This window comes from Manacus candei, unplaced genomic scaffold (genome assembly GCF_025592945.1).
Source record: "Manacus candei isolate 608988 ecotype Guabito, Panama unplaced genomic scaffold, ASM2559294v1 h1tg000026l, whole genome shotgun sequence".
Classification (NCBI taxonomy): domain Eukaryota; kingdom Metazoa; phylum Chordata; class Aves; order Passeriformes; family Pipridae; genus Manacus; species Manacus candei.
The window spans coordinates 5536812-5671303 of NW_026138074.1; the positions used below are offsets into that span (position 1 = coordinate 5536812).

A 134492-nucleotide genomic window follows, 5' to 3' on the forward strand; every position below is an offset into this window, starting at 1 on the left:
TGGTTGTAAAAGACCTTTAAGATCATGGAGTCCAACTGTTAACCCAAAACTGCCAAGTCCACCACTAAACCATGTCCCCAAGTGCCGCATCAACACTGAGAACTGAGCCATCTGCAAGTAGGAGAGCATCAGCTGTAAACACTTTTCTCCCTCCCCTCCTTTGAGACTAGTGAAGGGATAGCAGTGCAGGGGCTAAGGGGGCAGCAACATTGGGTATCTGCTACTGCTGTTCTGCTGAAGGGCGGTATGGTCGCTTGGAGAATGAGTCATTAGCAAAGCAGGATATACGCACGTTGGACACACTTAAGCATGACATTCAGGCCCCTGGTAGGAAGGAATAGACTTCAATAATTTTAGGATAGGGTTCATTTTAGGAAGAACCCTTTCCCTACTCTGGATGCTTCAGAGATGAGATACAAGCTTGACTTGGTGTTATTTTATTTGCTCCAATAAACGTTTGATTTATACAAAACAAAACAAGACAGAAAAACCCCTCAAACAGTTTACAGATCAAGTTAAGTGTTTGAAACTTTTGATATACAAGAGTATATATTGCTCACATTCCTATTTCATACATGATGTACAGGTGAAATATTCCTTAAAAGAATAAAAATTTCCCTTTACATGTAGTGTTAAAAACCCCCATAAAAATGTCAGTATTGTCAGGAATTACCACATGCCATTCCTTGACTTTCGGTATGGATGGAGGAAGAGAAATGGGCCCTGACATTTCACCTGCCTGGATATGCCCCCACCTGCAGCCCCCACCTTTGCCTGTGGCCCTGTGAGTTTACAAGAACATTTCCCCCCTATAAAATTCGATATAGTATCCTCTGAATTCCACTGTAGATGTGGATATTTTGCCCTGCACTGTTTAAATATTTCTGAGTAGTTTTGTTAAAATGAAAAAAAAAAAGCAGTTACAAAACCATTTCAAATAAAATAAAATATTTTCCATCATAAATCTTAACTCCTATTTGAATACATGATTCCTATTGAGTTGCATGGCAACATCTTCTAGTGACATATTGATGTTTATGTGTCAAATGTATTTAAAAAAATCACACCAGATACATCTGTTCAGGACTGGTTTGTGCTGGCTGAATTTCTAACTTCCAAGGCCTGCTGACATCCCATGGGGAAAAGTGGATAAATCACTGCAAAACACCTAAAGACAAAATTTTTAGCGCTTATTAAAAACATTGCTGTCATTTATATAGGCCCAGTGTGATGTCAACTGTCTTAAACATTTTGGGGAACTGAAAGAATGTAAGCAATGTCCAAGGGATCCTGTTGAAAAAAGTCTTTCTTGGTTTTTGGTTGTGGTTTGCTTTTTTTTTTTTCTTCTTCTGTGAATTGCTGACTTGCTGAGACAGCCCTAAATGCTGTGGGCAGGATATGCCATTAACCTATTGCTACAGAGCTTTCCCTCACCTCCAAGGTCTTTTTGCAAAAGTAAAGGCACCAGCTGTTGTCTCTTACTTTCGAAAGTATGGAACGCAGTCAGACTGTGGTGTATCAAGCAATTAGACATGGTGTACAGGGAAAAAAGAAGTTTGATCTTACAGCAACACAATCAAGGTAAAAGGAAGGGAAAAAAAATAGTACTGCCCACACTCAGAATGCACAGCAAATATAAAACATCTGCTTGGATTGTTGCTGGCTCTTGTGTTCTGTATGGTTTGGGCATGGGGATGGGAGGAGGGGAAAGCTCATCCTGCTCATATTTTGCAACCTGCTTGCAAACAGCATGAATTCAAAGCAAAACAAAAAAAAATACAACAGTAACGACCTTTGTATCAAAACACACATGTGGGAAGGGCCAAACCTCCTCACACTCCTGTTCTGGGACACTATGAGGACGCTGAGGTTAAGGTGAGAGGAAAAAGGCATCCCAGAACTTTCCACAGTGTGCTGCAGACAGGACCATGTAGGTACAATTGCAAAGTCAAACTGGACTGTCTGCTGCGAGACTGCTCCTGCAACTGTGAACTGCAGGGCCCCAGCCAGGTGATCACAGCACATGCTTTGAAAGTCATCTTTTTATTGCATGTTATTCCTATCTTTTTGGCAGAGCACTTAGTGCACAATTGCTGGTGTGGTGCTATACCAGTCCCCCCAGGCTCCTTCCCTAAGGGGAGGGATTTCTAATGCACTGGTCCTTTCCTGGAAGCACTTTTTTCTTTCAGAGCATGAATGTTTATAGATATATAGATAGATATATATATATATACATACACACACATTTTTTATATATATGTATATATATATATAAAAATAGCAATTTTGTAGTTATATACAGGCATTAATAAAGTGCATAATGTTATTGGCTATTTTCAAATCTCATTTCCTGAGGAAGTGCTAATATACATAGCTCCTCCTATGACATGATGCGGGCTGCCAATGCTAGGGTAGGACAGCTACTCCCCAGCTTTTAATTCACAGAATACATCTCCCCGTCCAGAGTTGCAGCCTAAAGGGAGTAGTGACAGCCTCAGTCCTCCAGGAAGCAAGTCAAGGCACTGATCAAGACTTTGCCTTTGCCTTTGCCAAGGCGAACACGTCTAGGAGTGACTTCCCTCCATTTTTGAGCTCTCAGGTACATACTACTTTGCAGTGGTCACAGAGCCATCTTCAGGGATCTTCTCCTCCGAACAGCTCCTTCCCGAGAGCCTGTCGTGGTGCTTGAGCTCGCTGAAGCGCTCTGCAACGCACTGTGCTGTCAGCCGGGCCTCGGGGTCGTGGTCCCAGCACTCAATAAGAGTTTCACACACCATCTGGATGCCCTGCAGGGAGCACAGAGAGAACAGCCATGATGGGGCCAGTCACCACCAAAACCCACGTGTGAGAGCTGCTTTAGTGCCCTCAGAAATTCAGGGGGTTACTCATGTGTGTCCTGGAGGTTCTTTATGGTCTCTGCTGTGTCTGTCATGGAGGTATTGTTTTCTTTTTTTTTTTTTTTTTTTCCAAAAAGAAACCCTACTACAATATTTTCAGCACTTTAGTTGGCACTGTCATTTCTGGGCATGTGTTCTAAAACATTATAACAAGAACAATGATGCTTTACACTAGTGCTATAGAATCAAGTAGGGGGTTTTCTTAATAAATATGATCAAAATTCTTTGATAACATGACTTCCTGCTTAACCCATGCCTTTGAGTGCCTGAATTCTGTTTCGGTTTTTCATACAAAATTCTGATTGCCAGCAATATCAGACCGTACATCAGCTTTTTATGAATTCCTTGTAGACTATCTAAATCTATGTGCAAATATGGGCCACAGTCCCAGAAACACTTGAACACGTCACTCACAGTTATAACTATTTAACCTTCATTTTAATTCTGATTCACATGTTTACAGGAGCAAAAAACCAGTTGCATGTCTGTAATGCATTTTATAAACATGAGGTATTTGTCAGGAAACTGTGTGTTTTGCTTTATGACACTAAAAGCCCATTAAGTAGGATTTATCTTAAACTTCTCATTTAAAAAACCCCAAAACATTTCACAACACTGCATTAATTGCATAATTTACCTAATTGGTGATGTTGACTGATGTCAATGTTAATAGCAGAATGTTATTGTCTGTATACAAATAACATTAGTTTTATGCTGTCATTGAAACTACTAGCAGTAAATTAAATTAAATATTAAACATTAACTTGAAATCAATAGTGCAGCAAATCTCATTAGGGGAGGGGTGGGGGTAATTGTAATATGTAAAGCCATTCCAGAATTTTATCACGATGAATAATGAGTTCATTACAAAAACAAGACTGCAGAGGAAGGAAATGAATATGGAAGAGCTACTACAGTAAGAGCAACTTCTATGGAGTTCAAAGCAGATCCTCAGCTGCTGCAAACTGTCACTGCCCTGAGGAAACTGATGCATCACTGCATTTTAGATAGCACAGTGTGAAACACTGATGGGATTCAGGCAAAGGGAATTAAATCCACCTTCATTAAATGTCCTCTGCATGTGCTATCAGGCATCCACTCCCTGCGTTCAGCTCTTAGCTGAACTCTTTTGGAGCCAGCTGTACCCACCTTGGTGACACACAAGCATAGGTTGATGTGATGCCTTGTACTGGGGGCAGACTAAGGTCTATCTTTTATATAGGGAAGAAATCTGTGAAGTCGAATGCAGGATACCTATGTCCAAATCCATGATCTTTTTACTTGTTATACAAACCCCGAGGTGGTGAAATTCACAGTGTATTTTAGCGCTCTACTCCAGTACCCTGAGCTGCAGCCCTCCACACACACAGCCTTGTGTGTGGAGAGCAGCCACGAGTTTGCCCTATGCCTGAGCACCATGGGATCCTGAGCCCAGTGTTTCTCTAGCCGAGTGCCCTGGGTATGCTGGCACACGTGAGCCTGCCATTACAGCTGGCTGTGCATGCAGTGAGCTCCTGGACACTTCTCTCCAAGGCCTAGCCAGCAAAGCAGTATTGCCTGGCTGTACTGCTGCGAAGTGCAATGCCCTGCAGTGCCTGCAGGAGTAGCCCTGTCCCCAGCCTAGACAAGTCTCTGAGCCACCTAACACTGCCCCAGGCCTGCTTTAGGTTCCAACGACTTTTAGGGGCCTTCCTCACCTTCTATTAGACGTGGCATCATCTGACTGTTAACAAACACAGAGCAGAAATATTTGCTGACCACTTCTGCCCTTGCACTAGCATATTCAATATCTCTTTTATATCCAGCAGCATATCAGTACTAAGCTAGATTTCTTTTTGCTTTCGGGAAAACTCTGATTTTCCTCAAGTTTACTGACCACAGATCTTACTGTTCTTCTGTTTCCTTAGCAGTTCTTTAACCCTCTTTACCTTCGTTTTTTTCACAGGTGAGACCATGTCTTTTAAATATCCTGAGAAATATCTCACACTGTTCCTAATTTTAAGAATTTTCTAATATTTAACTTTTTTACTCCCAAATGAAAAGCTCAGTTAATTGCTTTGTAAATTGAGCTCTTCTAAAGTACTATATATGTATTATCAGTTTGGACTTTGTTTTGCCTTTATGGAAAAAACCCAACTGCAGTCAGCTCATGATCCCTTTTACTAGCTTATTGACAATTTTGATAAAATTTCTGCAAAAAGTTATTTTTTCTGAAGATGAACAATAGTATAATCTCTCCTTCCCAGCTAAGCTGGTAATTTAGAAGATGGTTGTACCTATGGCTTCTAAAAATGTCAAGGGCTTTTAGTACTGGTAGTATCAGATATCCAGGTGTTCCTCAAAATATAGTTTACTCCCTCATTAAAACCCCCTCCTCAATAACCTTACTCTTCACAGCTGAGTACATAAGGAACAAGACCCTGGAGTCCAGGAAGGGGTCGCACTGTGCCATAGTCATCAGGTGGCAGGTGTTCATGGTTGGAAAGATAACTGATTTTGGCCACTCAGTTGGCCTTTTTTAAGTAGATGTTAGACTAGGATTTTAAGTTCCCAACTGGAATGAAAAAGGGAGTGTTACATTGCTCCTGATGGAAATACTAGATGATCTTGCTTGCCTGGGCTTTTATAAATGTTTGTAATACTTTTGTTTTGTCTGTAAAGACCACTCAGCATATTTTATCGACAAGTGGAATGACCAACCATCATTTCCCTGATATGATTCACATTTTATCTCTACTGATAAAACTGCTGAGAGCAAAGGTGAAGAAATGCATGCCTTTGGCTTATTTCCATTTTGTTTCATCTACTGAGAAATGTACTATTGCCTGGTGCTTGTGAATGGAGAAGGCTGACAAAGTGCCTCATGATACACAAGGGAAATGGACTGCTAATGTATAACCTGAATAAAATCAGACTGGCTTGCTGAAGACTAATTTCCTATTTCTTAAACCTGTCAGCAGTTGGAATACAACTATGACTGGTGTCCATGATAATGTTATCTCTGCAAATAGGGCACTGTTCAAGTTATTTTACCCCATTCCAGGCAGAGCATCCTGCTACAGACCCTTCAGCAAAGTTACCAGTGGTGAATGGAGAAGGGGGTCATGCTGCTCTTGGTGTTGAATAATGTTGAAACCAGCCTGACTCGAAGTCAAACATTCTGATAGTGAGATGAAGGTGTGGTAGACCTGGTAAAATACCCAATAAAGGAACAAACAAGTGATGCTACTAACAACTCATCTAAAGCTGCTGAGCTGGCACAGCTGGCTTGGAAACACCTGACTAACAGCCAATCACTTTATAATATAAAAGCCCAGTCCCACTTTTTAATGGCAGAGTCTTCTGACATACCCCTTCTTGGAGTGTGTGTGGAGATACCTTCCATTGAGTGGCCATTCCTCAAGGTTACTCCTCAAGGCTGAGTGGAAGACATTTGCCTACAGTTGTTGGTTGGTATGAGTGGGTGACATCAGTCCACTTAATTGTTTTTGATAGATATAATATAATTGCTTCAATGTAATTGCTTCAGTATTGCTTCATAATGCCTCATACTATACTAGTACTTCTATTCTGTGTAATAAATAATTCTAAGATCTTTTTGTCTAGTCTTATCATAATAAATAGTTTACATTTATAGAAATATACCTAGTTTGCCATCCTTGATCCTGTGGAACAAAGTTGTACAATAGTTCAATTACACCTACATAATCCTTTAAACATAAACTGTTGACAAAATCTGGGGCTAAGATTGGATCCAGCCACACTTACACTCCTCTCTGAGAAGGAGTTTAGAAAGCAAGGGGGTCCTTTCTGCTCCCCTGACTCAATGGGAGGGCTTCTCTAATAAATTTTGTCTGAAGCTCCCATTCTGCCCACAACAGAGGCCCATGTATGAAGTTGTTCTCTTTGACCTTTTAGAGCCTACACAGTGCGCTTTAAGGGTTTAATTATCCTGTGGCTCTCTGGATGATTGTTGGATTTCAGGCTTCCAACGTTTCTCTTTTGATCACTTTTAGATTACACTGGTGGGCAGCAGGAATCCCAGGGCTTTGGGGCAGGCATGGTGCAGGCACCGTGGTGCCTGAACCATGACAGCACCTGTGTCACCATGTGACAGAGCTCTACCCTGTGCAAAAGAGAGGTCCAGCCTTTGGGCAGGACACTGAGTTAAGGCTCAGGCTTCAGGCAGCAGCTAAATGTATAGTGCAGCTCCCAGTCACTCACATGTGGTGCTCTTACCTGATGGTTCAGCCAGGAGCTGGGGATCTCAGGTCGCCCTCTGTCTCTTAGGACGTTGTCCTTCATGCTTTCTACACAAGGGTGTTCTCGCACTTTGGAGCCGAATGGGGGCTCGTATTCTTTCACTTCTGACGAGAGAAAAAGAAAACACAAGGGTATTCAGCTGGGCTGTGCTGCTGCCAAGATTGAAGGGAGCTGGCTGTTCTCTGGAGGAGTAGGAGCTACTGATTAGCTGCTCAGTGCCACTGTTCTGCTTGACCAGCTCCAAACAAAGCAAAGCCAGTTGGCATTTTTAAAAATGTTTCAAATGTGTTTCTCCCACACTCCCCCTCCCTCCTCTTTTGTTTCCTAGCCAACAAAACAATTTTCATTTAAACCCTTTAGCACATAATCATATTAGCAACAGTTCAAGCATCAGAGTAACCTATAATGGTTTATGAGCCTTTCAATCTCTGCTGAAGTAAAACACACAGGATTTGTAAGGTGAGTTTTGCTTGAGCCAGGATTGCAAGAACTGGTCACCCTTAGGTTTCCTGGAGTCCACACACACTTACCACGTGAAATATAAACTGAAATCTGTCTAGGTAATGATAGATGTGAATGTTCAGATTGCTAGGATGAAATAGTTGCCTTGTAAAGGACAAAGATACAGTAAGGAGCAATGCTGGAAGCTGGCATACTACCCTTGTTTATTCCTGAGCCACATTCCTTTGTAAAAAGTAGTAGTCTGCTCTTATTTTAGACCTCTTTCCCAAAATGGGTCAGTTTTGGCTCATGATGCAGGGGCCACATCTTCTTGAAGGCGCTGATGCCATTCTAGTTTTTGTTTGCATGTTGCATATTTTCTTTGCTTTTCTTTGGAGAGAGAAAGGAAGAGGAGACATATGGGACCTCTGGAGAAAACTCAAGAAATCTCTGAGAGCGGAAATATTATAGTAGATGCTGACACAGTGTAGAAAATGCTGTGGTTTCTTTGGGAACAGATGGAACTGGGAACTCCCAGGCCTAATGACTTGCTGGTATTAGATAAAGATTTATGAAGCTGGCCTGTTCTGCTGCCTCTTATTTCTTTCTAGGAATTAATTGAGGGCAAGAAAAACTGAAGTGTAATCTACAAAGCAGTCTGGAGAATGCATGTGAGTGCCTAGATGAAGTGTGAAGAGAGATGAACGAGTGGGGAGACACAGTACCATTGCATAATGTTACAACCTAAGTTCAACTGTAGTGTCCAGTGTTGCTCACTCCTCTCAAGGTGTAAAAAGAAGCTCTGAGAAAGGTGGTAATGATTAAAGGGCCAGAAGAAATGGAAAGAACCTCTAAAGCTTGGCTTTGTTTACTTTGAAGAGAAAGGTAAGGATGGGATCATATAAAACACTACTGAAAATAACTAATGATCATGATAACACAGGTCAGATCCTTCTGTCATGTCCACGATAAAAGCAAGGTTGTACTGAAGATAACTAACTTCGGACTTTTCTCCAAAACCCTAGAGCCAAGTTACAATAACAAACATTTTGGAAGGGATATTAAACCTTGTGCTTCAAATGTTCCGCGTTTAGACATTCAGCTGCAAATAACTGTGTGTGCAGCGCAGCAGATCACTCCACAGATGCCTCCTGCAGAGCTCTCCTTCCTTCTCCCTAACTATCTGGTGCTGACCACTGTCCACACAATGCTCTGGAGAATGGTTGTAGTCTCCTATCTTCTCATACATAAATCACTTTCTTTAAGACTCAAGGGCTAAAGTCTGCTTTGCTTTCTTTCCTGCACAGGAGGGCATACCAGTTTCACCCACATTAATCTGAGTTTGAGATTACTTGGCCAAAGTAAATTTAAAAGACTTTAGCCCTAGAAGTGAATTGGGAAGTTGCCATCTTGCTGGTCAGACCTGAGTTACTACGCAGTGGATGCACAACGATTACAGTGCAGATACCTCTACTTTCAGAGCTAACCAAAATATTAACGTTTTCTAGGAAAATTTAAATAGCATGACCTAGATGGCCATTCCCTATGCCATCTCCACCAGTCGTGGTTTAGTTGTGGTAGCGGTCATGGACACCAGCCAAGGCTCTGAGATCTTGCAATGTAAAAAGTCAGAGGAGTCTGTATGTCCAACAGAGGGAAGCTGGTGCTGTGGTGCTGACTGGTGCCCTCTCATTGACTTAAATCTGAAGGTTCATGAGATGGTTCAAGTGGGGGAAGGGAAAGCCTTTCCTGGGAATTGACAGGTTCATAATACATTTTCCCTGCTTGAGAAATTGTTTATATATTATGAACATTCCTCCTCCAAATATAAAGATTGAATAGGTTTTTCACATTTGGGCTTTCTGTTTTGTTGTTGCTTTGTTTTTGGTTTTGGTAAATAAAGAGAAATTTAGGCCAGATGCCAATTTACTGTAATGATGTTCTACTAATACAGTTCTGCCTTCCTTCAGTTTGAAAAGCATGCAGCATCTTCTTGCTATTTATTACTTCTTCTTTCCCTTGGAAAGAAAAAAAAAGCCCACTAAATCCTCACACAGTAAGTCATCCTTATGTTGTGGAATCTCAGGTGTCAGACACATTTTGCAGTAATAGCTGGAGTTGTTCATGGATCATGTTTACGTTCTACAGTAGATATAACAGATGTCAGTTTGAGGTAGGTTAAGATGTTTGGGCCTATGAGTGGCTGTATAGAGATGCTGATTCTATTTTTCATGTCTTGTATGTTTCTTTTGATTGGTTTTAGATCAGCTGGGCACTAAAAATGGCAACTGGATGAAGTACTGTAAATACGTCAGGTACCATGAACTACAGCACCTTTAGCATTCAATAATGGCAGAGGTCCTTCAACCTTAACTTCCAGCATTTAATCTTTATGGTTGAGAGCTGCCATGCACTACTAACTGCTATACCTCTAGTTTCCTTTGACATTGGCCTGGCTGAAACTCTCAGAAAGGCTGGGACGGGATTTTTAGCCCCAGAGACATTACTGAAAATCTATTTGTTTTGCGTGATGAAAGTTTGGAAAGTTTGGCTCTCTCATGTGGTCTTTTTCTACTCCAAGCTTTCTGCAGTGAAATTCTCTTTCTTTGGGTCAGAAGAGCATACCCACAAACACTGTTGATGCTCCCTCATGATCTATCTTACTGATTTCTAAGGGACAACTCCTCATGCTGGATGATGAAGAATCAAAGCAGGAGCGAGGTAAAAGGCCAGCAAAAATCAACTGTGAGGCACAGCCCACAGTAGTGAGCTTTTGTTCAGGAACTGCACATCCCTTTGAAATGCCCCTCCCTTTAGAGTTAAGAGGGGACAGCTAAAGAAGGGATAAATTAGTTGATGGCGGAGCTACTGTGACAGCTCATGCACACACACAGGTCGTGTCCTTCAGATAGTGTCTTTCTTCATATTAGAGCAATTTGGGTGTTGGATCTACTAGCTTGCACTAGTTGCACAAAGGGAAAATAATGCCTAAAGCAGAGGCTCAAAAGCTGTTTCAAGGCCAAGTTTAAGGAGCTGTCAAATGCTTACTTCACAAATTTCTCTAGATTTCCCTCTTGAGGTGAAGAATGTATTGGGATGGGTGAACTCATTGTACTGTTTCCCTCCCACAGATATGTTTTAAGTGACTTCATATCTGATGATCAAAGACACAGGCACCCTTCTAAAGGTTTGGGAGTGCATGAGCTCTGCCACCAGTGTAGGGTTACAGGCTGCTTAGTCACTATGTGTTGAATCCTGAGGTGGGAAATTAGTGGAACACAGAGCACATCAGTGCTCGACATGGACTGCAGTAACCTTATCTACTGCTACATGGGCTTGTTGAAGGATAGCACTTGCTACCTTACACATAGTACTGTGGTGACACTTTGAGAATTTCTAGGACATAGGTGACTGTCATGGGGTGAGGCTGTACTGTGTGGATCTACATGCCACCAGAAGCCAGGGCAGTGCAGACATGCTCTAATTGGGCTCCACTTCACAGAAGGAGAAATTTAAATCAGACCCCAGCTGCAGCGACCTCAGGGCCCACTGTGCAGGCACAGCCCTACTGTACTGGCTATCTAATTGCTCCCTGCTGCCAGAAATGTCACCTCTCCACATCGATATGATGAAAGCTAAACATTTTGTGAGGTACAGGGTGCACAAGTGTTTAGATGCCAAATTGTGGCTTTTGGCTGACTCTCACTGAATAAGCATAAGATTAATCCTGGTTTTATTCACATGAAACAGCTCTGGTAAAGCAAGGCTGCCATTTCAAAAAAAGCCCTGCTACTATACTGAAGCCAGCCAGTACTCCAGGCAGTACAATACTGCATAAGCAACATCACCATTTTCTGAAGGGTTTCTCTTCCCCCTCTTCACCAAACCTGTGTATCCATAAGTTCCCTTTCCTCTCTTTCTCCCTTGCCACCCCCAACAGTCCCTCACCCATAGCAGTTGAGATACAAAACAGATGGTTTTCTTTTCTTTCTAGGAGGCTGTCAGAGAAATTACACTTGTCTCAGTCACCAAAGCTGTGTCACTCTGAAAGCAAGTGGTTGAGATGAAAATTATATTTCTTGCAACGTGCAGCATCTGGTGCACAGCTGTTGTGCTGAATGAAATACCAAGTTAACAGCAGCATGTAGCAGTCGAAGTTCTCCCCAAAGTAGTATTTCTGAGTTTCTAAATATGCCTCTTAAATTATACTCTGGTGAAAAATCAGTCAAACTCGATCTTTGCCTGTCTCCCTTTCCCTCGTGTCCCATTTCTGCTTCTCCATATTTAGCACAACAAAGTAACAATGAACAGCATGGCCTTTCTCAAAAGCTGATCCCCACCTGCTTATTTACTACAGCAGCTTCACAGTATGGATTGTGCTGCTGGGTATTTTTGTTTAAATGTCTGCTGACTGAAAATCCCTGGCATTGCTTGGAGACTGTGTTTGACAAAGCTGCTGTAGTGAAAGGACTTGCTCCATCACCTCCTACACTCACTGAACACCTGCATGCTGACAAATGAATCCCAAGAGCTCCCTTTGTAAAAGAAATAAGTCACTGTACCTTTACCTGGCTGAATGGCAATTAGCCTCCCTTCCTTGCATGCTTCCCTCCCTAACTAAAGTTGCTAATGCTGCTGCCTCTGCTTAGACTGCCACTCTTACCCTCTAAATTGCAGCCAAGCCTGCCCTGCAAAGATGGTGCCTAGATCTTTCGGGCTCCTTTGAAAAGGCTGTCTGCAATCAGGTCAGCCTACTCCTGCGTGTATGTGAAGTCATTTTTCTCATAGCCCAATAGTTTAGGAATTAAAGAGGGATGTGTGTGAGCAGAGGCAGCTCCTTGGGAAGGCTGCGAGGAGAGGAGGGAGTCTCACAAGTAACAGATGGGAGAGGGAAAGCAGAGGGGGAGCTGCAGTCATGAATCACTGTAAGGGTATTTCACCAGCTGGCTGCAAAGATAGCCAGACTGCATGAACCAGGGGAAAATCTAAGAAGGAAATGAGAGTAATGGTGCAATGCTGTTGCAGCTCAGTAATAGTGACAAGTCAACGGAGCTACACCCTGGGAGTTGTATATAACTGCTCTAGATGGAGATGCTAAGCCCGAGTTCCACCCCCTACAGATCTGCCCAAGTACTCCTCCTGGGGTTTTGCTGGGGACCTCACCTCTGAAAAGATTACTGAAATAGGGAAAAAAAATTCAAAAAATTTGATTCTGGAGATGAGAATTACTGAGGGATGAAATGAATAGGGGAAAATCAGGATGTGGGTGGGGGTTAACTATCACCTTGAAAGCAAAGGGGATGCTGGGTTAGAGAAATCTTTACTTTTCCTGAAATAACTTCAGCTCTTCTTCCTAAGGTTAAAGTGGGGCAGTCTTTTCTAGCTAAACATGCTGGTGATTTTCCTTCCTTATGAAACTCCCTTTATATCCTCTTTTAGGCAGTTGCCTTCTGAGAACAGCAGCAATAAGGTTTGTTTTTGCCACCATCTCCATTTCACCATACTCAGCAAATATGAACAGGAAGGGACTCAGGAATCATCAAAGATAAAAGATTCACAGTGAACAGTTCATATTTATATTAATAAGGTGAGTTTCTAAATGCAAGAAACAGAGAGAGCTCAAGAGACAGAGCAAAGTTCTTTTTTTCTCAAGTTTTAAATCTCCTCAGCCACATTTACAAAGTGCTAATGAAAGGCTGAGGCTGTGCCAATGCTCTTAGAAACAGGCACGATCACGACTGTTAAATATGGATAGGTTTGCCTTGGAATATGTCAGACTGAGGTTCAGTTCCCGAAACACCACATGTTTTTTCACTGAAATGTTTGACTAGAAAAGATCTTTTTTTTCCCCATGCTTTTAGGCTAGCAGTTTCTGCACACATACTCGCTTTGTAGCTTTCCTGGCAGGGTGCAAACAGGGGCAAATCTGTTGCCCACAATACAGCCCACCCAGCAAGACCAAACGTTGGTCAGGCATAGCGGGAGACTGAGATGGATGCATTCCTTCCTCCTGGCACATGGACATCGTGGTGCAACCACACAGTCATTGTGCAGAGTGGCTTCAGAGACTTCCCTTGTGGTATCCCACAGATGTTGGTAGAGAAACAAGGAGCAGCTATGCACTTCCCAATATCCATTGGGATATTGGTTTCCCTCCTGTACACTGTGTTCCTCACAACATACTGCTCTAGCGTGCAAGATTGTCCGGTCTGTGTCTATGGCAGCCCTTCAAGGTGGAACTGAGCAGAGCCCGATGAAAAGGGAGCCTTTGTGGTTTTGGAAGATGGCTAACACATCTAATAAGAGTTGCATATCTTCTATAATATCCACATTAGTGTTATCTTTCACAGCCCCACTCCTTAGACTGCCTGTGTGAGCCCTGGATTGCGCAGCAATTTTTTAGAATGAATGTTAGACAATTCCAACAGGGTGAAGAATTTTATATGTAACTTAGTCTTATTTTAGTTCCTGAAGTAAGGTGAAAATCTTCGAACATAGCATATGTAATGCAGATATCTCAACAGCAACTCTTCTGATTTCTAGCACATACAACACTGGGAATTCTGGGGCAGCTTTAGGCAAAGGAGAAATTGAGATTTTGTTTCAGTGAACAAACTCTGAATATGAACAAGCATAGCAGCTTTTTCTGAAACTGTTCTGATAGTCAGTTCCAATAATTTTTATTTTGTTACTACACTTAATACAGCAAACATCTCTTGATTTCTCATATGGGTGATCTCTTGTGACATCACAAAGCAGCAGCTGGTGATTTTGGGAAAGCAGGGAAGTTTCTATATCACTATGATGGCTCTTACTGAAATTATCAATTAGTAATTGTGACACTTAACTGGCCCTTACTACATTTGAGAATTAACATTCTATGAAAGTAAACGTGAGGCAGTTATCGCTTCTTGGTTTAAACATTTCCTATTGATTTATGTTTCAAATAATTTTGGGTGACATCAACTAGACTGAGTCAATCCATGACTACTCAGTATGTCAGAGGAAAACCAGACTTTAATAATCCTTAAAAGCGATTTACCTAATAGCAGATTTATCTTTACAGCAACTGAGGAGTAATTTTCTTGTGTGCTCAGGTGCTTGGCCTTCAAGCCTGCTCATGCACGTGTACATCGCATGCTGCTGAAGGATGTTTATTTACAGCATCCAGATACACTAGAAAAACTGGTGAGATTTAAAAAGAGTCACCCTCTGCCAGACAACCACAAGAGCATGTCTGTCTCAACATACTTTTAGAGATAAGAAAACAGATGGCACTTACCTCCGACAGCATTACAGCGAGATGTCATTTCCCAGAGGACCAAAGCCATGGAGTACACATCTGTTTGTTTGAAGGACTCCATGTTCTCCAGGTTCATCCTGGACTCCAAAACCTCAGGGGCCATATACCTTGCTGTGCCAACCTACAGAAGAAGAGATCAAGGAGAGCTCATGAGCTGAAATTGTAGTTCATATTTTGGATTCTGCTGTGATTTAACTTCAGCTTTCAGGAAAATGGTGCCATTTGACATGTATCCAAAAATTCAGGCCGTAGTTGGCACAGGCCATATTTTCTGCTGCCAGGGGAATCTGGCATTGTCCTGACTACCAACTTACTTGCACCTCTCTTGGTAAGGAAAAACAGAAAGCAGCCCTTTTTAGTTCCTTAATCAAATAATTTTGACACTGACAAGTTTTCTTGCTCTTTGGCTATTCACAGATAAACTCTGCCCTTAGGGCCTGAAGCAACTGCTGCAGACCAAGTGTCTTTCAGATGAGCAATAAACATTTTGTATTGTTTTGCACTGCGTATTATAGTGTTAGCTGTTTCTTTTCATGGTAGGCTTAAAAGGAAAGTACATGCAGGCCTGGGAGAAGAAACACACAGATACTGAATGCAGAAGCTGGTTTCGATTTGAATCGAAACCAGACTGAAGAGTTGCCCCTGAAAATGTTATAAACCAAAATATTAGTTCAATATGAGGCAAAAGTCAGTGTAAATGGACAGGCTTTTATGTGACCTATGTATAAAAATATGAATACAAAAATACACATATAAATACATGTATACTTTAATAATTAGGAATGAATTAAGTTAATAAATGGTCTGAATTTATACTATAAAAGTTTTCATTAGAAGAGAGAATATTTAGAGATATACTTGAAATATGTAGTCTTGTAAGCATTCATAAGCATCCCCCTGGCATCCCTGTCAAGTAGATGAGTATTATCCACGCTACTCAGTTGAAAAAACACAACAGGGCAACTATTTTCATTTGACATTCTTACATTTGCTTGCATGTAGAGAATGTACCATAATCTTAAAGAGTTGTTGTTTTTTTTACTTTTAAAACTATTATCTATTACTACTTATCTGCTTAGACCTTCTGAGGATAGAAGACTGACTTCACACATACTGGGGTACACCAAGAGTGGGTCTATTCACAAAAAAGTATAATGCCATCAGACATGAAAACTGTGTCAAAACCTCACAACGTGAAGCAGATCCTGAGTGTGTGTGTACGTGCACTGCAGCAGCATCATGAACAGTTACTAACAAGTTCACATGTGCTCACTATAAGTGAGAGGATGGCTGCATCATATACATATGCAGCTCTCTAATCATAACAAAACCTACATTGCACTTCTCTCAGTGTTGCTTTAATGTTTAGAGCCTCTTTGTTTATAAACCTGTTCGCATTAATTTTTAATGAATTTAAATAAAAGCTGCCATAGCATCTTATGGGTTTTTTTCATCTTTTCAGCCTGGGAACCCTTCCACCCTTTCAAACTTCTAACTTACCTGCCCGCTGTTAGCCAGGTCATCCACAGACAGAGAAGGGTCCAGCCTCAGGGATAACCCAAAGTCACAGAGACAGCAGGTTAAATCATTTTTCACCAGGATGTTGGAACTTTTTAGGTCTCTGTGTACAATAGGGGTTTTGGGACGACCACAGGGTGTGTGATCACTATGCAGATGGGCAATCCCTCGGGCCAAGGACCCACCCAGTTTCCAGAGGTCCTCCCAGCTGATAATGTGCCGTGTGAGATACTCCTGCAAGTTTCCTTTAGCATGGAAGGCAGTGATCAACCAATACTGTTTACCAAGATCTGTCTTACGCTCCTCTGCTGTCAAGAACTGGAGGATGTTCTCATGCTTGAGGTTTACATCTGAAAAAATGTCTTTCTCAGTTTTCCAGGAGGCATATTCTTCATAGGGGAAAATCTTGACTGCCACGGTTTCATACTGTTCTGATGTGTTTTGCTTCAATTTGGCTTTATACACTTCAGCAAACCTTCCTTTGCCAACAACAATGTCCAACTCAATGGGCAGCAACTCTGTGTTGTGGTTGATGTTGTTGGCACAGGTAGAGCTGATGTCTGAGCGGTCATCATCTAACATAATGGCACAAACATCACTGCAGTCCTTATGTTTCCTGGGCTTAACATTTTTTTCCCATGCCTTGTTGAGTTTCCTCTTCTTATGAGTGCGGTAGGCATAAAAGATAACAATGACAGCAACAGAAATCACCAGTAATGGGACAAGACTTATGATTGTGACTTTGGAAATTTCGTCTTTCTCCTGTGGCTTCTGAGGGTCGTCTGTAAAGAACACAAGAAATACATTAAATTATATCATAGGTTTATATATAGAGGAGGCTGACAATAATTATAATTTTTATCCAGAATGCAATATATTATCTTCTCCACTAACAGTAAGTAATAAAAATTGTTACCACCTTCTTGCTTCAAAATGTTATTTTGTATATAGGCCTCTGCTTACCAGGACTTCCCTGTCTGCTTATTTTATAAAAAACCAGAACTGAATGAGAAAGAACCTAATGTAATTTAGTAACTTTGTTCTTCTCTCAGGCTTTAATGCATTATGGATGAAACCTCTTCTTTCCTGAATACAATAGACAAAGTTTCTGGCACTTACTCTGTCAATGTGTTCCTGAAAGATCTGCTCATTTAACCAGTCATTATTAGAACACACTAATTTTTCCAAGATAAATAAATAGAAAATGCAACCTGTGAACTCCCACTTTCCCAGTTATCACTCCAGATCTAGTACATTTTAATATATTTTAGTAGTAAAGTTATCTTCAGAAAGCCTGTTCACACAAAACTTGCCAATATATATGGCAATATTCAGGCACAATATATATGCCTGCATACTTATCTGAAAAGAAAAAGCTCATTCTCATACTTTGATGTATGTGAAAGACTGTTGCTAGAACAAATTCAAACACCTGCATGTAAACAGGTATGTCCAGAACTGTCACCCCACCCCACGTACTTTTGCATGGATTTATGTATCTGAACACTTCCTCTGTTTGTCACTTGCTGACTGTACACTGGCTGTCCTGCTGTAAAGCAGTAGATGGTTCACTCCAAACTCCATGCCTGGTGCAGTGCACACACTAACATATTCTGGGGTGTAACATACAGGAAAGAGAAGAACAACAGGGACCTATTCTAGAATAGGGAGATATTCCAGGAAAAGTATGGATCATTATCCTAGAGATGGGAACTGCCCTGCCACCTCTAAAAATTACCTTCTAGTTCAGTATTTCTTAGAGAAGATAAAGTTTAAAAGGGAACAGTTTTATTCCAAAAATAGATTAAAAGTGGGTCAGAGTTTATCTGAACCTGATTTGATTGAACACATGGAAATGTCTCAGTCTATTTCTTCCTTTTGTGTTGGATAAAATGTACCATATTGTTTTTGCATGAGGGAGGGGATTGATTGGAAGAAGTCCTGGGAGTCAAACCTGAATGGACTAAAACAACTGAAGCTGCAACTGTAGTAGAGCAAGCGGCTTTTGTTGGCAGCATGGCACTCTAGTGGATGCATACAGCCATGTCACTGACTCAGGTTCTGTGCATCAGACCAAATAAGTCAATATGAAAAGGAAACGTTCAGTAAGCTCTGAAGGGAAGCTGTCACTAACTACATTAGCCACAGGCCTCTATTTCCCCTACTCGGTGCCTCTCAAAATGAAGGTGAGCAATTCTAAAAGGGATGGGAGAAAAGAGTTTACAATTAGAACAAGGGGTACCTCTGACCCTCCAATTTCACTTGTAATCACTTTTCTGTTTAAACCCAGTTGGCAAGCAGCAGGAAACATGAGCTATTCAAAGGCAGGTGACAGGACATCTGAAGAGTGTATTCTTTTTTTATTTGGAAAAAAGTTGAATCCTGAACCAGGATGTGCTTCCTCTGTTTAAAAGGTTCTCCAACCAGATGTAGATCGAATAATTAAATCCTAACCTCTCTCACAGGATTTCAGGGAAGAGGAAGTGCCTTTCTAGCACTGGCATTCCCAGTCTAGCACAGGTCAATGGCATGCACTAGCAGCATCTACAAACAAAGAATATATTTCCTCCATTTAAGCAAAAGATTATTTTAAGTCAATCTCTCCTTCCAGATCTATACAAACCACAAATCCTTGTTCTCTAGTGATTTCTCTTGGCAAAAAGATGTTAGTAAATTTAAAAATTCTTAAATCTAAAATAAAAAAACCCCAAACCTAAAAGTTCATCACAAGTTACAGGCACCATTTCTGCTTTTCAACTTGTTACAGAGGGGGAAAAAACCTCAGTTTTTTTATGGCCCTTACAGGAGGAATATATTTAGAAAGTCCAGTGTCACTGTCAGTAAACAGAAGATTTGCATTGCTTATTCCCATGTGCCTTCTTTGCTTTCAGAAAATCTGCTTTATAAAGAACTTGGAAAACACCTCGGTGGAGTAGAACAGACTGCTCTGTGGGACAGCGGTTTTGGAGTTCTGGCTGCAAGCAGGCCACAACTATATGACACAACTGATCTGTAACAATGAGAGAAAATTATTTTTTTGAACATTCAGGGTTCTATTTTGTTGGGTTTGTTTTGTTTTTGTTTTTTATTGGCCACAGAAAAACATTCTTGAAGTTTGGGCACTGCCCTTGGAACAGAGTAATATGTCATCTGTATCATGTGGTATACTCTTTTACAGAGATGAACATGTCTTTTTAGGGCCTTTTAAGCCCTTTTTCTTTGCCACAGGGCTGCAATATGCAGACCAGATATTTGAAATACAAATGTCTTTCTAAATGAGTGACAAAACCCCCAAGATGTATATTAGTTCTCTTTCAGATTTCTCCCCATGAGTCCAAGCAGTTTGAGGTAGCTGGAAGCATTTTCAGATTTGAGAAGTAACTCACCCAAAGCCCTCACTCCTTGATTGTTATGGCTACCTGCATGAAGATTTCTGATTGTTCCTATAAGGCCCTAGAGCAGGTTGTGTTATTTTGGCCCACATCTGAGAACTCTCCAGCAGACTTCACAGCCTCTTCAGCTCTTTCGCTTTTTGCACAAGAGAAAGCTCTGCTTGTGGTGCAGGGGGATTTCTGGGTGGAAGGGAAAAAATGTTGATGTTGCAAATGTTACTTGAAAAAGAATGAGAAAAAAATTTAATCAAAGCAGAAGCTGAGCAGTTTGGCCACTTCCCCTGAGCACTGTATCATGCTGCACCCCTGCTGCAAAGTGACACATCCGCTTTGGCACGGTCCCTTGGAGGAAGCAGGGGGTGAAAAGCATACAGCTACACATCCCCACCTAAAGCAGCAGGGATGAAGGCTCTGCTAATTTTCTGTATTTAAGAGACCAGGCAAGTCCCACTCAAGGTTTGGGAAGTGCAAGAATGAGCACCCATCAGGGTGTCAGGACTGACAAGGCTGAAGTCTGAGCTTAGGAAGGGATTGAGCTTCCTGACAGCAGAATTAAAGGAGGTAGCAAGAGCAAAGAGCTGGTGGCACTGAGGTGTGGCCTGAGCAAGACACTTCTGGAACTGCCTTTGATTTTGACTGATGATACGAGAAGAATCAAATCAGCCATTCCAGCACAAGCTAAGGATGGGATACTTCTCTGTTGAATCTGTGTACAAAATCAGGACAGGATCAAAATTCAGAGCATAGCTGTATGTTTTCATAGTGGCTAGCCAACATTTTCTGGCTTGACTACAGGAATCTAAGAATAAATACGTTCATTTGCTTATAAATAAATACACATGACTCAAACCCCATAATTTAAAAAATGGGTGTGCAGCTTCCTCTTTCTGAGCATAGAGTGAGCAAAACCCAGCTGCACAGGCAGGCAAGGAAATGGTTAAATGAAGCAGCCTTTCATGTTTTGCAAACATGCTCCTAAATAACTTTCCCCACCCAGAACTATTATTTAGTCAGATCAGTTCTTTCTTAAGCTTCAAAAGAGCCTATTAATATAGCATAACAATAGAGAAGTTGAGCTAAAAGAAAGCTTCCTGTATGCAGTTTAAACTAAGCAGGAGCCATCTGCACAACCCTACCTAAGCCTCGAGGGAACAGAACTCAAGTGCCAAGGAAAATGAAAACACTGTACAGCCCCTATTCAGTCATGAAGCTTCAAAGCACAAGAGCCTGTAAATTCTTTAGGTTGGATTAGGTGCCTTTGATTGAGCTTTAGTGTCACTGAACTTTGGAAACAAGAAATAAAACAATGGCAATGAAATGAGGACACACACTTGAATGCGCAGGGCAGCAGAATGCCCTGCCAGTACTGACAGAACTACTTCCTTGCTGTCTGCTGCTTTTGTGAGTTCTAAAGTTGCTTTCTATTGAACTGCTAGTGAAAGCCACAGAGCAGGGCAAGAATAAATTTCATATTAGCAGAATTCAGGTTATACATATCCATAGTGACATACTGCGAGCTTGTCCAGTGTCTTAAAAATCCCCAGAAGAACAAAGTCACAAAACTTGGTTCCAGACTCAGGACTGTGATCTAGTTATTTCGCAAGCTCCCAAGACACAAAGCAGCCCTTTGAGCTGACTGGAGGACAACTCCATTTTGTAGCAATTCTGAGGTTTCAAAGTTTGGTTTGAATTCCACACTGGAATAAAAACTAACACTTTTTGAATGTTTTTGCTTAAACAGAATTTCTGTTCAAATGTTGCAATTTGGCAAGAGGTGTATGTGAGTGCTGAATCCCCTCCAGTGAGAGAACTGCTATGGACTACGGGAGCTTCAAGTTCAAGACCTGCTCTTTTTGGTTCAGGAGAGAGCTTTGCATCCCTGCGTACTCTGAATTAGAAAAAATGTGAGTTTGAACCTTATGTGTGTACTGATTTCTGAGCAAGGCACAAAGCAATAAAATATGGAAAAGCCTGCCCATCCCTTTAGTGCTTCTGGATGAAAGCTAGTTCCACAAAATGCCTCATTTTCAGTGAAATGAAATTTCCTCTGAGTAGCTGTTTGGAGTAACTTAATTTATCTCTATTGAAGAATCCTTAAGTGAAAATGAAATTCTGTCGCTGTATCTCCTGTACCTTCCTGATTTTGGTCTTTTTAGAATTAAAATTGCTTGTAAATCTTCAGTAAAGCATTTTTTTGATGGAAAACATTGATTTTTAAAAGAGAAACTCTGCTTCTGACATTCCTATACTTTTCCCTGAAGCCCTCATCTTGATGAAGAAAGTGGTCTGAAAGTTGATCTAACTTTTAAAAACTTCTGCTAGTTTTACAGGCATCATTTTGGAGGTTTTGTGAATGGGGATGGGGAGTTTTATAGGGGGTTGGGAGGGTGTATCCTTAGGAAGATTGTTGATCTTGACTTAAAATACTTGACAATAATCAAACTCAAATGCTGCACCTCAAACTAACCTGTAATTCTTTATCTTGATAGTTTCTTGGAAATATTTTAATTTTCCATACTTGCTGGAGATGAAGATATTGTTTTTTAATTTAACAGGAAATCAGTTCCACCCCTCACTCAGCTCTATGCTGAACCAACTGATGGCAGAAGACAGAGATTACTAAATTTGAAAATCAGAGTGGGTTCTGTCTTGCTATCCAATGGAATATAAACCCTGACATTTCTTGTAGTCTTTCTTGAAAGTTAAATTCCTTCAGCAAATTCCTGAATTTTAAAAGAGCTTTTTTTTGGATTAAGTCTGTCAAGGCCAGTAACTTGTGCTTAAGCTGTATGTCTTCATCTTTTAGTCTAAAAGGAATATTACCAGGTTATTCAAAACAGTATCTTGTCTCCTGGAGAGGCACTACCTCCGGTAGCTGATAGGTCTGCCTGGCCTGCTACAGAATCATAGAATTGTTTAGGTTGGAAAAGACTTCTAAGATCATCGAGTCCAAGTGTTAAACCAGCACTGCCAAGTCCATCACTAAACCACGTCCCTAACTGCCACATCTGCACATCTTTTAAATATCTCCAGATATGGTCACTCAACCACTTCCACAGGCAACCTGTTCAAATGCTTAACAACCCTTTTGCTGAAGAATTTTTCCCAACTATCCAATCAAAACCTCAACTGCTGCAACATGAGGCCATTTCCTATTGTTCTATTCCTTCTTAACTGGGAGAAGAGGCTGACCCCCACCTCACTACAACCTCCTTTCAGATAGTTGTAGAGAGCGATAAGGTCACTCCTGAGCCTCCTTTTCCCCAGGATAAACTACCCCGGTTTCCTCAGCTGCTCCTCATCAGACTTGTGCTCCACACCCTTCACCAGTTCCTTGCCCTTCTCTGGACACACTGCAGCACTTCAATGTCTTTCTTGTCGTGAAATAACAGAAAACAGGACTCAAAGTGTGGCCTCACCAGTGCTGAGCACAGAGGGATGATCCTTTCCCCCAGGCAGCTCTCCAGCCACTCATCCCCAAGCTTGTAGCACTGCATGGGGCTGCTGTGATCCAAGTGCAGGACCTGGCACTTCACCTTGTTGAACATCATACAATTGGCCTCAGCCTGTTCAGATCCCCCTGTAGAGCCTTCCTACCCTCCAGCAGTTCAACACTCCCACCCAACTTGGTGTCATCTGCAGACTGGCTGAGGGTGCACTCAATCCCCTTGTCCAGGTCATTGATAGAGATATTAAACAGGCCTGTCCCCAATAACGAGCCCTGGGGAACACAGCCTGTGACTGGCCACCAGCTGGATGTAACTCCATTCACCCACACGTTTTGGGCTAGACCATCCAGACAGTTTTCTACTCAGCAAAGGGTCCACTTGTCCAAATCATGAGCAGCTAGTTTCTCCAGCAGAAATGATGTCAAAAATTTTCTAGAGTCTAGGTAGACAATACGTATAGCCTTTCCCCCAAAGACAGTAGAAGTAGCAAGGTAAAGCAATCTCTAGAGCCTGTTTCTAAAGCTATCTTTCTAAAATACTGTCATCCACATGGTTCAGAATTTTTGCCCTAAGGATGTTTACTCAAAGGTATGGGAACTCATTCGCTTGATCTTTTGGGTATTTGGCCACCTGAATGTTGCTCTGCAGTCAATAAATGGCTGGCAAACCAGACCCAGCTCTCAGAGCACTTAATGCATATCCTTGCCCAGTGCCACCACTAACCTCTTTTCCTGAGAAGTAGTAAGGCAAAAGCATGAGCAGTTTTGGAGACCTGTAGCACGGTCACTGCTGCTCTCCCCTGCAGGCCAGCAGTTTTGCCCTCGGCATGTGACTACCCAGGGTATCAGGACCCAAGACTTCTCTGTAATACCTAGGGAAAATCCCCAGTTACATGACCCAGTCATATGTGTTACATGTTGGAACAGTCATGCATATACATCTGTCACCTGATGGGAATGGCTGCATCTTAGTCACAGGGGGGAGAGGCAGACAAACTTGATTGCCTCTGGGTGTCTTACTTCAGTGAAAAGGCTGGGCAGCAATGATGTAATGGATATTTCATCTATTGTAAGCAGAATTTTGTTTCTCAACTGATTGCCAAGCATACTATTCAGCACTCAGGAGGTTTAAGAAACTCTTAAGCTCTAAGACAGAACAAATAGTTTGTTGCTGTTTTTATTCCCTCACTGCTGGCTAGAAAGTGTAATTCCTTGATTTGCTGGCACAGTACTCCTTTGCTTAAAATCTCCCACCCCCAGATGCATTCCCTTCTCATCTCTCCCATTCTAACAGATCATTTCACTGTGTCTACATGGCATCTCTCACACATTTTGACTTTTGTAGCTGAGCTTTCCTACTCAGTGATATGAGAGCCGACATATTCTAAATTTACATGATGTGACTGTTTTTCTGTGATACATGGCTAAGTTATACAGCTTGGGTGTCTGCTGCTGTTTGCTGGTGGTTTTCTGGAACAAATCAATCTCTCCAGTTTCAATATTTTCCAACAGATGCCACACATTAACCACTATTTTTATTCTCAGCCTGAGTTTCACCCCTCCAACCTTTCCCAAAATATTATGTTGCCAGTGTTAGTTACAGTTTGTTTCTGTCTGTAATTATTAAAGTCTCTTCCATGACAACCTGATAAAAGGTTGGCCACATTCCCACACTTATTAAGCTCTCAAGTGATGCAAATTGTAACAAATATGCCAACCAGACTGGAAGAGTGCTGCCTAGTTTGTTTTTATACAAATTTGTAACCAAGCTGGAATGGTTATTTTCCTAGGAAGCAAACAATATAAATAATACAGAGCAAACCCAAATTTTGGCTTCTTTAGCCTCTTTCCATTCTATTTCCTTTCTATCCCACTAAGTGATTCAGACATTCAGCATTAGACAGCCTCTCCTTTGGCTACACACAGCTGCAGGCACTGGGTGGGACTCTTGTGCCTGTAAATACCTAAGAGGAAACATAGAGAACAAAGCCAATATACAAGCGGTGAGAGGCTGTGTGACACGTTATGTAATGCTACTGACCTCTTTTATGGGGCAGCTGGAAGACAGTTACCTTCTGAACATGTTAGTTGGATAACAGAAAAAGAGATTAATGAAAGCCTTTGTTAAAATCCACTTGGAAGCAGTCCAGCTGTAATCATCTCCCTTCTGTTGTTCCTTGAGCACCGGACAACTCATCACATAAGTATTTATGGTCTCATGACTGTGCACAGATCTTAAGTCTGCTCTTAAGTTTGAGATCCTTCTATGCAGTCAAGTAAAATCACTAACACTTTGACTCTAGTAAGGAGAGGAAGAGGAGAGAAAGAAAGGAAAAGACGGGCAACATGTTAGAGACAAGTGAAAGATATCAAGTTAAGGAAACTCTAAAACATCATCCATATCTCCTGTGATCTGGGCATAGGACAAGGCATTGCACAGGCATGCTTGCAGTGCTTCAGGCAGCAGAACAATATTAGCTCTCCCAGGTAACAACCATACACAGTGAGCAACCACAGCACTTGACACACTGCAAATCCATAGACTGTAATTTGTTCAGGCAGATGACTCACCCACAATTGATTAATCAAATACTTACATCTCTTACACTCTCAATTAGCCAACTTTGTGAAACCATGATCAATGTGAAGATTGTTAGCAGCACAACTCTCTCCCTTCCTTGGCACACTTCCCCAGTTAGCTTCATTATTCTCATAAACTCTTGTTGACCTGCTGCTCATGTCTATCACTGAAGTTTCGATACTCCAAGGCAACTATTTGGATGATTCAGAATTTGTACACATTGTTGCTGCTACAGATTTCTCCCGTATTTGGGTGAGGTGGGAATGCCCAAAATAATGACCTCATCTTGCAGGACATGAGCAATTAACATAGTCTACCTGAACAATCCCACAGACACCTTGGTTTCAAGCTGCATACCATGGCAAGACAGGTGATGATAAAATATTACCGCCATGTAAGTTATTAGAATGAAACAACTGTAAACCAAATAGAGCTGTGTTAAAATCCTGTTTCCAGATTTTGAGTTCTCTGCGTTGTTGCTTGGATTTGAATTTGATGCCCAGGATAACAACTGCATATATACTGACAACAGTACTTAAAGGATTTGTTTTCCTGTTTGCAATGTCCAGTGCTGGGTCACCCTTTTGCACATCACTGAATGAAAGTGCCTGAATGAGCTGCATAAAAGGAAGAAGTTGCATGGCATAGCAGGTAGGTCACGCACTTTGTAGCCAAGGAAATGAGATTCCTGCATATTACTAAGATTGCCTAGTCATCTTTGCCTGTGGAAAATGGGTGAGATGTGGGACTGGAAAGGGCCCTGTCCTGCTTGGTCCTTTTGGGTAAACAAGCCTTGACCTCAGTCAAGGAACTCAGGATTGTTAATAAAAACCAACTTTGTTAGACAGTTGTCATGCTCACACTGGCTGATGAATAGAGGCTGGAAGATGGTGTGGCAAAGGGAAGGTTGAGGAACAGAGATTCCCAAACATCAAGGGAGGACTGAGAGAGACTGTGCAAACAACTACAGATAGACCTGGTTCATCACAGAAGGTCAAAGCATAAGAAGGTAAAGCAAGATGTAGAAGATCCACTAGACACAACCAGACATCAGGGAGGAAAAAACCCTGGTAGTCTAGCGCTCATTTTTTCCATGACAGTAGGGCCAGGCCTCTGTCTGCTGCCTAGTCAACCTCTAGCCACCCAGGGCCTTTTCACCCTGATTTTAGTTAATCTTTTCCAGTGGTTTTGTTCCCTGGCTTTGCCTTTGGGTAACACTGACATTAGACTTTTGAATAAATAATAATTACAACACACTGGCATTGAGTTTTGCTGTGAGAAGCATTTTTCCACCACAGGGCTGTAAGTCGCTTGCCAGTGATTCACAATTTTGTTTGGCAAAAAGGGGATGTATTAACAAACAAATACACAGTAGTCAGATTTACAATGGTTACCTGTCTCCTTTATATTATTTCTCCAAGAACTATAGAACATTGTTTGGAGTGATTCTGCACACAGTATTTTCGATGAGGTGCCTGTGGCCTGAAACACCAGGGATCTGAATCAGGGTCAGCCCCCTGATACAGCAGAACTACAGGCATGTTTAGGTGCATATCTGACTGTGTTTTTCTTATTTTGCAGACTGGTCATTTAAATGAAAGTCCATACAAGAAATAGGCATTTGATTTGAATGTAACTATTTCAAACATTTCTAAAGCCACGCTTGGGTGAGTCACAACACCTCCCAATACCCAAAACCCTTAGGTGCTTGTGTCTAAAACTGGAGTCATGAGATTTGCCCTTCACATTCAAGACTGATATGAGCCAACAGTGCTATAAACCAATTCTTCCATAAGCAATAACAGCCCAGCTGTGAATCACTAAAACATAGTGACTAACGTCAGGTGGAAATTAGAACTTGTTGCCTTACCCATAATTTTCTTTCTTACCTCAGAAAAAACAGAAACAAATTAAATCTGGTCTGTCTCAAGTGTGTATGCAGGAAGAAGAGGTAGAACACTAATCATTTATAGCAACAGCTTGAAAGGAAAGGCTGTGATTAACAGGTGAAAAATTACAATCTTTTTTATCATCTCAATTTCTGCTAATAAATGAGTAAAATCACTGTTTGATCAGGTTTTTTTAGAGTAGCTTTTATCTGCTCTCTAAAACTACAGAATATGCAAAACCACTGCAAAAAATTCTTGCTCTGGTGGACAAGAAATGTAGAGTAAAAAAAAAAAGGCAAGAACAATGTATGGAATAGATTTGGATGACAGTCATTCCAAAGGCAAAATTATTACAGGCTATTATCTAGTTGTCTGGAGGAGCCATGGACCAGCTGGCTGTGATGTTCTGCTCAAAGTTAAACACAGACAGGAAACCGCATGTCTGATACTGTAAAAATCGTTTGTCTTCCTGCCATGGCTAACCAGGCAAGCAACCCAATGGGGCTGTTTTCATTTAAAAGAAACACTAATCCACAACAATAAAAAAAGGAATGACAAAGCCTCAATTCTCCCCCCTTCCGACTGCAGTTAATGCCTGTGTTTGTGAATGAACTGGAAATGTTACAAAGTGAAGTTTTACATTATTTTAATTTTTGTCTGTAGTTATTCACTTAATACATATGAATGCAGCACATGGTTTTCATGAGTCACCTAGAGTGCTTACAGCACATGACCTAGAAGGAAAAGCTCCACTCGGAGGAGTGAAAGGAATTAGGGCAAAAAGACTGGGTTTAAATTTATATTACTCCTTTTAGGCTATTCTGGAAATGTGAGTGAGGCTGCAGAGTTGCTGGGAATTAAGGCACTTGGTGTTGAATTTCTAGAACAGTTTTCATAAACATACACACTGAAGACACACATTTATCACGGTGATTGCCTTCAGCTATACAGCTCCAGGAGAAACAGCTATAAGATGACTAATTCATAACAAATTAGCCAAAATCCACAAGGGTGTGGTTCATGCTGTACAAAAACACTAGACAGCTAACACAGAGTAAAATCTATTCACTGGGAATACATTCTCTTAAAAAAAATCTAGGCAATCTGTTAGAATTAGGTCCTGGATCTACCCACTGTGCTCACATCAATACCAGTATATACTCCAAACTCTTTAAAGCTCACCCACGTAAGGGCTGGTCACACAACCACAGATCAGCAATCAGGTTGTCTGGTTTCAAATCAGGCTTGGGGAGGGAATAAGGAAGAGCATGGGACCAGATATGGATAGACTGGGCCAAGGGAAAAAAAGACTTGCTAGCTTTCTCTTGTCTAATTTGTTGTGGTTTTGTGACCTAAACTAGTTTGCCTTCTTGGAGGACTGGGAAGTGAGAGCTGGAAGTCACTCACACAGTTGTCCACCTCAGTGCAGTCACGGACCATGTTTTCCAGGAGTAGAAACACTGTCCCAACCCTTTGTTATCTCAGGTAACGAGGATCAAACTATATCCTGTTCTGAGGAACCTACAGGCAATGAAGATGGGTTCTGTGTGCTGCAATCCTTTAGAAGTGTGTGCACACAAATTTCTCCACAGAAGGCCTCAAAATTGCCTGCAAGAGACCTGACTTCGTCTCAGTAAAAGCATCACTATGGGATCCAGCAGGCAGGAGAAAATAAAGCAAGGGGTGTGTGTGCGGACCCATGCACATCCGTGTGTGCAGCATGAGGTCCACCAGCCCTATACACACCTGCACCACCTTTACTATGTTTGCAGTGGGCTGAAGTAGAATGGGGACAGGTCGTGATTTGGTCTATAGTCAGATTTCCCTGGTTTAACTGAACCCACATACACTTCCTTTTGCCATAGTAAGAGCGAGGTAACATATCCCCCTGAAAAGGAACCTTCTAGCTACTTCACGCCCACCACAGAAGAAGGGCAGATGGTCAGTTACAACAGAGAATCTGACTTAAATTTCACATTCTATCAAGTTATCAGTAGCATTTATATATGCAGATGACACACTATGGCAATACAGCCTTTTCGAAGAGGCAAGACCTTAAATACAGAATTTGCCTCTAGTTTAGGTATTATAATGTAATTAGTATATGCTGCATTTTGGTCTGTCAACAGAACAAATGTAAACGTCTTGCTTTCCTCTTTAATCAGTTTTAAGTGCAATGTCTCAGGCTGACTATCAGACTTATTTCAAAAGGAGGACAGCCTGGCAGAAAGAAATATCCTCTGAACGCACAAAAGGAAGGTTGAGATTTTGCAAGATTCAAAAGAGACCAAAAGAGCTCCTGCCACTAGAAGTTTTCCTCCACAAAATGCAAGTCCAAAGTACATTGGTATTACACAGTTGCAAGGAATGTAGGAATGCAAGGTAAATTATTAAACCTACCTGATGTAAAAATGAGCATATCATTGCATTCTTCACTTGTACAGGAACACATGAACATCAATCCCCCATCTTCCTTCTTTTCCCTCATCAAACACTTCTTTGAGTTGTAGTCATCCAAAACGTGACCATAAAGTGTTTTTTGGGGATCATGGCAAATTGTTTCTAAGGTCACATTTTCATCATTCTGTCTCCTGAAAATGAAAAGGAGAAAATTGAAATCAAAGAAGGAATATTTTACAAAGGGAGCAGATAGGACTGCACCTGCCCAAAATTTGCCTCTTTTGAAAACATAAAGAGTACTTAAAGAGCATCATGTATTCTCTTCTGTCTTTCCTGATTTGGCTGTGTCTATACTCCTCACATTTGTACAATGGCACAGCTATTCCTGTATCATATTACCACAAAGCTCGGAAGAGTGCCTTTGGAAATCTCATCCAGAATTATTCAAGCTAGTGTTCAATGAACTGCTGTGAACTTTGGAACATACTTTTGGTTTTTGTGGTCACTGAGCAGACAGTAAAAATCTGTGTGAAATTATGATAAAAAGAGAATTATTTCCTCAAAATCTGAGGAATTTCTATTGAGTTGGCCTTTTATTCATTTTTTAAGCCTACAATCAGCAAAATTTCTGCACTGCACTGAAGGAGTTATCTTTATATTTTTAAAAAAACTAAACAAATAGAAAACAAACCCCACCCCAATACCAATAATAAAACTGATGCAAGCTAGAGTTGCCTCACTATCAGCTGACAATCTGAAACATATTCCTGTATTCTGTCCTGGTCCATAGATTTCATTTCATTGACAAAAGACTGAAAGGCAAAGAACCCTTTAAATACAGTTCTTAACTCATTTGCCTTTTGAATAAATGACCATGAAAAACCTGGAACATATCTTAAATTGCACTACAGTCCCTTTTTATGGCAATAATAGACACTGATCAGTTATTAAAGAAGCACAGGACGAATATAGAACAGCACACTGGAACTGCAAATCAAATGTCTACTTCCAATTACGCTGAACATCTCTTCAAGTCAATGGACACAACTAATCCCTCAATAAGTGAATTAATTATGTCTCTGGGTAAGGGCTTCTAATTATTCTCCTAAATCAGCAGCAATGCTGCAAACACACAGTTCTGTTCCTTTTGTCCAGTTATGAATTCATTAACAGTGTTTCTTGTTTTCCTTGGTAGGATTGGATTCCCATTTATGGAAATGCAAAACCTCAGTTTTTAGACTGGAACACAAGTTTAAAATCAAGAAGTCCTAAACAACTCATTTTCATAAACTCTTGATTTCTTTGAATCAAGACATAGGCTGTATAAAAGGCATCATGCCTACATCGAAGTCACTAAATACACAGAATTTTGTTTAACATTAGGAGAAAGTATTTCTACCTGGCAATTTACATGGCAATAAGCCTCCTGTTCTATCTACATAATAGCCTCCTCCTATCTACATAATTTAGTTCACTTTGAAATCTATGAGAGAATTGTCTTTCTTCAGCAAATGTCACCACAATACTCTCTTGAGTCTCAAATCTGTTTCTACTCTGAGTGCTGTGGGTGGATGCAGCTTACTGGTTTGAGCAAAACCATGCCTCTTTTCCAATAACAGCATAAGCTGCAACAGAACTGTTTTAGAAGAAAAAAGTTCCCAGAACATTTCATATCAGAATTGTTAACCTCAAACAACTCTCAGTATGCTGACCACAGATATGAGTGGGAAAGGAGAGAGCAAAGCCTGGTGAGGGAGCAGGGACATTCTGAATATCAGAGCAATTAAGGAAAGTACTAAGCAATGGTGAATTAGGGTGTGCTCCCATCCCCACCTGTATGACGAAAAAACTTACCATATAGCAACACAGACTTCACTAGTTTTCTCACAGATAGAAGTGATGTTGCAGTTGCTCTTGCACTGATGTTGATTTGAGCAGGTTGTTACTTTAATGTCACAAAATTTGCATAGGTTTGGCATTTTCAATCCACTTTCCTTATTTCTGTCTACAGGTGACATAAATTCCGCTTAAGAAAAAAAAAAAAGAGAAGGAAACTCAATAACGGTAAATTATCAGGTTGCATTATTGCTTATTAAAAAGATAAGGTTTTCAGCAGCAGCTAACATTTCCTCCCACCTTAAATTAGAAAATTTTTGATCTTTCACAGCTACCAATTTTCTTTACAACAAGGTAAGTGCCACAGTGTCAAGACCAGGTTAATTAAAGTGAATTTGAAAAGTGAAATAAGCTTCTATTGACTTCAGAGGGAGCAAAAGTTGCTTTGTAATTTGCAGAATTAACTTTTTCCAAGACCAGTTTGCACTAAATAGTTCTCTGTTGACATTATTCACAGGCAGCATATCCCCACGTATAAAATTGCCAAATTTTATATAATTTGGCACTGTGTGCCAAAGTGACTGTGGATATCTTAGTGAGAATGCACATTAGCTGTGTGATGAATTTTGCAAGTTTGTCTTTACTAACCTAAGGTATAACATAGGTGTCATCCCTAGTCTGATTACTCTTCACACAGAAAAACACAGAACTAGAACTGCCTTTCAGCTTAAGGTAGACGGTCGCAGATGAAACTCAAGCTGGATATGCAACAGGGCATCTCTGCCTCTCATGTAATCTACTACAGGAGTCTTACTGGGCTAACTCAAGGGGACTTGAACTCAGACTAACTTGCAATGACAGCCTGTCTTGTAGAAGTCTACTTTGACCCAACAGCTACATTTTTGCACCCAGGCATTGAATAATTACTTGCTTACTGATTCTGAGTCTTAGTACTCACCATCTGCTTCAGTGCGGCAGCAGTAAGGAAAGAGGTATTTTTTGTACCACTGTATGAATTTCAGGAAACTTACTTTTAGCTCAAAAACTATTTTGAAAAGCCAGTGTGACTATAAGGAAGAGAAAATGCTGACACAAACTTCTTTCTAAAGCTAAAATGAACATGCAACTATCTGAAGTGGAGCAGACAATCAACAACAGTTTCAGTCTGACTCATTTTTTAATATAATTTGAAAAGTAGGTTGGATGACTTTAGGAGATACTGGGCTTCATTCATACAGCAAAGGCCTTCTCTTGTAGCCACCTGCGTGTTAAAACTATGTTCATACTGCTTTCTGTGGCCAAATGTTGCTAGTCAACCAGTAACAGGCAACTGGGGATTTGTAATTTCCCCCTCTCTCCTCAATTAGCTGAGAAATCAATTTTTTCCTTCTAGAACTTCACTCTTTACTACCATTAGAATATTTTATTACAGGAAATAAATATACTTGATTTTTCCAGAATGAAATAAAAAGGCCTCTTGCTAACATTTTCAATGGATTTCTGAGCCATTGTGAGGGACTGAAAGAAAAGTTTTCCCCCTCCATCCAATCACACATCTTTCTCATCACTAGCATGCTCTGGTGCTGATATAAAGTCTCTGCCATTGGAATCAATGGCAAAACTCCCAATTATTTTAATGGTATAGAAGAAGGTCCTATGCAGAAGGGATGGTTAGGGTGAGCTCACTGGGTGTGGCAGTGCACTTCCCCCCGCCCCCCACCCCTGTTTTTGGCTTAAGCAATAGCTAACAGCAGTGGCTGTGATGGCTGCACCTGGCTTAAGCTGGACTCTGGAAGACAGATAATAACACAATAGCTAAGGGCCATAAAACTTACTCAACAGCAGAGGGCTAGTTGAGCATGCGCCAACCAAAATACAGCTGGTATGCAAGTATTATTGCAAGTATTATTGTAAGTCAATCATCTTACTCCATAAATAGGGAACAGCCCAGGGTCCGCTGAGCTCTCCTGTGTGGCAGTGGGCTGCACGCCAGGATCTCCCCTTGAATAGGGAAGCCCCTCAAGGTTACTCTCCGAGGTTGAGGGAATCCTTATTGCACTAAATACTCAGTAAGTGAATTGGGAATAAGCACACTGAAACTTTGAAATCTTAGCTAAGTGAGATAAAGTATTGGTTGTGCACATATAATCCTTTAGACATAAACCATTGACAAAGCCTGGAACTAGGTCTGGATTGAGCCACACATAAAAACCCCTCAGAAAGGGGTTTAAAATACAAGGAGGTCCTTTATGAACCTCATGACTCAACTGGAGGGTCTCTCTGACAGTTTTGTCTCACCTTGCCCTCTGTGCAGTAAATAATCAAGTGTACCTTGCCATCGAAGTTTGTTAAAGCACTGTCACATTTACTATCAAATGTTGTTAAAACTCTGGTTTATGTCAATAAACATTGCTACCTCTTACAAGGGAGGTGTGTCACTCCATTCACGACACTGGGAGCACTTAAATGGGTGGAGAATGCTGGTACTATATTATGGTCTCGCAGAATTTTAAGCCCCAGGTAAACATTTCTTGTTCTTAATTATATGTGTTGCAACAACTCTCAGAAGCCACGCAGAGGAACAAAGCCTCACTGAAGTAGGCGGGGTAGGATCTCAAAAGGTCTTGAATCTAGCACTCTATGAAATATGTGTTAACATAATCATCATAATGGCAAATTGTTCATCTCTTCCGGATGGTACCTGTTATTCAGCACAAGCTGAAGAGAAACTAATAGCTGTATCAAATTTATCTAGGCTACAGTAATGATTGAAACAACCTGATAGTGAAGGACTATCCCTCTGCCCAGAAAGAAACAAATCTATGGTCCTAAAAGCCTGGATGAATAATACAGACCAAAATTGAGGGAGAGATGAAGTGACTCACCCAAATTTACACAGAAAACCTGTGGTAGGATGCCAAGTATCTCACTACTGGCATAGGGGAAAGACATCTGCTGCTCAAACTGCAAAGACTTTTGCTGCATCTACACTGCTTTCAGCTCTGAGTTCACATGGTTCTGTACTTCACTGGGCAGCTGTGTCGTGATGGATGCCTCTGCCATAACCATGACTCAGTTCTCTCTAGTGCCTGCAGCACTGGAGCCAAAAGCCACATGAAGGTGGGTCCTTAGGTGAATTGGTTCAAGCACATTGTATTGGTTGAGAGGCAGGGCTTGCCACTATGCTGTTCTTGGCTATGCCAGGTTCTGCCAAGACTCACCCACTGGAACAAATGGATGAAAAGATGTTTGGACCTCTTCCAAGGAGGAAAAAAAAAAAGCCCCCTGGAAATCAGCAATCTACTGTGAGGTCACAAACCTCACAAACCTTAAGTTTCTAAGTTAGTGTGATAGGCCTTAATTTAATCACTAGCAACAGTAGCAAAATCTGGGCACTTACGGCCAAGTAATTTCTGATCAGGTTAAATTACTGGCAAAAGTTAATGGGGTTCTGGGACTTCCAGAACTGGCTACACCCATATTTTCTCCCCAGAATTCTTGTAACAGAGGCTGACAGTTCAGTGCCTCTCTATTCATGCCTCTGGGCAGTTCAAGGTAATGGATAAACTGCCCAAGTGTACAAACTTTATTCCATGCTTCAACATTTGATTTAAAGTGAGACTGCAGTTTACCTTTCCTAATATTAACATAATGCTCTAACAGGTGTTGGTGTGCTTTTCATTACTACAGCTTGGCCATACTCACTGTGATAACCCATCTAGTTCTAAACTAAAGTTGAGTTTGACTTTTTCTATCTGATGCTGAAACCAAACACTGCAAAGGGCCTGAGAAGAAATTTGGAGTCAGATGTGAACCTCAGTATCACTCCTCGGATCACAGTCTGGTACTAGACTGAGGATTTAGAAATCCTGAAAACTTGGTCTCCTTCCAAGTCACATGAACTCACCCCTATCTCTAATCAACAAAATCCTGCCTGGAGAATGACAAGTTGGTAGGGTTCCTCCCTAGGAAAGTGTATTTACTCATTCCTCCAGGGGCCCACAAGCAAGGAGTGGCTCACTACCAGCAGGGCTGCTCTTCTTCTTGTAGTCACTTAAATGTTCATTTCTCAAAATATTTGACTATCCTGCTGCTCATTTCATACCCCATGAGCAAACTCCTCAAGATTTTCTCCTGTTAAGACAACCAAAGTCAAACACCACGGACAGTAGCAACCTCTGATTTTGCATTAAAAAAATAGTGGATATAACGGAAAAGTCAACAGAGAAATCACAGATTTGCACATGCGAAGGAAGCCATCCTACAATGTGTGTTTGTCTCCAAAAATTTGAATTTGCCATCTACTCTCTAATGTTAGTTTTCTTATTTTGACATCTACAGGAAGCTTAATTCTAGCTTTCCTTGCTTCTTTGTCCATGGAGAGGGCACCAAATAAAGACTGCAGTTTCTTGGCTATGAGGTTTTCAGCCAACCAGTTCTGCATAGATCAGTCACCATGGTTAAAATGCATGGAACATGCAAGCCAACATGTGGGCTTGATATTATGGAAGAGACACTAGAATGGACACATAAGAAATATCTACTCCATGGACTGTGGTGGAGCCAGGACAATTCTGCAGGACAATTCTGCTCTATAGTTCACATCTTTATTTATGATTTCTCAGGACATTATAACAGTACACCTCACCCAAAGTCTATTGACTGTCTTGAAGTTGTTTGCTTTGCCTCTTGTTTTTTAGATATGCAACTTTCATTGAGGCTTAAGGTAATAGTTTACTTTCCTATTATATTTTAGTATCATTACAGAATTCTCACAAGCTAACTACATTTAAATAAAGCCCAAACCCAGATACTGTTTTTTTTGGAATATCTATACTGGAAAACTTTTTCTGTCTTAGGACTCATTTCAGAAACAGAAGCCAATGTCTCTTACTCCTATCTTGTAAAATGCTGTCACCCCACTTCTATTCTCTCATCCAGTGCCTCTGGCACATGTATACTTATAAAATAATATTGCTGAGCAGACAGATCCCATCTCTTAAAAAAATTAAAAGAAAATTGCTGAGAGAGATATTGGGATGGGAACTCAGCTAACTCAGCAGTCGTGAAATAATTCCACCTGATGGAAGAGACTTGAATTTAAGACTTCACTACATCATGGAAATCTGCAAGGAGGACAATGTCTTTGTCAGAGAGTCTTGAAGCAGATTGCCCTTTTTCTCCCAAAGACCACAGCTCCATGACATCATAATCTCAGTGACTGAAAAGCAAGTAGCAGCTATGAAGAAAATCCAAACTGTATTACCTCCTCATTCAACAGAAAGACATCAGGTTTTGCCAGGAGCAGTACTAAGCACAGCATGATTTACATTTTGACTACCCTCCCCAGTACACGATCTACAACCTCAATGAACTCTGACAGTGATGGAGACACACCAAAGTGGAGAGGTGATGGTTCAAAAGCACATTCTTTGCCTTAAAAATATTGATGAATTAATTGCAGGAGTGAAGGAGTCAAGGAAAATGTATGATCCAAGCTTTGCTTTTAAGACCTGGATATATCCTGATGGCTATTCTTAATTATACTGATTATGTTCAGTGCTGTAATACACGGAAAAAAAGACGGAACCATGATCAATCCTGAAGATAAAAAAAATTATGAGCTACAAAATCACAAGACTAGCCAGACAGATTATGGAAATAAAGGAAGGGGAAAAAACAACAAAAAACCCCCAAGCAATCAAAAAACAACTGCTGGGTTCTCCTTTACTTGCTGTTGCTGGCTGTACTCTAAGAGTGTTTTTTGAGACATGTTTTAAAACTTTGGCCATAAACAGAAGGGTTGGAATTACTGTCTAACTAAAAAAATGAAAAGATAAAAAGAAAAATAAATCACTGGAATCCACGAGGTTGATCTTCAAGAAATATGTCAGCTATTGTATTACTCATCATACAATCACAGGAGCTGGCAACACTGCAGATCACCTAGTAACTCCCATCATAACACCTTTGGGGTAACCCAATGAAATATGTGTTTTCAATTTTTCAGTTACAGCTGCAAGTTCTAAGTTTAATGCCATCTGAGTTGAAATGTAGTGTCACTGGTACATACTCCCATACTTGCTATGTGAGTATGAGCTCATGTAGTTCATACTGTCTTTGACACAGCTTTGGGCTGCAGTCCCTTGTCTCAACTATGAGTTACCCCAGCAGGATTACCATGGATACAGGACTTTCATGATTTTGTGACTGTTTCTATTAAGATTAACAGCAATGATTATCAACAGTGCTGAAACAGCCTCTGTAAAGCCAAAGAGCTATCTTTTACGTACAACTAAAATACATCAGAGGAAAACAGGTTCCATGAATGTTTAACCCACCAGATATTTAATTATCTCAGTGGCAGTACTCCAGAAAACCACATTCCTACAGATTGTTTTACAGAATCTTTCAGCCTCGATTTTAGTTACAGATCAGTGATGACCAGGGAGCACAACAGTTGCCTTAGCCAGTACTTACAGATGTGCCTTTAAGTGTACCAGTTGAACTTTTGTTTGCAAAGCGGGACCTTTGTGTTGCTTTCGTGCATGATCAGACCACATCGGGGCTGATAAAAGCCAAAATAATTTCCTTTTTGTAAACACATTTCTTTGCAAAGTACTTGGAGGAGACGCATGTCATTGCTTCTCCCTGTCACATAATGGCTTTTGCCCATCATATGAAAAAAATGCAAGTAACACCTATCAAATGACAAGAGTACAACTGTGAATGCAACGAGATGCACGTACAGCCCTGAAACCCATCCTATCACAAAGCAGCCCCAATAAGTTGAGCAAAAAGAATGATTCAGCAGGGCCCACAGGCTTTTTTCATGTTTGTGCGAGCTATGACATACTTTTCAGCCATGACTGAGAAGTCTGCTAGGAAAGAAGAGGGTAGACTAGGTAACCCATTTCTGACCAGCTAGACTCAGCCAGCAGCAGTTTGGCCACCCCTAGCTGAAGGAAGGCCAAAGCAAAAAAACTGGTTCACAGCAGGAAGACACTGAGGGACTGCACCGAATTTGGCAAACCACCACTTCCCACCTACCAGCAGATAAGGTACAGGGGAAGCTATGTGCAGAGGGAGAAGACAAAAGGAAAAGGAGCAGGAGTTGGAAAACTTCATTTAACCTGCAGTGGAAGTGCCTGACTTTTAACAGCAAGTGGAACTGGCAAAACTTTGCTTTAGGGATTGCTGCAGGCACTGACACAGAAACAGAATCAAATTTGGCAGGAGCTGGGGGGAGGGACACGTTCAGAGAAAACAGAGAGGGAACAGCATACTAAGCTGGATATCTTGAAGATAAAAATAATTTTTGTATTTAAATAATTGAAATAACACTATTTTTATCTGCTGTTTCCAAAATGAGCTATCATTAGCAGTTTTAATCATGGGCTGGGCTCTTCTCTCTGGTACAGGGCACAGCAGTGATCTGCCTCAAACACGCCTAAGAACAGAGCTCGCTGCCATGACTCCTGACTGACAGTAGTCCAGCTCAGAGGAGACTCCAGTTCAGTACTTACAATAGAAGCATGACCACATTCTGAAAACAGGGAATAAAAATAACATTATTGTGATACCTCAAATAATGAGATGGATTTTTACCTGTGGATTTTTAACTTGCAGCTCTCTTCCACATTTTCTGGCCACTGTTTAGCACTCCATGGTAGGCGGAACAAAAGAATACTGTCTCTGGGCAAAGAGGCTGAAAAAAATCTAAATGATGGCTTCCCATAGGGCTCTTAAATGGACATTTCATCTTCCCTGACTTTAACCCGCAGCCTCCCTAATACAGCTGGAAAACAGCACACAGCACTGCAGAATTGTAAGTGATATAACATGAAGATCAATTTATTCAACTATGACCACAGGGTCTAGCGTTTTTTTTCCTGCATAATACATTAAATTGGGAATTTACTGGAAGTTGTGTTTACTGTTTAACCCCTCCTGTGTCTTCAGATATACAGTGAATATTGAGTACATCAATGCTCCTCTGATTCTCAAGATAAGCAAAACTAGCTTTCCTACTTTGTTGGAATAAGCATGATTCATGGTTCAGAACCGACATTTGCATAACTAATTCTGACCTGTACAATAAAAAGCATATCTTGCATCTTCATCTCCTTTTGTATTCTCATCTGCTCAATGAAAGTTGCCATTACTTCAATCGAAACAGAGCTGAAAGAGCATAAACACTTCAGCTTTATACAAACATTAATTTACCAACTTACAGGGTCTGAGAAGAGACAGCAGTGATTCAAGCATTATACAATTATTTCTGTGGCACTTTTTCATGACAAATGAATCTCTGTTAAAAACCTCCCAACATTTAAAACATACATAAGTAGGAACAATTCTGACTCAGAAAAACATAAATGTGTCTCCACTCGCTGCTACAGAACCTCAACAATACAAACCCATGCAATTGCATCTTCTAAGCAGTTTGAATGGAGTTTCTGAGCCCATTGTGCCTCTTCCTTCAGCCAGTTAAGAAAGTCTGTTTATAGTAACATGCTTCACTCCTGCTCCCTCGACAGTCACACCACCAACAACCTATTTCAAAATATGACAGGGCTCTTCATTCTTCGTAATAGCGATGGGGAAGGTGAATCATTTGTCCTGATGGAGGCACATATTCCCTCCAACAGCTTAATTTATATTTCTTCTCTTTATCTCTCTTACTACAAGAGTAATAAGGAACATCCACCTTAAAGAGTCATTTGACCCCATTTTCAAGGGTCTATTTATTAAATTCCCAGTTTCCAACAGGGAAATTCAGAAGTCCACCCGGTACAGGTGGGACAGAGCTTTAGAACATTTTCTAATAACATTATGGTTAAGCTATTTCTATTAGTTGTTAACTATTCCATAGAGATACATCCTGGCACTTCAGTTTATCTGCAAGACTACTGAATGTGCTCAATGTCAAACTCAAAAATTCAAAAGGTCATAAAAAAATTAATCATATTCTTAACGTATCAGTGGTGCTTATCCAAAGGCATTCCTTTCTTACTTACTAGCAGTCCTAAATGTCTGTCTTGTGATATCTGCTTAATGCAAATGCAATCTTGTCTGCCTTTTTAGGTGCACTCTTAGTGGAGAGGCTACAGGTGGGAGGAAAGCAGAGAAGTTTTGAAGTCTCAGGGCATCTTCTGCTAAACCTCTGGGCGGCAGAACAGATTAGGATCTATGGTAGAGGCAAAAAGGCTTATTTCAAAAGTGTTAGAAGCTTTCTGCTACATTGTATTGCCAAACCCTCCCGTCCTTCCCATGGGGAATTGCAGTTGTGATGGACAGAGTAGGTGGGCACATGGGTACAGTTCCCATTTTTCCCTTACACAGTCGGCTGTTGTGCTGGCTCATCATCTGCAACACCACAGCACGCTGTGCAGATGGAGCCTGGCCCTCAGCTCCCACAGACCACTGCACAACCAAAGACACACAGAAATCAAAAATAGTAACATGCTTGGCCAAACACTCACAAATGACACTCTTATAGGGCTTTACTCATATTTAGTATACAGTCTCACCCTGCTTAACTTTCCAAATAGCTTCAAGTAACTAAGTGCTGGCCTGGTAAACACACACGAGTTTAATGCATTAAATTAAAGGGGTGAAGGTTTTAAAGTTTTGCATGTGGATCCTTCAAATCCTTTTAAAGCTGATTTACCTTGATAGAGGTTGCATTAGGAACAAGTCTAGTCAGTCTCAAAGTTGAGAATTACAGCACACAAATTTGTAGTGGTTTACTCAATTACTTTTAAATCAACTATAAGCTGAAGAGGTCTGAATTCTGTATGTGAAAAAAAGCTTTCATATTACTTGACTATCTACCTGCAGTGTTTTCAACAATAATAAGGAAGGCTGGAGAGACAGAAAAAAATCATTGCTTCCAAATGCAAAATGGAAATTATTTGAAGACTGTTCTCTACACTGGCAGCATGCAGCAACTCAGGTGGCAAAAAGCCAAATCTTTCTCCTGAAAATACAGTTAACTCCTACTAAAGTTAACCCTTGCTACAGTTAAACTCTTGCCAAATGCATATCCTTCATTGTATTCAAAAGAGCAGACTATGGTAACTAAAACATAGACAAAACGGTGTAAATAATATCTAAAAGCAGCTGCTGTGCATTACAAAGAGTTATTACAGACCAGTAGATGCTTATTAATACTGTTTGTTCACTGAGGAGACTGGCAAACACCAGCAAACCCTCTCTGGTCTCAGAGAAACCTCCAGGAAAGGTTATGAAATATGTTAGTCTAGGGGCAGACTTTTGCTTGCTTTTTAAAGTAGTGAAAATGAAGCATAGACATTAAGACTGTGACAAATCACACAAAACAGGAAATTTAAAGTTATGCCTGACTCCCCCAGGTTCCCTTTGATACAGCTAGGTTACTTGGTGAATCAGAAAAAGTATCACTCTTGTATTTGCCATTTTATGCTTTTAATTTTAATTTTTATTTGCTTTACAAATATCCCCTTAAAACTACCAACATACACTTTTCTCGCAGGTTTGGAAGTCAGAAGATCATACCCATCCTCCCTTTTGAAAGGTTCCTGCCACATGTAGCTTTCTAGAGCCCTCAGTAGATCCCTCCTTTGTGGATGCCATGGCAGAGCCCCCCTCACACTCACACACCTTTTCTGACATCTTATTTTTAAAGTTGTTCCTTTTTGATGCAAGGAAACATATATTTTGAGAACAACAATTGTCTGCCTCATGGAGAAGTCTTCAGACCATTTTAAGAAAAATCACTAATTTGTTCCTTAAGCAGCGTGAACACAAAAGATCTTCCCTTTTCTCCTTCTGTCTGATGAGGCCGTAGAGAAATATTTGCACAAACAGTTCCAGTTTGCAAAAAACAGCAGTCATGCTCCCCTGCTCATTATTTGTTCACATCCCTCATTGCTCTTTCTCTTCCCTCACAGAGGAATCAGACTGCACCTTACCACACCTCCCTCCCCCTCCAAAGGCCAACTTGACCCAGAAGAGTTCTCCAGTCTAGACGTCTATCTGACAACACAAACACAATGAAGAATGTGGTATGAGGAGCGGCAACCCACAGCTAGGGTAATGAAAAACTGCATATTTCAGCAGCAGTAGCACTGCTGAAGGCACAGAAAAGTCTCTGTGGATCCATGGCTGCAGTTACTTCTGGGGCAAGATCGCGCTGCCCAGCGCACCAGGGACATGGGGGAACCTGTTGTTTGCTGCTATCTCCAATCCTACAGTCTAGTTTCAAATGCTACTTGCCCTGAGACAGGAGATGTCACAGCCCTTCCAGGAGAGGAAACAGGGACTCAGTAGTTAGTCTGTTCTGCCAGGCATCATCACTGCAAGGGCAGATGGGACTTGCTTAGGACTCATCCGCATGGGTTATACTTTGGGCAGCACTCCAAGGATCGATGTTTCTCCCCAGAAATATTTGCAGAAGCCCCTCAGGCCTCATAGCTGTTTAAATCCACTTTGAAACTAGATTGTAGGTTATTTTGACTTCAAAGTATAGAAAAAGGACTTCTGGTGTTTCAAGTCATAGACACTTGAGGCATCTGAGAGGACAGGTACTACTCTCTGTGGCTGTTTCTTCAGCTGTACAGAGACCGAGGAGATGCCTCCTCTTCACAGGATGCTGAAAGAGTCAGAAAGAGTCTTGTTTTTAGAATATAATTTTTTCAAGAGGAAAATTTTAGAATATAATTTTTTTTTAGAATAGAATTTTTTCAAGAGGAAAGACATAGAATGGACAGGGAGTACTGTGAAGCACCTCTGTCTGATGCGAAACATCTGATTTTGCTGCAGTTCTGTACTGTGAACACAAAAAATAAAATTCAACCAGTCACCTCAATTCTGCATTGGGGAAAAAATCTGACTAACATTTACCTGACACTACCACTACTCTCAGGAAATGCTCTGCAAAACCACACAAAAATTTCGTCTTTTGCTCTGAAACTTTTGCTGAACTGCAACTTGTATCTCTGTTTTCAAAGAGTCTGAGTCTGCAATTTTTTTTCTGAAAACTGGAAACAAAATCCTGTGGACCAAAGAACAAAACTTTAGTCAAACAGAGCCAAACCTAAATAATAGACTTGGAATTAAAAAAAAAACAAACACACAAGGCAAAAATAAATCAAAAGCAGTCTTAAAATATAACACAGTAATTGGAATGGGCTGCATCTGTTCAAATATCGGTTCGAGTGTCACATTCACAAGTAAGAAATACTTCATAATTATGAAGTATAAGGGGCACAAACGGTATAAGTAAGACATAATAAGATTTTAGGTACAATGGCATGGTTTGGAGCATATAAATTCCAGGACTGCTGTTCAGTGTTTTAATTTTACCTAGACAGAGGAATTTGAACTGAGGTTCCCCACTCTTTTTCCATGCACAACTTCATATTGAACCTCTGTATTGGCCCTTCACAAGTATACCTTTTGTGTCAACTGCTGGAGCATGTTCAAGTCATGAGTTAGGGTGTGCTTTGTGCCTCAAACCAGAACCCACATTCTTTCAGCATGATTTCAGCAACCTACACAGCCAGGACTGGAAGTGACTGAGCAAACTGGCTTCAGCCTCAGCTCTTAAGGCCACCATAAGCAAGGATGAGGTCTGCATGGCAAGAGTCTCTATCCCGTACAACAAAAAACTGTATGTGTGTACACCGGTGCTACTGAACCAAAACAGAATTTCCGTGGCATTTTATAACACACCAGTAAGGACGGGGAGAAGCTGTGTGCACACAAAGACTCACAGCTGCCCAATCAAAATAAGCATTTAAATGGATTAACCAGACAACTGTGCTTTCAAACTCGCAATCGTTACACAGTTACATGATTCAGAGGGATTTATAAATATTTGTTTTTCCAGATAAAAGGAGGATACTGGCAGGATTTTTTAAAGTGCATTCACTGCCACTATCTGTCCCTCCCAGCTATAAACAAACAAATAAGGAAACAAAACAAAAACAAGGATGTTATGCATGCAAAATGTTTAGTCACAATTTAAGATTTGGAGATTTTGGTTTAAGTTTAATATAAAAAGACAACTTACTAATGTAAGGAGCATAAAAGGTCTAAATTTGTTTAGCTTTTTGAAGATGTCAAAACTTGAGGAATATTTGAGAGATCTGGATTTAAGTTAAAGTATATCCTCTGACCAGAGGATATTCCAACTATGGTACTAGTTTACAAAATAATCTAGAGATTCTGGTAAAACAGAATTCCATGCAATTTCTTTCTCTAGACCTGAATATAATCCACCCTTCCTAGTCTATTTGAAATACTGTTTCAAGGTAAAAAGTCTCATTTAACAAGTCCACATCCTTAACATATACAGAGGCTCCTCTGTCAGTCACTGATGGGCAAACATGTTTACGTGGAAGCTCTGTTCAGAGCTCCTTTTTACTGTGAGAAGCCATTTTCCTCCAAGAAAATAATGTTTATGAACCATTCTGTCCCCACACAGCAAGTTTTGAATGACAGATTCAGGAAAACAGTATTAAAAAGAAATTACTCTTTCATAATCCATCAGCTCAGCTAAAATAGTAAACCAGAGGAAAGTGTGACTCGAATGTAATCCCTTAGGAGCAGAATCACTTTGAATAGATTTAAGGAAAAATACACATCCTTCTCAAATTCAGTACCTTGGATGGTTATATTTGTCTCTGCAAGTTACATGCAAAGAAGTAGAATAAGAGAATTTAATACCCTGGGGATATGTTATCTTCATAGATGTATCTAACTTCCACAACTATTAATGGGACTTGTACACTGAGTATTGAGAAAAGGGCGTATGCATAAAAACACACACTTCTAATGATATTCAACCTCAGGAAAGCTTTCTTTTGCTGACTTCTGTTGCAGAAATCCTACTGCTGTGGCTTGCTGCTAGTGAGTTATCAGATTTCTTGGTAAAGAAGTATCTCTCCCAACAAAGCAACATCTCCTTTATCTGCCAAATTTGCTAACATATCCCCACGGGTATTAGCTGTTCCTTTTAAAGCATTTGCAAATTACTCCCTCCAGTTACCTTTGAGACTGTGAATCACTAGCTGGCAATACCATGCTGCTAAAATAAGGGAACAAATAATCGGTTGCTTCATTTCTACTTGAGGCTGAAATTTTACTGGACTTAAGGTGAAATAAAAGCCATGGGTGAAACCTGCCCATTCTGAAATAAGTAGTTGTTTTACCCCTAAATCTGTCTCTTGATAGTTCACTGAAAGGTCCTTATCTTTGCCATTATTTCTAAATCACATGCAAACAATCAATTAATTATACTATAAAACTGAGTATTTTAAAGACAATTGCTTCTATCTGTGTGCATGGTCCAGCAGGTAAGCCCCCACATTAAAAAATTAACCTGGACACTAAAAAACTTGCATGTAGGAATATAACAGTTCTCACTCCATACAAAAATGCATTACTCACTGCTTGCAGCAGCCAGCCCCCAGCAAGGCTGGCATTACAATCTAAGGTGAGGACATTCCCACATCAGGTGCTGCTCAGCAGGAAGGGACTTGCCAGTCTAAAATGTTTAGTCTACCTGCCTGAAGATGTGTGAGAGACTGCAGGCTCTTATACTTTGTTTATGATGAGGCAAAATAAAATTGTAAATTTGAAATGTACACATGGAATTGGTTTTCTAGGGTTTTCCCCTCATAACGTAAACGTGGGTAGAGACCTTTCCCAAATCTTCATTCGTGAAGCCCAGCCATGATGCTTTAGATACAGTCGTTATTACTGTAAATCCCCTATTTCAGTTCTCAAGCTGTATCTTTAGTCATTCTTAAGACCATAATATTTCACCAGGACTTCAAGACAGCATATATACTTAAAAGCTTGTTTAGAAAAACTAATTTAAGTGTCTACAAAACAATTCCTTCTACTGAAAAGAAAGCTGGGAAGAGATAAGACCGAAACAGAAGAGCAAGGATATCAAGCAGCAGCTCAGAACCTACCACTGCCTCTTGATTTTCATCCAAATATCTCAAACTTCATCCAATTACTTCAACGATTTCTTTTTTCTAACAACTGAGAACTATGAAAAGCAAAATATGATGACACTTCATAAACTTTTAAACGGTGAAGTTCATTTCTGGCACAACATAATGTTCCTCATTCTGCTACTGCAGGATAGAAGATGTTTACTGTCACATATACTAGTTAAATTTAATAGGATAAGACCTTCAGCAGATGCTAATCTGTGATTTCTGAGTGTTGCCATGTCAAATTATACTCGCTGATGTTTAACAGTTTAGAGTCATTGAATGTTTCTGGATTTTGGTCATAGCACATCATCATCCTTCATCTGGAGGGCACTTATTCAACTGTAGAAATCAGTGGTAGTCTGCAGGATGTCTAAAGCCTTCTACAATATGCCTTGATCATTTTAATCAAATGCAAAGTGGATTAGTAATTATGTCATGAAAATACTACTTCAACAACTGCCATTGCAGAGGCTGTGCATAACATGGTCATAGCAGCTGAACCACTCAGCATCCCTTTAAACACCAAGAGCCAGTTGCATGTTTTGTTATGGTTTCTGGTGTAACTGTTCAGTGACATGGGCAGCTCATTCTCTAAAGCTGTCACTTCGGCATTTTTCACAAATACTGCACTCATGTAGAACACAGCATGTTTCTAAAAGTGTTCTCATAAAAGAAAATAGAAGCTTTCCAATCACAGTAGTAGCTTAGGATGTACCAGAGGAAAGTGTTCCGTAGGAATAGAGACATTTTTTTGATTCCTTGGATGTAAAATTTTATAACTCATGCATATTTGAAATATCTCTGTACAGCATTAGTTAGCAGAGCAGCTTAACTGTTTGTTATTTCTGGAGATGTTAGTCTTAATTCTGAGAGGGATGTGAGTGATACCATCCTGGTGGTGGTAACCTGCTGTATCACATACTCATAGGTTACAGGACCTCTGTGACTCTATGGATGATATTCCCAGTCTGGCCTTCTGCAAGTGAAGCTATTCCACTCAGTTAGTTTTGCAAAGCCCTAACTTACCTGGGTATATGTTTAACAAGCAAAACCCTGTCTTGATTTAGAGATTCACATTGGAAAGTCCATCACATCCCTTGGCAGGGCTCTAATAACAAAAGTATCCTATTTGTTAAAAATGCACACTTTGTTTCTGGAGTGGTTTCATTCACCTACAGCTTTCATTTGTTGGAAAGGATCTTGTTCACCTTTCATAATATCCTCCCCCAGAGAGTCTAACGTATCAAGTTAGCACAGCTTAACACGTTGTTTTTCGTCAACTAACAGCCGTAAACTTCCACGTGAGCTCCCCTACCCACAGCTTAGCATACTGGCAGAGCAGATTTAGCTAGGTTGCACTACCTTACCCTTTCCTTGAGGCAAAAACTCCCAGTTACTGGTGTTTGTTATTTGTAGTATCTTATTAAGGCATGGCAAAGTGCCTGCATATCTGACCAAAACTGTACCCAGCCACAGAATAGCAGCTGTAGTGACTATTCCTAATTCTTTTGTTCTTCATATGCTGAAAACCACAACAGTCCATCATTTTGAAAAGGCAGGCAGTCCTTAACATTAAACTGCTATCTGAAAATGCTAAAAAGACAGCATGGTTCCCTAAACAACAGGACCTCCTCCTTCCCTACCATCTGCAGAGCTAAGGACAATAGATCCCTGGTAAAAGCGAACTACATCTCAGTTTCAAAAGCACAAAATGGAAACTTAAATCAAAACCCACCTTTTGAAGGGAGAAGTAGTGATTCTATGGGTAGTCTAACTACTTATGTTAAGCAACAGCTTGGAAAAGCAGGTGTCAGTGTTTTCTATTTCTAGGAATGTGGTAATGATAGTGGTAAATGTGCCTTGTCATTAACTTTCAAGGGTAAGATATTTCAAATAATTAGTGGTTTGCTTCTAGCATTTGTTACCCACCTTCACCCATGAGAAGGCCAGCATATTTCTGACTTCAAACCACCAGTAGGTATGTGCCTGATAATCATACTACAAGTCGCCAGAACAAAAAATCCTAGTTAGGAAATGTACGAATTCGTTGAACCATGAATAATACATATGTGGACAACTGAGGAAAGAGTTAGGCCTTAAACGGTCAAGTTATGAAAGCTTCCTTGCACCTCACCAAGTTCATAGCACACAGCCTCTTAACCTGAGAAAAATAGGGGAGAAAAAAAGTGCTAACGTCTTATTGAACTTGACAGGGTGTTTGAGACTGATGAGAATTTCTGGATGCATTGAGGGCTTTAATCCAGAATTTCTTTTGAGAAAGAACAGTGGTTATGACTCTCTTTGAACCTCAATTTCCAAATCACAATAGACAAGTATTAAAACAATCTCTGTTCATTAGCCACAAGTTTTATAACTGTCTATAGAAACTGCAATTAACACATCATTGCATTATTTTTTGCCATCTTAAGCAGTACTAGTTGAAATTGTGAAAATAATAATATAAATAACTGTACTGAAGTTTAATGGTGGCATCCAAAATACAATGGATGAAACTGTTTGTGTCTCCAGAGAGTAAGAGGCTTCTCATTTCCTAGCTCATTGCTTTAACTATAGGCCAAGATGCAAAAGCTGTAGTTATAAGTGACCAACAAATCTTGTCTCCTCCTCCCATGCAAAAGAAGGAGCCTCTAATCACCTCCAGTCTGTATAGGAGGAGCTTTCATGTCTAATACAGATACTTTGAAAAATTGCATATTTTTAAACAATTCAATGGGATATGCCCAAGTTCTCATGTTGAATCCCAATTCAGGAATATTGGTGATTTAATTTGAATCACATTTTTATTTTCCTTTATACACATTAAAGGCAGGGAACATATACATACAAGAAGCCCTAGGCTTCTTGCACTAATATTCATGATATCACTGTGGCTTCAGGGAAGAGTGGGAACAGCAAAGCCCTCAGCCAGGCAGAAACCTCAAGGTAAAGGTATCAAATGTGGGAAGTAAGGAGTGTGTGAGCAAGAAGTTGATGGAGAAAGAAAAATGAAAATAAAGAAACACGTTTTGGTTGTATTTTCTTTTCCAGAGTAGTTTATCAATCTCTTCCTGCTGAATGTTTTCCTATATCTATCATCCAGAGCAAAGATAGAGCAGATATGGCTTTAGTTACAATCAGAGAATGTAGTATTCCTGTTTACGTGCAAACTTGAGCTATGATAGCTTTGAAAGCCTGATGGTCTGGCACTGTACATACCAGATGAAAATACTACAAATGCAATAAAAGGATCAGTTTCCCAGATTTTTGACTTAAGGCATTCCTTTGTGGTAAAGCTGGGTGAGGAAATGGAAGAATAGACTGAGGGGAAGAAGGAAAATTCAATAGCCCAGAAGCATGTATCACTGACCTAGTTACTTTGTGAAAGCTTAAATAAAGAGGCTTACGAAGTCATGACTATTACATGGTCCCCTCTGATCTTTTCATGGGGATGAGAAACGGTTGTTTTCAGTTTAGAAAGGAAAAAAAGATTCTGTATGTAAAGTCTCTCTTTGTTGTGCTATGAACTCCCTGGAGAGAATATCAGCCACCCTGCAGGGGCTGGAATAATGAATGAATCCATCAGGGAACAGGCTTTCTTCTCCTGTGACATGCTTTGGGGGACCACCCACACACATGTCAGCCTTTTCTCTGCAAAGTGCTGCCTCTAAAGTCTTGTCTTAGCCAGCAAGGATCCTTCATTCCAGAGCCCTTCATTGAAGGGGTTTAGCTACTCTCAGGCTGAGGAGTGACATGACCATGGGTCTCCCACTTTCAGGGCAAAAGCTCTAACCACTGTAGGAAAAGAAGGCAAGGCAACCATGAAAATCGGTAATGGGAGCTGTGGGGAGGTAGAAGGGACACAGCAGGGCAGCTGGCCAATTGCCACAGCACAGTCACTGCAGAATCATAGATTTCCTTGTATGCCAGAGACAAATGAGAAGGGTAATTGCTGCATGCTTTCAGGCAGAGCCAGTCAAAGGAAATAAAAGATCAACCACCACCTGCAAATGACAGCTCTTCTCTTGAAATCTTCATTGGTTCCTGACTGTAGATTGACAAATCTCTGCTGTTCAAAATCTCATTAAATTCTTTCCATTAGTGAAACACGCAAAGATTTACTTCTTCATTCCTGCACTCTCTCTATAAGTTACTCAAGAAGAATGGGACACCCTGAAATCACTACCCAGTCGTGTTACAGGAAAGCTTAAGATAGCTATGGAGCTGAGAGTGGAGCATCCAAAGTGGAGCCTGAGTTTGCACAGTGGACTAACAGCATAGTGAGGAATATTTTAAGAGACTGTACAGTTGGAGAAAAAAACTGGAAAGGGAAAAAGATGTAATTCCATCTATCCTATTTCCCCAAGTGTGCACTTTAATGGACAGAAGTTATTCACACACACTACCATCTGCAGCACTCGAAGGTATGCTAAGTCCTGATGTAACTATGACTTCAGATTTGCTCCAGCCACAGAGTTCCCAAATGCTATGGAAGTTGGTCAGGACAGCCAAGTAACACTAAAACCAGGGGAGCAGCCGCAATGGTAAGAAATTTCGTCTCCCTTTGAGCACTAAGACCTTTCTGAAACTATTGCTGAACCTGTGCTATCTAGTATCTAATTAGACTCAGGGATCAGACCAGATCTGTATCTCGAGACACACATGAATCCCAGACAGGTGCTTCTGCTTCCTTCCCTGAAAATAACCAGAAGTGATAAACCATTAGTAATCATCTGTGGTCTGCTTCAAAGTTCAGCCTCTTGTACAGCAACATTAAAGATGTGCGTATATTAGTTACTGAGATGAAATCTACAAAATTGCCACATTATCATCCAAAAGCCCCAGGCACCATCTAACCATGCCAACAGGTGACGTATACCCATGATAAATTTAATTCCATTCTGGGCGGCAGAATCCACAGCAGGATTAAAAACAGAGGGAGCTGGCTGACCTGTATCTCACATCTAAAATATTTAGACCCAGGAGAACTACAGGTCAACACTCGGCAAATCTAACCGAACCCCCTTTTCTTTCTAAGTCAATACAGTGAATACCAGCTCACTTACACCTCTTCTGGGTGAAATGTTAAAATTAAAAACCATGTCTATGTTCTGAGGAGGTGTTTGCCCCTTGGTCCTCATTTCCCATTCTCCGCTTTTCTTCTTTATTAACTACACCAGCACTAGAAGCTTATCAGTGATGAGAGAGCTTCACTTGAGGCAGCTGACAGCTTAGGAAATGTATAGAAGTGTTTTTAAAGGAAAGGCCTGGTCTCAGTGAGAACCTTACATATTTATTTTTTTTTTGGGGACTACCTATCCCAAATCAATTCATCTGCATCCTCCAAAATTCTCTTCCTGTGACTCTTTCCGGGCAAAAATACTTAACGATACCTTACAAGAAGTTTAGAATCATCTTTTTTTCCTTGATTGTCTGTAATCTCCTATTCCTAATGTTCTGAGGACTTAAAAAAACTGCAGGCAAATTACTCTTTTGCTCCAAGAAAGAGAACCAGATCACTCTGGCTCTTGCAAGACTGATACCACAAAAGCCCTCTCGAGGGAATTACAGCCTCATAACATACAGTTGCCTATTATTTATTCTGTGGCCAGATTCTCAGATGGTATAAATCAGGGCAGGTTCCTTGCCTTCAACAGGGTAAGCTGATTTATGCCAGCTGACAGTCCGGCCCTGCATGAGTTCCACTTGCACAATGCTATGTTTTAAAGAGACCTGTTAAAGTGCCCCAGGCACGTAAGAACCACGCTTGGGTCTTTACTTGGAAAATGTTGCTCTGAGGAGTAAATCTGTGAGACCTTCCTGCTGCCCTCTGAGTGTACTGTTCAAATTCACTTTTCTAACAGAAGGAAGTCTCAAAGCCCTGACAGAGCCACCACAGCCTTGGGAACAAAACATAGGTTTTCTAATCTCCTGCATAGACCATTTTTTTTAACCGAGCTTAAATCCTGCATTAAATGAAGCTCACAGGCAATGTTTTGGAGGAACTGATCAGCTGCACAGAGGGCAGAGGTGATCTTTCAAAACTTGTATTAATGGTCCCTATAAACAAGCTATAAAAAATGTGGTGTGACTTTCAAATCACTGGCTGAACTTATGGCTTTGTCTACTTGATAAATCTTTCCTTTTTACCTTAAAACCTCAGAGAAGAGCAACAGCTTGTTTGAGGGTGTGGGCTGTGGGGTACAAACGGAGGATAGTAGGAAACAGAAGACAGCTTTCTAATGCCTCTGGTTTCAGATTGCCACATTCAAAGGCACAATGTTAATCCCAGGTGTCATTGCAGTGATGTACCTGCTGGGTTGTAAACTGAAGGATGCTTTAGAGGAAGCAGACTCTTCCATCTGTTCCTGAAATCTACTAATTTCAATCAAATTTTTGAAAAAATACCACTTTAGGTGAGTGGAGAACTGGAATCCTGGAATCAGACTGTGAGGACTGTTAGTAATCAAAACTGTGGTTACTTTGCATGACAGAAATTTCTGAATACAGCTTGTTATTATGATATGAAACAAAGACTAGAAGACACCAATCATTCAGAGCACTGCCATTCCCACCCAACAAGGAGAAAATGAACACATGGCTACAGGTCAGCTTTAAAAACGCTGTCAGGAAAACGTTTTTCCTAACCTACAAAGTGCTTCAACATTTCATACATTTTCATATTCACGACCAGAGTGAAACCAAAATCATTTGAAGTGGTGGGTGTGGGGATGTCTGTGCATGCATGCACAGCAGGAGAGTGAAAGCCCTCCAACATCCTGGGGAGAGTGGGTAGGGGGAGCTCCAGTTTCAACTGTGAATTCTGTGAGTCAGACCACGCACTTGAGCCTGCCTTTCTTCCATTGACCAGTGATTACTCTAATTATTGATTAATGATTATTGCTTTTTTTCTGTCTATCTTTCTATATCAGAAATTCCGCTGTGGACTATGGAAGGAAAAAAAAAAAGAAAAAGAAAAAAAAAAGAAAAGGTTTCCTGATGAAAGTTTAATGGAAACTGGTACATTTCCACAAATTGTTTCAGTTTTGACAAATCAGCATTTTCCCATGAAAAACAGTGTCAAAAACTCTCAACCAACTCTAATTCTAACCAGATTAACTCAGGGATGAATGCCAGCAGGAAGTTCTTTCTAAATACCAGTTGTTTGAGCAAAGGAAAACTCCTCCTTCCCCAGACAATCTTCCCAGAGGTGAAAAGGCTTAAAAACTCATATGAAAAAAAGATAGGTAGTTCCAGCTGTAACAATTACAATGGCATTCACAGCAAGAGAAAGAGCAAGGAAATGGCATATTAAAAAAATACACACAAACATGGATGAACCAACAACTAGTATTTCCCCTGACACTGCCAATGTTACTGTTTCTTAAAATCTAAAACAGTTGCTGAACTTTGCAGCAATGCAAACTAATGGACATTAATCTGTATGAACTGCAGGGCAGACCTCTTAATACATGCTTCAATCTAAATTCTGCTTAAATCCCTAGAAGCTGATGGACACACACAAATGATGGCATGTGATATAAATGGTTGTACTCAACCAATGCCAGTGCTGCTGCTGTGTCATTATGTCATATGAAGACATAATATGAAAAACAACTGTTGAAGACTCAGACGGGTCACTGAGAACCCAATTCTGCAAATATTTAGTATTGACTCATTGCTTACAGTGGCATACAGATCAGTAGCTTTTGCCTTAACTACAGTGCTCTGTCCCAGTGTGTGTGCCCACTCCTTGCTGTAAAATCCCCTGTAGTAAGAAGTTTCTCCACTGTTTCTTAATATGATGCTTATCACTTCTACCTGCCAGTGAAGTTAAACTTCAAAAGGACTTTGTTTGTCAAAACCAAAGCATACTCTTTATGATTCATTTTAGTCTATTTTAACCTTCCAGAATTAGATTTCATAAAAAAGCACAAGTATTTTGTCATCACCTTTTATTTTATTCTTGATTTAAGAGCTTAAAAACCAGTCCTCATTATCCTGTAGGAAGAAAAAAAAAAGAAACAGAAACCCTTCTAACACCAAGAAGATTTAAGGCTAAAGACCCAATAAGTAAAACAAAATCTCAGCACTAAGTCTCTTTGACTAGGACTCAGCCCACCTTTTTTTTTTTATCAGGGCTGGCCCTCCACTACTTCATGGTGGAAATCCCTTGTACTCTCCAACATCTGCACAGACTGGTTGATCTCTTAGGCAATTTTACTGAGTTTGCAATGCTCTGGCAACACAAACTATCTAATCTCCCTGGGATGTGCCTACCTGGATATTTCCCCCAAGTCAAAGGGCTCCTATGTGGCAAAGGAGGTGATGCACTACTGGTCTCCCATCTGCCTCACAACATCCTTTCATTCCTCAGCTCACCAGGTGCCAGAAGGGCTGTGGGAACCATGGGCAGATCAGGAATGTAACAGCTCACCTGCCTCCTGCTGATCCCAGGAACACAAAGGTGGCTGGTAGCCTTGCCTTTCACTGTACCACCAACTCTCGACTGTGGCCATGCCAGTGTGGAGATTGCATGGATCACTTTCAGATCAAAATCTGTCGCTGCACTTGTGACAATATTTCATACCTAGCTGATACAAGTGCACCCTGCTACACAAAATCCAAGAGTAACAGGTTAGGCCCCACTAGTTGGTTTTGCTCATTCTGGCTATACCGAAAGTAAGACACAGCTCTTCTAAGAAGTGACAGAGAATGACAGACAGCCCATACACACGTTATTGACAAAAAAGTTCCTATGCTACAAACGCAAGAAATATCACCGTAAAAATATCTTGCAGAGGAAATATAAGCATCGGAAACTCCAAAAACTGGTGCTACAGGAATACTATGCTTTTTTCCTTCCCCTTAAAAGAGCAACTCCTGCCTAAAAGCCTTTGAAAAAAGCAAGCCCACAAAGAAACCCCACAAACTAAACCATCAGGAATTTTTCTTCTGGTAAGAACCTGACACCATATTTGCTCCTAAATTCTGAGTTAACCTCGTCACAGTGACAACTTTTATCAGGGACCATTACAGGACTCTGTATCTTTGAAACTAACAATTCATCCCAGAAAGGAGCATTTAACTTTGAAGCAATGTTGTTTGGCTAAATGTAGGTTATCTAATAGTAAGTGTTCACAAAATGTAAGTGAAAAAATATTACAAATATGAAAAAATCTGAATTATCCCATTACCCTTTTTCTGAAATTACTTCTGAAACTGTTTCAGGAAACCTGTTATAACTCTATGTAACTCTACTAATGCTAATGGAAATATATTCATTTGCAACAGCTTAAGATCCAGCTCATCATTTTTTAATAGAAACCATTCCTATATGAGATTCACCACCTGAATATTATAGAAGCATGTTAATGCCAAGGACCTAAAAATAGCAATTAAATAAAAGTGTTTTTCAAAGTCTTAGGTATAAAAGCCTTAAAATGCAAGGATATCCCATAAATAGAAGAAAATGAAATAATATCTCTGATCTATTCCTACTTACCTCCTGAAATACCTGAAAAATTGCCAGTTTTAATGGGGAGCAGGAATGCATTTTAGACTCAATCATGTTATAAACATGTTCCATCATGTTATAAGATGTTTTTTCTCCTACTTCCCTCTTGCAAATAACTGAAACTTCAAATTTGATTTTCACACTATAAAATTAACTAATTATGATATAGCTTTAAAAAAAATTAAAGAGACACTAAGGCAAGTAGAGTTTGGCTGAATGGAAAAATTAAGTTTCTGATGTTCAGAGATGAAAAATTATTACACAGATGATTCCAAGAAACAAATTTCTGCTTATGATAATCTAAATATAAATTACAGATTGATATTCACTTGAACACAGCAGCATCAATTTTTTATGTGGGCAACTGCTGTTTCGCACTGCCATTTATTGATTAAATGCTCAATATACCATTCACAGTCATTCAAAAAAATCACACCTTGTCCCTTTACTCTATGGAAAAAAACTTTAACTTTTTGTTTGTAGTACAGGACATGAGAGCATCTTTTTCAAAGCAGATTATTCCTATTAAGCCTGTTCATGAACTTGTTGGTTTGTCCAGAGTCTTTATGGGAATGTGACATTCCTGTTTAATATTTTTCTGTGAAGAACATTAAAATGAAATTTTGGCTGGGGCTTTATTAACCTATCTAACAAAAGTCAGCTGGTCAGTAGGCTTACCTGGGAATTGAGCTCTTCTGAGACTGATGTCTCTCCTTTTTCAACCTCACTGAACTGCTGAGCTACTACGAAGTAAGTAGCTCTTTTTTTTTGTTTGTTTATTTTGTTTTCCCCAAAACATTTGGCAGCTACAGTTTTCATTTCAATGTCAAGTGACTACCAACCAAACCTCATGCTTTCTGTCCCACAGAACTGTTGTTTTCTGACCAACTCTGCCTGTCATAATCACAATAGAATCCTCTGGTGATTATTAGAACAACTTTTGGAGCTATAGGATAGATTATTTGACAACAGGTCTACTCAGTTTTGTACAGTACAAATGAAGATCAGTATGAAAAATTCTGAATTGTAGCCAGTCTACATACTTTTCCCTCACAGGACCTACGACAAGAAAGAAGAACAACCTTTTAAGCTATGTCCGCTTTTAAAAATCTACCTGTAGTTTGAGACTGTCTGTAACTGGTTGACTGGGGGGAAAAAAAAGTACAATAATAAATAACACAAGATTAACAAAAGTGGAGTATATTCATTTAAAGTTTTTTTGCAATGGAAATCTGTAAAAATTTGGGTCTGGGGTAAAATAAAAGTAATCACTAGTTGAAGCTGCACACCTCAAATTAAAAAAAAATATAATTTTGGACCCTGGGACACCATAGTGTCTTATTCTTACACTGTTTTTTTCTTCTGCCCTAAGCTTTGATTCAAAGGAATTGACTGACAAACAGATTGTCCTCCAAAGTATCTTTATTAACACATTGGTGGAGAGGACACAGGGTTAACTCCACAAATGTACCTCTGCTTTTTCACATTTTTGGTGGGCTTATATAGCAATTCTTTTCATAAATGTCATACACTCATACATTTTTGTGGTTAGTAGCTGATAAACTAAATGGTTAAGCACACATTACAATAGCATTTTATTTTACCTAGGTGTAAGACATATTTTCTGGCTTTCTTGTTAACACTTGTCTACGTGCCTAAAAGGAACAGTTAGTTACCTATCTGTTCCTCCAAGCTTGCTTATGTATTTTTGAAGCAACAGTTAGTTAACTATCTGTCTCTCTTACAAGAGCAGTTCCCTATTTGCAGCTAGCAGTTTTGAATATTTGGTTAAATTTTCTAAGTCACACTAAACCAGACCTGCTTATGCTTATCACAGTTACAATATAAAGTTGACAATTCTTTGTCTCAGCTTCCATGAATAACTTTGCAGGTATGTAAAACCTGTTGACTTTGACAGGATTATCAATGAAGCATGAAGTTATTCATAACTGTACATAGCTAATGGCAGCAGTTATACAAGGGTCACCTGTTTTATGTTATTATGTTTCAGCCACAATTTTGAGATCAGTATGGACCACGAATGGACCACAAGGGAGAATCAGAGGGCACAGAGCAAAATTGGTAGCAGCACTGTTGTCTGCGTATCTTACCTGAAGACTAAAACTAGATGTGATATCACAAGATATCTCAGAAATCTACTTAATTCTTCAAAGGTGTTTCAGACGCAGTTTTGCTGCAATCTGCTGTTCTCTCTTTAGGTTCACCATTGTGCTGCAACATGATTTAGGGCCTAACCTTGCTGTTACAGATGTTAGTTCACAGATGAGGGTAATACTGGTAGAACAGAGAAGGAAAGCTCCTCAGGGCAGGGATCTTGTTTTTACAGCAGAATTTTAAGCTCTTAGTACATTATAAATTACGATATGAAGAATACTGCAAGCCACAGCCTCAAAAACCTATCTAAGGATGCCTTGGTAAAAGCAGAGTAAGGAATGTAAAGTGTCATTAAGAGTGAGTCAACATGCGCAGTCAGTGCTACAGGAATGACTGCTACTCAGTCCAACTGCTCACAGTGACGGGCTAAGCTCCGCTGTTGGCAGAAACTCACACGAAAACCAAGCTTTTGGTAACCAACTGCGGATCCACGAGGAGCGGGCTCTCTGGCCACGCACAGGCCCTCGGCTCGGAGAGCCGGCACGCAGCGGCTCAAGCCATGCCCACCCGAGGCACCTTCCAGCCCCGTCCCCGTGGCCGTGCAGGGAGAGCTGCTCCGAAGGGCTCAGGAGGCGCGGGCCGCGGGTCCCGCCGTCCCGCCGCCTGCGGGCACACGGTGCGGGCCGGCACCAGGTGCGGGAGCTGCCGCAGCAGCTGCAGGCAGGGCCGGGCGGTCGTTCCCCCGGCGACAGCAGGCAGCTCCCGAGATGCCCTCTCCGGGCTTCTCCGGCCCGAACAGACCCTGCTGATTTCCTGCCAAATCCGCTCTTTTCTCCCCCCTCTTCCCTCCATGGACGGACCTCAGCTTTGGCCGCGAAACCCCGAGATTCCGAGTCCTTTCTTCCCCGCTTACTTTCCCTCAGGGCCATCAACAAACACGCTCACCCCTCCCGAAATGCTTCCAGCCTCAAAACTTAGCAACCGTGTCCCCCGCCTCCCGCGGCGGACTCCTGTCGCTTGTCCCTCGCCTCCTGCCCCCCTCCCGCCCCGCTCCGCTGCTGCCTCCGGCCCCAGCAGCTGTCAAAGGCAGCCCGGCCCGGCGTGCACTTACCCCGGAGCACAGCGGGGACCGAACTGCCCATGAGGACCCAGAGGGAAAGGCGCAGCAGCAGCCGCCGCAGGCTCCTCGGCAGCCGGGGAGTCATCGCGGAGCCGGATCGGCACGGCCGGCGAGCCGCGGGCGGGGCGCGGGGGCGGCGAGGAGGCCGCGGCGGCGGTGGCGGGGCCGGCGGGGAGCGGGGCTGCGCGGCTCCGCTGCTCGGGACCGCGGGTGACTCACTGAAAACTTCACTTCGGCGCTGCAGGGGAAACAGGAAATCTTAAACTTCGCAAACAGCTGGGCAGGACTTTCTTACTCTTACAGTAGTTCCTTCTCCCCCTTCCCACAGTCACCCCCTCCCCTGCGCTCGCCCTTTTTCTTTTTTCTTTTTTTTTTTTTTTTTCATTTAACATGAAACCTCACCCAGTTTGATGTCAATCATCTGCTAGAGGCCAGCCCCTCTCAGGTCTGGCTCTCCCACCACAAGCGCGCCGGGGCCAGCCCCAACGTGCAGCCCGGATCCCTGCGCCTGCCTCCCGCTGAGGCGGGGACCGGCCACAGCCACCCGCCCGCGCTGCCGGGCCCCGGAGCTGCACCGGGGCTGGGGACAAGGCTCAAGGTCGAGAGGAAACGGCCAGCTCGGAGGGCTCCGTCTCCCTCCCAGTTGAAAGAAGACCCAGTCATATCATTTGGGGCACGGGGACTTTCCAGAGCTCCTGCTGGCATCCGTATCCCTGATCTTAACGATGCTGCTGCAGCCGGTTTCCCCCTCTGCGGAACTGGAATCGGAAAGAAGGACGTAATCCCCAGATGAACTAAAGCAGGGAGCAGGGGAGGTTGAAGTCAGGGTAATAGTAGGAAACCTTCACACAGACTAGCTGGGCACTCAGCTTGCAGATGTTGAAGCTGGCTGGAGCAACTTGTCAGCTGCTTCTTGTTTTGCACTTACCCCCAAATGGGCTGGATGTACAATACTTGATCTCAAATGCTGTGTATGTGACACAGATTAAGTTCTTCCCCAGCCCTCCCCAAAGCAGTTTTTACCAGAGATTTTGCCTTCTCCACGAACAAAAAATTGCACCTATGATTCAGGAGCAGGACCACACTGATGTGTATAGCCCAGTCAGAGATTGTAAGAACCATTAGACTTTCAATCTGAATAAGTCTTGAGCTTTCTGCCAGTATAAATCCAGCCATTGCATAGCCAGCAGTTGTCTTGAGACTCATTTTTGGCTCACAGTCTCCCTTCCTCTCTGAGTTAAATGGCTGAGTATTGATGGAAGGGCGAACTGATGCACATGGGGATAATTTGAAGGTGTTTGTTGGAACTGAGGTGGTTCGCTTTTGTCTCGGCTACAGCACTAGAGATACAGATCTGGGTGTTTCAGAAAATGGCCTAAGGCCTCAGGGGAATATATGTAATCATGCTCTGACTGTCCCAGATCAACTCTGCTTGAATTTGGAAATGTTTGCATAAAGAATTTAATTGGCCTGTAACAGACATAAAAAAAATGTGATTTTATGTAAATTGAGTTTTAAAAACTCCCTAAATGCATATTTTCACCATGCCATCTCAGTTGATGGTGTAAAGTCTCATAAAACTCTCCGAGAGCATTTTCCTCTCCCTCACCCTCTTTAAATACAGTCAAGATTCACTCAAGCACAGTCTCTACCTTCCAGAGGTAAGAAAAATTTTGGACTCCCTTTGAGCACAGACTGGAGTGTTCTTATCAGTTCCTGTGCACTAGCTCTGTGCTTGACTGTTTTCAGTATCCACTTAAACAAAAGCATTTCTCAACCTCCGTTAGTAAATAAGGAGTGCTGTACATTGCTGTCTCCTTGGAGCTGTCAAGCTACAGGTGCCAAAGAGCTGCTGTTTGCTTAGAAAGTTGGCTGTGTACGCTGAAATTTCCTATTAGTTTTTAGTGATGACCTTCCAACATAAAAAAGAAGTTTAAAAGCCAATAAATTCAGATTTAATGCTAGTATTCAAACCTGTCACAATCCAGGCGTGACTTGGCAAGCTGGCCTTTGCCTCACTTGCATCTCTCTCCCTCACATGAGTTCCATGGCTCTTCTCTCGCATGGGCACATTCTGACCAGTCTCTCTCATCTAGAGTCTGGCACTAGGAGAGGCACTTGCAGGAGATGGAGACCTTGGGAAGGGCTGTATTCAGGTCTCCAACAGTCTCACACCCTTGAGTACAGCATGGCATCACAGCTCCTCTCTCTCACATGAGGCAAAATGGCACCTGTTACCCAGTAAGTGAGGAGTCTATGACAAATGGACTTCAGAAGTCTGATATTTCCATGTAAACATTACTTTTATTTTCACAAATACATCATGCAGTGAGGGCTGTGCAACAGCTGCACTTCGGACGTTCAGAGAACCCATGAGAGTGCTAAGTGGTACTAGAAAGTTTTTGGGTGGAAGGAAGGTAGATATCCTCAGTAGAGGAGTACTGACTTTGTCACCTATAGCCTGAGTGCAAGTGGAAGTAACCCTGATTTGGTTCACAGATTTGTCCCAGACAGGCTTATTAGTAAAATCTCATGTTCTACCTTTGAATACTGTAAGTCTCCCTATTAGGGCCCAAATGCAGCTTAATCAAGATTTCCTGCACAACCAAAATATATAAATTAAGACTGGTCATTTCTTTCCATTTCCTTGTTCATAGTTCCCAGTTCCCTATTTGCAGATAGCAGTTTATTACTTACTTCTAGACTGAAACTCTGAGCATTGAACCTCAGTTGAATACCTGACTGAGGTAGAGAAAGAGCCCCCTTTGAAGAGGAGCAGATTAAAGACCTAAATAACCAACTCCAACCTGACAGGGTAAGAAAGGGGCAGCTAATTTCAGTTCCTCACTCAGAAAGGCAAAATATTGAAACACAGAATATTATATATTCTTTCTTAACCTTAGAAGGTTATACCCAGAACACAAACAGTCTGGTACTTCTTGAATCTCAGGGCCTCCTGGTGAAGACAAACTAAGTACTTCTTGCTGTAGTTTTGGGTACGGCTTTTAAAATAGTCCATAAAGACTACTGAGTATAAATTATCTCTCTTTGTTATTACAACAATTTTTTAGCTTTCAGTATAGTACTTTTGTCAAAATCCCATGAGAACTACAACATTATTCTCATAGAAGGACACTTTCAACCTTCTACAAAACTTGCAGTGGTACTAAAAACTGTTGTTTCACTGTACTTAACATACACTCCACTCAAAACCATTCTACACACAGTCAAGAACTGGTAATGCATTCAATAAAGCAATTCTTTTGATTAGTTTATTAACTTCAGTGTTGTTTTGTTTAAGAATCCCAGAACAAGATAATTCTGAGACCCACTGACTCAGAATTAGGCTTATACTGTTTTACTAACATAATATAATATTCATGCCTATATAAAGCTTATATATGTGATGTAGGGTGAAGAAACTCACCTTATTTAGGCTGTCTAAAAGTTAGCCTTGGAGTGAAGTTCCAAGAGATGATTGAGACAACCCACCATCTTTCCTGCCATCTAAAGGAGCAGTCTCATTTTTTTGGCTGTAGTGGGATAGTCCCAGATCAGGTTCAAGAAGGAAAGGCTGGAGGACAAATGCTGGATGAACAGAACTGTCATTATTAGATCAACTACATTTCCTCAGTCATCCAATGATGGAAAGGAGTCCAGATATTTTAAAAACCTTCTAGACACATGAGCTGATGATAGAGAGCAGAGTTAGCCCAGACATCTACTTTTTAGGTATCTGATGTTAGATGACATGAATCCTAAAGAAAATGCTATTTGAATCGTATACATCATATAAAGTAAGCTACAAGATGCTTTAATGACTGGTGATCATTGGAGCTACTTCCTGTGATATTTGTTTGGAATGACACAAGGCAATCAGATACATAGTATGTTGATATTACCTTGACAAAACTATTAATGACAAAACTGGACCAAGTAGTTTGACCCAAATAAAAGCATTGATTACTCTGAATAAGTTTTGTCATAACTACTTTCAAAATAAAATAGGAAATCTGCTTGAAAAATTGACACATACCTTTTCAATGTATTTGGTATGATACGGTTGTGGTTTTGTTTTGAAGCAGACAACTAGTTTTGAATTTTTTTTTGTTCTCTCCATGTTACATATTTTAAAAAAAGGACATGGGAACAACATACAACACTTTAATTTCACTGCACTGAAAGTTTATTTTTTAGGGAAATTTTGGCATTTCAGTTCAAATAAAAGTCAAATTTTGTAAGCCTGTATCATTTGAAACTCAAAACCTCTGTTCCCTGCAGCCCTTTGTTCACAAAACTAACATTTGCCTGCTAATTTTCAAATTGAGGGTGCTTGGCATGGAGTATTGGCCTTTCAGCATTCTTGATAAAAGATCTGCCTGTCATGTGTATCATTCCTCTTTGGACTACTGTCAAACTGTTTTGCCTTGTATCACTGCTTGCATTGTATTTTTCTCTTAATTTAGGTTATCATAGAGCACAGAATTATAACTACACTTAAATGCAGTTTTCTTCTTTTGCATAATCACTGGTTTTAACTTGTTAATAATGATTTGCACCATTATGAGAACAAAAGCACCCTCAAGCAAGGACATTTCAAAAGGTTGCATTTGTTGTAAAATATTTTGAAAAACTCATAAAAAGTGTTTGGACTTAACACAGCATTATGCTTATCTCACAGATATAATCAAATTAAAACATCTGTTGTGTGTAATCATCTGTCAGAAGCAGGAAATCAGCTTGTTATCAACTTCTGCATACATCAGAGGCAACAAGAATAATGTTATCTTCAAGATTTATCTTAGTAAAGCTTTCTGTACAAACCTCCTGAATGACACTTAGCAAAATAAAAGTTTGAAATATTATTCTAATTAGCACTAGATTCTCAGGGCACTGCTCTTCACATGACCTCTGACTTTTAGCTATAATGCAAATCAGCCATTTTTAAGCTTCACCAAATTGACTTGTTCTGTGTTTACTGTGTATGTAAAAATACCCTCCAACAGTGAAAGCAGAAGTACATGGGTGCCAGAGGAGATATCCTTCTGCAGTGCTTCTGGCAGGAAGGACCACTAATCTCACCACACAACCTTTTAAAGGAAAACTTCCATTCTATTTTTTCAAAAGCAAAGGACATTTGGAGACTTTATACTGTCTTCTTCAGCTTCTTGTACTTCTCACAATGGGTAGCTGAGCTGGGGGGAAACCTTGCACATCTCCATAAATGTGTTGTATCTTTTTGTCTTGAATCTTTTACGTGTAAAAAGAACTAGTAAAATTAAGTCTAGATGATGTGGCATTTTTAAAAGACATGGAAGCAAATTATTACAGATATACTATGAAGATAATTTAAATTACTCAAAAATATGGTTACCCATGGAACCTGTCTCCATTACCACATAATTTGCAGTATTCATTATCATCAAAGCTTGTTTTTATAGGCTCTTCATTGGAAAGAATTCGAACATTGGATGCCAAGCCTCAGAAAATATCTGAAACTATCAAAGAACTTCAGTAGTATAACAGAGGCCCTTCTGTTTCATTTTTCCCACAGGAACAGAAGGGAGTTGTGAATCTCTGATAGAGTATATCCCTAGATCTAATCTGAAAGAATCTCAATACTTCAGCCACAAAGCCCCAGAACTGAGGAAAGTATCCTCCCACCCCACCAAGCAGAAGATCATGTCTGTGTTATTCAGGAATGCAGCACACTGATGATGTTAAACTGGCTCATTTGACCGGATCTTTAAACAAATTTATTTGTGATACCACAGCTGTTCCTCTCAGAAAGGAAATGCATGGTTCTATAATTTTTATCTGCAAGGCAACTTTATGGTCTGTGGTCACAGGAGGTGGCTACTGTGCTTTAGAGGTCAGAAGCAAGCAGTTCAGGAGGATCCAGAATGCCTTGGGAGTTGGATGTTGTTCCAACAGTGCTGACCCTGTAACAAATGAGCTAACTGTGGTTTCCAAATAACTTAGCTGATAAAATTCACTTTTTTTATTTTCCTCCTCTCTGACTAAGACCTTCATCAAACTAGCCTGTGAGCCCCCTTTTTGGTTTGTACACACACAGTGTCCCACATCTTCCAGTTGGTGTAACATCTCTTCAGTTGGAAGATGCTTCCCATGCAATCCTACCAGCCCTGAATGTTGGGAAGCCATTTCCCTTCACAACTCAGGCTAGACTTGCTACCATCAATAGTTTCAATTCCTGGCTGTAGCAGTCTAATACAGAGCAGTGCAAATTACATACTCCTCACCTGAAACTCTCAGGTGTGAAGGATTCCTACTCCATCCCGTAAGTGTGGACAAACCCTGGGGGCATTAAAGGCCTCTGCAAGGATCAGAGAGAGATTGTTAATTCACAGCTTCAGTGATATTCACTGCTCCTTGCATCACTAGAACAGTATAGGGACTATTAGAGAAAAAACTTTAGTGCAATTTGCACCCATTTTATTACCATTTTTTCAATATTAAAGTGTTAAAAGTTGTCCTTCACTGAGAATTAGATGCTTTGAAGCTAATAAAAGATGCAAGATTGACCCCACTGTCTATGAAGAAAGAACACATGCATTTTCTGTCAATTTGGCAACTCTGGAGTGTCAGTTTCCCGACACTATGCCCAGTATCTATGCCCAGATACTGACTTCAGTGAGGGAACAACTGCACATTGCTGGTTCAAAGTCCTTTTTTCCTTCCGTAGAAAGATGTATAACATTTCTTGCTCAACTTTGCCCTGACTGTAAGAATATTTTTATGTATCTGGTGACCTATGGCTGGAGAAAGTGATTTGGTAATTCTCCTGCCTATCACAAATTGAGGTACAATTGAGAATGATGAAGGATGAGAGTGTGAGTGAATATTTGGTGTCTCTTCACATGATTTGAAGTACAGATAAAGGCACATCTTGTCCAGTGCTGCTACAGTTTGGTCTCTGAATCATGCAGCAATTGGAACCCTCCTGTCCTGAAGGACGGCTGCCCATCTAATATTAAAAGAATGCTTAGAAATTGAGGAATTTTTTGACTTTATGGTGAGGTAAACACGACAGCCAGGCAGCAGGGTGGGATGTACAGAGAAGTGTAGTGGTGCTCCTTAGGAAGTGAGAAGATCATGTTTAAGTCAGACCACATTTTGTGAAGAGCTTTTATAGCACTTGCTATTTGATGCATGTATTTGCTTGCCTTAAGTATTAGCTTGGTTTTCATCTTTTCTTTCTTTGATGATTTTTTACTGTGATTCAAAAATAAGAAAAGAACAAAAAATCAACTTCAGTAATCTCCATCACAAATGAAAAATAATTTACAGCTGTCTGCATGACATTACTCTTTTATGATTTAAATGTTTTTCCTTTAAAGGGCATGCTGTTCTGAATTAGCGTGTCTTTCTTTTCTTCATTTTGTTTCCTTTTTTGCCTCTATTCTTTGTTTTCCTTTCTCTTATTTCCCCTATTCTCTATTACATCTTTCTTTCTTTTCTTTCAGTTTATTTGTTATGAGTGTTTTAATCTGTCCCCATTGACTTTTCCTCTGGGTGTCAATTACAGACTGCCACTAAAAATTAATTTTTTGACATCTTTGCTATTAGTGCTATTTCAAACTATGGTAATGTTAGACTTAACAAGCTGCTTCTTCAGAAGTGTGTTTGTGTGTGCACCTTAACTACTCATTCAGAAAAAATTGTGACTATTAGTTTCACAGCTAGCAACCACTACACTCAGTTAATTTATCAGTGGTAAAACTTTTGTGTCTCCTATAGTGCCTTTGAGTCAAAGCCCTGAATAAAGGGCACAGTGAAATGGGAGTGGCATAACATGCTTCACAGCTCATTTATTTACCCTGTTAACCACAATGAAGTGTCCCAGCTCAGGCTGGTCTCCATTCCTTTACTGCCCAACAATTTCTAGGTATTCTCAGATGTGGCGATAAGCTGATATGTAAAGCCCTGGAAAAACACCGTGGCACTGAGGTTCCACTTTTTCTGAGAGTGCAATCACTGATGTATGGGTGGTGCCGGCAGGGTATAGCTGAACTGGAGTTGGTGTTGCACAGGGGGCTTGACCTCCTGCACAGAACCTGTTTCCACTCCTCTCTGATCTTCTTACAAAGCTTAGTGGCATATTGGGGAGCATAGATCCTATTTTCACTGTAAAAGTGTGCTTGATTTGCAGGAAGAACACAAACTGACCCATGAGAGTGGTGAATACCTGCTGGTGCTGTCCCATAGTTTGCCCATCTGTGAGCTCTTCCATCCTTTATGGGGACTGGATCATTTTCTCAGATGAATGCTGCACTGTGATCCACTCTCAGACTTGGCACATTATGCTGGAAGATTCAGAGGGGACAAAGGTAGATTAGGCTGATTTATGCACCAAGATCCAGATTACCAGAGCCTATGCTGACTGCAGTGAAGACCTATCTTCCATGTAACTAAACAGGAAGCTAAAACACCAGCAGACTATTACCATAACCCAGAGCTGTAGCAGGATGTTTCAGTGTCAGAGCATCTCCTTTCTGTCCTGCCTTCCCCTCTGCCATCAGTGCATCATCTCACCTGCTCCTTTACTCCTTTCAGTTCCTGAGTCCTTGTTCACAGTCTCCCTGCAGCTATTTCTAGCCTTCTCTGAGTTCCTGCCAGCTGCCACAGCCTGCTCAGCCCACTCAGCACAATGTGTGGCTCATGGGACAGCAGCCCCCAGGGCTGGCAGGGTTTGACATACTTGCTTTGTGTTGTTGTGCCCTTCAGAGATACACTGGGGTACATGTCCCAGCCCATCTCTGTGCCTCTTGTGGAAGACTTTACTTGTTACTTCCTGTAAAGTTTCTTAAATCCAATAAAGATTCAAGGAAAAAAGTAATCTATTAGGTCATTGTTTAATTTCTTTCCTTATATAACTGCAGTGGGCAAGAGGATTTAAAAGACAAACATGATTTTTAGCACTTTTATACTGTGATTAAAGTTTACTGCTGCCATAGTCATATATTGTCAATAATCATTGACAAGAGGCTTTTCATCACGGACTTTTTACCTAGAAAATTGTGGAGTAAGTGCTGTCTTGGACTCTCTAAGAACTGGGATATCTAGCTGCTGCTTATTGATTGGTTTTGATATTGTTCATCCTCTTGGGTGTTGGTGAGAACAATAAGAATCTGTCAAAGAATGAATTTACACAGACAGTTCAAATATTGTTCCTTCTCTTCACCACATCAAGGCAGACATGGCTGTCAGCCCAATCATTTAGAACACAGGCTCCAAAAAACTTCAGTCACATAGAACATCTTCTGAAAGTCACAATTCCTTCCACATGCTGTGACAAATGGTGTCAGCTGTAGGAGTATTGCATGATTTTTAGAGCATAGAGCCAAGCTTTGCTGCCTTCCTCTTTTCTGCTCACTGTACACCCATGTCAAGGCAAAGGAAGCTATGCCTTTGAAGGGGTTTTGTTGGCAACAAGAAGGCAGGCAGGTCATGGAGGTGATGAAAGGAGCAACGTACTATTTTACCTTTTCTACATAGACGTGTAGACCTCTCTCTTACTGAATTGCAAGTCAAATAGACATAACTCATAATCTTCCACTGGAGTAATCACTAGAGAAACATAAGAATTTTTTTTTTCCCTGCTAATTTTTGCAAAAATCTTTTATGTTTTGCAGTGGAATAAACGACTTAAGGTACAAATTATCACAGTTGCATTATTCGTGACACCAGCCTACTCTTCTCTTCAGCTTTAAAAGTTTTCTAAGAATTACAGAAAACCCAATGATTCTTACAGATGAAGAGATGCACCACTTCCTGTGAAGTGCTCAAAGATTCTCACTTGGAATGTATGGTGTGGGAAAAGATGCTTGGGAAGCACAGGTAAATTTCTTTTCTCATAGTGAACATTACGACCTAAAAAAAAATGTTGCTTTGCTTACAGCACTTAGAAGACTTTTAAATAAGAAAGTATATTTATTCTTATTTCTGTTGTTTACTTTTGTGTGTGGCATGTGAAGGGGACAAATTGGGGGATAACTCATACCTCTGTGGATGTATTTTCTCCTGTGCAATATGGAAGTAATAATTACTACCCCACAATGTGGATAAGATTTATCTGTTAGGGTATATAAGTCAGACTTCACTTCCCAGGTGTAAAACACCATAAATGATATATGTACTTTATAACTCTAGTATGTTTTCTTCTACATTGCCTTTCAGGTGCAAACGCCGTTCTCTTTACAGTCTTCGTGTTGATGGCTCTTAACCAGACATCTGCAGTATCATCTAAGGCATGCTAACATTACCACTTACTGCTTGTAGCTCAGTACCAATCACACACTGGCAACGTGAGCTTCCAGGTGTGAAAGAAGTGGTGACAACTGAGAACTGCAGGTGCTGATTGAGTGTGTAAGTCAATATGCGATAAGCAGGAACCAGTGTGAACTTTGGTTTCAAAGCCTAGCAAGTATTTTGCAAAGGTTGCATTTGCAGCCCTAGACAGGAATTAGAGGTTGTTTTGCAGCACCCACAGAATAACCTTCTGCTGTTGCTCTACAAAGCATGCACACTACTTTCAGCTTTTGCAAACCAGTTTACCACAGAGACTGCTTTGTGGCTCCCTGCTGCCGTGTTGGTGCTGTTGTACACAGGCAGCTAGGCTGCTCAGAGCACACAGCTGGTAGGGGGCTTGCTGCCTCCTTCCACAGCAGACAGCCATTTCTGGCCTTCATCTACACCATTAGAAGATGGACCCCAAGTTGTAAAGTCTGAATCTGGATCCAAATACAGTTTTCTTCAGCATTCACAGGAGATCTTATCCTAGGTTTGGGCTTCCTCCTTTCAAATCAAAGACCAGCTGCAAAACTTGTCTTTCAGTAAAAACTTCCTCAAAGCTTTGGGATCTGGGGTTGCAGTTTTGCTTTAGATACATTTCTAGCTATTTTTGAAAATTCTGCATGTAGAAATTTAAGGCCAGATGTTTTTCTCATTGAAGTCAGTTGGGTCTTGCCTTCTTGACATCGATTTAAAAAAGGCACTTAGATTTGTAGAAATCTCCATTTTGTGATCTCAGTTTATTACATTAGACTCATGACCATCTCTATTTAGTATTAACTCAGGATACATGTCCAAAAGAAAGTCCTTGTTTAGCTTGGCCTCATACATTCTAATAGTTGCTTTTGGGGTGATGAGTTGTCTCCTCCAGAAATTTAGTGCCGAGATGAGAGCGGATCACCAAGCCATCACAAGGCAATGATTTTTATGTTTCTGCCATTGTGTAAAACTCAAGTTGGACCCAGGAAGATGAGAGCTGGTGGTGCACTGAATGGCTCAGAACACCTGTTGTCCAAAGGAAAGGACAGCACTGCAAGCAGAGTACAGCACTTACCAGGCTCACACAGGAGTTTTTAGAAGAGTTTTTGCTCTTAGCTCTATGTTGGAAAGAGTTTTTGCAAACATCTTGCTCTAGGAAAAAGAGTCTTCCTAAAGTGTTTGTTATTAGTTATCTTTGTTTGTTTGTTTGTAACGAAATTAAAATTGAATGGGTTCTGCTCACTGAGCAGCACAGAAACAGCAGTTGGCTTGAAACGAAATGAGCTCAACTTGAAAAAACCCTCAGCTTCTGATACATGTTAGGCAATTTCCTGGTAAAAGTGTGATAAAGATTATTTGTATAAACAGTTGCTTCTCCAGCCATGTAGAAAGAAATGCTATTAATAGCAGGGGGTGGCTGTGGTCACAGTTAAGCAGTTCTCTGTGACCTTAGGTTACTAGCCTAGCGCTTCTCCACAACGCTGCAGGTTGCTCCTGGGCTGTTGTCGGCCTCTGAAACACATCAGCAGTCTCTGTTCTATCTCTGTGTGAAACTTCATTGTGTTGGATGAAGGAAGTCTTCATACATCTGAATTTCATTTCAGAGGCCCGATAATGACAGCTGTTTTTTAAGTGCTTAGAAAAGCAGCCAGAGCAAAAAGACTCTATCAGATGTTAGAGATCAGAACAGAGCCCTAGGAAAATTTGCAGTTGCAGCAGCACCTGTCATGTCAAACTACTATGCTGTTAGGCTGTGTAAAGAAGGAAAGAAGAATAAATTTCTGTTGTTACTTATGGTCACATCTCAGTTCTGTTCCTGCTCTTATCAGATGAGTATAGGCAAGAGATTAAGATTTCAATATACAAAAAAACCGGTTGTGCAAGGAACTAGCTACTAAGTGTCCATGTTGCTGGAAAATTAGACCCTTAGAATGCTTTCACATTTTTGAAAGGGGCAGGAAGCATTTTTTACGGGTCCAGCTTCATAGTACAATAGTGTTGTGAAGCTCCCATAACTGTGGGATGCATCCCAGCACTGGAACTTGGGCAGAGAAGTACCTGCATAAAGTGTTACCAAGGTCACATTTTTAACTCTTTCCACATGTCAGCTTTTCTATAAACAGAAATTCCATAGCACTGTGCCATAGTGAAATGCTTTGGGCTTTTTTTTCCAGATAACAGCTTCATTATAAATGCATAAATGATGTAAATATTTATCACAGTACATGAGGACCTGTGTGACTCTCTTTGACATTCAAGGGACTAGTATATTCTGTCTAGATGAATCAGTCCTTCCTTTAATAAGGGAATAATTGAATTTCATAGAAAACCATGATGGTGAATTGTTACCTCAAGAGAAACAGCAGCACATCCCTTCCAAAGCCATCAGAATAGCCCTCTGGACAACCTCTGCAAAACAACCCACCAGCACCACACGGCAGAGGGAGAGGTGAGCCCCATTTGAGTCAGTGAATCTTGTCCTTCAGTTGTACATTGCCTTTTCCTGGACAGTTAGTGTCTCTACTGTGTCATTTTCTACAGGAAAAAGGTTACTCAAGCTGATGGCAATGCTTCTGCATTAATATGCATACGATTAATGGGAAAATCTTTCCCTACCTTAAAATCGAAAGGAAAAAAATATTTTGAAGTTTTGTGAGCTGCTGGATATTTGGACACAAGCTGATATTTAGCTCATTTTCTTTCACAAACCACACCTTGTCCAGCCTTTTACATAGTATGACTTCTCCTTCCTGTACAGTACCTTCCAAATGTGCTTGAAGACTCTTAGTATGTATCATTTCTTTCAGTAAAGTAAGTTCAGGCAAAAAAATCTACGGTGGAATAGTTTTAATTAAATAGTTGTTGAAGAGATTGCCAAGGGAATTGAGGGAAAAAGTGCCACCCTTTTTAACTGAGTAGAAAGATGTTCTTGGAGAGTTATGTGCTGGGAATTCATTTGTATCATAATATATTGGCACTGTACAATATTTTGTTTGATTGCTGTGGCAGCAAACTTAGCTACAATGGTTTCACAGAGAGATTAAAGCAAGGTAAGCAATTTTTACTGTGGAAAATTACTAAAAAATGCCTTACTAGTGACAATAAGCAGCTCTTCAGGGAGTACCGGTTTACACACAGATTAGCAGAGTAAGCAAGAGTTTTTGCAACAGTGCCACCTGGCCTTCCTTTGGAGGAGGAAAGTGCTGTACATGTCTTGTTCAGGTGGAGCACCGCACAAATGCATTTTTAAAAACGACTGACATTTGTAATGAGGTTAATGTTCAAGTTCAAGCACTTTTGCAAAATGGTTTGCACAGTTAATTCCACAGGTGACTGAGTCTACCTCTGGGCTGTAGCCAAGAATAAAATATAGGCAGTAAAATTCAAAGGTGTCCAACCTTCTTCTTTGAACAAGCCATGACATTCTCTGAGGTTCTTGACTTGTAATCAGAATCAATTAAATTAAATCGGTGAGAGAGATCTGTGGATTTCTTTACCTTTGCTAATGTCGATCTACCTTGGACAATCAGGATTCAGTGTGAATCATCTGGAAAGGGTGATAAGCTCACCTGATAAGGTGCTGCTTTTAATACTATAGCAAAATAGTAAACCTTTTCCTGGGAACTATAACTATTTTACTGCTATTTACTCTGAATGCTTTTATAATTTCCAGTGTAACTGTTCCTAAACTATTTAAGTCTTACTGGATAGGAAGAACTCGTGCTGGAAGAATAAGCAATTCATATTGCTCAGTTGATCAGGAATGTTGTTTTTCTTCAGTGTGAGCTATAGTCATCGGATCCATGTATTCATTTTTGTGACACCCCTGAGAAATTACTCCTCTGTGTTTCTGCTCCACAAAGGAAGGAAAACAGGGAAGCAGCAAATATAGCAGCTTTCCCTGAACTGAGGAAGTTGCACAAGAAACATTCTTTATGATTTCCCTAAGAGGATCTGTTGGATAAACCAGTTTAGTTCCTTATTCCCCAGGAGTTCTCCTTATTCATGACGTTAGAAAGGACTAAGATTTGGTGAAGAATTTTTAGAAAATCTAAAGATATACTCATTGTCTAAACTTTGAAAGGGAACAACATCGCATTCCCTAAGCACACTCCCTTAAAATATTTTTAAAATAATTAGAGTTTTCACAAGTGTTTATCTTGCTGGTTTTACTGCCACTCCTCTTCCCCCTGTACACCCCATTTTGCCCCTAAAATGATCAAATGAAAGAATAATTAGAAAAACACTAAAGTTTAATTTCAGACTGCCCTAATAACTCTTCTCCAGATTAGAGTAACAATAATAATAAAAAAATATAATCTTCAAAATAATGCAAATTTCTCATTAAAGAAAACATGCAATTTATTTTTTTCATTAACTTTTTGGGCTTTAGAAGCACTGGCAATAACTATGGTGACTGTAATTACTATCCTGTTACAAAGAACACAGCAGCTTTTGTGGCAGGGTTCAAAAACTAATCAGAACGGCTGGTGATGGAAAGAATGACATAGATAACTGTAAAAAAGTTGCCACATTAGCTTGTTTTTCTTGTTGAAGTTTTCCACATACAATAAAAATTATCTTATGTATATTAAAATTATAGCCAGTGGTAGATTTGAAGAACTTAGAAACCCTTGGAACTGCCCTATATTTCCACCTGCAGAGACTAAGGAGAGTGGCATTTCCTTGTTCTCATTAGCTTTCTCATCAGTTATTAGTGTTAACTGTTTCAAAAACACACAAATGAGATAAGGATATTTTTGTACAATAGCTATTGCACAAAAATAAATGTAAGTACAATGAAAGTACATCTATAACTCTTTTGGATGACAAAAGGGTTGTAGTCTTACAAGGCTGGATGAATGGCAAGGGACAGAATGACATGTCTATGTTCATATATTAGCTGTATTGCAGCAAGGTCCTATGTCTCTACAGAAGGCTGGTGATGGGGGAGAGTTTTCTGTAGTAAATAAAATGTAAAATTAAAATGGATTATTTGAGTTAAACCAATGCTGTGTCTCCATGGACACTGTTAGACAGCTTTACTCCTAGCGTGTGTTACCACAGATCAACTAAGGTGGGAAGTCACCTTCACAAGTAGGAGATGGCTATCTAGGATAAGACTGAGATGTGTCCATTAATTTATGCTCATCTGGAAAAAATAGCAGGAAAAAACCCCATACATAATAAAAGACCAGAAACCTAAAGGACATGCCTCCAAAATGACTTTCTTTTAAAAATTGGAAGGATGACAGATCATTGGGAAAAAACATGGTCCAGATGGTGGTAGATTCTGTATTTCTTGATGTCTTCAGATTGAGGAAATGTGTTGCAACTAAATACAAGTTACCGGACTGCTTCAGAATTAAAAAAAAAAATTGATCAGACTAAATTAATTAATAGTCTTTTCTGGCCATAAATTCCAGGAATCTTTGAAACAGAATAGTAGGAAAAGTGTGGGCAGAAGCTGTCTGTCTAGCTCCAGCTGCTTCTTTTCATTGTCTGTGGATTCAGGAAAGAAAAGTGCTCTAATCCATGGCTACTAAGAGAGTGAGAATCTTTAGCTTTCTTGGTTTGTCTTTCTCTCTGAGATTCTCTGCCATTTGCACCAGGCTCTTTCTACATGTATAAATCTGTATTTCTTGTGGAAATTCCTATATGTGTGGCAGGAAGGAAGAGCCATGGCTTCAGCTTCATGGAGTCTGTGTTGGGGAAAACATCCCTGCCTTCAGTCTGACAGAAATGTAGAAATTGATGCTGAAATATTTGTGTAAATGTTATTAATTAACCTCACACCAAATGCCTTGTCCAAACTCTGTGGGCTGCCCACTCTCCCCAGCAATAATCACTATGAATGGCTCCTACAAGCAACACCTGGGTTGGATGTGCCTGCCTGTCTACCTACCCAGCTTTCCTACAAGAATGTCAGTTTGGAATTACCATTTCTCTTATTCTTGCAACTGTGCCGTACATGAGGTAGAGCAAATCATTCATTTCTTTATAGAATCACAGAATAGCCCAGGCTAGAAGTGACCTCAAAAGATCATCTAGCCCAACTCACTGAAAGCACAGAACCAAAAGGCAGGCTCTATTCCCAAAATACTGACAGTTATAATAAATACCTATTTTCTACCAGCCTTTATTTCTTCTAATTTGTGAACTAGTTGCATTCATCAGGTATAGAGTTTAGGCAGTGAGGTTGTCCCAAACCATAGTAAGACATTTACCAGTGTATGTCTTTTAGCCAGCAATGAATAGAGCCGGAACAGTGATGGAAAGAGAAATTGGGGGAGAGCTTTACAGACACACAACTGCCCTCTTGCTATACAAACAACCAATGCAACAACCCCTGATTGGTGTGAGTGAGCTTTTAATCTTCTTTCCCACAGAAATCTCTGTTAGCCACAGATTTACAGATGGCTTTGTGTCATACGAGTTTCAGTCAGGTCTGTATCTCGGTTTAATTTGAAGCAGTTCCCTAATTCCCAACTGGTACTTCACAACTTAGGCTCAAGTACATCTCCAAAATCTGAGTCTGGTCCATACAGTCTAGTAAAACATCTGGCCATTGACCTCTTAGATCTACAAGATATTCTAAAATAAAAAGGTTGTAGGCAAGCCAGTTTGCCTATGAATTTTTCTTGTGATGGGATGATTAATATTTTGAAAACCAAAGGCATTTTTGCTATGCAGTTTACTTATGCTTGCATGCATTTTGGCCTCAGTCTGCGTATCCTCATTTCCATCTAAGATTTCTCTGTCAACCCTTACTACCCTGCTTTTCCAAAGAAAAATGTGCATTTTGAAGGAGTATTCCTTCCACTTTAGTTTACTTTTATTCACATTCTTTGCAATCGTATGAAAACCACTCTCTCTGCAGTAGTTTAACCTGTACTCCCTTGTATTTAGTCACTTGTCAAAATAAACCTAAATATTAAACTATTTCACTGTTTTAGAAGCAAATTCTAAATACTACCTCCTTCAACCCTCCTGTGTTTTCATTCTAAATGAAACTGTTACTTTACTTGACTAATTCCAACATTTTTGTTATCACATCAGAAATACAATATCCTAATGACCTCAAACTGAGTTTGAAGCAATGGAGAACTTCTCAGTATTCAAGCAGAAACAAATTGTATTCCACAGATAGCTAAGTGAATAAGCCACATGAACTGACTTGTGTGCTCAGAAGGTCTCACTCATGGAACATCAGAATTCAAATTGTTTTAAAATCCGGAGTACCTGAAAACCTTTAAATAAAAGTAACAGAAGTTGGAAAGAGCCTGAAGATAAAAAAATGAGCTATTAAGACTTAAATCCTAAACAGAACAAGGTCCTATCCGAATTTCTTCCACAGGACATCAAAAGCAACAATAAAGTCCTTGGTTGTCTCTGCATATGGCCTGTGGGATCAGCAATCACTAATTTATGGGGTTTGGTTTGTTCAGGGTTTATTTTGTTTGGTTGTTTTTTTTGGTGGGGGAAAGGAGGAAGGGATTATGGAATAAAAACAGCTGTTGAATTGTGTCATATGTGGAAATAAGCTCCTCCCCTCCCCCACCCAAGCACATAGGGAAAACTTTAACATTTCATCAAGATATTTAGAATCCAACAGAGCATTCCACAGCAGGATTACCTTGGCAAGAGGTGCAGACATCTCAAAGCAAAACCAGATTCATACTGCAAATGGTTCTCAAGCATTTTTTTCTGACCCCCCTGATCTAAAGCACATCAGAGGTATGCAGCTGTCTCTGACGTTTCTTCAGTTACTTTGAAAATTATGGCCGAGGCTGTAAACAGGTACTGAGAGAAAGCGGAAGCCTGCTGAGGGACTTCAGTTCAGACATATGGTGCTCAAAGCACCTCACACTATGGAAAAAGCCAGCAGTTAACTTCTGGATCTACTCACAGATTTCAGATTCCACTCCTGTAACAGGAGTTCAGGGTGGAGGTGACAACTGCATGAATCACTGGGACGACATGCCCATCTACAAGGAAATGATGGAGTTTCCTAGTGAGCTGAAGGTGAGAGAAAGTATTTCTGGGAATTGCTGCAAATTTGGTCATCCATGTCTAATGAGGAGCTGGCCAAAATTTTGATGAATATCTTTGAGGAAAGGTGGTGACAATGTTTTGGCCAGCTCTTCAAAGTGTTTTGCCTTTCAGGCAGACACACTTTGATCTTGCCCGGATTCAGTCTGAGCTGACTGTGTTTCATCTACATAGTTCCTATTAGGCATTTTAGAATGGTATAAGTGATGGTGGTTGCATTGTTCAACAGTGGGTGTACAGGAAGACAAAGAAGACGAGGTAAGTTTGGGTGGATTTGGCAACTGTGAGTTAACTTACATTAAGGCAGAATTCTCTTTAGGTGTTTCAGTAATACCTTAGCAAAATGAGTAGCCTTGCCATGTACTCTGAAACTTAGCAGAAGGTGCCATCCCACATCTCCTCCAGGTAGGAGCTCATCTGGCAAGACTGAACTGAATTGGGCTAATGGGGATCAACTGGCACACCCTCCTAGTGTAGACCTTTTGTATAATGCCTCATGACACAAGGTACATCAGAAGACTCCCTTTACTTTGGCATAGCTATGCCTAACCTGTGTTGCTGGTAGGTTATTAACAGGCTGTGCTGGCTATATGAACAGTCCTATATGAATATGTATGCAAATCACTGCAGTATGACTTTGACATTCAGAGGGGCTGAACATCTCAAATAAATGACCACATTTTAAAAAGCCCCAGAACTCACGCAGGAACTAGAAAGAAGTTTCCAAACTGAATAAACTAAAACCCACTTTGGTGCCGGTGAGAGCAATAGGAATCTTGAACAATTTGTGACTGAGATAGCCCAAAGGAACTGAGCTCCAAGAACATATCTCTGAACAGGGCTGCTAAATCTTTCCAGAATACATCCTTTATTGCTGCAGCCTCATCCTTTGGTATGGCAAAATCACCATGAGACACCTTTAGCTATTTATATATGATATTAATGAAACCGGTGGATTCTCAGATTGCAAATCTGAAACTGCCATCTGCTCAGTGTTCCTGCTTTCTGAGCACTTGTGTGCTCTTCTTTGGTAATGCCTAACACACAATTCTTACTGCGGTTGAAGTCAAGAGGGGTTTATTGTTAAAGGTGGCCATGGAGAAAGTACCTGAAGAAGATAGTAAATTGAGCAACCATAGTGCAAAGATGCATCATAATAAATCAAAGAAGAAAATCAAGGTTTAAGAACAACAAAACATATGCTGGTCAATATTCCTCTGCATTATACTATTGCCAAGAGGATGAAATACATGTGAAATACGTAATGCTGTTATGTGAAATACATATAACAGCATTCAAGAGTGCTGAATAAATTCTTCTTTTGCTTTAGCTGAAGAATTACAAACTGAAAATAATGTCCCTTTTGTGTGAGGAAAAATGCTCTGATTTGGAACAGTTCAAGAAAATCTACTCAAACTTAAACTATTCACAAAGACAGAGAGCAAGTCACTGAAGAATTTGTCCCTAAAATCACTATGCTGATTGCACTTGCCTTCTACATCATTTTCCCTTCCCATAGTCTTCAAACTTGCTGTGCCAGGATAATCAGAGTTTCCTTCTCAAGAAACTGCTCATTTCACAGTGCATGCAAGCAGTATGCTCTGTGAGACTTAGGAATATGCTGAAAAAAGCAAGCTGTCCATTCAGCTAAAAATGGTGGACTGAGAGTTTGTCAATGGCTGCTCTGCACTTGGAAGTTTCCCTTCTGTCTTTGCTTCACAACACAGCCTGAAATTACTGGATTCGAATGGGTGTCCATACTTTATGTATTTTTAAAGAACAGTTTAATACTTAGAGCTGAGACATCAAAACCCTAAGACAAAGAGCTCTACTTTTTTTTATGGATAGATTTTTTCCAATATCAGATAATATAAACTGCGAACCACAAATGTACTGTATCAGTAATTTTTTTTACTTGTTGTTTAATACATATATAGGCAAGAAAGAAAAGGAGATGGGCGGGATTGGACAGTTGATTGGGACTTTAAAACATCTGTTACATTTCCAGAATTCCTTTCCTGGTAAGACTTTGAAATGTCACAGCTGCTGCCCTTTTGCTTGCATGATTATTTCTCCAGCTGTGTGGAAATGCTGCAAAACCATTTTGTGACCTGTCACAGAAAATATTTTGACTTAACAATCAATAACATAGAAGTTCCTGCTGAATGATATTATGTAACTCTGGTGTTAGAGTGGATAAAAAAATATTGTTGATTTTTAATCATTGTATTTGGAGCTGAGGCATTTAGAATGCATTTTCCCAGCAAAGTTGCATTCTGTGTCCTTTTAAGGTTCAGAACTTGGTTCTTCATATCTCCTCTATGCTTTAAAACCCAAGTTAAAGAAGGGGTTACCAGGCAGTTAAGGGGGAGACTTTATCCTTCACTGGAGACTTTGTACTATGTGCAGGGATAAAACCCCTGCAAATCAGAAAGAATTTTTTTGAGCCATAGACTTTAGAAGTGGTTACCCAATATCTGAGAAAATGAAGATGGACAAGAGGGAAAAGTAATCTAAGAGAGCTGTGAGGCTGGAAAATTCTGGGAAAGCACTATAGGGAAGATATTCCTATTGCTTTATAAATGTTTCCCCTGGTGGTTCTGTGTTCTTTTGCAAAATGTCTCAGTTTTCAAACCCTGCAAAGAGACACACTTTTGCCTTTTCTCAGACAGGGCTGACCTACTGCTGACAACCTAACAAAGTGGGGAGATGCTCTGATAGCGAGTGGTTGCTGAGCTGCCAAGTAAGGCCAATGGTCTGCACCAAAATGAGGAACAAAAGGAGGATCACTTCACCTTCCTATGTTTCTGTGAGAGGTTGGTCAGAGCCCTATCCAACCTCACCTTGAACAATTCTAGGGATGGGACATCCACAGATTCTTGAGCAACCTGTTCCAGTGTCTCACCACTCTCACAGTAAAGAATTTCTTCCTAACGTGTAATCGAAACTTACTGTTTTTCAGTTCAAAGCCATTCCCCCTTGTCCTGTCACAACACACCCTTGTGAATAGTCTGTCTCCATCTTTCTTGTAGTGTTCCTCCAAGTACTGAAAGGTCACAATAAGTTTACCCCAAGGCCTTCTCTTCTCCAGGCTGAACAAAACCAACCTCTTAACCCTTTCCTCAGAGGAGAGGTGTTCCATCCCTCTAATCATTTTGGTGGCCCTGCTCTGGACTGCTCCAAGAGGTTGATGTCCTTCCTGTGCTAGGGACCCCAGAGCTGGATGCAGCACTCCAGGTGGGGTCTCATCAGAGAGGAGATCAGATAGGGGCAGAATCATCTTCCTTGACTTGCTGGCAATGCTGCTTTTGATGCAGCCCAGGATACAAATGGCTTTCTGGGCTGCAAGTGCACACTGCCAGCTCAGGTCCAGTCTCTCATCCATCAGCACCTCCAAGTCCTTCTCAGCAGGGCTGGCTCTTGATCTGTTCATCTGTTCATCAACAGGCTGTGTTGGTATGGGGGGTTGACCCAACCCACATACCTTGCTCTTGGTCTTGTTAAACCTCATGAGATTCTCATGAGCTCTCTTCTTGTCCAGGTCCCTAACAGTAGGTTGTTACATTAAAAAAAAGTAATCTCTACTTTCTTATGCTTCCCCTGTGTCAGCACAAGCTAAAAGAGCCAAGCTCCCAGACTCCCTAGCATAAATGTGTATCATGGGCCTTGACAATGCCCATGATTACTCCTTCGCAATTACATAAAAAAGGAAAAAAAAAAGAAAGAAACCTGGGAGGAAGCATGACTGCTTGTCTCCACAGCCAGGGGTTTGTTTCTACCATCTTGTGATACTGTCCCACAAGACCAGACTATGACCTAAAAATGTCCCTTCTCTTCAGTCAATTTTCAGGGGAAAAGCTAATGGCTAGAGTGATCAAGAGGGAATCCTGTCACACACACAATATTATGCACCTGGCTGATTGTACATACCTGGCTAATAACATTATATACTTGGCATCGTTCATTATCTTAACTTATATCTCAAATTGTTGGCTATGTCTGAAAGCTGGAAGCTTTTTTTTTGAGAGGAGATTAGCCAAAACTACTGCTGGTAACAATTGTCCAGAGATTTCCTAGCCTGTCTTTACAAAGATATTGAGGAGGAGATACAAAATTTGGCAAAGGAACTGATTTTCACATAGATGCTTTCCCACTTCAGTTAAAAAATATCTTTAGGAAGCACCATTCAACCCACTCAGAAAACTCATGTTTTCTGGCTTTTGTTTCCCACAAGAAGGGGTTCTCAAGGGTCAACTCTTTTGACTCCTTCCAGTAATACTTGTATATGTAAAAAAATCCCAGGATGACAGATTATAGATTACATTCTACATGGATTAATTTCTTAGAAAAACATTGCATTTTCTGTAATTTGTTTCATAATCTGACACTTAAGGTCAAATATTTACCCTGAAAAGAAAAGAAAAAAGGCAACCACATTCATGGAAGACTTACATTGAGTTCATCTGGGTTTTGCAAGATATTAGTGAGTGCAGAATTCAGCCACTGCCACCATTTTCAAAACCCTATTTATCTGAAACAGTGTTGAGCTTTGCAGTTACTCTCTAGGCTCTGTATGGAGTTAGGGTTTAGAACAATAAAAAAGGTATCAGAATCTAAAGTTGAGTTGCACTTGTTCAGTCTTTCAGATTTGCACTCAAAACTCCTGACTGGGCTGCATTTTCACAGGAACTCATGTGGGAAACGTAAAATGAAACAGGGTTATCAGAGACTAGGAAGGGAAAATCACAAACTGAGAAATAAGGATTTAGTGCTACAAGTTGGATATAATCCTGAATGCATTTCCTTCTGTCAAGCTTCCTATGAAAAGTATAGTTAGATAAACCAGGATGTAGACTCAAGTATGGGTGATAATTTGTCTGTCTTGAATATCCTTGTGATAAACATGGTCTATCAAGGGATAAACCTTGATGTGATAGAGTGACTTATTCGTTTTTCTAGAACTCTTTCAGTATCGGAACTTGATACTGTGAAAAAATTTTCAAGGGGAACAACAGCTGGAGCTTCCCAGGAAATATATATGCCGGAGAGGAGACATTTGACAGGCTGTTTTGTGCCTGCAGACTGTGTATTTCTCACAGAGAACAAGGTTTGCCAGAAAAGAGGAAGAGGGTCTAAAAGGAAGCAATTCAGTTACCTAAACATGACTTGGTCATCATCAAGTGACACAGGCCCTATGAAAGATTTCAAGGAAGACAACTGAAGGCCTTAAAGAATACCCTAAGGCATTGAAATGTCTCTGGACACCTGTGTTTATACGAGTGAATCCCACCCCCACAACCAAATGAAGTGGTGGAAGGGTTCTGGTGAGCAGAGAGATGTTTGAGATGGAAGGACAAGCCCTTGAGGAGACAGAGCATATCCATGACATTCTCTTTTAGAAAACCCATGGGCTTAAACAGCTTATTATAGAAAAGGAAAGACAAGCTAAAAGTGGAGATGAAAAGTGGAAAAAAGAGAAAAACTTTGTTAAGAATATGGGCAATATAACACAGGGCAGAAACAGGCACTAGAGAGACATGCTGGAAAGGGGATATGAAGAGTGAGAAGCAAAGAAGGAGGGTAATTCTAATTTGGAGAAACATCCAACAACTTCAAAATATGTAAAGTAATACACCCTGCTCCATAAAAGTAGTTTCAGGAACTTTTTAAACAATTTCCCTTGAAAATGGTAAATCACTAGTTTCTGAAGCAATGCAGAAGATGCTTTCTTAAAACTTTGCCCAATTCTTCCATAAGATTTCAGAAACACTCAATTTTTCTTTTTTACTTCCATACCACAGGTAGCATGTTCCCATACAATTAAATTAAAAGAATATGAACCTGACAGTCTCTAGGATGAAGGAAGAAACCACACAAGAGGGAAATGGACAAAAAATTTACAGGTTTTCATTTTTTCCCCTAAACAATCCAGTGGGCAAAAGTCTCTCAGGAGTCCTCTCTCCAAAGTAAGGAAAATTGCAGTGCTGTAATTAAGACAGAAAGATAACTAGGTGCCTCTAATTACATTTTGATTTCTACTATTTTTATGGTTCATTTTTCCTTGGAAAGCTATTACTCACTGGAATGAGCCTGAACAGCTGTGAGCCTTTCTTGGTGATATGGGTTAGGAAATACTGTCATTTGAACTGATTGAGTGTGCACATTCCACTTGTCTTTATCTCATTAAATTGTAACACAGAATACACTGTACAGACTGAAAAACACATGGATCACATGCATACTTGCAGGAGACAAGCACTCGATAGCCAGAGACACTAGGCTTGCCTAAAGGTCCCCCGGGATTAATTCCCACATTGCACAATATATATCAGTTTAACAGACCTCATAAAACTATGATTAAGATTTCAGCTCCATATTAAGGTATGTGACGTATTTTTGACTGTTTTAAAAATGAAAGAGAGAGCAAAGAAAATTTTCTTAGAAGAAAACATGGGGAACAATTTACTTTCCAAAACGAGTATTTTGGTCGGTGCTCCACGTCAGAAGGCAGCAACCTACCTGAAAAGGTTGCATCAGGATGTAATTTTCTTCCCCTAAAATAGAGATTAAAACTTGCCTAGTAAAATCACACCAGAATCCAGGACATGTTGCTCCTCCAAGAGAGAATCTTTTACTGAAGGCATTTCAATTCTTAATGAGACAACGGTTTCCAGTGAAGTTTAAATTTAAACAGAAGCAGGGAGGTGTTGCTTGTTACAGATCTCTCTTTTACGATGTTGCTCCTACCTCTAGACCACATAGCATGAAAAAGTACCTGTGTGCCATCTTTTGCTTTCCTACCTTTCTTGCTGATCCCTGTTGTGGACTTTTGCAGCTCTTAGATGTATTCTTGGTAAATGCAATGACTGAGAATAAAGTTTTACTACGCACTGTATGTTTCCTATATGAGTAACAAAATGACAAACTCCTGTTACACCCCATATCCCTTTCGGCATTCGATGCTCGGTTTGCTAAAGTGATAGGGACTAGTCAAATATTAACAATTTTTAGAACCTTTGAAAATGCCAAAGTTGTTTTGCCTCAGGTCAGAAATTATGCAAAAACATGTTATTAATGAAAAAAATTCTTTAAAAGCGTGATTGAGTGCCACATATATATGGGCATCAGGTTATTCTCTAGTGAACTGCACTGAAAACCTCAGAGTCTCATTTAGTAATGTCCCGTCTGTCTCTCAGCCTGGGTCAGTTGCCATGGCATCTGCACAGCTCTTTAAAAAGAACCCAAAGCCAACTACATCTGAGCCAGCTCAGTGCCTGATCTAACAAAAACACTGTTGTCTAAAATTTGGTGCTCCTACTAGATTTTACCTGAAACATACCAGTTTAATCCAGACAATAACAATACTAAGAAAAGACAATGCACGCAACAGTTATGAGCAATAAAATAATTCATTTTGCCGCTTGACAAAGAATTAGAAGGTGCCTCTGTGTCATAACACCGGGTGTCAGAGAAGCTGGTAACTAAGGACAAAATAATACGCTAATGCTCAAACAAGCACCTAGTACCCAGAGTAAAAGGACTTGGCAGGGTTTTCTTTTCTCTTGGGCAAAGATTAAAACTTCAGTTTTGTCTTTGCTTTGATGTTTCCAAAAACACACAGATAGGAAACACAGGTTTGCTGGGAAGGAAGGGGGTGACACAGACAGTGGTCACACAATTTTTGCTGATGTGGCACATTTACCTCCAGCAAAGTCATGGAGAGATGCTCACCTCTAAAGGGACATCTGGGGTCTCTCTATTATCTGTTCACTTCTCAGCATGTATGGAATCTCATTCAATGCCCAGATTTATTATAAATTTTGTGAGGGCAGGAAAAACAGCATGAGAAACAGAGGCCAAAAATTTTTTTTCTCGTCTCTGATCAGTCCCCGACAAACTCCTTTTCCTGCCAGTAAAGGCAAAAGAGTGTAGTGCTCGAGTGTGTAATAGTGGGAGTCAGAATTCATAAACACATGAAGAAATTCCTGCTAAAATTTTAGGAGATACTAAAGATTTTGACCACCACATTTCATGCAAAATATTGGACATCTCGTATGTCAGCACAACACACTATTTCTTCCTAAAGTAGTCACTGTTAAACCTTTTTTACAGTGTGTGAAAGAGAAGGGGAGTTTTGTCTTGTAATTTTTTTTTTTTTTTTTTTTTTTTTTCAGTATCATGAATGTTTGTTTGTTTGTGGTTTTTTGGGGTTTTTTGGGGTTTTTTTTGTACCTGAACAAATGCATATTTCTTCAGTCATTTACAACTGCTACAAAAGTAATAAAAAGTGTACGTGTTTACTACATGGAAGTAGTAGGGAGTGTCTTGGGTCATTTGTCCATGCTCCATACTCCAGTTTTAAAAAGCAGGGACTGGGCATGTCCTGCTGCTAATTCTGATTTTCTTACCATTTGTGTCTAGAGAGCTAGAAGTGAGTGACTGAGTCTGGTAATGGACTTTCTTTTGCTCCCCAAACACTTGAAACCTCAGAAAATGCTCCTAGCCTTACAGCCAGGGCTGTCTCAGATACAATCTAACAGTTTCCTAATCTTGGACAAAGATATGCACATCAGGTGAACCAAGCACCGCCCATTAGACTCTGTGACACCCAAACCTTCTGCATGTCTGTTAATGGAAAAAGCACACATGCAGACACGTGCAGGTTCCTTTGGAACATTCTGCCCACTGGAAGAGGAGAAATCTGCCTTTCACATGAAGTCATTTTGCCAGTGTTTTGAATAGTATTTTCCGCATGTTTTTTCTATGAGATCAGCAGTCATGCCCTACTGTTCCACATTATCAGCCTTTTTTTTCCACTCTGTGTTTTGCATTAGCAAATCAGCCAGCTCTGAGATCATATTACGTAAGTTTCTTGTTTTATTTTTTCAATTTCTGTGTTTCTCTAATTAATAGGAAGTGGCTCTCCATTATGGCCTAGAGATGACGAATGGCTTCCTTTCCTCATTTGTGCACAGCTCAGATGTGAACCCATTGTTCCTTGAGCTGCTCTTTCCAAGTGGTGCCAGCCGCAGGATTGTTGTGCTTCACAGGGCAAGAACCACTCCAGGGGCAGGACAACCATGTCCTGAATACATTTGTCCCTCACCAACCAGAGGCCCTTGTGGCAAAGGACTGTCTGCATAATACAGACTTGCACACAATAAACTCTGACCTCTAATTTTGGCCCTCCTCTAAGGAGGATTCATCTCACTTAACATTAACCTACTAAAAGATAATTTAGCTATTAAGCTAGTTACTGAGGCTTCCTCTGTAATCAGTGGGGAGAAGTATTCAACTCATCTGAGGTGGATGAGGTTTTTCAGGAAGTTCCTGCTTACCACTGGCTACAGAACATACTGAGGCTGCTACCAAATTAAATATTTGCTTTCCAGATGACTGAAGTGATATGATACGAATTCCATCTTACATGTTTTTCTGCATCAGTTGAAGCTTGACCTGTGTACAGAAATTTCTTCTTTACATTGTAGTCTAAGACATTCAACACTACCTCTGTTTTCTATTTTGAAGCTGTTGTATGGCTTTCCTTTCTTCTCTCTCTCTCCCTTACTCTCTCTCTCCCTTTCTCTATCTCCCTCTCTCTCTCTTCTTCTCTCTCTCTCATTAATAGAACCAGTAAATAATTTGCAACAAATCATGCACTTGAATCAAATGAAAATTTTGGAAACAAATAGCAAACACCTTCAATTTTCCTCCAATGCATATGCTTTTCAAAGTTCAGTGACTGCATCTTTTGCAGACAGCTGAGTGAGTATTGAATATTGAAAACTCTTAGACTGTGGGCTAGACTGGTTTGGGTACATTGAGTATAGAGTAATTTTTCCTGTTCTGTGGCGTAATAACAACTAATGGTTATATGCAGTAACTAATTTGATTCTGCTTGGCACTGGTTTAAAAGCATGGTGATGGTCTGTTACAATGACTCAGTTGTATGGCAACAATTTTCAGTTGAGATGGAATTATTTCAGCTGCTGAAACATGATTATCTTGTCTAAAAATTAGGTTTTATGAGTTGAAAATTTATTTTCTGCAGATGAACCCTAATATGTACTTAAAATTCATAGTTTCTAAGAAAGCTTTAGTGAATTTATTTGCTGTAATATTCCTGAAAAAAATATGTAAAGCAGAAGGATATATTGGAAATACATTTGCTAGTTTTATTCAGCATGTTAGAAGCTGAGAATTAACACAGAACCAATAACTGACTGGAAAAAAAAAAAAGAAACATTGAATAGTTATTGCCTTATAATAATTACATTTCTTCTCAAAGAAAACATTGACAATCCTTTACTATGTCTGGCATTTAAGATGTTACGAGGGAGTGGTCATTTCAAGTCTGGTACTTCTTGCTTGTATATAGAAGTTTGAAGATAATTTCAGATTTTGACTTGGGAAACAAATGCTTGGGTCCTACTTGGGTTCTTTTTAAAAGAGGGCTGGAATAGTTAGAACTAGGTAGTGTCACAGAAAAGAACACATGCATAACAATTGTTAAAATGACATGCCATGTTGACAAAGCTTAGGAGACAACAGTCTGTAAGAAATCAGTCTGTGTTATACACATGGTCTTCCATTAGTGTCTTCACTGAGAATCCTTTCCTGAGAGTCTTGGCCACAGCACCCTTCCAAAGAATCTCGAATTTCTTTTGCCTTCCTAGCCTTGTCCTCATGTCTTTCTAGAAAGTGCATTGCCTTCCAATAGGCAGTTCTAATGTGTTACTTTGCTGTTCTTCCTATGTTTCAATTTTGTTATTCCATATTACTGTCTTGCACGGGCTGGGATTTCAAAATCTGCCTTCTTTGCAGTGGAACAGACTAATCAGCCAGCTCTTAGTGCTTTCTATTTTCTACAGGAAAATGTCCACTGAATTATTGTTATGCACCTTGCACTCAACAGAGGAAAACATGGGGATTTCTTTGCAGTCAGACCAGTTGATTTAATACTGAATCCTTGTTGGCAATTTGGCAGTCTTTCGTATAAACTCCCACAAATTTCAAAAGTGACTGTTCAAAGAAGATGACAGGCATTAACATGCTTGGCAAAAAAAGCCCCCACACTGAAAACTCAGCACATTCTTCCCTGTTTTCTTTGTCATGTTCTCTGGAAGAAGCATGTTGTAACCATACTCACAGAAATTCCATTTTGATTGCAAGACCTTTGCCCATGCTAGAGAAACTATGCCAGCATTGCAGTGAAGTTACATCCAGAACTGTAAGGAAAATAAAATATTGAGGAAAACTCCTCTTTCAAAAAATATCTGTAAGAGTGATAGTCAGTGTCCTCTAAGTTTTAGAAAAGCTCTGACAATTTCTGTTGCAGTTTCCAAAGCTCTGTCTCCAAGGACCTGTTTGACTGATGCAAATCTGTGAGGTTACATATGTTTAAATATTTTCCTTAAAAAAGCCACACCAATAATGCACTCTCCCCAACAGGAGCACTTACTCTCTTAAAGTAATAGTTTTCAGCAAACCCCAGAAATGAAAGGCTAGTTGTTTGAAAATATTTGCCCATTCCAAATTAGTAGGGAACCAAAAATTCCTTATTCCCTTGAACAGCTATGTCCCTCAGCGTGACAATTACTCAGATGCAACAGATCCAACTTCGGTTGAGTAGTCCAGAGATTTACAGGACTAATAAAGTAATTCTGAGGTTTTTAGGTCACTAGACTATACCAGGCCTACTTTGGTAGTGACTAAAAAGTATTATCATCACTGAAAGTGATTGTGTTCACATTGAGGTCCACGGTGGTTTTATGCAATTTGTATGGACTAATTTTTTTTTTTTGATTGGAAAATGGTGATGGTCTTAATCCATTATCAGCTACAACATAAAGAAATCCAGTCAAACAAGAAATATGATCATAGGTCAGAATGGAAAAGCCCAATCATCAGGAGCAGATGAGATCTGTGGCAAGGCAAATGAATATTCTCTAGGTTTGTCAGTCTACTATCTTTCAAAACAGTAACAAAAGTAAAAAACAAAAAGGAAAGGGAGGCTGGGAACATTTCTATCCTTATATTGTAAGCTTTGCACAACACCTGGAAATGCTTAGGATTCCAATAATGTCTCAGAATATAGCTTTTTTTTTTTTTTTTTTTTTTTTTTTACAAGCAGTACTAGTATTATTCACTCTATTTTTATTCTGAGCAGCATAGACTGGCAAGTAAGATAAACATTTCTGGAGATATTCACTCACATTTTGCTTCACTCAGACTTAAAGTATTTCTATTTATTTTTTTGGATTACTCTCATCCCTGGGGACAGAGCCAGTGTCAGAGTAAATGTCACCCTCTGAAAATATTAAATGATTGATAACTGGGTTATGTCTACAAAGCAAGAGAAAAGGACATTTAGCTAATGTGACTTTAATGCCCCAATACTACTCAAGTATCTATGTGCACCACCAAGAAGTAGTTTTATAAGTCAGACGCCAAAACTAGGAATAGAATACCTGATTCTCCTGGATCAGCTGCACAGTTTCTTTGTTTCATTTTTCTTTGTTTCATTTTCAAAAGAGTTACTACACAAATTAATAGACACAATCTATTAAGGACTTACTAGAAAGAAGGTACTGTAGACTCTTGCCCACAATATGGTATTTAAGCGTCTTATCTGAGCTGGGCTCCCCTGAAGTTTTAGACAGTTTTTCTTATAAAGTCTACTGAAAACTTTTGTTTGCTGCAATGCTCATAATGGCACAGTGCAACAAGAGCAGGGCTGCTAAGACCTACCATGCCACCCTATGGTGTTTGGTTGTGTGCTCGTGCTCTCCTGCTCATTCACCCTTTACAGCTGGGGAAGGGTTTGTCTGATGCCAGGCTGCCTGCGTTAGTGTTGTGTTTGCACAGTGCTCTCCCTTCCACTTATACAATAAAGACAAGGAAAATTAATGGAAATAGTCACATACAAATTATTCACAAGAGGAGAGCTTTGAAGTTAGTTTTGAAGACAGGCGGAGTCACAACTCAGTGGAGAAGCCGAGCCCCTAGAAAAGAGACTTTCTCTAGCTCAGGCCAAGGTGAATTTTGAGTGGAAGACAGGACAGGCTCAGTGAAACAGGAAGGTTGGCAGTTACAGATGACAAAGAAAGGTCCTTGCCAGTCCATACATTTCATAGCCAGACCAGCTGGATTTGATGGCAGCCTGCTCCAAGAATCTGAAAATTCTGTGCCAGATAATTTCAATAGAGATATGAAGATTTTTACAAAATGAAACAGAAAAAAAATCACCACCCACTCTGCTTGTCTTCCTGCAGTATTTACCATACAATATTGTTGTTTGCAGCTCACAGAGTACTACAGGTTTCTGTGTCTATGCCAGCTTCCAGAAGTTATGAATGAGAGAGATGAAGGTGTTAGCTCACTATATAGCCATGGGGCAAGTGAGTATGGGGATGAGTAAGTTTGTGAGTATGGAGGCAATATGGATTTGTGTCATGTGCACAGAAACAGCTCAAGTGAAATGAGTGGCAGTATGGATGCTTACACTTTCTTCAATGGTGAAAGGTTCTGAAGCGATTGGAGCAAGTCACACCTGAAACTTCTGCATTAGATTGTCTATGTGTCCAGGAAAAATGCAAGTGGTTTGGTTTGACACAGTTTTGTTTTGTTTTGTTGTTTTTTCTTTTCTTTATAACTAAGAGCTAGAACTGGATTTGATATGAAAGCCCTCACTTTGGAAAAGAGTTTTGTGCTGTAGAGCATCCTCCATAGCCTGTGCCAAGGCTACATGAGTGCAGGTCACCTGCAGCTGCATCTCTGGTATTAGACTACTAAGAAACAATCAAACATGCTGTGACCATGTCTTTGAACAGGGCTTATTTCAGCATAGCATTAAAGTTTAAATTTCAAAACAGCATATCCCTCAGTCAATGTTTTGTTTAGCCTTTGATGTCTGTTTACTGTTCTACATACCTGTTTCTATTTTAGGTCAGAGAGCTATGTAAGTAAGAGTATACATATCTGAGAGACTGTTTCTGAAGGGATAATATAGAGGGTAGTTTTAGGTCCAGGACACATACTGAGAAGTGGACAAGCTGCCAGAAGGATTATAAAATCAGTCCTGTGTTTTTCAAATCTAAAGGACAGGTTTCAATTAAGAAACGCTAGGTTCAGCTGTAACAAAAATCAGTGCCAGTTAGACAAGGCTTCTCTGATCCCTCTCCTGCCTCATTCACCCCTCCCATATTGTTCTTTTGGCTAGCTGTGAAATGAACATATGCTTTGAACTCACACAAACCCTTGCAGGATGACAGCCTTTTGAAAAGAGTTCTAAGGTGAAAGGTTTCTATATAGCTGAAAGACTAGATTGGTCCAAGAGGCATGTCAGAGGCTGGCCCATCGCCAGGAAGATAACCTTCCAGTTGGTATTCTGTAACTCACTTGCATTAAACAGAAAGGAAGATGCTGTATTTTACCATTGGATATGTATAAGCTCCCAAAATGAATGCACAGTGCAGCATCATCGCTGGTCTACTCTGGCCTCCAATCAGGAGGTCTGGAGACACACAATCCATAACGCTGCTACTTCCTTTGAGAACGCACGCAGGATCACTTGAGGAGAAGAGACAATGCACAAGGAATTGTGTCTTGCCGATACCATCCAAGGAGTCTTTCCGCTGTGCCTTTTGCAACTGGACTTGTCTATCTCTCATTGGCCTCTTTAGCCACCAGCATGCTTGTAGCAAATATGGGTAGAGCCCTTCCCAAATCTTTGTTCATGAAGCCTAGCCATGATAGGTATAAGCTCCTGAAATGAATGCACAGTGCAGCATCTAAAACACTGTGCTGTCCCAACTGTGGTAAAAGGAAAACACTTCTTTCCCTGTTGCTATGTACTTTGGCAGATATCCCACCCAAAGAATTGTGCTCAAAGTACTCTGGAAACACCTGCCAGGAGACTACTTGGGAATGTTGTTTAAACAAGCGTACCTGCCAACTTTCCAGCACTGTTGACTCTGCAGTACCAAAAACGCGTCCTATTTTAAAACAGACTTGATGGATAACAGGAACTGGGACATAAGGACGAAGCACAGAATGTGCTTAAAATTTTCTTGTAATTTTTGAAGCTGCTAAAAGTAACTGTCTAATGTACAGACATTTCAATACGTAGCAGTACACATGGTTGGACTTGAGACAGGAACAGATATGTAATAATGGTATGTGCTGATGTTGTGTGAGGAGAGGAAGGATATGTTTTTCCTACAGTAATTTACTCTAAAAGGGCTTCCACATATTTTATTCTGATAAGACATCTTTTTAAGTGTGTGTACAATATTTTGGTAGAGCTATAAAAATTTGCAAGGTAAAGCTTTCACATACAGTGTTTGTTCTCAGGAGAGGTCATGCAAAAACAGAAGTATAAAGACAGTAAACTCCTGCCAGATTTGTCCACTGAAGGGAAGAGAAGGTGCAGAAAGATAAAAAAAATCGTTTTTTACACACACAGTCTTAGCAGGCACACATACACTGGCATGGCCAGAGTTACCAGGCAGTGATGAAAATAGAGTCTGCTTCTTTAACATTAGTCAGTGCTTGACATATACCAGATCTTCTAATAGGAAAACTGAATTTCCTTCAATCCCCACCATGCACATACTTCTATTTCCTCATAGAGTGCGTTTATTTCTAGATGTAGGTAGCTCAGTGGCCATTTAATTCAATTCCCTCTGTTCTCTTTGAGGATTTCAGAGATCTGTTTGTGTCTTTGTTCTTGGCCCACTCCTAACATGTTCTTGTGCTAGAGAACTTGAATCCCATAGCAATTTTCTGGGTGTGAAGATCTGTGAGGTTCTTCCACCCCCCTTCACTAGTTCTAGTAATAGCTTTACTTCATAAATTTAATCTCTGCAGGAAATGTGAGCAAATACAGAAAATGGCTCTCTAAAGGATCCTTTCAGGCACAAGGAGGAGGATCAGCCTCTCTGAATCAATTATCCACACTTTGCCAGTTCAGTCATGCAATAACTCCAAGAAAGGCTGCATCAGAGTTTTGCTGACACATGGATGTGCCAAAATGCTAAAATCTAAAGCTACAGTTAACCCTCAAGAACACGCAGCCATTCAGTGAATGTCCATCCACACGGCAAATGGCAAGTACTTTCAGCTCAAAACTTTCCCAGTTTCACATTGACCCACAGCAGTGAGGAATACATCTGCCTCCTGTAATGCAGTACATTATGAATTTTAAAACTCTGCTCTAACCAGCTAAAATCAAGAAGCTGTCTGAAATGTTCTTTATGTCCAGATAAAAAGAAACTGTCTGCTGTGTCAGCACAAGTATATAACTCTATCCTGAAATATTTACAGCCTTACTGGGCTGCATTTTCCTCCATCTGAAGCCAAAGTAGTATTGCCCGAAGACTACTGACTTTGTAGGTCTATTTATATCCAGCTTCTCTTGAATGTCAAAGGAAAGATTCTTGTTGACTTCAGTGGGAGCTGGATCAATGATCATATCATTGAAGTCATAATTCATGAGACAAAAGGCTCACAAAATTTAGCTGCAGCTATTCTGTCACTAATCAATAGGTAACATTTTTTGCCGATCTTCCCACTGCAAAGGCACCTGTGACATCAGAACAGTCTCAACTGTTATTCAACAGTTTAGAAAACATTTACAAATATTAGACATTTTTTCTTCATGCAAACTGGTCTGGCTTTATCACTCCATTTTACCTGCGGAACAGGCATAGATATCCCTAACAAATACAGGAGGCTGAGAACTGTACAATCCAGCTCCATGGAAAAGACGAAATGCAGAGCTCTAAGCTTGGCTTGGGGACACTTAGCATTTTTTTTTGCAAGCATCCATCTTTCGCATGCAGTATACTGTCAAGAACAGAGTTTATATCCCCAAGCAAGCAGCAGACCCATGAAAATGCAAAAATCTGTCATATCCCTAATCAACCACTGAAATCCACAGATGTGTGGTAGGGACAAGTAAAGCCAATAGAATGCATGTGTATGCTTTGGTTATTTTTTTTATTCTATGTAGTGGGATTGATTTAGCTTTACATCTAGTTTCCCTTTCCTAATGTGGTGTATGTGATTCCCTCCACTGCCATTACAGTCTGATAGCTTAGTACATCTTAGCCTACAGTGGTTTTTGTTTGTTTGTTAATTTGTTTCTCTACAGGAACACTACAGCATTTGCTTTATTTTCTGGCTTCCACTACACCAGAAATTCTTTTCTTCTTTTGAACAATACAGAAACCAAAACCAAAATTGTGTCTATTAAAATATTTTTTGGAGGAATAGTGCTCTAAGGTATTTATTTTTAAAAGCCTTTATGGTATTTAAAAATATTTAGTTTAGTGCACAGAAAATATATGCAGCACTTTGATATTTCTGCAAGGTTCAGATCTCTGACTTCATGAGAGGAAATTTTGTTTTAGTTATTATAAGGTCTTTTATCCATTGTCTAATTCTTGTTTCCTGTATTTTTAAGCACAGGAGACTGAAGAATTAAGCTGATTAAAATCAGAAAAATGTTATTTTAAAAAGCTAAACATAATTTCTGAGGTGAATTGTCCTATACATAATATTCTTAAGCAGTACTCTGACATTGAAATGCTTTCTATTATAAGGTATCATCCTTACAGACTCTAAAAGATGCTTGAGATACTTGCCTCAGGTGATCTTCTACGTGCAATGAAATCTTTTAGGCAAAATGGTAGCAGATACTAAATTATTTCAGCAAATATGAGTGAGAGGTGGAAGCTGTATTCTGTGCTGTTTGTGGTGGTGTCTTATGCTTATCAAGAACTCGAACAGCTCTTGTGTTTCCCATATTAAATATTGCATTTAAAGTTCTCTTTTCTATGTCTGAACCTACAGAGTAGCATTCATATGTAAAGTCCTTTCCCTAAAATTGGTGTCTTTTTTTCCCAGAGGAACAATATTTTGCAAGCAGTTGCTGAATGCAGCTGTAATCTTGATAATTTAGTCAGGAAAACTTTAGTCTTTCACATAGCAACACACAGAATTTTCTGATTAGGATCTTGAAGAAACAGGAGTATGAAAACTGAAGATTTCTAACCAAAAAGCCTTTCTAGCCTTACCGCTGATTTGAGGAGACCAGATTAAGCATTAGGAAAAGTTTCTTCCCATTATTTTTGGTTTGACAGTTTCGTTCCATCGTGAATGCTTTAATTTTCCTTCCCTCTTCCTTCTCTCCCTCTCTAGTCTTGAGATGGAGCTACAAAGGCCTAGTCACTTCACTCAAGCAGCAACTGGACACTAGTTGCTTTTAGAATTGACTGTACTTGACAACAGCCGCAAACTGTAGGCCTTAAATGTTGGTTGTGCTTGGCAACTTTGAAACCCTAATAATAGGAAAAAACAGATTCAGCTAGGAATTGCAGAGCAAGTTGCTGGAACTTCACCAAAAATAGTGTCAGACCTGTCTGTGCTGGGCAACTGTCACTGCAAGAGACTGTAGAGTCCTTTGTGGTAAATGGGTCAGAGAAGGGTTGCTGTCAGTCTAGTGAGAACTGATAGCTTTATGACAACTTGCTCAGCATGGCAAGAGGGAATAAATACGGAGAGGAACATGAAGAAGTGTAACATATTGCCGATGCCTAGGCTTTCCTAATCCTAAAAGGAAACTGTTGGAGTTGCTCCAAGGTATACTATTGTTTAGCGTCTAATGTTCACTCAATGGCATTTGACAAATCTTTGAAGGACAGGAAAAATCTGCACTGGACTTCATATCTCCATACGAGATAAAGAATTAAAATGAGTGGGTGTAAGAACCATCTATCTTGATCTTATGCCATTTGGGGACTTCTGGATATTATGCATAATTTTGACTGGACAGCTTGAGTCAATTCCAGCCCCCTCGGTAATAAAAAAGAAAAAGAGCAGTGGAAGAGAACCTGCTTGTGTATTTATTAGCAATAACAATAATGAAAAAGTGGTATACAATGAGATGGTGGCATGCAAAAAAATGGTGTCCCCTTAGAAATACAGTCATAAACAGCGGGGAACTGTATGTACACAGCAAAAGTAACTCTTTCCTACACTATTACTGACCTAGGATTTTTCTATTGAGGCCAAGAAGCAAAGGAGAGAAGCATCAGGCGCAAAGCAAAGCAGACATGTAAGAAGTGTTCTGGGACAAGAACAATACCTCCAACCAGCCAAATTGGGTGAAAAGACCCCATATGTGAAGGGACCCGCTCTCCCTCCCCCCTCCACGTGCTGTGCTTCTGCCCATCACCTGCCCCTGCTGCTGGTTGTGATCATGGCAGTGTGGCTGTGGCATCACTACATGGCAGGAGAAAAGAGAGGGAAAGGGAGAAGGGGAACATGCAGCTGTACCAGCAGCAGAGGTTCTGTGAGTCCAGGACTCTCCAGATGGCATCTGGATAGGGCACTCCCATCTCTCTGATTGTGGTATACAGCCCAGGTGACATTTTGGTGACTTTTTATACGTCTGAGTAGTGTTAAAGGCTTTTGTTGAAGTCACAACAGTTTGTTCTTCTTTTGAAAAGTGCTAATCACATTCTTCTCCAGCAACTAACTCCAACACCATGGGCAATCATCTTTTCATTTATGGCCACTAACCTGCTTTCGTAAAGTACACTTTACTTAGCAACCTGCTGTTTTGTAATGGTGTTTGTTCCATTTTGATACAGGTGCAGATGCAAAATCTAACAGTTCTATTAATTCACAGATTTTACATCTTTGGCACTTTTGCTATTTGCTACATTCTGACAGGCAATCTTATCATGGTTTACTGGGCATAAAATACCAGTCTTGAAAAAATTCTGCTCTTTTTTTTTGCCTTTTTTTTTAATGAAGATACTAATGAATGTGGAAAATGCCTCAAGTTAATTGGTTCCTCTCAGAGGGACTGGAATGGGAAAAGGAAATGGCAAGGGAAATAGTTATAAAAATAAACTATTCTTGTGCTCTAAATTTCCTGATCCCCTGGAGCTTTTCATAAGCTGAAGTAAAGGAAAAACCTCACAGCTGGTGAATTTTTGCATTTTAGATGCATATGAATAGGAATATTTATACTTTAAAATACCAACATAATTTTAAACCACCATTTTCTAATTGCAGCTGATATATTCTTCATGTGTTTCTTGGCAGCTTCATTTGGAAAAGACACAGGGACCTCAAAAGGTGTAGGGTTTCACTAGGAAAAAAAAGTAGCACAGACTGCTGTATATATTGAGGAGCTTGCCAAGGCTATGGGAAATCAGAGGAACAGATAGGCCGGCCTCCTTTCCCCAAGCTCCATCTCTATGAACTAAACCCAGGAACATTTTCTGCCTGGGACAGGGCTACTTATTGAAGAAAGTCTTATGTGCCTAGGTAAAAAAGAACAGTATGTGCTTAGGCTAAGCCAATTGCCCAAACTCATTTTCCATAAACAAGGCTCTGCTACAGAGACATAGCTGTTTTTAATCCTGTCGGGATGACTTCATTTGCTAAGCACTCCAGAGCTTGCCATAGACCATGTGATTCACCCAGCTCCATTCACTCTGGAAAGTGGCTCTCCCTTCGACTCTGAAGTAGCAAAAAAGTCATTTTATCAAAGTAGTAGAATTAATACTTGTCCCACTGGATCATGAAAACCCTACAAGGTACATCTCTCTTTCAGGAAAAGTCTTTCCAAACCATTGTATTTCTTTGATTTTTGTCCTTTTCCCTTTGTTTTAAAATAACCTCAAGCCACTTCCAACATGGATTCACAGTTATTTAACAATTCCAGCTACTGGACACCATGGTGAAGATTTTAACCCTGAATATAAAAGAAATCCATGTTTTTATTTCTTATCAATGTTATATTTTAGTTGCATATTATATAACTGCTCCATGCAGCAAATAAATTTTAATTAATTTTCATGCATTTCTTCTTTCCTCCTCCACTACATGGAAGAGGTTTCCCTGACCATGACAGGAGGGTTGGAACTAGATGTTCTTTGAGGTCCTTTCCAACCCACACTGTTTTATGATTCTATGATTCCATGTCCAGTAGCAAAGCAGAACAAGCTGGATTTTGAGTCCCTCTATGCCTTATGTGGTAACTCTGTGTGAGCCAGTTCTAGCATGCAGACAACTGAGAGGTTACAACTGAGTTGAGGATAGTGCAGGTTTTGGCCCTGAAGGTGAGGCTTTCAAAACTGCCAGCAAATGTGGGGTGCAACATGATTTTCTCAGGCTGAACTTCTGTCCACCATATCCTTGAGCTAGAAAAGCAGGACAGGGAGCAACAATCCCTAGAGTCTAGTTAAAAGATCCTGGCTTGTTGTGTGGGAAATGCCTCCATTATGAATAACACTTGCTGCATGGAACAATCTGTTCTCAAAATACAAAATGGATGTGCTGATTGTAAACTGGGGATCTGTTTTAATTTTATTTTTACTGAACTAAGGAGCATTTGACTTCATGATTATGAATAGGGATGGGGCAAACCTCAAGAACTCTTCAAAAGTGGGCTCCAGGAGTAATCAGTGGGCAGAGACTATTAGTGTGGAAAGAAATCTGACCTGGATCATAGTTGATGTGGACCTCAGCAAAATCTTCAAAGCCTGAATTTGTCATTGCTGTATAACAGTGTGCAGTGCAGGGGGCTGTGCAGTGCAGATCTGGAACAGAACAGAGTAGATCAGAAATATCCATCATGATGCTGCACCAAACGCTGCTTTGGATGACTTGACTGCATTTTGTTAATATAAATTAATTCATGTTCACAGTTTAGACCAAGAGGCCTTGAACAAGTTTCCTGTTAGTCCTAATCCATTGTCAGATTCTTTTAACAGATCAGGAAACCAAAACAGATACCATGCCTTAAATCTGGAAAACCTGTGATCTCTTTCAAGCAGGAAGTACTGAAACCCAGCCTGAAACAGTTTGCTATTCTCACACTTGGACCACAAGTTCCTGGAACTGAAAAACATTTTCCAATTAAAATTTTGTCATGAATGACGCATTATCCTTAAAAAAATCTAGTTTCAGTAGTTTAGGTTTTTTTTGACCAAAAAGAAAAGAAAAAACAAACAAACAAAACCCCCCCAGTAGAATATTCCAAACCACTGTGTAAGAGCTGACTGGACTGTGTGGATTTGGAGGCCAAAGGAGGGATGAAGATGGCAAGCAAATACAGGCATTGACTACTAGAAATAATTGAAGAGAAACAAGGTCCAGTATGTAAGGTGCTTTACAAAATACTGAGATATGGTCAGCCAGTGCTAAGGAGGTCTTGTATCATAATGTATATTCATGTTAGATCTTCAGAGGTGTAAAGAAATTTTCTTAGGAGGTATGGTATGCTGTAGCTTACCCCAAAGTTTTGTTGTTTCTCCTGTTGGCTTTGTATTATATAGCTTTCAGAATGGTTTTCAGTTTTTTATGATCCCAACTCTTGTAAGCTCTGTTGGCTTTTGTTTGTTTGTTTATTACTGCTCAGTTGAACTGACCAAAATTCTGGGGCAGTGTCTCTTGCAGAGAGATGAGTATCTCATTTCTGCATTGCCTCCTTTTGTAGACTTGGCTTTTATTCCACTTGCTAATCTCACTGAGATTGCCTGTAAATCATTCCCATCGGGACTGTTTTTCTCATTTTCTTCTTTTGTTTCTAGAGTATTTTACTGGCTGCCTTCCTCTAAGGAACAATTTGCACAGCCAGGCCAAAGAGCTTCTTCAAGAGGAACTTATTTAAATGCCTCCAAAAAATTGAAAGGAAGATAACAAAATATCGAAACTTGAAAGTGTTGTACTCAACCCAGAAATAAGTAAAGGGAATGAGAAGTGTAGATGCCTCAAGAACTAAGCAGCACCACCACAGGTTCCTACTCAATCTCACAGCACAATAGTCCTAATGCCCTTGTACAGGTTGGCAGGCAAGGAAGTACTTAGTTATTCAGCTGCCAACTCTCCTTCAGTGTCGCAATAGCCAACTTTCTTTTCAGATTTTACAATGCAGATATCAGTCTTTTTAGATGAAAAGCACCATGTTCTCTAGCACACTAGAATTACACGCATATACATATATGTATACATATGTATGCATGCACTGCATATACTTTTGATGACAAATGCTGACACCAAAATTATTAGAAACAGCTACAGACTGGAAAGAAAGATATATTCCATACTAAAATATGAATTATGTACTAAATCTATTTCGTGTTGCATGACTACTCAGAAGACTTCCCCACCCACAGTGTTAAAGGCTGAGTGTATTCTGTGCAGAAAGATGGTTTTTAATCAGATTTTGCAGGGGAAAAAAAAAGCCAATAAAATCTGTTTGTCTTTTTCAAGCCTCAAAAAAATGAAATCTCTTAAAAAATTTTAATAACAGATGGAAAAATAAAAGACCAGATTTTTGAAGCTAATAAAAAATAGTTACTATTCCCAGTTAACTCTGCATTGCAGTGACAAGAAATATCAGACTTGCTTAGGCATTTTGAAACTCCCAGCTAAAAATGCTACAAACCAAGTCATCATCACAAAAGGATATTAGGAAGAGAGGAAAGAGAATTAGATTATTTTTTAATAATTAAACCTTTTTTAGCAGCTTAATTGGAGATTCTGAGTTGGACCTTGAAGGACTTGCAATAAAAACTCTAAGGGTTTGTCCCCAATTAACACTTCTAAATGTGTTACCCAAAATCCAAATTTTAAGAACTTGGTCTACATTATAGATCATCTTTTTTTCTTCTATCAAGCTGATCTTACTACTAGAATAAGAAAAAGAAAGCAACAGTCACTCTTTAAGCTAATGATACGTCTTTACGATAAAGACGGAAAGAGAAAGACCTACATCTTGATTAAAATTTACCTGTCACTGGACTTGTCTCTCTGCAACTCTTTTGAGTCTACCATAAATCAGTCCAGTTAAAATATCACAGTATACATCTTGTTCCTTTCTAGTGCCATGACATTTTGACTTTTGAAAGAATAATGTCAACTTCTGTCAGCTTGGTTTGTGTGGTAATATCTTTTTTCCTTTTTGGCCTGTGTTTCTCACTTTCCCAGTGAGTGTCTTAGTGACGGAAGCTCTTGTACTTTTCTTTCCCCTAATATTTCCTGTAAGTCTCTTTTTTAAATGACAGTTGATGTTGCAAAATAAATGAGAAAAGGATATACAGTAAATACCATATTTCAGTTAAAATCATGTTTCTGGGAAGAGGTAGCACAATTCCATATGAAAAGTGAAACTGTCACAGTCCCATAGTTGGACTGAATATTGATGAGACACAAAGCTTTCAGCAATTGCTGGGGTAAAATGAGGTATGGTTCCTTGAAATTTTCCTAGAAAACTAGAATGGACAGCATTGTAAGTGAGAGGACACATGTGCTCCCCCCTTACCTTTCCAGTTGCTTCATTGAAAACTAATCTGTGTCCACAACACAAGGCTTTTATCAAGAGGACTGAACAGAGACAGGGTGGGTATCCTGTTATGGCAGGGTGCGGTTTTTCTGTAGTTGTAAAGACTCATCCCTCCATTGTATTAACAGGAAAAGAAAATCAATCTTATGAGCATGTCCTCATCCTAACCCAGTTGCTGCACACACAGATAAGAATGAAATTCAAATTCCCCACCTACCCTAGGCTTCATCTAATTGACTATAAACCTCTAGATCTGCCACCTAGTCTAATCCTGAGATATTACTTGTAGGTTGGTAAGAGAATTCTCAAGGAAGCAAGGTCTTTATAAAGTCATGGATAAATCTGGATCAAAGTACTATAACAGATTTTGAAACAGGTAATTGAAGTAGGTAATAGTAGAAATCTTTTTAGCTCCTAGACACTATTGAAGGCCAATAAGTTAAAAAAAAATCAACCCCCTGCAGTAAGTTTTAGTCTAAATCTGAATAATCCTTACTAGAATCATGGAAAGCCGTATCATCTTCAAATCTGCTCCTCCTGATCAGCTTTGACACTGGATTCATGCGCAGACCTTTCTGTTCCAGAGTTTTTCTTGGCTTCCTGCTATAGATGCAGTGGAAGAGCCTTGAGAGCTGCACGGCAGAGGACAGGGAGCAAGGATCATACCCTGGGACTAAGCTGCAAGGGGGTATTAAATATGCAGCCCAGGTTCACCCTCTGGTGAATTTTTTACTTCTAAAAAGAATAAAAATTGACAAGCTGATCCCAGTTTGTCCATAGACTATATCTCCAAAGTGCCTTATTCCTGCTCCACCAGATTTCTTCCTCCTCAAGTGTCACTCCAATGGGAGGAATCACATTCTATTTGCCAGCCAGGGCAAGGAGGACAAGAGGACTCCTCTAGTGGTGACAGGGCTTTCTGCTGTGCCCCCACAGCATGAGCTGGGCTGAAGGGTTGGCACACCACCAAGAGCCTGTCATGGCTCTGCAGCTACAACACCAGGCTACATCCCTGCAAAGTGCTGCTCAGATTTGAAAAGGCAGCTTGATTTCTGGACTTCAGGTGGCTTGGCCCACAGAAAACCTGTCATGGGGGCCCAAACTGCACACACTTACAATGAAGCAGAAACAAGATAAATATAGAAAGACCAGTATGATTCTTATTCTACAGAAGCTGCAAGAATACAGTTCTCCTGGACTATTCATACAGCCATTACAGCACAGGATTAAGGGAACTCCTTACTGACAAATTTTCCTGTCTTTAGGCTTGTGATTTTAGGGTGCTAAAAGTAGTTTCAATAAAAAAATAAGTTTTACAGCATTCTTAGCTTATCCATAATATTTAAAAAGTTATTAGAGATTTTATTTTTTTTTTACAGACAAGGAAACTAGAGAGAGTGATGCAGGTATTTTTCTTAAAATGGTGGAAGAATTATGAGGAAATAGCTTATATAAAATATGTAATGGTACATGTATCATCGGAGCTATGGAATAATGCAGATAGATATGACCATTTTGGACAGGATATTTCGGGAAAAAAAAGTTGTATCCATATCTTTTTTTTTTATTAGTAAAATTATGCCTTTTTCATATGGTCTCTCTTCTTTTCCTTTTCCAAAATGAATGATTTTGATCAAAATATGCTTTTCCAATGAAAAAAAAAATTCTTTTGGCCAAAAGACATCTTTGCTTCTGTTGAGAAAGGGTTTTGCAAACACACTCAGAATAGCTTCAGTCAAGAAGTTGGTTTCATTCTTACAGTTAATACTACCTCATTATTTCCCCTTACACAGAGTGAGTACAACCATTAACAGTGTGTTATGCTATATGGAAGATATATATACCATTTCATAAAGCAGCATTCCTTATCAAAACCTTACTACCTAGAATATTAGCAATTAAGGCAAGAGAAGCTAGAAGCAGCCAGGTAACTGCTATAGAGGCAGAGAACAAAGCTGGGAGGACTTTTTTTCCTGATGTACAGTGCAGATGGAGGACAGGCAATGTGCTTGGCAGAAATGAAGTGGCTGCATTTTTTAAAGTGTGGGAGGAAGCTTGTGTGAAGGTACACAGCCATAAGGGGAATGAGAAGATGGAGGGAGTTGTTCTAGGGAACAAATATGCCTGAAAGCTTTTAGCAGCACTGCCTGACTTGCAAACTCAGCAGCCCACTGGTTACTCCATCTATAGTGCATCTAACAGCACTGGTGTATACATTAGTGACAGCCCGTGGAATACATTCCCTTTTTTGCTCTGCTATCGTGTTAAGTTACCGGATGGACATGTTTGCATAAAAAGATTAAAAGACACCATTGAAAACACGCAGTATTTACCAGTAACTGTCAGCTTTCTATCTCCTACAGCCATTTTGCTTCCTCACATATAGATGTATTTACATAATTTTCAAAATGCGTATTATTAAGCTGACTGTTATGGTACCTCTGGAGTGGTTACCGTCTATTATGTAAACATATCACTGCTACAATTTATAACACTCCTGTTATTTACCCAACAGAATGTGTAACTGTTCCAAGTGAGCCATTACTGTCTGCCATGTAAAGTAAATTCATCTTCAGCCGCTTTTGCAAGCATGAGTTATAATGACGCTTAACATTTCAACAGTGCCATACACGTTGGAAGACCTCGGTGGCCCTTATAAACATTAATGAATGAATTTAGAATTAAGGGAAGTCCCGTGTGGCAGGAATTAGAACTAACCCGATAATTCACAACGAGGCTTAATCACAGGCACCAACTTCAGTGTGGTTACTTATGTGTCGGAAGCTTCATACATGTCCAAGTTCCCAGGTGACTACGAATCTACAGGGTCCATGGCATTCATTTTTCATCTCTTTCTGTTTGCAGAACACGATCAGCTTACAATCTTAACACAGGAGGTCTCTCTGCAAACCAGTCTTAATTCTGTAAGACATTTGGTTTGAATTTCGTGCACACACACTCCCTCCAGCCACACAGTGAGTTCATTCTTTTCAGGTTCCTTGTATTTTGTGCTAACTCTTCCCAGAAGAGCGCTTCACCCGTTAGTCACCCCACTGCATGGTGTTCTTAGAAGTGCTGGAGGGAGGCAGATGGTAAAGTTAAGCAGAGCTTTTCCCAGCTGGGCAGCAAGGACACAGCTCTGCAATCAGACATTTCTGCTTGCTGAGGGTTTGGGTTCTTGAAAGTTGTTAGCAGGGAGAAGAGCTGCAGATGTCCTGACTAGAATGTTAAAACCCAACACGTGTCCAATGCAGAACAGTGACATGCTAGGCAATGGTAAACAAAAGTCACCTCCAGTTACTGACTATTTTTCATTTGAAATCCAAGTTTTTGAAATACTAAGATACACCATGAACAAATGGTATTGCTCTGAATGTATTTTCTCATGACAGCTCATCAGAGAATAAGGGAAATGGAAATGAAATTTCATATTAACTTCACTATAAACATACATTAAAAAAGTTAGATTGTCCTCTTAATTGCACTGGATGCTGGAACAATAAAAATAATGGAGTTACAGCAGCACAAATAATAAGAAAAATTCTGTCTTTTTATTTAAATTAACTAAAAAGTCCAAAAGTCTCAATAAATTTTTCTAATAATTACAGTCCCTATGATAAATAGTAATAAACAAATTTAAAAGAACCTATAAGAGATATAATTTTTTTAAAAATACTGTTGATGGATATCTATTCATTCTCCTGTAACTGTGGGTTGAGGTGGTATGACCTATGCATGACAGCATTTCTCCATGAGAGAAGGCCACATAAAGTCAAGTCTTTGTACTTTAAGAAATACTATAAGTACTTAAGCTCTAAAAACTAACCAGGTTGATAGTTATGAGTTATATTGAATTATATTATGTTCTGCCAATCTGTTTCTAAACTGCATAAAAAGCATGCAAATATTCTCTATTTGCACAACTCCACAACTACTCTAGCAGCAGACACTGAGCAAGCTTCTTCTGATCACGGACACATTTTAGAACTGAAACTTGGGACCAAAGAGATTTTCAGAAGCAAATTACTACACAGGTTGTGCATAGGTATCAGATGATTTACCATGTTTCTACAGATGCCAGACCACTGAAAGTCTCTATGAACAACATTTCAGACTCATATGCAATTGTGCCTTCTTAAATGGTATGTGGAAGCCAGATTGCATGTGTACAATGCATCCAGAAAACACTGGTTGGAGAATTGATAGATGTGCTGAAACTGATTGTCTTGCAACAACTTGCCATTCTTTGGGCTGGCAAACCAACTGCAGGGTAAAGCAATGCGTGGCAGGAAAACAACTCACAGGAAGGTTACAGCTAACCTCCCCGCCTACTTTATCCCCCCTGCTTACAGCTTTCCATTCACCCTGCAATGATATAGAAGAATGCAACATCTGGAAAATTGCTGGAAGTGACTCCCATAACATTTACTGAACCTTGTTCTTGTCTGGCAGCTGTTTGACCTTGTTGCACCTCCATTTAAATCCATGAAATCAAAATAATTTTGATTAACACTTATGTAACTACAAGAGCATCATTTCCATTTCATTTTCATAGCTTCTCACAGCTGATACTTAATTTTCTGTGGTGACTGAGCAGAGACTTCCATAGAAGTGGGACTCCTTTCTTTATAAGCTGAACTCTGGGTTCCATGAAGCTGATGACAAAATGCTCACTGCTTCTGAATTTTTTTTCTGGCTTTTCAAGGATATCTAAGCAATTTAGAATGGACAAGACAAGTGCACAGTCTTACAGTACAGAGTAATGTTGACATGACAGATATGTACTCAAAAAATAGAGAACTTTGAATATCCCTTCTTGTGTAGATTTAATTTAAGTCAGATCCTTCAATATTTTATGGATATGGTTTATATTAAAGAGTTTGAGAACAATCCCTAAGTAGCAAGTTGAACACTTTATCACTCAAAAATGTAATACAAAAATGAGTTAAAAAACACAAGATATGGAAGACCTGAGAAAAAAAATTAATGGTCATGCTCTCTTAGCTCCTAATGATAAATGATGTCTCACATGCAGATTGAAAATCGCTTGCCTTTTGCTTATGATGAGTTTTTCCATTTTATATTACTGAAACAGAAGAAGAGGACTTAAAATATTTCTAATTACAGGGACATTCTGATCTGGAACATATATCTAATTTCTTTATGTTCCTCTTATTGGTTTTCTGAGAGATATGTTAAGTGCCAATTTGAAATTCAGCAGGTGCAGATGGATTCCAATGCTTTCCACACAGTTGAGGTTTGTATGCAGTTGAGCCCTGTATATTAGTAAACAGAGTCACCTGAAACCTAAATGTATAGGTCCTTTGTACTATCTTGTTGAATACAGCAAAAGATGTAAAAAAGGTTTACATTTGATCTTTCAGCATGAAAGGTACAGTGGGACTAGGTGAAGGAACCTCCCCTATCAGCACAGGTTGTGGGTGGGAATGACCCTATTACAGCTCTTCTCTCAGCTCTCTCTGAAACGACAGTCCTCTAAAATGGGAACGAAGACACAGGTATAGTAGAGAATGCAAAATCTGTATTTTCTTTCTCATGGCCCATTAACAAAACATACTTTAGAGAGGTCTCAATTTACAGTGAGAGCCAGGCAGACCTAAGAGCATAAAAATACAGGAAAATCGAAGGGTTGGTTTAAAAATCTCTCTCTTTGACACTAACTACATTGACTGAAATCAAAGAACAGAGTTTATGGCACTGTCAGTGAAGATTTTGAAGTTAGAAATTCTGAAAGTTTTTTTTAGCCTTTTCTGAGCAGCAGTTTAATCGGAATAACTTCCAAGGGTCTATTCCCAATTAGTTTTTTTCTATGCTCCTATGTTGATTATATAACACTGGATCTACCAATGAAAAGAACCAAGTGACTTCAGATTTTCAGAGCTTTTCATCCATTTTTTATTTTGGAACAAAATATATTTGTTCCAGTATATATGAACACAATATATTTGGAGTAAAGGGGAGGTAAAGTTCAAATGAGAAGATAGATTAGAATGACTTTCAAATGACCAGCTTCCAGAAAACTGACCTCTTACATGTGTTTCCATCATAGCGGAGAGATTTACAGAGTCTATTTTCCTTCCTCTTGCAATTGTAAAACTTCATACTTATTACTCAGGCATCTCTGAGTGGTTCCTTCCCATTTCATTCTTTCCCAAATGCCTTTCAGTCCTCAGAGCAGTTTAACTGCTTCTTTTAGCCGTGTAGTTTTGCAGCCTTGCTTCCCAGCACCATTCTGCTCTTCAGAAATAGGTTGTGTTTCTGGATGAAGAAATTTCAAGGACATGCCACATGCACTGTGCTTTCCACACCCACTTTTGGACACCGTGAGATTTGCCTCTTGACTACATGTAGTTGGCTTTTGATATCCTCCTGGAAGGTCTACAGTTGGCTTTATTTCCATCCAAATCCAGGCATTTAAGTGAGGACCCAGAATATTTACCACCTATATTAGGTCGATGGCCTTCTGGTGGTCCATAACCACCTCCACAGACAGAACCTTACTTAGGTGCAATGTGTCAGCCAGTAAAGAAGCTGCAAGTTTAGGTTTGATTATCAATTTGAAGGAAATGTAATGGAGATAATAATTCCATGTGACTACTCAGAGGCTTGCAATTAAGTTTATTTGTGTGCTTTACAGGATCAGAGTGCTTGAAATTTAACAGGACTAGTACTGAGCGTTTCAGGGGGTAGCATTTTTCTTCCTTTTCTGTTGCTGCACAACTACTGAGAGTACCAAAACTAATGTTTATTTACCAGAATTTGGATTTCTTATTCCTAATAGTCATGCTGTACCAGTATAAGGTGCAACTGTTTGTACTGAACCATGCACACATTAGCCTATCAGCCTTGCTCATTTAAATGCACTACTGATTTTTTTCTACTAAAACATTTACTTTATCAGCATACATTAAATCAACGTGCTTTGGATGTGCTGTCTGTAGTCTTGGCTTGAAAGCATAGATTGAGCTTCGATCAGCTCCATTTCTTTTCACATCAAATTAACTAGGGTGAATAGAGGGACATGAGGTAATCACTGAATATGAGATTTGGCCCAAAACTCATGAATGGTCCAAGCACTCCATACAGTTGCAGAGAATGTCTATATGACAGTTTTCTTTCTGTCTGAATGGAGATACTTGTAAGAAGAAGTAGCTTCCTAGCAAATCTAAGCAAAGGCCGAAGTCTAATGACTTCATATTTGTAAAAGTGACTTCAGGTAAATTTATTGTTAAAAGCCTCAGTTTAATTATTGCAGTTACAGACTTTTCTAAGTAAAAGAGAAATAAAATGACAGACTAGAATAACCAATTTTTTTTGGGGGGGAGGGGAAACACCTGCTACAAAATATCTAGATTAAGGAGTACCCAGAAATTACTGTTGTGGGTTTTGAGGCTCCTGGAAAGTGGTTAGATGCCTGTGAGATGCAGGGCAGGCTCGACTTATGTACTGAAATGAGTCAGTCTGCAGTTCTTATAAAGAATGAAGGAAAGAATCTTCTGATGGAATCTGCAAAGCTGCATCTTTCTCCAATAAATGTTCCTACTGTGTATTTACTGGAAATGTTTTTGCAGGGTCCCATGGCTAGGTGGCAATGAGATCCTCTTCAGAAAGAGCACCCCATACAGGAACTCTGCATAAGGGATGTTTGAAGAGCCACTGTTCCCCAGCTCACTTTAGGGCAAGGCCACACCATGGTAAATACTTTTGGAAACTTAAAGACCCCCCTCAAAGTGGACCATTCTCATCATATTTCACTGGTCTTGAGAACGAAGTTCATGTCATAACATTTTCTTATAAACTAGAACAATAAATAAGGGATTGGTCCTACAAAGTACAAGCCACTTTGTGTCCCACTAGTTCCATCAACATGGAGGATGCTCTTGAGGCTTTATTACAACTGTAAATTGCTCCAACCATATTGCATTTACCACTAGGATTCCCAGGATTAAGCTACCCAAACCTCGTCGTGGAAAAAAGATCCCCACTTTCCCTTCTTTATCAAAGTCACCATAGACACGGCATTGCATAGCCACTGAGTCTGGCTTTGCTTTACAGCACATCTCCTGGAACACCACTCTAGTGTTGATCACTGCAGCTCTAGGGCCCTTTGCAATATATGGATAAATGCTTTGTATTTTATTTCTGCCTAATGTAGAGAACTCTTTACAGATTGTACAATATAACTGGAGCTTTATACATATATATATATATATATATGTATATTATTAGAAGGGAGTCATCATCCTGCAGCGATCCTGCCAACTGTCTCTGTATCCCCTTTTTTTCTCTTTAGTGCTTTTGAGAAAAACAGATCAAATAATAGGAAGAGGGGATGGGGGAAAATCTAGGGTTTCACTTTGGGAAATAGGGCCCATCTCACCTAGCTTTAGCTACCTTGAGGACTGTCAATCCAAGACAATCGCACAGGACTACTCATCCTCTCCTAAGAGAGATGGGTTGAATTAGTCTCAGGAGCTGCCTGTCTTTGTTCCTCTGTCTCTGGAGAGAACTGAAGATAATTCATGTAGATTAAGGGCTAGACTTAAGACGGCTGAGGTCAAGATGTAATTAATATGATCCATGTACTGAAACCCACTTCTTGCATGAGAGAAAAAAAAAAAAGTAAATTCCAGTGACAAAATGACAGGCTCTGTTTTCCTTTTAATGAAGGATACAATTTCAAGCAGCTTTTTGTACTCGCTTTTTCTAATCCATGATTTAAATGATGAATTCTTGCTTCCTTGCTTACCTAGTAGATTTTGCTCTTATTTACAAACTGAAAAGTCGTATGCTTGGTCCTAATATTTTGTAAACATAAAGACATTATTAGGCATGTGAATAAATATGAGAGAACCAACCTTCAGGCTGGAAGGAAAATGAAGCTCTGCAGGGCTGAAGGAGTATGGCCTGATGACTGAAACAAGGCAAAAGAGAAGGCAATCTTAAAGATGCCAGCTGATAAATACTTTTGTGACCCTGATAAGCAATCTTACTCACTCTGGAGTAAGATTTCTGCAAGTACAAATCTAGAAAAAATGCCAACCAAAATTGTTGCATTTTGGGGAATTGTTTCTCATGCAGAACACTAAAAATTTAAAGGACCCCCTCCCCAGCTTTCTATTTTCTGTTTGTCTGGCATCTTTATAGAAAGGATTACAATATGATGGTAATGGTGTTTTTTGTAGCCATTACCAATACTAGTTACTATAATTCTGCCTGATGCTTTTTCCTGAGACCATAAGAAAGGTTTGCATGTATGAAGTCTTGTCTCTGTTCTCCAAGTGTTTCAGCTGCAAATAAAGGCCACTCCCTTCGAGTTTGTAGTTATTTTCAAAGAGCGCATGCAGACACCTTTAGTGTCAAAGGTTACTGGAAAAGACCAGTATCAATGCTTCCCTGCAACAAAGGCCTAGCAAGAACTGAATGTGTGTTTCAGTCTCACAAGCAAAGAGGCAAGAGCAGTGCTGGGCAACACAACAGCAAGCATGGAATGTGAAGAGGACTTTGGGAATAACACCCAGCACCTGCAGCCTCACCAGCAGACAAATATTCAGTGCTCTGCAAAAATGACTCATACTAATTTGGAAGTGTAGAGGAAAAGCTTTGGCAGCACAGTGAAAGAGGCAACTCTCCTTCCATGGAGCCAAAAGGCTGTTCTTTAGAAAACAGCATATTCAATGTAATTTTAATCTCACCAGGATCATTTCCCAAGATTGAGAAAGGAAAGAATCTGTGGGTGATTGGCTAATCAACATCCGCTTACTAACAAGTGCTGTAGAAGGGGTATAGTGTCACTCACTGATAAACAGATTTGTTAAAAAGCTGTAATTATTCCAAGTCATTTATGGAGGGTAAAGGGTGGCAGAGGTTATTTTCTGCTATTTCTGAGAGAAATGCTATTTCTTAATAGTACTAACAGTAGAAAAATCCCAGAGGACAGTAAAACATATCTGCAAGGTTTGGCAGTACAGGTGATTGCATCCAAAACTCGCACCTCTTAGGATTTGCAGGCAAGTCTGCATCCTTATATTCACTACAGCTAGAGCTTACTGTCAAAGTATTAGCACTCTGCTGTTCCCAGATAAAAATAAAATGACATCACAGAAAATGACCACTTCAGATTGCCTCCAGCTACTCTATCCAGCTTCTATTGCTCCTAAGGCTGCAATGCTGTGGCATCTAGCAAGGATATTCCTGAGAACACCACATTAAAAGTTGACATTTCTTCTCTGTAGGAAATTCTAGACTGGTTTTTTTCCCTTCTTTGGAATAAAAATATAGACATTTCAAGAGTTTCCTCACGAAAATGAGTAGTTCCCAAATATTTTGTTTCGAAATAGCTAAAATGATACTGAAACAGGAGAGCGTGACAGACTCTTGCTTAATGCCCAGCTCCTAGTGTAGCAACAGGGAGTCGAAGCCCCAAGAGTTCATGAGTGAGGCAGAAGGCGGAGAGTACGGGAATCAGCATTCTGGCTCATTGGCAAAGGTGTCCAGAGAAGGGTTTTCACATAGAGCAGGCTTTTCAGTTGGCTTAAGTCCTGCTTTCTACGCGAGCACATCATCAAAAACTAGAAAATGTTTCAACATTTCTTTCTCCCAAATATGGAAGGAAGACTGCTCTGGGCAGAATGAAATGCTGGAGTTTGAGAATTTGTGGTGGGTTTTGGTTTTTTTAAGCTTTAAATTTAGGTCAATTTAAGAAAGAAATGCGTTGACTCTTTTTTTTCACTCAAAGTGTCTGTAAATTACTTGTGTGGATATCAACAGTTATTTTTCACAAAAAAAAAAAAAAAGGCAACTGTGTCTACAGGAAGGCACTGAGTGAGGCTCCCAGTGTGAGCTCTCAGCTGCACAACAGTGGGCCAAACTCCAAGTGGACCCAAAGCTCCTTGGGCTTCTGGCCTCCAAATGCCTGTGAGAGATCCTGACAGCTATAAAAACCCATAGAAGTCCTGTGGCGCTGAAGAAGTGACTGTTGCTGGAGTCTACAACATCCTGCCAGGGAAACAGCATGAAATGATGAAAACCTCCTTACAGTTCTCTTTCAATTTGCTAAACTGACAGAGTTCCACAAATCATTCCAGATGTGGTGAGTCACCATTTTCTGACAAAGGAAAAAAAAAAAAAAGGGATGGTTTGACTGGAGAATATCCAACCCATTCTATTCTTGGGATGGCTAGAAATTCTGTCATACTAGACTTTCTCTTGTTCTTTGACCTACAATAAAACACGGCCATAGCTGACAGAGCCCAGAGCAGCATGCTCCAGTCAGTTAGGCCTCCAAGCACATTTCCCACAAGTCTCTCATTTCAAGGAGTACCACTAGTTTCAAGATAAAAGCACCTTCAGCGCTGCCACACAAATGTGCTATCCTTTTCACTGTGACTGCCAAAAATTTCTGCTCTCAGAAACAGCACTAAAGAGCAGAGATAACAGAAAAAACAGTTTATATTGAGAATTTTTCCAAGTGCAGTTTACTTTTCAGAATGACTGATTTTTTTTAAACATCCCTAAAGTTGCTCCACAATTGAATTTTGGCAGATGGAGAGGCACGTATTAGAGACTTACTGTAAACAGGGAGAAAGTTAACAATCCCTTGACGATCAGGTATGTCCTGAAATGTGAGTTTGACTAGCCTAGCTGCGAGCTACACTGTTTTCTACACTTGTTAGTAAGGTACCTACCCTCCTGTGACTTGTTAAATGTTGTGCTTATCTGTCCATTCTGTTCCAAATAACATGCTCAAGCAAGCATGGCAGTGAGACTGCAGTTTCAGAGACATTAAGGTCCTAGTAGTTCCATGAAGGCTGGGTAGAGTCAGCTATCAGTGCGTCCCCACGAGGGAAAAAAGTGCAGTGTTTATTGGATACCCGAAAGTCTGCAATATCAAAAGCCTCACTAAATGACTCCACTGTTGGTAAGACTTAAGCAAAACCTCACATCTTAGGCCATGCAGTCAATGACCAAAGAAATTAATAGGAAAGTAAGTTTCCTTCCCTTTAATGCTTACAGAAAAAATGGGATTTTTCTAATAGAGGAAAGCAAGGCAATGTTATTAGGAGATATAATTTTGATTAACTTTTAGCAAGCCAGTCTTGGTCATTTGATGCTTCTTCTATAGTACAAGGGCTAATGAAATTAGGAGTTTGCCAGTTTTGGATAGTTACAGACTCGGAGTCAGACTGGCTGTGATTGTGTGAGACAAAGTGAAAACAGTTTGCAGAGGCAAGAACTTGGTTATCTTTTAACAACTCTATCAGTCAGTCTAACAAGATATGTAACACCTCCATACAGAGAATGCTTCATCAGTCATTACATTGGCATAGCTTCCAGTGGATTTGAAGGAAGCTTCATAAAAACAAGAGATGGCAGAATAACTGTAGGATTTTGTGCTAACAGCAAAATTGTCACCCCTGTTGACTCTGGTTTTGGTAAACTAGGAAATCATATGAAAAATGAACATTTTTGTCATTTTATGAGAGATCACTGTCATAAAGTCCCCTCCATATTTTAGGTGAAGTGACAGACATACTCATGCCTTGTACAAAGGAGAAATAACAAAATGTGGAATCTTTTAGCATGCAAAAAGAGGTCCAGAGCAGATATTGAAAATACTATTATTTAAATAATTTTATCTAATTTGAAGAGTAGAATGTTTGAATTGCTAAATGTTAAGAAAGAATGCAAACCATGCCAGGATCCTTAAGTGAATCATTGACACACAGTGTAAAATCTGCAAGGACTCAGCAGCAGTATAAATTTGCATTTCCATAGTCATCCCTGCTGAGATGATCTCAGATGAAACAGTGGGATCCACATAAGTAATTTAGTGCAGGAACTATTCAAGCCTGTTCTACTGAAATGTATAGTATATTTAATTAGTTTTATGCATCCTTATTTGCCAAATGTTGATGTTCCTTAAAAAAAAAGTTCTAACCAATTTAGTTTCATTCCTGCCAGGAAATTAGTATGAAATAACAACCTACTCTTTAAGAAGCATTATCTTGACTATTCTGATGTGTTTAGCAGGATGATGCAGTGCAGCAGATGCTGTTAGGACTAAAGCAAAGAAAAGAAAGTAACAAAATGGGGACTCTGACCTTATGTTCTTGTTTAAATCCTTCCTGGTTTCGCAGAATGTTTAAACACCTGCCTTGCTGACTCAAGGGCCACTGTGTATCTAATACTTGGTTGCACAACTCTCTTTTATAATGGTTAAGTGCCTCTTGAAATATTCACAAGACACATGTAAGTGAAATATTCATTCTGTCATGGGGAAATGAAGTGTATGTTTCTCATTTTTGTGGTTTCCACCCATGTCTGGGCCCTTTGCCTTAGCCAAGGTGTCCACAGTAGCCCATGTTGTCACTGATTTTGCCTGCCCACACCCAGCACCAGTCACTCAATTCCACATTGCACATCACTTAATGCAAACCCTGACTCCACAGCTGTCTCATGCACCTCCATTTGTCTTTTGTCAAAGGCATTTCTAGCTCCTGGTTCTAGCACAATACCTGTCGCCCTGTGCTCATCATGGCAGTTTCCTGTCTTGAACCTCAGTATAAATCACATTCAGTTTAAATACTGGTTTTAAACTCTAGATGAAACCACTCTATATCCCTGTAGATGACCAATATCAGTCATGAACTCTCCTATCTCACATGGCATAGCTTCAGGAACATTGATATAAATATCACACCTCTCCTCCAGGTCCCTTGTGGTCCCTCTTTGGGTTGAGACATCTTAGAAACACTTTAAAGCTTCTCTAAGCATGATTCTCTCTATACTGTTGCAGGAGGTCAGGTGCCCAGATGATACTTTCTGGAATGGCAGTGGATGACCAGACTGGTTGGAGGACCACACCAGAGGACCCTCCTGTTCAATAGAATGATCTTGTTCAAACCCTATGTAGCGGCTAATTTTGTCCAGAAAGAGACCTAGTTACCCCATTCCAGCTAAAATCTTAGGATTAATCTAGCAAGCAGACAGCACTGTGTACAGTCAGGAAGATGAGATACTGAAACATAGCCAGGTGTCAATCCCACTAATAAACACTGTGGAATTATATGAGATTGAACAGGTGGCACAAAGGATCACATATAAGTAATTTTATGCGTTTTGCTTCATACTTGAGTTATCTGGTTCCCCAGACTGAATGTTGCCATGTTTCAAGGTGGCTCTTTTTGGGTAAGGAGGGAGCCAACCCAGCTAAGCCTGGTAAGTCTGTACAAGCCAGACACTACCAGAAAATCACAAAACATTGCAATCTTTACTGCCTTTTATTTGCATGTGACAATAAGGGATTTGTGGCAGGTGACCAGAGATAGGTTCATGGCAAAGCTGCTCATTAAATTCAAATTTTAGTCTAACCACTGGATTATCTTTTCACCCAGAGAAGGGGCTTAAAACTTTTGTTCCATTTGCCACCTAGACACTGGTGGCAAAACTGATAGTGGTTATTTACATACACAGAGTAAAGGTAGAAAATGCGAGCAGCATTGACATTTTAAGCCTTTCTGTGAAATGATTCATTACTAAATATATCTTTTATATACCATATCAGAAAGGAGAATTATGATCAAAATGTCATTTTTAATTGTATTTTCTACTCTTGACTTGGTAACATTTAGAGGAAACTCCAGCTCTTTTTCCCTAAAAAAAGAATGTAGTCTTCCCAGGCATATAACATAAAATAAATTATTTACAGCTCCTGGAGAGAGATTTCTTTTTAATTAGAGGTATAATTAGTGAATCCTTAGTGTCTGGTTTTACAAATGGCTAATATTTTGTAAAGTCTTAGAGAACTGATTTTTGCATGATGATTTTAATGGCAGCCACGTAAACCTGAGCAAAAATGAGCTATTTTACAAGACAGACAGAAAGGCAGGAGGAAAACATATACAAACTTTGCCATTACTTCATTTATGGTTTGGTACATATGGTCCCACATAGAGTTTAGTGCACAAATCAAAAGCTGTTTAAGACACGACTTCTATCAACGCAAATGTAAACCACAGAGAGCACGAACAGGAAGAGATGTATATGACATGTGGCAGACAGTGTGAACAGAAGGTGAATTCCAGAAAAACCTTTTAAAGGAAATGTGCCACTTTCTGCCACTCAAGTATGTTTATTTTGGCTCTAGAAAACTTATAGTTGATGTAACTTTATCAGATTTTTTATTTTTAGTAACCTGAAAACCAGAATCCCTAATTTCAGTGCTAATTTTACTATAACTGAACAGAATTAGACATAAAGAGTGGAATATTTTTGTCTTCTGACATAAGGACAAGCTGCAGCTCTTTCAAAAGTACTGAAGGGTTCACATCTCTGATCAAGTGCAATGGTGTAAGAGGCTGAGAACTCAAAAAGGGAAGCAACCATCAGCTGCATCTGGACGGCTTATGTGAGCAAGGGATTCTGCTATGTTCATCTGCATTCTGGACTTCTTGATTAAGAAAATTTTAGGGCAGAACAGCCAGCATAGTACAGTGTGCACATATTATCTGGTGCTATCAGATAATATTTTAGGGGGTAAATACAGGGAAGGGAGATATGGTCACGGTTTGTGCTCCTAAATACATCAGAAGTTAGGAACTTCTGCAAATATACTTAATAATAATTTATAATGTGCAAAGAAATCAAACTGTTTCCTTTACCACTGAGACTGTGAGGGAATTGCAGTCTTGTAAAGATTTTCATATTGACACCTATGTGATTCTTTTTGGATTTGCTGAAAAGCCTGAACTGAGAACAGCACCAAATTTAATGACACTGTCTTCCCTGATTTGCCAGTGGCATAAAATCTGGGCCAATGTAGAACCTTAAATTTCAAATTTTAACATTTTCATGAAGAGGGAATATGCCAACACATCAGGGAAAAAGCAGTTCGTAAAACAACAAAAGTAGTCTTTGAGGCAGAACAGTGACTATTATTCCATTCCTGGAGGTGTTCAAGGTCAGGCTGGACAGGCCTTTGAGCAACCTGATCTATTCAAAGGTGTCCCTGGCCATGGCAGGGAATTTGGAACTAGATGATCCTTAAGGTCCTTTCCTACCCAAATCGTTCGTTGACTTTATGATTCTATACATCTAAAGTTAACCATTTCAAGACACAGAACTATCTACAAGTACAGAGCAGCTGTCTTTGTTTTATGCCACGCTAGACGTCTAAAGAACAGGCACAGCAAAGCAAGCATGGCCTGCGACAAAAACCAGAAAGATGAAAGTTTGCAGGAAAGAGAGGAAACAGCAGATGGACAAGGATCTGATAGTTTAGACTCCTAAGGCTTCAGGATGTGTTGAATTACGAATTTTTTCTAATTTACCAGACAGGGACAGAGATTTGAAACAATCCTTCGAGTCAACAGTATTTCTGACATTCACTTCCAGAGGATAAGCAACTCAGAATCTCATCACATTAATTCTGTTTTACATTCAAACTTCTGTTTTGATGTCTTTGCTTTGCATTTCTAGGTAAGCTCTGTTTCAAATCCAGACAGTACAAGGTAGTGAAAATATACCTACACTAAAGTTGTATTTTTTTAAATTTCCAGATGGAGTTAATCCAGTTCCAGTTGGAACAGACTAATCTACCTGTTCCAAACATGACAAAAAACAAAAGAGCTTTTATTTGTATCATTATCATTAATAGTGGCTTGGGAATTTGAAGAGATGGGCATCTATTTATAATTTTATGTGGTGTCAAATTGTGTCAAGGGAATACTAATGCTTACTGCTTTGCAGCTGCTAAAGTCTATATTTTGCAAAAAGACTTTTTTTCTCTGTCCTTTTAGCAGCCAAAACATTCATTGGTAAAATTACCATCTATGTGACTGTAAATGCAGAATCAGAATCTAATTCATAAATTCCTTTGAGGTAGGTAAATATTTCTTTGATTACACTGAAAAGGTAGTGAGTTATGCAAGTTGAGTGATTTTCCTTAAAGGCACATCTCTAGAACTGGAGGATTCTTGTATTTAATTTTGTTCATTTCTCTGACATGCTGTACTTCAAACCAGAATTCATTGAGAATTTACAATAGGTCATGTGTGGACAACATGAAAATATGAGGTAGAAGTTTTTTATTTTCTTTCTTGATTCTTTTCTGTCTCAACTCACAAACTGAGTGGCTTTTATAGCTCTCTGATAAGGAAGACCAAGCAATTGCTTGATGGCTATGAAAAAATGCAAACAAATTTCAATATCAATTGAAATTGAATTTTCTCAAGTAATCTTGTCTTCAATGTGTCGATTTGCTTTAAAATATATGTGCAGTTGCCTTCTTTCTTCCCCTTCCCTTCTCAATCTATTCCTGGACTTACAGATCATTTTGATTCCATGTGACAGGTAGAGAAAAAAATACATAGATGCATTATGGTCATCTTCATAATTTTGTACTTTGACAACATCTTCTACTTTCTCCGTTTCTCCTCTACAAAAGTGACTGAGAACGCACTTGATTATGACCAACATGACAATGTTGTGTTCAGAATCTTCTTTGGTGAAAGCTTATTTTCTACCTGAGCTCAACACTGAGTCCACCTTATGTTGCTGCTTACTGCAGAGCTGAAGTAACTACTCAGTTTTGGCAAATCAAAGTAAACGAGTTAGGAAAAACTAAGTAGATATTTTCTATTGAAACACTGGTTTGCTAGATTCTTCCAGCTAACACCATCTCAACATCACAAGATGAAACTTTCTGAAGTTGGTCTATACAAATTTCAACACTCTCATTTACTTCCCCCATTCTAGTAATAAGAGCATCTAAAAAGCTTTCTCCCTATAATGTAGCCAATAATTAGAGACTGCTCTTTCCCCTAAGGTATCTTTGTGTTCTCCCTTCCCCTTGGTCACAAAAATGTAGCTTTGAGTACCTGACCATTCACTTGTCTCTTTCATCTGAAAATCTTACCTGTTCCAACATCCCTTTTTAAGATATTTGTCTTTTGCTGGCCATCTTATTCCATATGGAAACAGTGGTATGTGTCAAATATTTATCTCAGTAAGTTGTGCTTTGGATACTTTATAACTGAATTAGTTTCAATTTTTCAATGCTTACAGAGTCTTATCTCTGGTAGCTAGAGCGTATTTGAACATGTTAAGCACTTGGTTATTTCCACTGACAAGATCAATTTGGTACCAAATTAGAAACTGTCTAACTTTTAGTAGCTTGAACAAAATGAGTGTTAAAGAGACAGAGCTTCCGTTTGTTGAACTCAAAGTGAAAAAATTCTAAACTCTGAGTAACATTCCTGAGCTTATTCATACTCAGATTACTATCAAACATTATGGGTCAGATTTTGAATTTTTTCAACAATGTTAGGGAAGCTTACTAGCCTCTTAGAGAATTTTCAATAATGCGAGGTTGATGCTAAATATGAATGTGAAACCTCAAGCCACTCCCTTAGAAGAGTAGCACAGGGGTGAGCCCAAAGAAGCTGCATAACTTCAAACATTCTAGGTGTCAGAGTTGTTTCTAAACACCGAGTCAAAAATAGCAAAAATTACCCAGTGGGCTGCTCTAAATTCCAGTGCTGGGAACATTATCAGTAGACTAGGTAAGGAATTTGGTGTGTTCCAAGTTAGAACATCAAAAAAAAAAAAAAAAAAACAAAACCAAAAGAAAAATCAAGAAGTGAATTTTTAATTAACCAGGAATGTTTAAATGGGAAGGAGGATGGAGAGGGAAGGAGAGAGCGGAGAGAAATCTATATTTTGTGGAGCATGGTTCTTTCTTAAAAACTTTTATTAAAACATTTCTTCTTCAAGAAAAATGAACTCTGCCTTTCTTTTTTCAAGAATATTCTGGATAAGAAACTCCAGTATTTTTGTGTTCAAGTCAACCTTTAAAAAAAAAAGAATTCTGACCAGCTGTACATATGAGTATAGTTCTGTCCCCAAAAGGTCAAGTGTGATAAGCATCTTACAGTGATTTTTAGCCGATGGACATCCTGTATCTTTCAGCACAATTAAGCAAGTACAACTGAATTTTTATCAATATGATTTGGCTAAATGTTTCTGGAGCAATGCTGTAAAGATGTACCCACATCCTCAAGAGCCTGAGTTTTAACACAGTGTATGTGAGTGTGGGTTATGACTGATGCAAACGGCACCACTGTTCTTGCTGAGGGATTTCTGCAAAGTACTTTTTCTCATGCATTCTGACTTCACCCTGAATTATTCTTTGGGAAGAGGCCTCTTTCAGCGGCACTGAGAATCCTCAGTTCCTCTGAGAGTTAGTGAGTTAGCAAGTTTTTTGCACAGCACTATGAGATGCTAACATTTTGAGTGATGCTTCAAACCATACCTATCTCATCTGACTGTTTTCTGCTCTAATTTGGGAATTGGCCTGAGCACAACATTCATATCAGTCCTATCTTGACATCAACAGTTACTTACGTTTCCTCATTATTCCACTTTTACCAGCTGGCCTATTATATTATATTATAGCATGTCACAAGGGACTGTCTCAATTACATGAGGTTATGCTACATATGTGAGTATAACGTAAAACTGGGTTTGGGAGAATGGGGTTTTCTCACAGCTCTGGGTAAGAAAATGGTAGTTTTACAAGAATGGGTGCTGAACAGTAAATTAGAAACCTAGAGATCTCCTGATTTCTAAATTACTACTACATGAATGAGTTATGTTACCAGAAATATATACCAAGCAAATACACAGTTAAACTGCTTGAGCAAGTCAAGGACTCTCTTCGTTTATCTATCCAGAGGCACTCTGGAAGCTTAGGCTTGATGTTTGAAGTCGAAAAAAAAATAATCCTCAAAAGCACTTCAAATATTCTATTGTATAAAGTACAGTGAAAAAAAGTCTACTTCTAAATGAAAGCATCCTGACAGGGTGGGCAAAAAAGTGCTCAGTTTCTCTATTGACTTCAAATCACTGAAAAGGCTCTAGGCAGACAAATTCTCTAGGCAGTCAAATTCTCTAGGCAGACAAATCCTGAGCCAGGATAAAATTACTGTGCTGAAATGTTTCCCTTAAACTTTATAGGGGCATATGACAAAAGAAATACTCCAACAAATCTGGTTTAATTGATACCAGATGGGAGTTAGCTCCAAAAATCACTGTTTTCATTCTATTTTACAAATCATGAAGCTGTATTCACATTTTGTGAAGGTGTGTTTCATGCAGTAATACCTTTATGGTCATGGACATTATAAAACAATATACATTTGGTAGGAGAAACCAGCACCTGCCTCTTCTATGAACATGGGTGCAGAAGAAAATGGCGCAACACATAGAACCTTTTGTGGCATTTAGTCTGCTACTATTCAACTACTGCAGTGAAGGGAGCTTTTGAGAAACTAAAACAATAATGTTATTATTGTCACTAAACAATACTGCTCAAAGAGTCAGTGCTATATATAAACTCCTAAGAATGTTTTCATCAAGCTGGGAAGCCAAGTCTTTGTGAGGTTGAAAAGAAGTTTTAGTAACTGAACAAGTGTCCATTCTGCACTGCATTTCCCAAGGATTAGAAAAATAGCAGAAGGCTGCATAGTTTATGTCATATCAGCATTTTTTTCATATACAGAACTAGAAAAATGAAAATATATCTTTGTTTTATATGGATTTTCTTTAGCCTTCAGACTACTAAGCTATTCTTCAAACGCCTTTCACTAACAAAGACTTAACATTTACCAGAGGATCAGGCAAATTCCTCAGGCATTAGAAGCATGGTTGATTAAAAAAGCCTGTATTTAGTAATTAAAACAGCACAACTAATCCACAACTTGAAATATTTTGGAAGAATATCATAGGGTGAACAATGCCGCTGTCAAGTAAAGAATAGCTTCACAATTTGAGCATCTCCAGATCCCCTTGAGCTATTGTGCACTTTTGCATAGTTGAAGATTTTTAATATTTCTTAATAGCCAATGTAAATCACAAAATTTCATAACAGTGCAAGATTTCCTAGGAATGGTTTTCCAGAGAGCAGCAATTTGCTGTGTTATCCAGCTAATGCTTACATGCAAGTAGTTTTGATTCAAACAATGTAATTAAGATGGGTTTTATATATTGCTGGTCATACTTTTGTAAGAAATTTGCCATTCCATATTATAAGTGGTTTAAAACTTTAAGTTCTGTGATTAGCCATGACAGACATATCAGGAGGACTGTGGAACCACCAAACTGAAATGAAATGAAACAAGCCTCAAGGACCCAAACACTGTGAACTTCACAGTGGGAAGGTCCCCTTTTCTTTTCTGTTGTCTCTCTGATGGACATGGTCTACTTTCCTCACATCTGTACTGCTTTATTAAAACATGCAAGTCTCATAGAACTTTTGTAGCAGCCTCAGTAAGAGCATCTGGTATTTTACAAGCCTGAAAAAAATCAATGTATTTTCTTACATCAATTTTATGTCAAGAAAGTAATAGCTGACTGTTATTCACAACATTTCCCCCCCAAAAATTTCTGTTACTTCAGTCAATAAATATGTTAATCTCTCTCAAATATGTTCCTCTCTATCAGTCATGGAGGAAAAAACATGTTGTTTGCTGTAGAGAAATATAACAAGGATACTTATTTTGTGTCGGGCATGTCAGAACCCATGACTGGGACCACGATCAGCAGGGAAACCACTTCACCTGTGGCTACCATCAGCCACAGTTCTTTCTTCATACTCATTCAGTCTTCAAAACAGGAAGCCAAATGTGCCACGTTGGAGGTACTGAAAGCTGAGGAGCAGTCATTAATTCCAACATTCCCCCAACAAAATGGGAATTACTCAGTTGTGAACTGGAAAAAGGTTACAATATATTTTTTTGTGGATTTTACTTTCAATTTCTTTATTTATAAAGACTGAAGAAAGAAAAATATGGGAGATGATTTAATTTCTATTATCTCTGTACTATGAATATTTATGTAACGAACTACAACTACGACTGATGTAATATCTGATAGGACCTTCCTATTCAAACTAATCCCATGGAAATTACATGGGCTCTTCACAAAGGATGCATTACTCCTTACTTTCACCTCCTATAAAAACACTTCTACAGATATTTTCAAATTAAACAAGAATACAAATGCACATAATCAAATTGGATCAAACTAAGGTTATGTCTGCCTTGATTGAAAGACACTGCTAAACCTGTCCAACATTCCTACAACCCTCCAAAAAGGTGAACACAATTTTGCTGAGAAATTCTCCCTGCATTCCCAGTTATCTTCTTGGTACTTAAAATTACAAAAAAAAAGAAACACAAAATATAGAGCTGATGAAATATGAAAATATAACACAATGGATATTTCTAAAGGAATGATGCAGATGAATCACCAGGCTCTTAACTGACATTAAACTTAACCTAGAGCTTTAAGATTAAAAAAAAATTATTATTTTTTTCCTCAAGATTACTTTTAGCCAATTCAAAGCCTTAACTCTGTTTCTTACAAGAGGAAATCAAATTGCATTTCAATATGTCAGTAGAAAGGTAGGCATTGGAGCTCCTAATTAGTATTAGACAGTGGAAAACCTTAATTGGTGTTTATAACTGCAGTAGAAGACTATTGTTGATCTTGGATATTACAGAACATGCGGTGAACATTTCCTTCCTTAGCATATAGTGAATTGTGAATTGCGTATATACTTTTGCACATATTATTTTGGTGACATCAAATAAGAAATCCTTGTTTCAGGAAAAAAAAATGAATACATAGACACATCTGTAAGAAAATCACAAGAAGCTGGTGGTTGTGGTACATCATAGTTTGTATGAGAGTAGTTCTCTCACAGCCAAACAAACTGCACCATGATGTACCTGTTTTCAGTTCACTATGGAGGCTACAGAGCCTCAGACATTCACATTTCCTTTTCCTCAGAAGGGGAGGCAACCTGTTAGCTTTAATCCAGGTAAGAACTGCTTAAGGCCTGAGTAACAGTTGTCTGGCTGGCCAGGGTTAGAGATTAACCGTTCTTAAGCATTTGATTCAGGATTCAGCTACTACACAGCCCTTATGTTCTCTGCCTTGTCTTTTCACTATATTTGTTTCAGAAGATGGGACTGGATTCTTCAACTATATGAAGTCACAGCAAGCTTTACTTTTAGCTTCAGTGGGAGCAGTATCCCATGTAATTATACTGTGAACTCCATCTCCCTTTAACTTACAATATGTCAACATGTTTTTGCAGCTCTACAGAAAGTACTGTAATCTTAAAACAGATGCTTGTTGTAGATAAGCAGGGAATGGCATGATTCTAAATCAAAACAGTGATATCTCTGTGAGCTATAAAAAACACTTTGGTCTTCTTCACCAGCCAAAAGCAGTGCAAGGGATTCTTTGCTGCTAGCATGAAAAGCTGTCAGCCATTTGTTTCATAAAGCCAATATTACCTGCAGTTCTAATATTATGTTTGCAATACATAAGGAAGGGAAATGGGAAAACTGTGACTTCTCCAAACATTTCCACTGTGTGTTCATTTTAATCCCTGAGAGCCATCAAATAAAGAGGGTTTTCCTTTTCACTCTGACTCCCAACTTGTTTTGTTTTTAAATTAGAAAAGTGTCACTGCCTCTTCATTCTGTTCAAATCCAATGACAGCTTTCCATGCATTATTTTAATTAGGCTTCCAAATTTGTTCATAAGCTGTCCAGGTCACAGGGAGAATTAAAACCAGACACTGGTAAAGTATTTCTGCATTACTTCTACGGACAGTTATATTTGACTTGTATCCAGAAGCAAAGCTAGCAGGATGCACATGACTGGAAAGGGTATCAGTGGACTTTGACATTGTTTAAGCTTCTGAAAGCTGTGCTCTGAACTTGGCAGTGCCTCTGTTACATTGGGATTTGTACAAGAGACAGTGGCTCAGTAACTCTCAAACAACACACAGGTATTCGAACTGAAAAGATCACCACTAGACTGCATAAAATATTTGTTGCAATGATAAAAGATGTGTTTTCAATACATATACTAGATTTCTCATTCCTGTATACTCCTGAAGACCGTGCATTAATAATGTCTCATCTAAAAATTTCATAATTATCAATAATTTTACCCTCTTTCTAAAATTTGCCCCCTCAATCCCTCCAGTTTTAAAGCAAGGACTAAGATACATTTTCCCCTAAGCTTGTGGTTATGTAGAAAAGAGAATTATTGCAGTATTCTGAGCCTTCCAGGAATTAAAAGATTTTTCAGATTATGAGTTTTTTGCGAATTTTTCAGCATTTATGAGACAAATCAAAAACTTCACAATCCTTCCTCAGTTTTTGCCATCTCATAGCAAAAACATGACAAAAAAAGCAAGATACATCATGATTCAATGGATGTATCAGTCAGAGTTAAACTCACATGTCTAGAGTTTATAAGTCATTAATTCCTAGCAATCGATCCTGATGTTCTAATTTTAGCTCAGCTCCAGCTCAGGGACTGAGAAGAGCCAGACAAAAATAGAAACACACACACACACTTTGATCCTTTCCTGAATTTTCTATGGAAGTAAAGCACAACGTTTTCAAATGTGTTTCAAAAGTTTTAAAGTATTTTAAAAATGCTTAATCAAAAACATTTCCATTTACTACAACGTAGATAAAAGGCAGCTATCCTCCATGGGAGCAAGCCAAGGAAGTTTGCAGACCCTAATTATGAATTTTCAAACTTTCAGGTGTTTGATGGCTAGTGAATTTAATCTTTATTCTGAATTCCCTGGGCTTTAAAAAAATCCATGTGTAAACACCTTTCTGCTAACTACAACATTCTTGCAGGGTCTTGTGCTATAAGTTAGTATTGTTTACACTGAAGCCAAATTGCTTTCCCTTAAAAAGCAGGTTTGCTAAGGCATATATAATTTCTGGTACCTTTTTGCTTCAGTACTTTGCTCTCCTTTTATGTACACTGAAGTTTTTTTACACAAGTCTTTTTACACAAGGGTGACCATCAATACCTTTAATCCCAGCAATGCTACAGGCAGAGAAATGAGATTCTTCCTCCTGTTCCCTCAGGCAGTTCTTTGGGGTGGTGGTTCTGAAGTGCAGAGACCTTGTGCCAGCTGCTGCACATTTTCTGTGGACCAATTAACAGAAGAGCACAATGTACAGAGCTGTCAATTGGGATCGAGTCCAAACATTATTTTTCAACCAGTGTTACAACAAACTTCTGAAAATTACTATCCAAACCAAGATCCTATAATGCCAAATACTGCATGAAGTCCTGAAAATGCTAGTAGAGCAGCAGATTATGTATGTTTCAGACATAGATTAGGGGTTCTGAGGTAAGACTGAAGGACAACTACTTGCCTTTTCTTCTCTCTCCATTTCTCAGATGTTATGGACTGAAATACAGATGAGACAACGCATAACTGTACTTCAATGGAAATTACATCCGTAATTTATTTTTTTTTTTAGTTTACAATCTGTCTGAACCAGCAAAGAAGTTGTACTACATTTGTTAATCATCTTTAAATTAATTTTGTTATTCAAGTTACCATGAGAACTTTGTATGTAACCACGAAAAACCCCATTTCTTTAGAAGACACATGAAATTTTTTATGTTTTCAAGCCTGAAAAGTGGTGAATATTTGTGTTTCCAAATTATGTACAGATACAGCCTCTACAGACTTTTCTGTGGTATTGACTGTGAAACAGTAACCACAGCATCCTATAGAGAAAAATTCAAAATGTATTCAGCCTCATAATTCCATTACAGCTGTGCATTCCTTCACTGGTTTATCATTTGTCTGCATAGTTTTTCTTTTCTCACAGTGGTTTTTCCTTTTGTGATGAAACAATATTGCTATTACTTTCTCTCTGTAACCGAGAGATCCATTTTACATATAACCCTTTGAAACAATTCTAGTCTTTATGTTCCCTTTTTAGTGAACATTCAGGATCACCAAGTTCACCCAAATCATTCTCTGCATTTCTGTAATATTAACTACAAAGAAGTCTTTGTAAAGAACTAAGGAACATCTTTTTTATCACAGAATTATAGAATATCTTGAGTTGGAAGGGACTCATAAGCATCATCGAAGCCCGGCTCCTGGCCCTGCACAGGACCACCCTAAGAATCACACCATGTGTCTTTTTTATTTCTTGTGAATAGTTAATTTCTCAAATTAAAATAAAGAAAGTATTCTACTAGTCGCAAAGTTTGGCAAATGCTTTTGATTAAAACCTTGCAGAAGTTTAAAAAATATTTAAAAGTTTGGTTTAAAAAATATTTAAAAGTTTCATTTAAAATACTTTAAAGTAAGAGAACAAAGTAGAAGGACTAAAAAGGGATTGAGAAACATAAAATAACACTCAAACACCTATCCTATAAGCATGGGAATTGCTAATATAAGAATGCATCCTGGGGAAAAGTCCATAAAAGGAAGTAGTAGACAGAGTGTTACTTAAATACAATTGTTAAATATAAAATAAATACCATTGTTAAATATCATAGATTTTAAAAGAAATTATGATTTTTTTTTTAAGTAAAACTTTATATCTTACAACTCACAGCTGTTAAGAAATATATAGGGCAATTTGGTTTGCTGTAATATAAAGATATTTAGTTATTCATCTTGTAAAAATAGTTTCTATTTTTTATTATTTTAGTTTGAGACAATAGAAAACATTAAGCATCACTCTAGGTGAAGGAGTTACAGGATTTTCTTGTTTTATTAAACAAAGATTCATAAGAAATTACACAGATTTGGAAATTCAGAGAAGGCAATTGGAATATTAGGCTAATAATTTTTAACTTCACTACTATCAGAAAGAAATAAAAATCTCATTTTCATAAAGCTACATGTTGTCTTTCGATTTTGAGATCTTATTCATCTTTTAATCTTCCCAGTCTTGAGGGACAAAAAAGTATAATAGCAGGAATAGAAACAGAACATTTTGAGCAGTGGGGGCTTTGAGTTATACCTTTTCACTAGATTCAGTTGCAATCAGAGTACCTTAAATGAAGATTAGCCCTTAACAGTCAGTACACCATCTGTTCCTGGGATACTCGGGGTCTGATCATATATTTTGATGTGTATTAACTTACAAGGGCCACTAGGGGTTTCACATCTACAGTCAGAAGTGGCTTAAAAAAATTAATCTTGTCCTTTTTACTTTCGTGTTAGGTGGCATAACGATGAAAAGGTATCTTTCAGGGCAGAAATCTACTGGGAAATAGTCGCATATATTACTCCTCTCAGCAGGCAGCCAAATCGTTAAGCCTTCATAGAGCTCTCTGCTGCTGGAAAGAAATTGGTGTAGAGAAATCTGTTTGCATTTTAACTCAATTCTTAGTGTAAGTGAAAGCAGCCGAAAGATTTTCCTGTGCCCTTGTTTCCCTCCAAGACAGCAAGTCTTTCTGGGGTGAGAGGATGAAAGGGTTGTGGATTGTTTTGCACAGGGGCTGTTCTTCAGTCAAGATAGGTCTCAACATTACCATAGAACAGTGCAAGGCAGCCTAAAGAACCAACAAACTGGGCTAAAACTTGGTCTTCTGATGCTGTATGTTGTTGAGCAAAAATGCTAAAAAAGCAGAAAGAAGGAAACAGTATCTAGAAATACAGGGAAACAGAATTACCTCACCACCTGTAAAGAGTCATCAAAGCTATCATTCTGCCAATACAGGAAGGTCATTGAACATAGGGCCTACAGCTGCCCCTGGAAGATGTTGAGGAAGTCATAACAGAGCTTGTCTTTGTAGCAGCTGCACAAAAGGGTTAGCAAAATTTAATATCAAGAACTTTCCCATAGTGTCATTAACTACAGACTGACTTGGAGGTGCAGCACAGAGTGAGGACCTTAAATAAGAGGAAAGTTTGGCTGCAGATAAGCTAGACTCTAGACTAGAAGTCTTCTACCTTTTTCCCCAATAGTGTCAGATAACAGCAGCAGGCATAATGTTTGCTAAAGAATCTGAATTATTTTAAGCTCACTAAATTTCACTTCCTTGGCTCACTAGGTTGACAAATGTCAGTAACAATATTTTAAAAGAGGTGGCAGGTACAGTAGGAGTGTCAGATTACATAGAAGCAGTTAAGGTTTCCTTAGAAGACAAAAGTTTCCATTCTTCACACCAAATTAAATCAATTTGATTGAAAATTAATGTCAATTAATTTTCCTTATTTTAAACAAACAAATAATTCCTCACTGACCTGTGAAATACAAAGTATAACAGGCAAAGGCCTGATTTAAGCACTGCTACACAATTAAAAATGAATGCATAAGTTTTCCATAGCTGACCACAGGAAACCTGCTATACTGTCTTTGCAATGTGCCTGGCTATATGAACAGGGACTTAATTGTTAGCAATTATTTTCACTTGCTGCTAATGAGTTTCAATTTTTATTAAAAGTAAAGGATGCACTGTTTGATTAGCTAAACTTAGAAACATTTTTTAGAAGAAAGCAATGACTATCTATGACATCTGAAGTCTGTAGACAGTGTGTTTTCTGTAGGTGCTTCACATAGGAATCTATAGGTGAACAATGAAGGCACTTATCTAATCCTAAGGCCCAAGCATTCGGGTCAAGAGGCAAGTTCTGTTTTCAAACCTTACTCAAAAATGTCCTGAGCTGCAACTTAACTTACATCCTAGAGCTGTTGTGACTCAAAATCAACTTCTTTTGAGTGGCTGGCTCTGTGCAATATCAAAGCAGAGGTTCTAAGATTCTGAAGAATAAATAAACTATCACTTTCACTTCTGTGAAAGTTTGAGTGCTTTCTGCCTGTTTCCAGAATTCTATACTGTATAAATCATCCTGGCTAATATTACTCTTCTGTCCGTGTCATGTGGCAGAGTAGCATTATGTTAACAAACAAAATAAAAAAAGGAAAAGGTAGGTATTCTCTGATCTGTCTTTTTTAATTTTGATCTCTATTACAATTTTTTTTCACTATCAAAACTAGAGTCTCTACAACCAGCCATGAAAGTCCTACTTTGAGAAATCCCATTTCCTTTAACTTTAACTCTCATCCTGTATAGTGGCTTGAGGACACCTTCTGTGTAAATACAGAAATGCTAACACATGTGAGGATTTTGTCCCATTGTTTCCAGACAGGATTCTAACACATCCTCCTGCAGCTAAGCAAATCAATAGAGGAAAAATGTAGTGCAGACCCATAGATCTCCCAAGGTTGTAGAAAGGCTCACGTGGCTTTGCAGCTGACTTAGGATTTGATTTGTAGGCTGTCACCAAGTCAGTGGTCAGAAGCTGACACAAAATGTCTTCTGCAAACTTTGATTCCTTATTCAGTATAATGTCTTCTTCATTTGTATTCTACCGAACCAAACAACTCAGGATTTCCTCTCCCTTTGTTAGATAGCTTCCTGTCCCTGCAGCTGCCTTCTGTGATGTCAAAACATGTGAGTTAAGTGTTGCCTGAGGATTTTGTTGCCCAAGTCCACCAAAATAAATCAGATTTGAGTGTTTTATCCTTTTAACATCTCTGAATATATGGGTTTAAATAGCAAAACCTTCTGTAATGAGATAACTCTTCCCCTTCACCAGACAACTTCTTGGCAAGAAGGAAAGATTCTGTATGACTTGCCTTGAATCTTACTTGTTGCAAGGCACTGAAAGTTTCCTGCTATATTTTCTCCTTTACTATAGCAGAAAAACACTTTTACTGCATCAAAGTCTTATATGAGCAGGTCTCACTGTATGTATAATTACAGATTATTCTTGCCTTCCCCTCTGAGCTAAATCAATTCTTCTGGTGGCAGAGTCTGTACTCTGTATTTGAATAAAGCATCAGTTGTATTGAATGTGCTGAAATTGGCAGATGGTTGGTCAGTCATTCAGTTTGATATTAATCACTTCTTTGAGATCTCTTCCAGAGAACTGAGGACAAAATGTGTAGTGTCTTATTATATTAAGAAAAAAAATCACATCTGAAATTCTTTGATGAAAGATTCATCTGCCTGGCAGATAATGCACTTTCTCCTTAAGAGTCAAAAAATGACTAAAAATGTCCATGATTTAAAGATTATCTCATTTCCTTCTAGTGGGTAAAAAAAAAAATTAGTCAGTTTGTTTGGAAGAAAAAGTAAATTTTTTATTACTATTTCAACAACACTTGTAACTGATTAACAGAGGGGAGTTCTCTTCTCATGTAATTTGTTCATTATTATTAATTTTTAAATTCCTCATCACTCATTTATGAACATGCTCAGCTGTGTTCATGTGTGTCTTGAAGTAGCTAATGTTGAAGACTATAGTAGCAAGCAGGGGCAGGCTCAGGTAAAATCAAGAATATTTAGCACTTGATTTTAAAGACTGGAGGTCTACAAAATGAACTAAACCTCTAAACAACTAAACATGGGGCGAGGGCTATGGGTCTACTCTTCCTGTATTATGGTTGGTCTACTGCTAGAGCCAAATAATTTTCTACAGGTATAGAAAGTACTCCCATGGACTCTTCAACATATTTGTAATTGTATTCATACTTCACATCAAAGCAATTATACCCTCAGTATATTAAATGTATCTGGCACCTAAAAATTATTATGTATGATTTAATCTCAAATTCATTACTTCACAGATATGTAAAATGTATGTCACATCATTTATTCATTGGCCATTAGAAATACATAAAATAGCTGTAAGCTTTTAAAAAATGTGGCATCCTTTCTTCTGATACTTATATATTGCTATTTCCATCAAAGCAATTACAGCAGATGTCGAATGGCATCTATTTCTTTTTGATAAATGGTATCTTATGCAGTATTTAAGCAAGTACTGTGTCTGCTCACCCTAAATATTTTTAAAGACGTGATAATCAGTTAAAACTGGACACTGTCTGCTTCTGCCACTGCAACATTTACTAGCTAAGTGAGCTAAATGCCTTGTTTCAAAGACAAGTCTCTCTCACATCAGTGGACATGAAATTCCTCTGCCATTTTTATGTTCTCACGTTTGCACTTTTCCCTGAATCCTCTCCTCAGTAATATTTTCTTTTTCCATTAGCACATTGGACACTCTAGTTCTGTCCTCCTCCTATCTTACTTCTGAGACCACAGTGGACAATACCTGGACCTCAAACTGCAAGTCATGGATGTTTTAACATCTGCAAACTATTTACAAGCAACTTGGAGATACATCAGTAACACACCTGGTGTTTCTAATTTTAGTAAAATACTCCACTGAGTCTGGGGGCTTGATCCTGAGCTAGCAAGCATCACATTAGCTCCATTAGTTTTCAATGAACAATATAAATCTACGCCAGCCATGTCTTTGCCTTTAGAAAGCTTAAGGCCTCTTGGTACCTCACATGCTTCATATGGAAAGATGGATAAACTCGGGACCAAATTTAGAAAAAAGAGATTTTGCCTCTAAACTGAGCTTTCTTAGGTAAACAATAAAAATGGCTTAGTTGTATACTGCTACATTTTGCTCTACAACTGCAAAAATACACATTAACCAGAAATTATTGACATTGGCTTAGGCTATACACTTAATATTTTACAATAGTAAATATTTTGCGACAGTAAAATATTAAGTCAACATGGAGGAACCACTGGAACAGGACTGACAGCAACTTGGATACTGTGAGCTCACCATTCATTGGCTCACATGGCTGATTCGGGAGATGGGCCAGCTGTGTTCAGAGCAGAGGAGGCTCTTGGACCCTGTCTGAATGGTGTGACCTTGAGCTACCTCTGCCCTGGTGGATATCACCGTCATTTATGTTCTTTCTTCTCATCTGCTCCAACTGAATTCTGCCTACAGTTGTTTTATCAGAGGAAAGCAGCTGACAAAAATAAACCCCCAAAAACCCCAATGACAGCCTTCAAAGCATCAAAACAAAGGCAGCAATATCAGCCATCCTTGTAGATGGCTTTTAAAAGTTTACTGGGCTCAGCCATCATTGTTATGCTTGTATAGAGTGTACAAGCTGACAAACTTGTGCTGATGGCATCTTCAAAGGTAGTTTTGCCACTCTGTGTAGTAGCTCTCTAAGGGGTGGCATACTTTTCCTATTGAGGTCTACAAATAATAGAACCATTCTTGTTTTGCTTTTGAAAATAGCTTCATCGTGTCTCTCTTCTGCTATCTAAGTGTGCTGGCTCAAATAACAAGCCAGGTGC

The 134492-nt window shown here is 39.5% G+C and overlaps 1 protein-coding gene across 3 annotated transcripts; it reads right to left on the reverse strand.

The window, feature by feature from the left end:
• Window positions 1–421: 421 nt before the first annotated feature.
• Window positions 422–60191, reverse strand: TGFBR2 (transforming growth factor beta receptor 2). 3 transcript variants are annotated; one of them, XM_051789010.1, is made up of 8 exons: window positions 60116–60191; window positions 59705–59951; window positions 31987–32158; window positions 30133–30323; window positions 16405–17204; window positions 14884–15025; window positions 7137–7264; window positions 422–2786 (listed from the first exon to the last, which is right to left on the reverse strand). In XM_051789010.1, exons 2-8 carry the CDS (start codon window positions 59796–59798, stop codon window positions 2607–2609), a joined length of 1707 nt encoding a protein of 568 aa, XP_051644970.1. In that variant the 5' UTR covers window positions 59799–59951; window positions 60116–60191; the 3' UTR covers window positions 422–2606. The 3 variants fall into 3 exon arrangements, with proteins under 3 accessions (XP_051644970.1, XP_051644969.1, XP_051644971.1); XM_051789009.1 differs by lacking the exon at window positions 60116–60191 and having other exon boundaries at window positions 59705–60064; XM_051789011.1 differs by lacking the exons at window positions 59705–59951; window positions 60116–60191 and adding an exon at window positions 34854–35614.
• Window positions 60192–134492: the final 74301 nt, after the last annotated feature.

What these genes read in the sequence shown, in the direction of transcription:
- TGFBR2 (XM_051789011.1), bottom strand. Translation starts at nt 34,953, where the DNA reads ATGCAGCAAAAGTCTTTGCAGTTTGAGCAGCAGATGTCTTTCCCCTAT. An exon ending in TATGCTCATTTTTACATCAG is followed by an intron (nt 17,205 to 30,132) that starts GTAGGTTTAATA and finishes TGTTCTTTACAG; the next exon opens with ACGACCCTCAGAAGCCACAG. An exon ending in GCTCCTGGCTGAACCATCAG is followed by an intron (nt 2,787 to 7,136) that starts GTAAGAGCACCA and finishes TGCTCCCTGCAG; the next exon opens with GGCATCCAGATGGTGTGTGA.